This window comes from Humulus lupulus, chromosome 8 (assembly GCF_963169125.1).
Source record: "Humulus lupulus chromosome 8, drHumLupu1.1, whole genome shotgun sequence".
NCBI classification, from domain to species: domain Eukaryota; kingdom Viridiplantae; phylum Streptophyta; class Magnoliopsida; order Rosales; family Cannabaceae; genus Humulus; species Humulus lupulus.
The window spans coordinates 2,473,727-2,586,957 of record NC_084800.1 but is presented as its reverse complement, the minus strand read 5'-3'; the positions used below and the strand labels follow the sequence as shown (position 1 = coordinate 2,586,957).

Sequence of the window (113,231 nt, the reverse complement as noted above, 5' to 3'; positions counted from 1 at the left end):
TACCAGCTGCTACTGGAATCTATTTGAAAATAAATAAATAAATAAAAAGGAAAAGATTAAATATATGAACCAACTGAAATTATGATTATTAAAGATTAGGAAAAGAAAATCTCATTAATACTGCAAAGACCACTACTGTACATGTATATGGCTACAGCCAGGATTCTCATACATTGACAATAAAATCAAAATTGAGGATTTTGATTGACATGGTTAAGAAGGTTAATTAGTATTAACAGAATCATCACAATCATGATCATGATCTTGATCTTGATCATATGCACCACCTCATCGACGGCTGGGAGTGAAAACGGAAGCAACAGACTGAGCTAATCCGACGACTATCCCCACCTTCGCTTGGCCTCTCTTTGGGATCGAACGGCTAGGATACCTTGGAGACAAGTTTCCACCGTTGATCTTGATCATATGCACCACCTCATCGACGGTTGGGAGTGAAAACGGAAGCAACAGACTGAGCTAATCCGACGACTATCCCCACCTTCACTTGGCCTCTCTTTGGGATCGGACGGCTAGGATATCTTGGAGACAAGTTTCCACCGTTGATCATGCTCGAACTTCTTGTGTAGCTTTCCATCTCTTCTTCTTCTTGATCTAGAGCTTGTTTGTGAGACTGAGACTTGAAAAAATTAAGACTTGATTTTGGGGATCGTCAGTTGAGTTGAGTTGATTAACACAATGGTCGAGTCGAGCTTTCTTATAAAGGCTTCAGGTTTACAAAATTGCCCTTCTATTTTGGCCATAATTAAAAGATGTGGTACTATAATTCTTGACCATTTTGACCTTGTTCCAGGTGCAAGGTATTTTAGTCTTAAGTTAGGTAAGAACATTATAGATGATTCTAATTTTAATATATTTATTATATCGAAGTGAGTAATCATAATTTATGGTGAAAATTATTTTATATATATATGTTTATAATTTTTTAATACCTCAAGAAAGACTCAATTTGCATTTGGGTCACGTGGGTTTTTAAACTTGTATAGGTTAAATGAATTTTCATTATGTGAAGGGTTTATATTTTTTTCTCTATCTTGTATTTTTTTTTATTATTTGTTTGGACTTTGTATTTTAATAAATTATTTTTTGGTTCTTATGTTTTGTAAAATTGTTAAAATAGAACTCTAAATTTAATTTTGACGAAGAAAAAATTGAATATAACAATACAATTTTTAAGCAGAATAATTTTATTTTTATTCTGAATTGTTAGTTTGGTAAATTATTTGTGATTTTAGTTAAGAAAACATTGACCAAAATTGGGTTTAGGGTTCTATTTTAACTATTTTATAAAATATAAAATCCAAAAAATAATTTATCAAAACACAAAATTCAAACAAATAATGAAAAAAAATACAGATTATACATTGTCATAATTAATGTTTAATATACTACCAAGTTGTATTTGGCTCACGTGGATTTTTAACTTTACTTAGATTTTAAATGAGCAAGGAACCCATGAGGCCCTGTCTCATCACTTTGATAATAATAAATACATAAATATCTTTAATTAGAGTATTTCTTTTTCAAACAAAATAATAGAGTGAAGTGGATATATATACGAATATCCGATATTATAATTTGATAAATATCTAAAAAAAATTATAGATAAGTTCAAGCACATTAATGATCAGGCATGACAAGACTTTATTTTTTTCATAAAATTGTCCCATTTTTAAACTGTCTTTTGATTATGTCGAACAAATTTAAATTTAAGAGTACCGTCGTAGTAGTTATATAAACAAACAATGACAGAGCCCACCATTATTTGTAGTTGTCGATCTAACTAAAATAAAATCATTGACTCAGTTTCTCTTGTGCTCTAAAAACAAATAAAATTAATAATAACAACGATATTTTTGTCCAATGAATAATTGAGTTCGGTGAATTGAGACCATTTAATATGTTACTAGAGTAGTGTATGCATTTCAAAGATGAGATTTCATTATTAGTTTGGCTTTGACTTTGCCATTTGATATAGATTTGAATTAAGTCTAATTTGTCAAAATGATTTATTTTTTAAAATAATTTTATACTCTAATCTAAATTTAATAATTTTTTGCAAAATAGTCTCCGACAGTCCAGATAATTGGTCGAAAATTTTCAGATAGCTGGTCGAAAAATTCAGACAACTAATTGAATTTTTCCAAACAGTTTCCCAATATAAAACTGGACTTCGTCAGTCTTTTCCCCTCTGAATTTGTGCAACAACAGCTGATGGACTAAGGCACCAGAAAAATTTAATGGTTCCGCCATGAAGAACTGTTTGAAAGGGGATTCCTTCACCCTATCCAATAAACCACACTCAGTAAATTTTGCTTTAATCTTTTCAAAGTACCAACTACCGCACCAAGTGACACGTCCTGTAAAATGTTCTTCTACTGGAACTATCAGTTGTGGAGATCTTAAATTCTGCATAAAACAAATAAATACCCAATTAAATAGAATAACAAAAAAAAAACATCAAATTTTATATTCTGCAATCTACTATCGAGCAACTATCGGACACTATCGCACCATATCGGATACCACTGAAAAAAAATAAAAACAGGAACAACTATAACATTATCGTGCACCATCGTACCTCACATCGTACACCATCATAACTTTAAAAAAAAAAACATCGGGCACGAATCGTGCCCTATCGTACATTCATCTTCAATCACAATTTATCAAAAAATACATAAACTATCGTACCAATGTCGACCTATTGTCGTACCCTATCGTACCTACACAAAACTATTGTACCAACGTCGAACCACTATCGTACCCTTATCGTACAGTCATCTTCAACCTGAAGTTATGAGAAAACACAAACACTATCGTACCCCTATCGACTCACTATCGTACCCTATCGTACCTCTCGAAAAACCAAAAAAAAAAATCAAAATTTTACGGTTTCTCAAATTTCACACAGTCAAATTCAAACAATACATACTATAACATTTTGCAATGGAAAAGAAATTGAAAAAAACACATACCCTAGACATTTTTGCGTAAGAGTGTCGGTTTGATAGTTTGCTTAAAACTTTGACAGAGGTGGTTGGGTCTCTAACGGGGTCTGGGTTTTTCTTCGTCTCCTGTGGTGGTTGGGGTTTGGGTGAGTGTCGGGGTTTGGGTTAGTGTTTGGGTGAGGCTTGGTCTCCGGTGGTCTGGGTTTTCCTTCGTCGGGTGGTGGGGGTTTTTCTAACCGTCGGGTGAGGGAGAGAAATGCGTCGGGTGAGGGAGACAGATGCGTCGGGTAAGGGTGAGAATAGGTTGCTCGATGGTTTTGTGGGAGTGAGGAGTTTTGGCATAGAGAGGGAAAAGGAAATGGCAGGGGAAAAGTTTAGGTTTTTATGAGAGGGATATTTTTGGCATTAAGATAAAGAAAAGTATTTGTATCATATGGTTGTAAATTTTAGTTCAAATTTTAATTATTTGGCTAATGTAAGTATAATTTATCAAATTTACCATTATGAATTGTACCTTACATAAAAAGGAGTGTTTGATGGATAAAAATGACATGTTTTAAAATTTGTTCTCTCTAATCCGTTTTATGTGTTCCTAATTATTAATAAATAAAAATTTAATTAGTGTTGGTTGTCAGTCTAACTATGGTTAGTTATATGGGAGGGACAGGTGTGAACGAATCAGATGAAAAAGTTGGATTGGTCTCTAATTTCTTGGGGTTGACTTGACGCATACCATAATAGTGTTGACCTACCTGTCTCTCTCTTGTACCCTCGTTAGATCACAGACCAACCTCTCTATATTTCTGCTCATATTAAGAATCTTCTTCTTTATTATAATATGAACAAAAATTATTGCTATTTATATTACTGCCAAAGAAAGACATAAATATTCAAAAAATCAATTTTTTTTTAAAGTTTTCTTTAAAAAAATGTCGAGTTATATTAGAGCTATTAGATGGATATAGTTTTGATAGGTTCATATTCTATTTGGGCATTAGAGTAGTGAGAGACCGGCCTAAAAGGAAAGTAGTCATTTTTTGTAAGAGAGAATACTACTCATATGTTTATTAATTAATAAATAATTTATATTTTTTTGGATTCTGTATTTTTTCTCATTATCTGTTTGGATTATGTGTTTTAATAAATTATTTTTTAGACTTTATGTTTTGCAAAATGGTTAAAATAGAACCTAAACCCGATTTTGGTTAATATTTTTTCAACTAAAATCACAAATAATTTACCAAACTAATATTTCAGAACAAAAATAAAATTATTCTGCTTAAAAACTGTGTTGTTATATTCAATTTTTCTTCATCAAAATTGAGTTTAGGGTTCTATTTTAACTATTTTACAAAATATAAAATCCAAAAAATAATTTGTCAAAACACAAGGTCTAAATAGATAATGGAAAAAGACACAAGGTCAAAAAAAAAGTATAAACCCATTAATAAAACCAAAACATCCATTTATAGTCTTTGCATATATCTTGGAATATATAATAAAGATTGATTAATATTACACCAGTCTCTCTGATATACAGGTAAATTTTGTTGCGCGCGGTTTCGGACTTCATTAGATATATTATTAGTTAATGTGGTGTTTGAAAAAGTTAGAACTTGGGTTAAATTCTTAGGAGACAGAAGAACAAAAAAGGCTTAACTGTGAAATGTGAATGTGAACACGAATATGAGAAAAAGTTGCAAACTTGACCAACACTAATATATAATAGTACTACACTACTACTACTCAAGAATCAGTCTCGAATCTTGACCCTTGACACAGTCTTGATTTAGCCAAGCTGGCTCCCACACTCCGATCTGGGCTCAAAATAAATTCCACAAACTACATAATGAGTTGTTGGTTTTTGATTGGGTATAAGTCCTTGTATTTGACTTTTCAATAGAAGAATACTAGCAACCTTATCTATATTTATTATCTTTCATCTTAATCTTCATCCCCTAGCATAGAGTTGCACTGGAATGAATCTTATTATTCGTTTAGTGAATAATGAAACAAACAAGTTTGCTTGTTCCTCAAGACACATTATATATATATATATCCGTTAGATACAAACTACGTGGAATATACAATTTCTGGTTAATTTTATTTATAGAATTTATTAATTATTTTTATTAAATTTATATTAATATCATATAAATTTCAAATAAATATTATATTTTAATTAAATAATTTATTTATTTTTGTTTAAGTTTATGTTTATTCTAATTTTTTAATTTGAAAGGGATAATTATATATTATATGTTTAGTGTAATATTAAATATTATACATATATTTTAAATTTAAGTTTCTTGCTAGTTTTTTAAAAAATAAACAATTTGTTACTAATTAATAGTAGATTATATTATATATTTGATATGATATTATTCTAATAAGTGAGTTTAAATTTAATTAAATTTTATTATTTTAAAATAATTATTATTGCTAAATATCTCAAAAATATTATATTTTAATTTGTTTAATTATCTATTATTTAAAAAAAATATCATTGTAAAATATCTCAAAAATATCTTTATTTTAATTTTTTAATTATTTATTTTATTTTATTTAAGTTTAAGTATTTACAAATTACCGTTAAATATAAGAATATTCCGTTAAAGTTAACATTAAAAAAATAAAAAACCGTTAAAACAAAAAATTTCCGTTATCTACACACTTATTATATATAATAGATAATACTATGTCATCAACGGAAAAAAAAAATGTCATTTTGATTGATATTATTCATGGAAAGAGAAGGGTAATATTAATTAGAGTGGTAAAATATTAATCGGAGAGATAATGTTAATATGGTTGAAAAAAGAGAATCTTTAAAATAATTGGTGGGACGGGAAAATAATAAGAAATTTGAGACAACAGATTTTTTTTCGTCATCAATTTAAACTTTTAATATTACAAATATTAAATAATTTGAAGTGATCATGTCATTGGTAACAATTTACATGCAATATACTTGAGATAACTATAGTTTGGCAATTAAGTATTTGAAAAGAAAAATTGAGAATCAAATATTTGAGTTTCAAAAGTAGTAATTAATTTAAGTGTTTTTTGGGATGATTTTGACATTTCTTTAAAGATTATATATTTCTAAATATTTGTATATATATCATTGTTGACTCGGTTCTTCGCCAACAGGTAATTAAGAGAATGAGAGAAGAGGATTAGTGCCAAATATAGAACCGTAACAGAAATAAGATCTTAGTGAATGAAATATGTGACTCGAGACACGTTTTTCAGTGGTTCCAAGGTTAAAATCATTCTACTCCACTAGTCAATATTATTGATATATTCTGGGTATTTTGTTACAAAGTATATCTCTCCAGAGACTATTTGTTCCAACCCTTATCCCAGGGTCTCCATATTTATAGGAGAAGGCGCTTGAAAGTTGGTAAGGAGGTCATCCCGTGACCTTCTTATTTGTCATATCAACTCTGTGACATTCATGATTAATTCCTAAACCTGAGACATAAGTATGGTCAAATCGATAGATAAGGAGATAATGGGCCGCACGGCCCAACCCAGCCGTGGGTGTCTGAACACGCACGCTCCTGCAGCATGTCCGAGAAGTCAGGGAGATATCGGACACGTAATGTCAGATATATGCACGTTTATCTTGCGTGTGTTGACTTTACAAGGGGTCATGGTCTCCGTATCTAGCTCGTACCACGAGCTGTGCATCTGACCCGACCTTCGGCCTTTCGATTCCTTGCTCCAGTCTTGGGAGTCTTGGTGAGGCCGTGAGGATTCCTCGAGCTAAGGGGGTACGACCTCAAGACAGGATCTCCGACCTGGGGGATGTTTATGGACTAACCATGATTAGTTCGAAGCTCGGCCTGCTAATCAGCCCGTGAAAAAATCAGGGCGTACAATCATATTGTCTAAAATTAAAATATGTACAATTGATTGAGAGAGGAGGAAAGTGAAATGGAAAAATGAGCATTTAGTTATTTAAGTATTAACAAAATTCTACAATATAATTCACAATAAAGATTTGTTATTGAGAGTGACTAGTGTTGTGGTATTTTTTGGATCGTGTCGTATTATTTCGCTTTCTGTGAATGGTATGATCCGTGCATTGGCAACATCTGTTACTAGTTCAATAGGAGAGTTTATTTGGACTGATTTTTGTCCTCGATTTCTTAGCTCTCTTGTAGATACAGCTGATTTTCATTAATGAACTTATTTTCTTCCAAAATAAATAAAGGTTTGTTATGATTAGTATATTAACATTATCTAAAGCTGTAAGCACTACTAGTGTGTATAATAAGTGCTTTACCTTTGGAAATATTCATATAGAAATTGAATTGAGCTCTCAATTTATATAATTATATTATTTTTACTTTGGTCATTATCAATATTGCTTTTGAACTTGAAGGGTTCCACTTCCACTAATTATAATTAAGCTTTAACTACACTAATTAATCTATATGCACGTTTTATTGAGGTGCACCCAATACCCATAGTCAATATATTTATTCAATCTCTGTTTAGCATTATAGAACTTAATAGAACTTGTTGCATGCCAATACTCATTAAATTATCAAGTCTTTTTCATGGGAAACAGCTATTAGTATTACCCACTTATAATTATAGAATTCACTTTATTTTCAAATTTTCTTAATTCATTATATATATGAAGATTAATTAATAGTTTATTTGAAAACGTACAATTTTATTCCATATTATATTGAAGCCAAAGTCAAGAGAGCTAAACTATACAACGAATCTAGTAACGCTAATCCTTGGTTCGTCTAATCACCAAAAGATATAGTGACATTTAATTTTCTTAAGTATGTTTTGTTTAGAAAGATTAATTTATAGTTAATCTTCCCATTTTTTTTATTAATTTTTTTCTCTCTCAAGGCCCTCAAATCCCTAAGTAAGACTTAATGTACTTTTTTTATATAAAAAAAAAACTCTGCATTAATTAATTTTAGGGGTAAATTGCAAATTAAAAATACCCCTTGATCTCCAAAATTTATCTCAAAGTTGCCAAATTATAAGTGCACCTATATACATTGTTTACTTAATTGAACTTTATATTAGATTTTATTTTGTTCTAAAGTAGGGAAATTATTATATAAAATTGTAGTTTGTCCAATTATGACAAAACCTGCTTAGAATGGATACCCATGAAATTGGGAGAAATCTGTGTAAAACTAGTACTTGTAAAATATGGAGCTAATGGAAAAAAACTCAAATTATTAAACTACAAAATATTTTATAATTTTCTTTTAGACACAAGTTTTATTTTACAAATTGTAGTTTCAGATACATTTAATTAAGTCCTTAATTTTATACAAACATTAATTTATCAGCCTATGCGAGGTGAAATATGATATAAAAATAAACTTGAAGATTGGTTATAATTAATTTTTTTTATTATTATGTATAAAAGATTCCAATTACTGCCTTTTTCTGAAGTAATCATGCTCAAATTTCTTTCATTACATGGGAAAATGACAATTACACCCCTGTCATAATCCCTAAAACTTGAATAATAATTTCCCCTACATTTTAAAAAAAATATATTGAATTATCCACTTCTTCTTCTTCACAGATAATTTACATTATAGATTCTCTGAAACATTAATTCCAGTTTCTTCTGAAAAGTTTTACCAGCTGCTACTGGAATCTATTTGAAAATAAATAAATATATAAATAAAAAGGAAAAGATTAAATATATGAACCAACTGATATTATGATTATTAAAGATTAGGAAAAGAAAATCTCATTAATACTGCAAAGACCACTACTGTACATATGGCAACAGCCAGGATTCTCATACATTGAAAATAAAATCAAAATTGAGAATTTTGATTGACATGGTTAAGAAGGTTAATTAGTATTAACAGAATCATCACAATCATGATCATGATCATGATCTTGATCATATGCACCACCTCATCGACGGCTGAGAGTGAAAACGGAAGCAACAGAGTGAGCTAATCCGACGACTATCCCCACCTTCACTTGGCCTCTCTTTGGGATCGGACGGCTAGGATATCTTGGAGACAAGTTTCCACCGTTGATCATGCTCGAACTCCTTGTGTAGCTTTCCATCTCTTCTTCTTGATCTAGAGCTTGTTTGTGAGACTGAGACTTGAAAAAATTAAGACTTGATTTTGGGGATCGTCAGTTGAGTTGAGTTGATTAACACAATGGTCGGGTTGAGCTTTCTTATATAGGCTTCAGGTTTACAAAATTGCCCTTCTATTTTGGCCATAATTAAAAGATGTGGGACTGTAATTTCTTGACCATTTTGACCTTGTTCCAGGTGCAATGCAATTAGATATTTTAGTCTAAAGTTAGGTAAGAACATTATAGATGATTCTAATTTTAATATATTTATTATATCGAAGTGAGTGATCATAATTTATGTTGAAAATTATTTTATATATATGTTTATAATTTTTTAATGCCTCAAGAAAGACTCAATTTGCATTTGGGTCACGTGGGTTTTTAAATTTGTATAGGTTAAATGAATTTTCATTATGTGATAATATGGGGTCTACATTTTCATAATTAATGTTTAATATAATACCAAGTTGAATTTGGCTCACGTGGATTTTTAAGTTTACTTAGATTTTAAATGAGCAAGAAATCCATGAGGTCCTGTCTCATCACTGTCTACTCTTTCTCTCTCACTTTGATTATAAATACATAAATATCTTTAATTAGAGTATTTTTTTTTTCAAACAAAATAATAGAGTGAAGTGGATATACGAATATCCGATCTAATAAATCGATAAATATCTAATAAATCTATAGATAAGTTCAAGCACATTAATGACAAGACTTTATTTTTTCATAAAATTGTCCCATTTTTAAACTGTCTTTTGATTATGTCGAACAAATTTATATTTAAGAGTACTGTCGTAGTAGTTATATAAACAAACAATGACAGAGCCCACCATTATTTGCAGTTGTCGGTCTAACTAAAATAAAATCATTGACTCAGTTCCTCTTGTGCTCTAAAAACAAATAAAATTAATTATAACAACGATATTTTTGTCCAAAGAATAATTGAGTTCAATGAATTGAGACCATTTAATATGTCACTAGAGGAGTAGTGATGTTTTTCAAATATGAGATTGCATTATTAGTTTTGCTTTGACTTTGCCATTTGATATTTACATATGAATTTCGGTTCCCTTTTATTTTATTTTTTTAAGTTATTTTATATTCTAATTTAGTTTTGATAATTTTTTTAAATAGTTTTTGACAATCTAAATATAAATAATTAATCAAAAAATTTCAAACAGCTGATCGAAATTTTAGATAAATATTATTTTACAAAAAATTATCAAAAGTAAATCAAACTACAAAATATCTTAAAAAAAAATACTATTTTGAACTATTACTCTTGAATTAATTAATAATATATTACATGAACCATCCATTGAACGGCATTCCCAACCGGGACAAAAATAAAACATTAAAATAATTATTTCAAAACATGTTTGCACGTTCATCTCATAGTTCCAACTTTTACACTCTTTTCTCACTAACCTATTATCATAATTGTGTTTTGGTAAGTGGTACATTATTCAAACAAAGAAAAACACAATGCTACACATAAATCAAGCAATAAAAATAAATAAATAAAATCATTGATTCGGTTCCTCTTGTGCTCTAAAAACAAATAAAATTAAAAATTTATACTTTTTTAACCCGGTGTTTTGTCACATTATTTGTTTGGACCATATGTTTTGACAAATTTTTTTTGGACCCTATATTTTGTAAAATGGTTAAAATAGAACCTTAAACTCAATTTTGATGAAGAAAAAATTAAATATAACAACACAATTTTTAAGCAAAATAATTTTATTTTTGTTCTAGATTGTTAGTTTGGTACATTATTTGTGATTTTAGTTGAGAAAACATTGATCAAAATCGGGTAAATAGGCTTCAAAATTCATGTTTAGAAATTATAATATATAGAATGATGTGGTTTTTATATAAAAATTAGGGGCATGTATTGACTTTTATTCTTCAAAATTATGAATTGTACCTTACATAAAAAGGAGTGTTCGATGTAGGACTATGCAAACAATTTTGCAACCCACCCAACCTGAATAAACCGCTCAAACCAACCTGAAAAAACCGATAAAAAATGCAACTCGAAAAACCCGTCCTTCATTTCAAACCGCTCAATTATTATATTGGGCGGGTTGAAATTTTTGGCAATTCGCCCAATGTAACCCGACCCGCCCAATTAAGGATTTGCCTAATTTTTTTTAATTTTGTATTTATTTAATTATTAATTATATATTAAACTAAATTCAAATTATTTTAGTTAGAAATTGTTATCCCCGTTTCCTTCCGGGTCCACGCTTCAAGCCCGCGGGGAGCCCGAGTGAGTTTAGGCCCAGACCGGGCCCGTTTGGCAAAGAGAAATAGACGTTGGCAGCCCAAGTCTAGATGAGGCCCAAAGGGCATTCGGGGAGTGCCGTCCGGGACGGTCATACGGGCTTTCCAGGTGGGAGTCGGGATTGCAGTGGATGATCCCGGAGCTTGGTAAACGGTCCGGGACCCTAGTAAATGATCCAGACCCCTGGTAAACGGTAGAGGACCTCGACGAACGAAGGTGGACGTGGGTAAACGAACCCGGGTCGGTTGTCCGAGGTTGGCAAGGTAAAGCGTCTGTGACCCTGACTTCGTCCCATGAAGCGTGGGGGTTGTCCCCACACTTCACCTACAGAAAAGGCTACCTCGGGATTGTACGTCGTTAGTTCAGACCTCCGCCGCCACTGCTCTGATCGATCTTGTCCCCTGAATCTTCCTCGGAACCCGAGATGCCCAGACCAAAGCTCCAATTTGTCTCATGACATATGTGGTTTGGGCTGGCCCAGTGGGCTTAGATTAGTATATTTTCTATGTTTTAATCCTTTGTATTGGGCTTCCATTAGAGAAGTCAGCGGTAGTTACATCCTTATTAGGCCCGGGTCAGCCCGGCCCAAGCCCAGTGCACCCGTAATATAAATATAGGTAGTAGGGCATTAAGGAAGGGGGATCTCTGGCTTGTAAGCAGTTACTCTGCTGAAAGTTGTAGAAAACTCAATTGTTATAGATTCTCTAAGCTTTAATACAATTGTCTCATGGACTAAGGCTCATTGACGCCCCAACTACGTAAAAACATTGTCTTTATTCCATAAATCTTTTATTCTAAGCTCTTTAATATTCTATTATTAAGGATTCCGAAAAACTCGGTAAATACAAATACAAACTAAAAATAAAGAAAATAATAAAAAATATTAGTGAAAAAATGATTATTTTAGAAAGAAAAATAAAAAAGTTTTGGTGGTTTGGGCGAGTGGTCGGGTTGAGATTCAATTTTTTTTAATTTGGTAGGTTACGGATTGGAAAATACCAACTCGATTATAAGTTTAAATTTGTCAAAAATTTACCTAATCCGTCCAAACCAAGCAATGAATCTTCCTTGTTCGAAGGATAAAAATGACATGTTATAAAGTTTGTTCTCTAATCCGTTTTACATGATATAAAATAACGTATAATTGTGTTCTTATTAATTATTAATAAATAAAAAATTAATTAGTTTTCGTTGTCAGTCTAACTATGGTTAGTTATATGGGAGGGACAGGTGTGAACGAATCAGATGAAAAGTTGGATTGGTCTCTAATTTCTTGGGGTTGACGCATACCATAATAGTGTTGACCTAGCTGTCTTTGTCTAGTAGTACCCTCATTAGATCACAAACCAACCTCTTTATATATTTCTCTCGTTCATATCAAGAATCATCTTCTTTATTATAATAGGAACACAACTCAAAAAAAAAAAAAATTGTTATTTATATTCCTATGAAAGAAAGATATAAATATTCAAAAATATTTTATTTTAAGTTTTCTTTAAAAATGCAGAGTTATATTAGAGCTATTAGATTGATAAAGTTTTGTTAGGTTTATATTCTATTTAGGCAGTGAGAGACCGGCCTTAAAGGAAAGTAATTATTTTTTGTAAGAGTAATTATTGAAAATAACTTATCGTTTTAGTTATTTTGTATGTTGACCTAATTTTAATTATTTTTTATAAAATTGTGTCTTATTAAAATTTTGATTAGCTTTCTGAATTTTTCAATTATCTATTTCGAGTGTGAAATATTATTTTACAAAAAATTATCAAAATTAAATTAATGTACAAAATAATTTTAAAAAAATAAATTATTTTAACAAAGGACTCTTTTTGTAATATATCTACAAACATATATAACTTAACTACTGTATTTATATATCTCTATCCAATTTTAATGTTTTATTATAATTAATTATAGATTTGCCTATATCTTAAACAACTCATATTATGTTACAAAGCTTTTATGTATATAACACTTTACTTGATTATATGTATTTACTATAAAATTTTATTTTGCAAGGATCGTCAAAATATGAATAAAATTTATGAAAAGACTTAGATAAAAGTTATAATTTTAAGAAAAAATATGAATAAAAATAAATATTTTAAGTCCATCACATGCTCGAAGTGACCATGATAAACGTGCAGTCATGGTCATATTTATGGGTGTCCACCATTAGTACTCACAAAATTAAAAATTAAAGTGTCTTTATTAGTATATATTAAATAAATATAATTTAACTAGATCTTTTATTATATTATATTATTCTTTCTTGCTTTTAAAAGGGGTCCGCACACTCGTAACTTTTCTTTTTATGATTCACAATTTTCTTAATTAAAGGTGCACTAGTTGTATAGCCATATGTTTAAATCACGTAATTTCTCTCTTTAACTTTTATAACATATCAAATGAAGATTTACTTTTTATAATTGCTTCCAACAAAAGAGGGGAATTCTCTGACAGGGGTTTCACTTTAAGTTTTACCGGTAAGACTTGTAGTATTTACAACTCGTGAACTATTTTCGGCGCGATTTTTTTTATGACGGTGTATATTGTAGCTATTTAGAACATCCTGCAAAATTTTCAGAAAATTCTAGAAAGTTTACCACTACAACAAATTCTATTATTAGCGGCGGGGGACTCTGCCGCTAATAAATGCCACATCCGCCGCTAATATACTGTAGCGGCGGGCCTCCGCCGCTAATACCCCGCGCCTAAAATGGTGTCGCTAATAATGATTATTAGCGGCGGACTGACGCACCCGCCGCTAATAATCAATTATTAGCGGCGGACATTAGCGGCGGATCCCGCCGCTAATAACTATGTCCGATGCATTAGTATTAGCCGCGGGGTCCGCCGCTATTATTGTATTTATAATTTTTTTTAAATTAAATTTTAAATAAATTAATAAATTAATATTTATTAAATTTAATTATTTTTAAAAATAATTTATAATATAATTTAATAAAAATAAACATTTAATTAATTTAAACATAACTAACATTAAAATTAATATAAATAGTTTTAATATTTATCAACCTATTAAATATCACTATAGTCATTAAAAATAAATAAAGTATTAATTCAGTCCAAATATATAAACTAGTAACTAAAGAAAATCATTAAGATTAATATTAAAATTGTCCTCATCTTCAACATTTTGGTCTGGCTGTGAGGACGATGGCTGTGACGATGGCGGTGGCTGTGGCGGCCGTGGCGGTGGCGGTGAAGGAATATATGATGGTTGTGATGATCGTCCGAGCGTGAGGTCCCCAAACAGATCTCGAGGTTGTGGCTGTGGCGGAGGCTGCATCGATCCTCCTGGAAAATCGGTAAAACTAAAATATTGTGGAGGAGACTGAGAATGGGGTCCAAATATGTATTGGTTTTGATACTGAGGAGGTTGTTGCGACGACATATGTGGCGGATACATTGGATGAGGCTGGTACAGCTGCTGCGGCGGATACTGTGAAGGAGGCTGGAACTGCTGCTGTGAAGGAGTCTGATACTGCTGATGTGAAGGAGGCTGATACTGCTGTGAAGGAGGCTGATACTGCTGTGATGGAGACTGAGAAGACGAAGCACCTTCGGATTGTGGTGGCAAATGCCTCTGCAGAAAACTGTCAAACATTGGGTTATACAGTTTACTGGGATGCACAGTTGTCGAAGTCTCAAACGTCTCACGAATTGCCTTCACCAGCAAAGCCATAACTCTCATATCTTCATTAGGCGAAGCAGCAGTATTTGCTTGGGATTGACTTTGATCTGTAGAGCTAGAGGATGTCTTTTTTGCCTTCCCTTTCACCCTATAACCCACTCCTCTTTGGTAGTCAGATCTCTCCCCGAGTACTTTACTTAGTATCTCGTATTGATCGACCGGGGACGAATCAACACCAGATACATTTAGAGATGCCTCACTCTGCTGTTGACTTTGCCTCTCATTCTGTGACCTCTCAACCTCAGCCGCCATTTTTTCCTGTATAAAGATAACATTATAAACAAAAATTAGAAACATTATAAACATTAGAAACAAGAAAACAATAATATACACTTACATAATCTTGTTGAGCTGCCTCATTGACAAAAGATTTTGTCGATTTTCTCATATGAGCATCCCTCCAGGTATCAACAACATGCGCATTCGGGTTCTCCTATACAAATGTAAACAAAATGTTTCAGAATGTGTTATTTTATAAAATTAAATTAACATCTTCACTTACATATTCGTGACGCTTAGCTGCCAACGACTTTGTGCCTTGTGTTGTTACATACTTCATTTGTCTTCTGTTTACTTGATATTTAGCGGAACGAGCCAAAAATCTTTCGCTCAAAAACATTTCACAAATAAGCTTCCAAGCCTCCTTAGTGCAATGGTTAGGTGGCTTAGAGAGGACATTCTCCAAATCTTCTGGTCCAGCATAATGATTTTTGAAGTGTCTATGTCTATAGTTCTTTCTCTCGCGATATCTTTCCCCCATCTCCTTGTTGAGAGTTGCCAGAACTGACTCACGTTGTGGATGACCGTCTATATTATAGCAATACTGCATTAGGAAAAAAAATATTAGATAACTTGTAAATAATGGAATTAAATAATGAAAAGTACAAGATTTGTAATTTTTTTACCCTCATACGATCAAGCACTTGATCCTTAAACTGTTGAGGTACATCAGCAAAATCCAAATAATGCCCCGGACACAACATGGAAACTAGAGTTCCCAACATGCGAATAAAAGCTTGATCCTCCTGCCCAACCACTTTGTTGGTCACAGGATCAAGCTCTAGATCCAATGGTTTCCCAGCTTTTTTCCTTCGTTCTTCAAGAACATTATTACTAGCAGGGCCACGACCTTTTCTTCTCGTCGACGGGGCTTTAAAATTTATTAACAATAATCAGTATTAGTATTGATGTTATATTTATCTAACAATATAATTTCTAAAAATAATTTTGATATGCAATATTTAACCTGACTCGCAAGATATTGGTACCCTAGAAGGATCTGGCGGGTCTTGACCCCCACCATCTCCGCCATGATAAGTAGCTATATCAGCTGACATTATACTTCAATTTAAAATTTATTAGTTAGTAATTAGCATTAAAGAGAAGTATATCACATTGAATTCATAATAATAATAATTACAAAAAAAACTTCATTATATTTAAATACATAGTTCTGTTACACAAATAGAAAAAAACTAAACAGAGTAATCACTATCATTTCCATCAGTAATCGGAGATACATTTTCATCTTCACAAAGCTCAAATATCTTATATTATAATTACAAAAAAATACTTCATTATATTTAAATACATAGTTCTGTTACACAAATAGAAAAAAACTAAACAGAGTAATCACTATCATTTCCATCAGTAATCGGAGATACATTTTCATCTTCACAAAGCTCAACAACCAATTCATCTTCTGCATCTGCAACGTCCTCATGTTCTGACATATCAACTTCGTCGTCACCATCTTCATCAGCTCCAACATATGCAGCAGGTTGATCAGATTGCATAATCAACTCTCCGAGGTCCACAGTCAACAAAAAATTTGATGAACTTGTTTCATGTACAACATCAATAACATCATTAACCTCATCAGAATTGTCCTTAATGTCCCAAATCTGTCGATGATTCACATCTTCTACAACTTTCCAATCAAGACCTCTAAGTAAATCATCGAGATAGAAAACTTGCTTAGCTTGAGTAGCAAGTATGTACGGCTCATCTTTGTACCATTCGCCATTGACGTTTATACTAGTGACATTATTTTCAATGACTGTTTTCTTCATTCTTGGATTTGTATTAAACCATTTGCACCGAAATAATGCCACTGAATATGCACCAGTGAAAGAAAGTATCACCACTTCTTCAAGCGTGCCGTAAAAATTAAAACCTTCGGTTCCGGCAGCCGACACTCCACTATTCTGTGTGGTGCGCTTTTTGTCTCGATCGTGTGCAATAAATCGAACACCATTGACTATACAACCTTGGTAAAATGTTGACAAATGATCTGACCCAGATGCTAAAGCTAACAGTTCATCACCGTTATCCAAAGACCCAAGCTTGTGCAGGTCATATATCTAAATACATAGAATGATATTAGATTCACAAAATATATCATTAATAAAATCACTGTTCAAAGTTCAAAGTTCAAAGCTACCTTTTTATGAAACCACGAACGAAAATTTTTCCTATGCAAACGATCATGATCACCATCTGGGTATTTTTGTTTAATCTCTTGTAGGTGTTCACTGTTAATTAGAATAGTGTTACAATTCTTGATAACAAAAAAATGATAATAACCACACATGTTCTAATTTATACGAGAATAAACTTACTCTAAATAAGGCTCAATTTCAGGAGAATTCTCAAGTATGAACCACTCAGCTATTTCACGAGTCTTATGATCGAGAGTCTTCAAAGTTCCCTTTGTGAGTGGACGACATTGAGATTGGAAAACTGCAAGATTTCGTGGGATATAAGTTGCATCTTCATTTCGATCAAGACGGTTAAATCTTGTTTCAATGCCTTTGAAATACATTGAACAAAAGGTCAAAGCCTCGTCTGCAACATAGCCTTCGGCGATCGACCCTTCAGGGCGAGCTTTATTTCCCACATAATTCTTTAATTTTTTCATGTATCTTTCAAAAGGATACATCCACCTCATAAATACCGGACCACCCAATATTGCATCTTCTGGAAAATGCAATACCAAATGAATCATTATGTCAAAAAAAGCTGGAGGAAAAATGAACTCCATCTTGCACAATATCTGAATAAGATCATTTTGTACTTCCTCCATATCTTTAACATTTAAAGTCCTCGAACATATTTGCCTGAAGAAATTGCACAATTCTGCAATAGTGGTCGATATAGATTTTGGAAGAAACTTACGAACACCGAGCGAAAGTAATCGTTGCATTATCACATGACAATCGTGTGACTTCAACCCAAGAATATTTGTATCATTCTCAGACACTTTCTTCTTCAAATTTGAACAAAAACCATCTGGAAATCTAACTCCTTTTATAAACTGACAAAACTGTTGCCTCTGCGCCGGAGTTAATACATAAGGAGCGTGCGGCTTCATCAGCTTCCCATTCTCATCTTCATAAATCCACAATGATTCTCTCACACCCATCTTTTTCAAATCATGTCTGGCATTAGTGGTGTCCTTAGATTTATCACTGTCTAAGATGGTGCCAAGGAGACTATCACACACATTCTTCTCAACATGCATGACATCTATATTGTGTTTTAATTTGTTTGTACACCAATACTCAAGCTCATAAAAAATACTTTTTTTCCTCCAATTACCTTCATCTACTCCTCTTTTACGTTTCACACCCCCAAACTGGACATGTTTTCCTGGAACTTGTGCTGCAAGAGCATTAACTTGTTCTAGTATATCCTCACAAGTAAACCGTCTCGGAGGACGTCTTCTCTCAACTTCTCCATCGAACTCTTTGTCTCTTCTCATTCGATGAGTACTTGGCAAGAATCTTCTGTGACCAACGTAAGAAGTTTTACCGATCACTCGGATGGAAGTTGTGTCCTCATTACACGTAGGACAAGCTTTGTATCCCTGACCACTCCATCCAGACAAACTACTGCGAGCTGGAAAATCGTTCACTGTCCACAAAAGGGCTGCCCGCATCTTGAACATCCTGTTGGTCATACTATCTCTTGTATCAACTCCGTTAACCCACAGATCCTTCAACTCATCCACCAATGGTCTCAGAAATACATCCATGTCCTTACCGGGTGATTTTGGCCCAGGAATAAGGAGGGTCAACATGAAATAATTGTCTTTCATGCACAACCAAGGTGGCAGATTATAGTTTGCCAACACCACAGGCCACATGCTGTATGCAAGATTCATGTTGCCAAATGGATTAAATCCATCAGCAGCTAAGCCCAGACGAACATTTTTGGGATCCCTTGAAAAATCAGGATGCTTGGCATCAAAGTCCTTCCACGCAGAGCCGTCTACCGGGTGTCGCATCACCCCTTCATCTTTTGATTTCCCGGCGTGATGCCATATCATGTGTTTTGCTGTAATCCTTGAACTGTATAATCTTTTCAACCGAGGGGTCAACGGAAAGTAACGCATCACCTTGTGTGGCACTTTTTTTCCTTTCGTCATTTCGGAAGTAATCCATCTACTACTTCCGCATACTGGACATGTCTCTTTAGATGCATGCTCATTGTAAAATAAGCAGCAATCATACTGACACACATGAATGGACTCGTATCCCAACCCTAATTTTTTCAATCTCTTTTTCGTCTCGTAGTACGATCCGGGGATTTTGTTCTCCTTAGGAAATGCAAGCTTTAACAACTTTAGCAATTCATCAAATATGTTGTTAGGCATCTTCCCTCTAACTTTTAGATGCAATAACTTTGCTAAAAAGTTCAGGGATGAAATCCAATCACAGCCAGGATACAACTCCGCTTCAATCTCCTCAAATAACTCGTCATAATACTGACTCCCACCGGGATCCCTTTCTACTTCCTCAGTTGTCGGTAAAAGGAAGTCTTCCACAACTTGAATCATCTCATCGTCTTCATTCTCATCAACCACCTCATCAGCAACAATTTCTTCCACCTCACCATGAAAAATCCACTTATCATAAGCTTGATGAAAACCCCTATCGAATACGTGTGCCCGAACTACATCCAAAGATTCAAATCTATTATTATTGCATCTCACACACGGGCACCTAATTCTTCCATCAGAATCTTTATGTTCCGACGCCATCCTCAAAAAAGCTTGCAGACCATTCCAATATTCTTGACAACCACGATTTCTCAATGTTGTCCAAGTCTTGTCAATCGCCATCTAAAGTGTTATAAGAGTGTGAGTTTTAGTAATGTAAATGGAAATGGATAACAAAAGCGATTTGTTATCATTTTTGAAATCTTATGCAATATTATAATATCTTATGCTATTTTATGATGTTTTATTTGATAATGTTATTTATAAACAAATTAATTTTTTTTTCCTAAACTAATTTATTATTGATTAAAATTTTATTAAATATTATATCTAACTTTTATTATTTAATTAATTACATTATTATAAATTAATTAAAAAACAAATTATTATTTATTCTTAATTTTTTAAACTTTTAATAAATATAATTATCAATTTCTATATTCATGTAATTTATAAATTATTATTTATTCATAATTTTTTAATTTGTAATAATAATAATAATGATTTTATAAATTAATTATTATTTGACTTTAATGACTAATTTATATTTTTAAATAATTACATAAATTTTATTAATAATATTTTAAACTTATCATTTATGTGCCGATATCCATGTAATTGATGGTTGTAGTCAACAACCATCAATCACAAACATACCGATACTAAGAAAATAAATTAACTACTAATTAATTTTTTTGTTCTATTTTTACAAATAATAATAATAATAATAATATATGTTCAAGCAAAAAGGAGAAAAAAGAATAAAATAACATGATAATATGCACTTATTGTTGTTTTTTTTTTTCTATACTCACTTTTTTTATTAAATAAACTATCTTAAATTTGTTTCAAAAAATTTCACAATCTAAACAAAATTAGTTTCCCTATTAAAAATATCAAGTTGCGGTGAAAGTTAGTTAGTAGTATAAAAGCTTTCACTTATTTGACTAAATACATTTTTTTTTTACAATAATTAACAAGTAGGTCAAAAAATTTGGTGTGGCCGTTAATAATGGCAATGGAGTAACACAGACGTGATATAATTAGTTTGTTTCCATTTTAATTTAAAAAATAATTACAATTTTTTTAAAAATAAAAAATAATTCAAAATTTATTACTAAAATTTAAAAATGATTCAAACATTAAAAAAATATTTTAAAATTTAAATTAATTTTAATTGAATTTGTATATTTTTCTAGCACTTAGTTTAATTAATATTATATAATTAATAAAATGGTGATAAAGAAAATATGGGTGCTAATAATCTGATTGATCAACTTTAAATCTTCTTTATTCAATATTAACAAAAACAATATATTTTACTTAATAATAAATCATCTATTATTATATTTTATAAATTAATTTAAATTATCACTTAAATTTTATTTTTAACCAAAACAGTCCTATAATTTTTTACATACCAAGATTAAAAAATAAAGTAAGAACAAACACATATATCTTAACAATAGATGTCAAGATTTACATACCAAGGATACTAACTAAAGGACTCAAAACTCAAATATTATACACTAAACAAATACAAAATAAATTATTCAAAAAATACAAAAGATATTAATTACAAAAAATATATCCACACCTGTTGAGGGTGTGCCAAGGTCGTGTGTGTGTCGGGGTCGTAGGTGTGTCGCTGTCCTGATAAAAAAAAAATTAATACCAAAAGATACACGAAAAAAATTCAAACCAAAATAATATAAAACTAAGTAGCTAGTATAAAATACACCATTATTCACCATTGAAGATGATTAAAGGAGAGAGCACAAAAGTAGCTAGTATAAAACAAGTGTTTCTATACCACTTACAACAATGACATAAACAAGTATATTTATTTTAGTCAATTTATTAATCTAACTTTTGCAAGTGCTTAAAATGCATGCACTTGTTTGATTTAAATTAAAATAATAAAATCAATTACATTGAGTAACTAAATTCTAGGAATTAAGTTTATGAAAGTATAAAATATGATATGGATAAGTTACATAAAAAAAAATATAAAGAAATTTATTATTGCTGATATAAATGAAAGCTACCAACAAATATATGAAATAAAAACTTGACATGAATAGAAATTAAATTAAAAAAATTAAATTAAATTATTTATTTAGATAATATTATATCAAACTTTTATTATTTAATTCATTAAATTATTAAAAATTAATCAAAAATTAAATTATTATTTAAATAATTATTTATTCTTAATTTTTTCTACTTTTATTAAATATTATTATCAATTTCTATTTACATGTAATTTATAACTATTTAATATTAGATAATATTATTCAATAAACAAATTAAATTAAATTATTTATTTAGATAATATTATATCAAACTTTTATTATTTAATTCATTAAATTATTAAAAATTAATCAATAAATAAGTTATTATTTATATAATTATTTATTCATAATTTTTTATACTTTTATTAAATATAATTATCAATTTCTATATTCATGTAATTTATAACTATTTAATATTGGATAATGTTATTCAATAAACAAATTAAATTATATAATTTAATTAGATATTATTTAATTAATTAAATTAATAAAAAATAATTAAAAATAAATTATTATTTATTCATAATTTTTTATAATTTTATTAAATATAATTATCAATTTTTATATTAATGTAATTTATATTAAACAATATTATTCAATAAACAAATTAAATTAAATTATTTAATTAAATAATAATATATCAAACTTTTATAATTTAATAAATTAAATTATGAAAAATTAATAAAAAATTAAATTATTATTTATATAATTATTTATTCTTAATTTTTTTATACTTTTATTAAATATTATTATCAATTTCTATATTCATGTAATTTATATTTAACAATATTATTCAATAAACAAATTAAATTAAATTATTTATTTAGATAATATTATATCAAACTTTTATTATTTAATTCATTAAATTATTAAAAATTAATCAACAAATAATTTATTATATATATAATTATTTATTCTTAATTTTTTATACTTTTATGAAATATAATTATCAATTTCTATATTTATTCTTAATTTTTTATACTTTTATGAAATATAATTAATATTTCCACAATACAATATTTAAAACCTTATACACAAAATTTACAGATAATAATCTAATACCCTACCAACCTCATCACTCAGCCACAACCCCAACCTCGAAACCTCCTGACATCACAACCCCAAACCCATGCCCCCGGTCCACCCACAATCTCAATCCCCCGACCTTAAACAACACACACAATCTCAATCCAAAAACTTTTTTTTTTCCTGTCTTCTTTTTGTAAATATAGTGCAAGAGATAGGAGAATAAGACATTTCCTAAATCTGTCAATAGCTGTCTCACTAACATATATGAGCAAAATTTTAAAAAAAATCTAAGAAGCACCAAATAAAAAATCTAACACTAATACGTGGAACAAGAAATATGAACGTAAAAAGTAAGCAAATATCAACACATTTTCCATGGCAAAAGCAAGAACAGAGACAAATTAATCTGAGAATTAGAATATGAAAATGGAAATGGAGTTTGCTTGCTTACCTTTGTAGAAAGCAGCTAAACCAGAGAGAATCAGATTGCAGTGCGAGCAGAGAGCCCTGAACCTGGACATATTTGACAGAGAAAGCAAGAACAGAGACAATGAGACTAAGAATGATTAAGAGAAGATGTAAGACTCATAATCATATTGAAGAACTCAACGAAGAAGAAAATGGTTTAAGTTTTATCAAGAAACTTACTTGTCTCGGATGTATTCTTCTCTGCAACTGTGAAGAATCGTTGGAGATGAAGAAGAGAGAACGGTTGACGAAGGGATGAGAGACGCGAGGGAAGAAGAAGGGATGCATGGAAAATTTAAACTGCTCAAGAGAATTAGCGGCGGGGCCCGCCGCTATTATTATTCCCCCGCGGCTAATATTATTATTAGCGGCGGGTAGTCCGCGGCTAATAACAGTAATTACCCGCCGCTAATAATAATAGCGGCGGCCGTCCGCGGCTAATAATAGTAAATACCCGCGGCTAATATTATTAGCGGCGGGTAGTCCGCGGCTAATAATAGTAATTACCCGCCGCTAATAATAAATGAAAAATTCCCGGGGTTTTTATTTTGGGTATTGGCGGCGGACTGTCCGCCGCTAATAATCGTATATCCGCCGCTAATAAAATATAAATATCCATATTTATATTTTACTTTTATTAAATATTAATAGCGGCGGAATAGCATAGTCCGCCGCTAATAACCTCTACAATGGCGGCGGACTGAGCCCGCCGCTAATGACCTCGCCGCAACTACCTGCATTTGTTGTAGTGTACAGTACCGAAAACTAGGTTCAAACATATTGTTGCACGCGTGACTAATTTTTTTTATGCGCGTGAAACACAACATGTTTGAACCTAGTTTTCGGTACTATAAACTATTCGAAACTTTCTAAAAATTTGCAGGATGTTCTAAATAGCTACAATATACACAGTTATAAAAAAAAATCGCGCAAAAAACTGTTAACGGGTTGAAAAATACTGAAAGCCCTACGAGTAAGGCTTAAAGTGAAGCCCTATTCAAAAATTGACACAACAAATGAAAATAATGTACTCTATTGTTGGAGACAACCATATAAAAAGAAATTAATTTTAATTAAAAAATAATTAATGTATCTTTCATATGACAAAAATGTGTGGAGATGAGAATATATTAAGACTAAATTATTGCCGGTGGTGTAATTAATTTAATAATATTGAATCAAAATATTTAATTTAATTTTATTAGATTAGTTTAGTTTAGTTGAAAACGAACAATAATTGGAGACAAAGAAAACCGTCAAGACATTGAATGTTTAGTGGGTTTGGTTCATGTATTCACCAAAATATCTATCTAGGAACATTTTTTTGTTGAATCAAAAATAAGATTTTGTTTAGAAAAATATTTTAAATTCTGTATTTGTCTGCCTTATAAAGTTGGATATTATGTTGGTAGCTAGGGCCGGCTAAGTGTTAGGCTGCTAGCAGCCTCTAATTTTGGATATGATCCAAACATACGTCACAGCCCCCAAAATTCATGACATTTGATTCTCATGTGTTGTATTTTACGTTTTCTTTTATTTTTTTTATGGTAGTTTCCAATTAAAGAAGCTAATAATTGAAAAACTAAAGATAAATAGATAGATATAAAAAATTGGTCCAAAAAAAAAAGGATAGATTTCAAAATATCATCATTTCAAATTATTCACCAAAATTCGTATTAACGACTGATGATGACCAGTGAAAATTTAGTTATGCTTAAGTGATTCTAATTTTGTAATGTTAATATTATTGATGATTGCCTTAATTTTTTATAATAACCAAAATTGAGTATGCAATCCGAATTCATCGTATATATATTATTGTATCAATACTAAAACTAAAGAATTTTACCTTCGGCAAGGGGTGATCTAGATATACTTACTTGACTTCCTACCAAGTTCCTAAGGTAAGATTGAAGCAGATAACATCTTAGTCTAATATGGCCACGACGATTACATAAATGACAAATTGGAATGAATTTCTGTTTCTTTTCACTAGAAAATTTTATGATATTAGATCCATTCCTCGGACTGCCAGATGCATCAATAACAGTGTGTATTTTATCTGCAGCAGATGAAACAAGAGATTCACCAATGGTAAGGTTGTCTCCATTTTTGTATAACAGCTTGTAACCAATAGATGTCCTGTCTCCATAGGGTTTCTGAAGATGAAGCTGATGATTTAAGGCAGCTGTTCCTGGAGGTATTGACTCCAAAGATTGTTTGGCTCGAACGAGATCAGCTTGAACCGCATACAACTTTTCTTCCTTCTTTTCTAATTCTTCGGTCAGGTGTTTTATTTCAGCTTCAAGTTGTGAGTTGGCCATGTTAAGAGAAGTATTTTGTTCTTCAAAAAGTTTTACTCTTTGAACCATAGCCAGCCATTGTTGATACATTTGCTCATAAGCAGTTTGCTGATCAAGACTATCAGCTTCAGAGCAGCTGCTCTCATTATCCCCAGCTTCATTTTCAGCAGCCTCTTCTTTGGCCAGAAAAGCAATAGCATTTTTCTCATGATCAGAAAACTCACTGCAACTCCCATCTTTATCTTCATCACTGTCACTCCAGGTTGTAACAAGGGCCTTCTTCTTTTTCTGAGTGTTAGCACATTCAGCCTGTATGTGTCCAAACCCATCATATTCTCTACACTGAATCCCCCTATTCTTTTTGTCTTGAATCTGACTCGTTTTCTGATTAGTAGGAAAATTCTTCTTGAAGATATTCTCTTTGTTGTTAAAAGTATTCTTCCTCATATTCTTTCTTAAGAACTTTGCATAATTCCTAGTAAGGAGAGCAACTTTCTCTTCTGATAAAGAATCAAACATTTCTCCTTCTTGGTCACGAGTTTCTTTTAAAACAAAAGCCAAGCTACCTCCAGTCTTCTCAGTTTCCTTATCTTTCACTTTCTTTCCCTTATTCCATCTTTTAAGGGTTAATTCATAATTCTGTAGAGAACCAATCAGTTCATTCAGATCCATATCTTCAACATCATGCACTTCCTCAATAGATGTGAGTTTGGCTTTGAATCTCCTTGGAAGAGACCCAAGAATCTTCCTAACAAGCTTATCGTTTGAGTAAGTCTCTCCTAGAGCATAAGACTCATTAGAAATATCACACAACTTAGCATGAAAATCAGCAATTGAATCTTCTTCATCCATGGTTAGATTTTCGAATTCTCTGGCTAAGGATCTCAGTCTTGACTTCTTCACAGCCGAAGTACCCTCATTCTTGATCTTCAACTTATCCCATGCTTCCTTAGCAATCTCACAATTTGCAACCACTTTCATCTGATTAGTGGAAACAACATTGAAAATGACATTGAGAGCTTTAGAGTTAAAGTTGGCTTTCTCAATTTCATCAGTCGTCCACTTGCTCGCAGCCTTAGCAATATCAAAATTTCCAACAATCTTAGTTGGGGGTGTCCAACCCTCAGAAACAGCCATCCAAACCCGTTCGTCTATAGATTTAAGATAAGCTCTCATCTTTGTTTTCCAATAAGGATAGTTAGCCCCTTCAAGCATGGGAGGTCTGGTGGTAGATCCTCATTCTCTAAACATATCCATGACTGTCAACACAACAAAAGAAACACACAAAGCTCTCGTAGATGACACTAGGAGAGGGTAAGATGGATCAACGAAAAGAAAAAAAATCAAAGGCAAACAAATCACCCAAATTGAAACACCCACGAAACAGTAATCAAGAATTATAGAATGCTCTGATACCAAAATGAAAGTGATTTACTACCTATGAATCTAGATTATCGAAGAAGTAAAACAAGATTTAAAGAAATAACCAAGAGCAAGTACAAGAATCACACCAAGCAATTTTTACAAGGTTCACCACTACATAAAGTAATGGCTAATCCTTGGGACCTAGTCCAGTAAAAGAATTCCACTAAGATATAAAATGTAAGTTCTATACATTATCTCTGATTTTACAACCAAAACAGTAAATCATCTATACTTGTCTCTCTTGCAAAATTTCTTAGCTTGATCTATTTGAATCTTTACACTTGAACTCTTGCAGATCTATCTTTCTTCCAATACTAAGCCTGAAGAACAACACTGTCAGCCATGGATGAACACCCTCTGAAAAATCAACTTCTTCAACCTGTAAAAGAAAGACAACAAAAAAAACCCATACAAAAAAAACAAAAACTCACCGAGCTGAGAAAAACTGATTAACCAATTTAGATCTGAGTTCTAACCAACTCAAATACCCAGTCATACTCAAAACAGAAAATCGTTTGGAAAACTAATTAACTCAGCACACCCAAAAACTCGAAAACTAATTGACAATATCAAACTTCCAGATGCAACTGGCAAAATAGCAGATGAACCGAAATACTGTCAAAATACAAAATACAGATGCAACAGAAAAAGTAACAGATGAATCATGAAATTTCCAAAATACAAAATACACAAAGTAAGACACTTACAATCTCCCCCTTGGCAATTTATGATCAGTACAAAACAAAACAACAAAATAAATGAAAAAACAAACAAACACAACACCCAGAGACCACCCAAATCTCCCCCTCAATGATCATAAACAGAAATTACAGAGCCGAACGACGAAGTCTGCCACGCATGAGCTTTCAAGGAGGAGAAGTTGAATGAGCAGAAGTAGAGACAGGAGTGCCATTAGTAGCAGAAGAAAACTCCCCCTGGACAGTATGCTGAACCTTATCAGAAACACAAGGAGACAACTCCCCCTGGACAGTATCCGGAACCTTATCAGTAACACTAGGAGACAACTCCCCCTGGGATGGAGTCGGAGAATGAACAGGCTGAGGCAATGAACCATCCCCCTGAACAACAGATGGAGATTAAGACTGAATAACCTGTCGAAGACCAGCCAACTGAGCCAAAACCCTACGTTCAAATGCTTTGGAACGCTGTTCAGATTGCAGAACTGAACTCTGAAGACTATCCAACTGGGATTGCTGAGAGTAAGGCATTTCAAACAACTTGTACTTCCATGAGGCAGGAGCTAAACCCTTCAAAAGAGGATACTTAAGTGGCTGTGGAGAAGGTACTGGTTTAGAGGACTGAGGCTGAAACGATTTATCGAGAATCGGAAGTGGTAAGAAAACATCTTGAGAAGTAAACTTAGGATGAGCAGCCAAAGTAACCTTGTGAACCAAACAGGGATAAGGAAGAAAAAGACGATGACTCTTGGTAAGAAAAGCTTGATACACCCTGTCAAACATAAGCACAGACAAATCTATGGAAACCCTAGTGCCCACAACAAATAGAAAATGCCCAATATCAGCAGTAACAGTGGAAGTATGAGAATTTGGAATCCAATTAGTGAGAGCAACCTTATGCAAAACACGATAAAAACTTGTTAATGAGGGACTCGAGGGCTCGAGTAACTCGACGAGGAACCTGAGCAGACTCACGAGAGGGTTTTTTCTTTTGGGCAACAGACTTCACTCGAGACCCACGAAAAAAACAAGATGGAACAATGGAAGGAGCAGATGCACCAGGTGATAACACAACAGGAGGACACTCAGAGAGATGAGCAGAGGAAATACCTGGCAAGGAAGAGGCTAATGGAGGCGAAGAAGACACGGACGACTGAACGGGAGGAACAGACGAAGGAACAAGGAAAGCCTCTTCCATGACACCAGCGGGAACGTGAGACCTAACTTTGACACACGGAGAGGATATTAGACACAATAAGAGAAACAAAATAGGGCAGAATAGGAACAGACGGATGAACATCATGTATTTAAAAAAAAATCCCCCAGACCATGTTTGGCAAAAAAAACAAAAGAAGCGTGTGCAACAAGATACCAAGAAAACAATATAGAAAAACGTAAAAAAAACTTGACAAAAATCCAAACAGATAAAAAAAACACAAATTTCCATAGCAGGAGAAGAATGAAAAAAAAATAGTAAAGACCAGAGAGAAACCAGAGAAGAAAACAAGAATTTCAAGATAGTGGTAAAACAAAAAGTCTCAAAATGAAGCAAGATGATTTCTAAAAAGAGATTTCAACAGAATGTTGAGCTAGAATTCTTCATTAGTGTGTGCAAGTGTTCTCATGTGAGCTAAAAAACTCACTCCCTCAAAAGAATTTGAAACACTTTTCTTGACATTTTTTATTGATTTTTTTTTTTTTAAAACCCCCTTTTTTTTATAAAACACTCTGGGTTTTTCTGAAGATAACCAGCAAAGGCTTTCACTCTTTGTCAGAGATGTAGCCGTCATCTTTAGTCAGAAAAGCCAAATGAGAAGGAGCAAACTACTAAATGACTAATGGACCACAAGATAGCTCTTCCCATTGCATCCAACAAAGGTAGCCTTTTCTGTTGAGAAGAATCAAGAGCTCAACCAAAAAAAAAAACTGGAAATCAAACAAAAGAAAAAAAAACTTGCTTCAGAAGACAATGTAACCACCACAAAAAAAATAAAATGAATGAGCTTCTTTGGACAATACTAGATCAAATCATACAAACTCCAATGCATTTTCTAAGATGTGCAAAAGTCTGTGAACTCAGTGGCTTAGTAAATAAATCAGCTAATTGGGCCTCTGTGGAAACATGGGAGAAAACAAGAACTTTGGATTCAACCAAGTCTCTAATAAAATGATAGCGAATATCAATATGTTTTGTTCTAGAATGTTGCACAGGATTTTTAGAAATATTAATTGCACTTGTGCTATCACAATAGATAGTCAAAGTTTCTTGGGGAAAACCATAGTTGATGGACCCAAAACGGGCATGTTTTAAATATTTATACTCGCAAGCACACGAATCGTATATGGAATATAGTGTTCGTGTAAGCACGAGATCGAACCCAAATGAGTTGTCTAAAATTGAAAAGAATACTATTTTAATAGATATACATACATTCATTTTTATTGACATATATATATATATATACTACAAAGCTGCAAAGAAAGTTATGAGATACCTATAGGGTGCTAAGGATTACAAACTTATGTTCAAACGAACCGACAACCTGGAAGTAGTTGGTTTCTCAGATTCAGACTTTGCTGGTTGTACTGATTCACGTAAATCAACCTTTGGTAACGTGTTTATGTTTGCCGGTGGAGCTATATCATGGAGGAGTAACAAACAGACCTTGACTGCTACTTCTACTATGGAAGCCGAGTTCGTTTCGTATTTTGAGGCTTCATCGCATGGTGTATGGCTAAAGAGTTTCATTTCAGACCTTAGAGTTGTAGATTCCATATCTAGGTCACTGAGAATCTTCTGTGACAATTCAGTTGCTGTATTCATGGCTCAGAACAACAAGAGTGGTAGTCAAAGCAAGCACATCGATATCAAGTACTTAGCCGTGAGAGAACGTGTTAAAGAAAATAAAAGCTGTCATTCAACACATTAGCACTGAATTGATGATTGCTGATCCTATGACAAAAGGTTTGCCACCTCATAAATTCAAGGATCATGTAGTGAACATGGGACTTGGTTCCCTTATGTAAATTTATTGTACAAACTGAAGTTATTATCAATGAAACTCTTATTTTTGATGTTTTCTCATATTTATGCATATCTTAATTTTATTTGAGAAAATTTTATCTTCATAGGACCTGAATAAACATAAGGTTTATTCATTTAAGTACATAGTCACATAAATTACATTGTTATGTAATAAATATATTGTAATACATGGAAGATAATACGCGCCATTAAAAGAGAACCTATCGCCATGATTCATGTGTTTATTATCTAACAGGGATAATCGTCACGGCCTTAAGTAATACATTAATTTAAATGTTGACCAAGTGGGAGAATGTTAGAATATTTATTTAAATGGTATATAAAATAAATTTGTTACAACTAATTGATATAATATATTAGACTCAATATTTTTTTTATTGACAAAATATTCTAATTAATGGTCAACATCATTTATTACCCAATTTTGCTGTAATGCCCTGGTTACCCCAGAACAGTTAGGGTGAACGGTGAACCGGAAATTTGACCCGCTACCCGAGTCTTTTAGTTAAAAACGTGATCTAAGTGTTGTTATCAGGTTAAGGTGTAAAACCAGTAAAAAGGAAAATGGTACATTTCATTACGTAAATAAACTGCTCATGAGCCTTTCAAAATATTTACAAGTGGTTCGTAATACAAAAGAGTCGCTACAGTTCCAAATTTACAAACTCCGCCGGCCTAAGCGGCAAAAATAGGGTAAATCCCTAGTCCCTCTGAGAACTCCTTGACCGTGGCGGTCAAGCGGCCCTGTATGTACATCACATCGCCCAAGCTCTCCGCTCAAGGCTGGCCAAGCTTTTCCTTTCCTTTACCTGCACCACATAGCACCCATGAGCCAAGGCCCAGCAAGAAAACATAATAAAACATGATATAATATCAACAACGATCATAATAACCATTCAGGACTATCAGTCCGACAAATAGGTGACAATAGCCAAAAGTCACAATAATGAGCATCGCTCCTTCTAGCCATGTGACAATAGGGTCACCAGGGCTTAACTGATAGGTGATTCTTTCATAAGCTTGTCCAGGACAGGTGCATGGTGATTGGTCACCAACATAACCTTCCCCACGACTCTAGGGTCGAAACTATGGACAACGTCCCTTAGCCACGTGACAAACGGTCACCGGGGTCATATACCTTGGCTATAGACATCTGGTCGTAGACCAGACAAGCGCTTATAAGTTCATCGACCTTAGGGCCGGTCCCGCATCAATGCCATAGAGCCATTCAATGCGTGATCATCGACTTTAGAGTCGGTCCCTGACTAGTCAGTGTCTTAAACAGGTAATCAGCATTTAATATGCAATCCACGTTCATATATATCAACCAACATGCCTCAATGTCAAACCATGCATGTCATATACCTGTACAGGGTGCAACTATATTCATACACTGTTTTCTTACCTCAAGTTCGAGCGAGAAAAATGATAAAGACGACCCCTGAGAACGATCGGTCTTTTAGTTCCTTAGCGGTTACCTAATCACAACCAATTATAACCTCCATTAATGAGAATCCACAATAATAGGGTCTTAACCTAAGCACCACCCTCGGGACCCCAAAACATGCCCACACGGTGAGTAGATTCGATCCCGGGCCTTAAGGATTGAAACCCCAAGTCAAAAATCCTTAAAAACACTCAAAACGGGGTTAAGAAGGAACAGGGTAGCGCTACAGCGCTCAACCCCTAGCGCCACAACGCTCTACTCAGAACCTCCCAAGCGCCAGAAAGCCTCCTGAGGAGCTATAGCGCCCTAGGGTGGGCGCTGTAGCGCTACCTCCAGCCCAAAACACCCCTGAACCGACCTTCTTCATCTCCTTCGATTCTAACTCGATCTCCAATCTTCCAAAGCCTATTCTTGATGCCAAATAAACCCAAAAACCATCCCAAACATCACAAGCATGGGAACCCTAGCCAAAACTCCCAACAAAACCCATGAATTCATCCTAGTAATCTCAGCTGTAAAGTAAAACCAAAACAGAGCAAACCAGAGAAAATCATGGTCAAAAACTTACCCAAAGCTTGGCTTATGAAGCTCTTCAATAGTGGAACACACTCCCAAACTCCCAAGGCTTGCTTCCCAAGCTAGAATCCTCAAAGTTGGCTCAAAAACCACAAAGAAAAATGAAGAAAAGAAGGTACGGGAGAACTCCTTTTTGCATACTCCGTTTTCACTACTTTCTTCAGCCAACAAGTGATATATCTATCCTAGGGGTGAAATGTCCATTTTACCCCTAGGTCAATTAATACTTTCTAAAGGCTCCCAAGGGCATTTTTGGTACTCCCCTCCTACCTCGTTAATCATAAATAACGCTCTCCAATTCCCGTTATTCTCGAAAATCATAAACACCAATAATTCACATCCCGTTACCCTTTATCTCCCGGTAACGCTCTAATCATCAAAATCACCCCGAGACTCAACCCAAGTCCCGACACTTAAACCTGTTGTGACTAAACCGCTAATCAATAATCTACGATCGTCTCATGTCGAATAGCTCGAGCAAACCCACATCATAATGTGGTCTCAACACATAACATCGATATGCATACAAGTAACATTATATTATAATATAATTCTCATAAACATGCATAAACACATTTAATGGCGTAATTAAGCAATTATGGCCCTCCCGGCCTACAAATCCAGCCGCTAAACCACATTAGGGAATCCGGGGCATTACATTTGCATATCCCAACTGATTGAGAAAATATCTCAATCTGTGGCAGAGACTCTGATGGTAGGTCTCACTCTATAAATATAGAGTACCAGTCCCCAAGCTCACTGCTCATTCTGACTATTAGTAACTCCATCTAAAAAGAGTTAGTGAGAGGTTGGAAGCCCAAGTACTCGTTCTAATTCTTTTCTTTTGTCCTTTGTAGATCTAAAGCTAGATCGAGGTTATCAATTGCAATGACTGAAGGTATACAATTTTCGATCCTCTATTTGTATATGTTCAATCTATATATTAATTCCGCCTACATATATAGGATTGTTTATATGCATATATTTCATTTTAATCTAACAACCAATCCATAAACACAGAATTAATATATAGAGAAATTATAACCTAATTTTTTTGTATGAAAGCGTACATGATAGTTATAATAGGCATCCGGCTAATTTTTCAGGAAATTGCAAATAATTTACAATGCCAAAATTTGAGTTAAAACATTCTATTTTCTATGTGTTGACCCTCGATTTGGCCAACTGATACGAAGTCAAAACGCTTGACGTGGAAAGAGATGGCGGAATGAATGTAATGACAAAAACAGTAAAGGACACAAGAAATTATAGTGGTTCGGCCCCAAGAACTGGTAATGACCTACGTCCACTTAAGCTATTATTGATATGAGATCTCAAATGAGTGATCAATGAACTAGGGTTCTCTGAGTTTCACAAGCCTGAAAGAGATAAATGGTACAATCGTAATACAATAGCTTTAATTTTCTCGTGAATATGTAATTCTAATTAAGCAAAAGTCAAAAAGTCCCTTCCTTGAGCTATCTTCTCATTATTTATAGGCTCAAGGAAGATTACATGAATTAGTTACAGATATTCTTTCCTAATTAATCGGATATTCAGTAAATCATGGGAGATAATCTCGAATATGACGATGGTCTCTATAAGATTATCTTGAAATATCTGGAATGTACGACCATGCTGGTCGTGATAAAACTCAGCTCCGTGCCTGTAGTGTCTTACTAGTCGATAGTCGAAAAGAACTCTGCCAGGTGTCAGCCACGTGTTAAAAATTGTCTGCCACGTCACCCGTGTCAGTTTTTTGGATAACATTTGCCCCCCAAGTTTATTTATTACGACCAGCAATAAATAAACTTTAAGGGAACGACCCTTCGATTACCCCACTCGATCTGTCAGAGGAGTTCGTGCATCTTCGGGAATAGTAACCTACTCCTGTCCAATCACGGTTTTTCGATTCCCAATTAACCTACTGACGGCTATCACCTTTCCCCATGCTTCGAAAAGAGGAAACTGATGATTACTTCCTCTTTCATGCCACGGACAAAATATATATAGCTTTCTCGTAGTCTTCTTTTTCTTTTTACACAAGTTATATCTCCTTCAAGAAACCCTAAAACCATAACCGCTCATAAAGAGGTTCCAATATAGGAGGTTGCTGTTTCCTGAACCGCTCATAAAGAGGTTCCAATCTGTTCTCAACCCCAGGCAGTGGCCCAATAACTGGCACCGGCACAGAAGGTGCCTCTGCAACACTGGCCACCACAGGCACCTACTGCTGTCTTAGGAGACGAGGCTCCTTTCCCTGTTTTATCACAATAGCCTGCAAATCATTAATCATTTGCTGCCAGTTCGCAGGTGCTGGCTGTGGAACCTGAGATTGGTCATTCACTTGACCTTGACTATTGTCATTATTCTGACCCTGACCATTCTGGCCAGCTGAGGTGCCTGTCTGTTCTGGGTTCATTCTGTCACTGATACCTTACTGAAACAATAATCAATACGACCAGTCAGGTAGTAATAACTAAACCTCTTGCCGCCTTACGGTCCAAGAACAAACAGATAATATTCACATTCCATAGTCATTCAATATCCACAATCAGATACATGTTCATGGCATTCAGCACTCAGCATGTATCACATAATAACTCGTAAACAACCATACTAATAAGCAGGTGCCAGCAATCTCAATACTAATCAGTACACATTTGCTGAAGATATAATATTTCAAGGCACAGGCTCAACATAGTACCCCATGCACATAGGTAAAGCATATATATCACATTTAGACAGTTATACATGTAACCACGTAAATAGTTACCAAGACGTGAGTCGAGCTTGACTTCGGCGATGTGTGTACATACCCAGCCAGTCTACAGGAACCCTAACCTTGGCATTGCTCTGATACCAAGTTGTAACGCCCTGGTTACCCCAGAACAGTTACGGTGAAAGGTGAACCGGAAATTTGACTCGCTACCCGAGTCCTTTGGTTAAAAACGTGATCTAAGTGTTATTATCAGGTTAAGGTGAAAACCAGTAAAAAGGAAAGGGTACATTTCATTAAGTAAATAAACTTCTCATGAGCCTTTTAAAATGTTTACAAGTAGTTTGTAAAACAAAAGAGTTGCTACAGTTCCAAATATACAATCCTCGCCGGCCTAAGCGGCAAAAATAGGGTAAACCCCTAGTCCCTCTGAGAACTCCTTGACTGTGGCGGTCAAGCGGCCCTGTATGTACATCACATCGCCCAAGCTCTCCACTCAGGGTTGGCCAAGTTTTTCCTTTCCTTTACCTGCACCACATAGCACCCATGAGTCAAGGCCCAGCAAGAAAACACAATACAACATGATATAATATCAACAATAATTATAGTAATTCCTTCAGGACTATCAGTCCAACAAATTGGTGACAATAGCCAAAAGTCACAATAATGAGCATCGCTCCCTCTAGCCATGTGACGATAGGGTCACCAGGGCTTAATCGGTTAGTGTTTCATTCATAAGTTTGTTTAGGATAGGTGCAAGGTGATTAGTCACCAACATAACCTTCCTCATGACTCTAGAGTCGAGACTATGGACAACGTCCCTTAGCCTTGTGACAAACAGTCACCGGGGTCATATACCTTGGCTATAATCATCTGGTCATAGACCAGGCAAGTGCTTATAAGTTATTCGACCTTAGGGTCGGTCTAGCATTAATGCCATAGAGCCATTCAATGCATGATTCTCGAATTTAGAGTCGGTCCCTGACTAGTTAGTGTCTTTAACAGGTAATCAGCGTTCACTAGCGTTTAACATGCAATCCATGTCCACATAAATCAACCAACATGCCTCAATATCAAACCATGCATGTCATATACCTATACAGGGTGCAACTGTATTCATACACTGTTTTCTTACCTCTGGTTCGAGTGAGAATAGTTATATGAACGACCCCTGAGAACGATCAACCTTTAAATTCCTCGACGCTCACCTGGTCATAACCAAATTATAGGATTCGTCAATAAAAATTATAACTGAGGGTTCCCAAACCAAATCCCAGCCCCCAAGACCTCAAATACCACCCAACCGGGTACTAGGTCCAACCCCGAGGCCTATGGTTTAAATCCCTAAGCAAAAAATCACATTTTAGCAAAATTGGCCTTAAGGGCCGCGGCCCCCCTCTGCTGCACCGCGGCGCGCCCCCAAATAGAGGGCTCCCCCATCTGCCAGACGCCAAGGGTCGCAGCGCACCCCTGCTGCGCCGCGGCGCCCAGCCTAGTTCAGCAACAAGCCCACGCACGAACCAGATTTTCCCCCTGTGCGTTTTTCTCTCAAACCATCATAAAACCTCCTCCAAACATGTAATTAAACCCCCAAATAACAACCTTAGCTCACTCACATCAAACCCCAATCAACTAACACCAAAACCCCCCTTTGATTCTCATTTCCCACATCAAAAACATGAATTGAAAGCTATAAGCAAAACAGAGCACCAGCTGTAACTAATGCCCAAAACTCACCTTGAGACTAGCTTTAAACCTCCCACACAGGCTAACACAAGTGCTCCAACCTAGCCTTAAGTTCCTCTAGCTTGAATTACCACCAAGAACACAAAACCATCAAAGGAGGAGTGAAGAAGATGAAGCAAGGAGAAGGTACGGGAATGAAGGAAGCAAACCCCTGTTTTTGCTCTGTTTATTCTACAGCTTTCTAAACCACTTAAGTCACATATATCCTCCCAAAAAGACCAAAATACCCTTGTGTCATCCTAAGCCTTTTAAACCAACTCAAGGGCAAAATTGGTGCAATCCACTAAACCCGTTAATTATAATTAACACTTCCCAATTCCCGCTAATCTCAATATCCCTAAACATCAATAATTCATATCCCGTTACCCTAAAATCCCCGGTAACGCTATAACCATAAATAACACCCCGAGCCCCGAGCTCAAACCTGTTATGACCAAATCGTTAATCATGTTTAAAGATCATCTCATGTCGGAATACTCGAGCCAATCCACATTATAATGTGGTCTCACAATATATCATTATCATACAAACAAATATTCAATTATACCCTCAACGGGCCGAATTACCATAATATCCCTGTAAACAAATGTGGACTCACATGCATGCATTTAACATCATATTATAATATAATTATCATAAACATGCATAAACACATTTAATGGCATAATTAAACAGTTATGGCCCTCCCGGCCTTCTAATCCAGCCATTAAACCATAATTGGGAATCCGGGGCATTACATTTTGATTGGGATTTGATGAGGGTGAGCAATGGGTGTTATTTGGGGGTTTAATTGTATGATTGGAGGAGGTTTGGAGTTGATTTGAGAGGCTGGTTTGAGAGGGAAAACGCAGGGTTAAATTTCTGGTGCGTGTGGCCGTATTGCTGGTCTGGGCTGGGCGCCGCGGCGCAGCAGAGGTGCGCCGCGACCCTTGGCGTCTGGCAGAGGGAGAGCCCTCTCTGTTTGAGGGCGTGCCGCGGCGCAGCAGGGGAGGGCCGCGGGCCTTAAGGCCATTTTGACCAAAAACATGTTTTTATCTTGGGGATTCAAGCCATAGGCCTCGGGGTTGAACCTAGTACCCGGTAAAGTAGGGATTGATGTCCCGGAGGCTATATATTGGTGTGGAACTTATGTTGATCACTTTTATTGATGATACCTTATATTTGGTTATGGCTAGGTGACCGCTAAAGGACTAAAAGTTGATCGTTCTCAAGGGTCGTTCTTTAAATCGTTCTAGCTCGACTTTAAGGTAAGAAAACTGCACCCTGTGTATATGTGACATGCATGGCTATTATGACGCATGTTGGTTGATTACTGAGTATGACATGCGTGGTTATTATTGATGCATGTCGGTTGATTATTATGTATGTCATGCAAGGCTATTCTTGATGCATGTTGGTTGACTATTAAACGTGACATGCATGGCTGTTATTGGTGCATGTTGGATTGCTGGATATATTGCATATGATGCATAAGAAACATGTGATTAGGACATGCTTTGTTTACTGGGTGTGATATCGTTCAGAGCTTGAGCCTCTGTGTTAATTCATAATCCTAATTGTACTATTACATGTTAAGTAAGCATGCTGAATACCTTGTTTATGGATATTGTACATGTGATATATGCTTGGTGGCATGGCCTACCTGTGTATGGCGCTAACTTATTAGTCAGAATCGACAATGGTGTCAGATCCGTCTGTGAAGCTATGACTTATTAGTTAAGTTCGCCACGGGCTGAGCACTGGTCGTATTTTACCGACCCAAGGGTCAGAGGTGGCAGTGCGTTGTGAACGCCGGGCCAAATAAAGATTAGATCTAATCGAGTTCGGCATTGAATGACTCATATGGGGTATTAATGCTGGACCGACCGGAAGGTCAATGAGAACTATAAGCGCTTGCCTGGTCTAAGACCAGATGATTTCAGCCAAGGTATATGACCCCGGTGACCGTTTGTCACATGGCTAAGGGACGTTGTCCATAGCTTCGACTCTAGAGTCGTGAGGAAGGATATGTTGGTGACTAATCACCTTGCACCTGTCCTAATCAAACTTAGGAAAGAATCACGTATCGGTTAAGCCCTGGTAACCCTATCATCACATGGCTAGAGGGAGAGATGCTCATTATTGTGACTTTTGGCTATTGTCACCTATTTGCTTGGACTGATAGTCCCGAATGGTTATTATGATCGTTGTTGATATTATATCATGCTTTATTGTGTTTTCTTGCTGGGCTTTGGCTCACGGGTGCTACGTGGTGCAGGTAAAGGCAAGAGGAAGCTGGACCTTCCTTGAGTTGAAGAGCTCAGGTGATGATATGTACATATGCAGCTGCTCGTCCGCCACGGCCGAGGTTTAAAGTGGAACTAGGGTTGAACCCTGTTTTGCCGCTTAGAACGGCCTGTTGTAAATATTTTCTGTAATAAACTCTGAAACTTTATTTTCGGGATCCCAATGTATATATTAAACGTTCTAGTGAAACGTTACATCTTAACCAAAGTTTTTAATCTCTAAACCGCTAATCATACTTAGTTCACGATTTTGGCCAAATGACTCGGCTAATGAGTTTAGCACTGTTTACAAGGCACACTGTAACGGTCCCTAGAGTTTGGGGCGTTACAGGTTTTTCGGTCATTTAGAAGTTACGAGTTAGTTTGATAGTCGAGATCACAAAGTTAGGACGTAAAATCGAAGTAAAGATTCGATTTTTATGCTAGTTGAAAAACTGAGTTTTTGCCGCCCTTAAAGGAGTTGAAAAAACTTTCTTCAAAAACTTTTTATTTTCACTTTTTGATCTATTTTTCAAACTATTCGTGTGAAAAAATTAATTTTTTGTTAGAGTGTTGTTGTATAAAAGTGTGACTTTTGTACACGACCAGCGTTATTCTAACAAATTTTTTAGATTCTTCTTCCTCACCTCCTCATTCTTCTGTTCGCAGATATTAATGCCAGATTTGTGGGGAGGTAAGTGGCCAATCGATGACGATCTTCTCGCACAGCTGCTTAAAGGCGAAGAACAGCAGGCTCATCGCGTTCACGAGATTCCATTTTCAAGAGTTTCTTCTTCCAGACCTCAACCATCACCACCTCAAATGGCCCGCTCTAAATCTCCAGGGAAAAAGAAACCAAACCCTGAAAACAATCTAAGTCCTTCTGCCTAGCCTGATTTGCAGGCTAGGGTTCCCTCAACCAATGGTTGAGAAAACACCGTCCTTGACCCTCGCATTCAAGCTAGGGCTCGCCCTCGACATTCAAACCATCCTGTTGTTGAGGGGTATCTTTCTCCCACCAACCAGGTGACTCCCCGGATGCTTGCCAATTACATTAGGAAGTATCCTCTTACCAGGGTTAATCTCAAGATCCCTACTGCTGACCAGAGAGCTAATCTGCCCGGGGGCGTCTACAGCGCTTGGTCACGATTCCATATAGAGGCTGGGGCTACCTTTCCTCTACATCCCTTTTACCAGGGGGTGGCAAACTACTTCGATGTTGCCCCCTTTCAAATTACCCCAAACGGATATAGAATGCTTGATGCACTCTATATCCTTTATAAACTCAAAAAATGGCCCGAGCCCACTCACCACGAGGTCAATTTTCTTTTTGACCTTAATTTCAACCCTCAACAATACGGGACAGGTTTTTTCCACTTTTATCATCAGGAAACAAATCGCACATTCCTGACTGACACTACCCATTTCTCCAACATGGGGAAATACAATCTGGAGTATTTCCTCACGCCAGACATGACTACAAACAACTTGGCCTTCGCTCGAGGAGGTAAATGTTCTTTTCCACTGGTCGCTACTTTTCTTAACAAGTTCCTTTGCACTTCCCCAAAATTTCTTATGCCTTTCAGGACCATGGCTACGCCCGAACCCAACACCTAACATGGTGTTGAGGTCCAACACACTGGCCAGGATGGCTGACGCTGAAAAAAGCGCTAAGTCTCTGGTCACTAAAGAAAACTTGAGGATGTCTGGCCTTCTGGCTCCTTGTCAGGAAACGGGGGAACCTGCGGTGGCAGACGCCATTGCTGAGGGGCATCCCGAGCAACAACCCCCAGCGTCTCCTCCTCGAAGGAGACCGACTGGGGTTACAATCAGGGAACCAACCGGTGCCCCCCAAGCAAAAAGGCCTGCTGCCCCCCAAGGGAAGGGGAAACAAAAGGCCGCAGAAGTTGTCGTAGACTTGGATGAGTCTTCACACGAAAACGGTACTGTTATTTCGCTTTTAAATAGCTTGCCAATTCCCTGTCACTTATTTGACGGGGACGGAAATTTTACGTATACTCCAAATCTAGGGCTAGACTTCTTCGTGCCAGAGAGTGAATGTATGAATAGTAGAGTCAGTAGTGTAGCGACAAGTGCTAGTAGCTCGAGTATTAAACTGTGTAATTTTTCTCACTTCTTTACTGATGCACCATCATTTGTTATCTAGTTTTGTCTCACTTTTTGCATGCTTATCTTTTTCTGCAGAAATGGCCTCCCCCAATGTCTTTGACCTATACCAGACTCAGGAGGAGGAGGTTCCCCTGGTCCGTCGGAGAAATCGGCCAGGAGACAAGACGACGAGTCTAGCCAAGCACCTTCGGCCAAGAAGGGTCGAAAAGCTGAATCTCAAAAGGATGGGCCCTCTGGCCATCCTTCTGCTCAAACATTCGCTCCTGCTAAAATGGAGGCTCCGCCTGTTGCCAAGAATCCTTCGCCTGCAGCCCCAAAAGAACAGTCCTAGCAAGCCGAACTTCTTGGGGCCAAACTCTCAAACCGCGCCCAGCGATCAGCAAAGGATCGCCTTAGCCATATCCTGAAGCATGATCGTTGCAGGGAGGTAATGGCTGAGGCTGAGAACATGGGGGTCGACCAAATCCTCAACAGGGCTCTTAACGAAGTAGCCAGCGTAAGCACTCTTTCCCTCTTTAGTTTTTATATTTCTTTCTTGTAATATATTCTAACTTTTATCCTTTGATTGTAGGCCATGCTGGCTATAACTGCTGCTCGTACTCGCGCTAGTGCTAGCATCGAGCAGTCTCGGGAAAAGGCCATCAAGGAGTTTCAGGCTGTAGAAGCCAGGCATGCTGGCGAGTTGGAGGTGGTCACCCAATAGAAGGATGCTTTGGTGGCAAAACTAGCGGAGAATGAAGCTTCTCAGGCAGCTTTGAAGAAGCAGAGGGACGATTACCAGGATTCCACTCGAGTCCAATATCGTAAAGTCAAAAGACTTAAGGAGGAGCACCTCGCTAAGGACAAGACCATTGCTATTCTTGAGAGCCAAGTGGAACAGCATAAGCTTACCAACGCCAAGGATCTGGAGAGGTACAAGAACGTGACACTTCAGTGTTTCTATGATTTTTGGAAACACAACCAAGGTGCCTATTTTAGTTAGCTTCCAGAAGACGCCAGGAAGGCCGAGCTAGCGCGTTGTGCTGCTCGGTTAGCTGCTGAAGAAGAAAGAGCCAGGGTCCCTGCTTCCCCAAGTGTTCAGCCAGCCGCCGAATTAGAGGGAGGAGAAGCTGGAGGAGATGCATCTGACCAAACTGCTTCAACAGATCCTCCTGCCCCCCAGGCTCCTTAAAGTTTTTTGTTCTTTTTTATCTCCATCATACGACCTACGGGTCGTATTGTAAAGACAATTTGTTTTTGTTACTGCAAGGGCAGTATACTTTCCTTTTATTTGAACAATTACATACGAGCAGTATTGCTCGCAGTGTAAAAAGATTCCTTTGATATTATAATATTTCTGCTTATTATAACATCTGTTCGCATGACCGAACTTAGCATAGTACTTTGGCTTGATTTATCAAAATATAAAATTTGAAAAATACTCTAAGTGTCGTAGCATGCTTTCAAGCATGCGTGCAAGTGACGATTTGAATTATGATTTCGCCACCATAAATTATTCAAAACTTTTATAACTATTATGTATCTCATCATAGAGAAAAAATTTGGTTCTAATTTCTCTAAGTACCGACAATAAAAAACACCTCTTTCGGTATTTGAAAAAAGTATAATCCAATTTTTTTATATATATATATGATAGTGATAACACATAGAAAAAGAGGAGGGGGTTCAAAAGAGAGATCAAACCACCAATGGTTCAAAGGGAACAAGTTCAAAACCCTTGCAAGGCTAAGAGCTCAGAGTTCTATAGCACTTGAGGTAGTAGTTTCTTTCTTTCTTAAATATAAATAATAATAATTAATAAAGAAATAAAAAAAATTTGTAATGCGGAAAGGATTGGTAGCTAGCCAGAGTTACATTAAACAAAATCATTTTATCAAATAGTAATAATACACATAAAGAGCAACTTGACAAATACGTGTCTGTTTGCAGTCACATCACTGATGTACTACGGATAAATACAGAGTAACGGTAATTAAAGTACAATATTGAAAGAGGAACGGCATGAGAACACAACAAGTATTAGTCTTCAAGCTTAGTGTTGAGACAGAAGAACAACGCTTTTGCCAACATTGACGCCACTGAAGAGGCCAACCAGAGACTCTGGGCCACTTTCCAGACCGTGAGTTATGTGCTCCACGTAGTTTATCTTCCCTTCTCTGACGTAAGGTGGCACAGTTTCTAAGAACGTGGGGTACCGATGGAAGTGGTCAAAGACGAAGTGGTCAAAGAACTCGATTGTATATGAGATGTATCAGATTGCACCTTGGAGACAAGTTTCCACCGTTGATCATGATCATGATCTTGATCATATGCACCACCTCATCGACGGCTGGGAGTGAAAACGGAAGCAACAGACTGAGCTAATCCGACCACTATCCCCACCTTCACTTGGCCTCTCTTTGGGATCGGACGGCTAGGATATCTTGGAGACAAGTTTCCACCGTTGATCATGCTCGAACTCCTTGTGTAGCTTTCCATCTCTTCTTCTTGATCTAGAGCTTGTTTGTGAGACTGAGACTTGAAAAAATTAAGACTTGATTTTGGGGATCGTCAGTTGAGTTGAGTTGATTAACACAATGGTCGAGTCGAGCTTTCTTATATAGGCTTCAGGTTTACAAAATTGCCCTTCTATTTTGGCCATAATTGACCATTTTGACCTTGTTCCAGGTGCAATGCAATTAGATATTTTAGTGTAAAGTTAGGTAAGAACATTATAGATGATTCTAATTTTAATATATTTGTTATATCGAAGTGAGTGATCATAATTTATGTTGAAAATTATTATATATATATATGTTTTTAATTTTTTAATGCCTCAAGAAAGACTCAAGTTGCATTTGGCTCACGTGGGTTTTTAAACTTGTATAGGTTAAATGAATTTTCATTATGTGAATATGGGGGTCTACATTGTCATAATTAATGTTTAATATAATACCAAGTTGTATTTGGCTCACGTGGATTTTTAACTTTACTTAGATTTTAAACGAGCAAGGAATCCATGAGGCCCTGTCTAATCACTGTCTACTCTTTCTCTCTCACTTTGATAATAAATACATAAATATCTTTAATTAGAGTATTTATTTTTCAAACAAAATAATAGAGTGAAGAGGATATACGAATATCCGATCTTATAATATCTAATAAATCTATAGATAAGTTGAAGCACATTAATAACAGGCGTGAGAAGACTTTATTTTTTTCATAAAATTGTCCCATTTTTAAACTGTCTTTTGATTATATAAACAAACAATGACAGAGCCCATCATTATGGTAGTTGTCGATCTAACTAAAATAAAATCATTGACTCAGTCCCTCTTGTGCTCTAAAAACAAATAAAATTAATAATAACAACGATATTTTTGTCCAATGAATAATTGCGTTCAATGAATTGAGACCATTTAATATGTCACTTGAGTAGTAGTGTATGTTTTTCAAATATGAGATTGCATTATTAGTTTTGCTTTGACTTTGCCCTTTGATATATACATTTGAATTTAGGTTATCTTTTATTTATTTTTTATAGTTGTTTTACATTTTAATTTAGTTTTGATATTTTTTTGTAAATGGTCTTTGACAATCCAGATAATTAGTCGATTTTTTTTAGATAATTGGTCGAAATTTTAAACAGATATCATTTTACAAAAAATTATCAAAATATCATACTGCAAAATGTCTTAAAAAATAATACTATTTTGAACCATTACTCTTGAATTAATTAATGATATATTACATGAACCATTCATTGAACGACATTCCCAATCGGGACAAAAATAAAACATTAAAATAATTATTTCAAAACATGTTTACATGTTCATCTCATAGTTCCAACTTTTACACTCTTTTCTCACTAACCTATTATCGTAATTGTGTTTTGGTAAGTGGTACATTATTCAAACAAAAACAAAGAAAAACACAATGCTACACATAAATCAAGCAATAAAAATAAATAAATAAAATCATTGATTCGGTTCCTCTTGTGCTCTAAAATAAAAACAAATAAAATTAAGAGTTTATACTTTTTTAACCTGGTGTTTTGTCACATTACTTGTTTGGACCCTGTGTTTTGACAATTTTTTTTTGGACCTTATGTTTTGTAAAATGGTTAAAATAGAACATTAAACTTAATTTTGATGAAGAAAAAATTAAATATAACAACACAAATTTTAAGCAGAATGATTTTATTTTTTTCTGGATTGTTAGTTTGGTATATTATTTGTGATTTTAGTTGAGAAAATTTTTATCAAAATCGGGTAGACAGGCTTCAAAATTCATGTTTAGAAATTATAATATATAGAATGATGTGGTTTTTATATAAAAATTAGAGACATGTATGACTTTTATTCTTCAAAATTATGAATTGTACCTTACATAAAAAGGAGTGTTCGATGTAGGGCTGTGCAAACAATTTTGCAACCCACCCAACCTGAATAAACAGCTCAAACCAACCTGAAAAAACCGATAAAAAATGCAACTCGAAAAACCCGTCCTTCATTTCAAACCGCCCAATTATTATATTGGGCGGGTTGAAATTTTTGGCAATCTGCCCAATGTAACCCGACCCGCCCAATTAAGGATTTGCCTACTTTTTTTTTTTAAAATTTGTATTTATTTAATTATTAATTTTATATAAAACTAAATTCAAATTATTTTAGTTACAAATTGTTATCCCCGTTTCCTTCCGGGCAACCGGGTCCACACTTCAAGCCCGCGGGGCGCCCGAGTGAGTTTAGGCCCAGACCGGGCCCGTTTGGCAAAGAGAAATAGACGTTGGCAGCCCAAGTCTAGATGAGGCCCAAAGGGCATTCGGGGAGTGTCGTCCGGGACGGTCATACGAGAGATGGTATGAGCGTGGCTTTCCGGGTGGGAGTCGGGATCGCAGTGGATGATCCCGGAGCCTGGTAAACGGTCCGGGACCCTGGTAAATGATCCAAACCCTTGGTAAACGGTACAGGACCTCGACAAACAAAGGTGGACGTGGGTAAACGAACCCGGGTCGGTTGTCCGAGGTTGGCAAGGTAAAGCGTCTGTGACCCTGACTTCGTCCCATGAAGCGTGGGGGTTGTCCCCACGCTTCACCTATAGAAAAGGCTACCTCGGGATTGTACGTCGTTAGTTCAGACCTGCGCCGCCACTGCTCTGACCGATCTTGTCCCCTGAATCTGCCTCGTAACCCGAGATGCCCAAACCAAAGCTCCAATTTGTCGCATGACATATGTGGTTTGGGCTGGCCCAGTGGGCTCAGATTAGTATATTTTCTATGTTTTAATCTTTTGTATTGGGCTTCCATTAGAGAAGTCAGCGGTAGTTACACCTTTATTGGGCCCGGGTCAGCCCGGCCCAAGCCTAGTGCACTCGTAATATAAATACAGGTAGTAGGGCATTGAGGAAGGGGGATCTCTGGCTTGTAAACAGTTACTCTGCTGAAACTTGTAGAAAACTCCATTGCTATAGATTCTCTAAGCTCTAATACAATTGTCTCATGGACTAAGGCTCATTGACGCCCCAACTACGTAAAAACATTGTCTTTATTCCATAAATCTTTTATTCTAAGCTCTCTAATATTCTATTATTAAGGATTCCGAAAAACTCGGTAAATACAAATACAAACTAAAAATAAAGAAAATAATAAAAAATATTAGTGAAAAAATGACTATTTTAGAAAAAAAATAAAAAAAGTTTTGGTGGTTTGGGCGAGTGGTCGGGTTGAGATTCAATTTTTTTTAATTTGGTAGGTTACGGGTTGGAAAATACCAACTCGATTATAAGTTTAAATTTGTCAAAAATTTACCTAATCCGTCCAAACCAAGCAATGAATCTTCCTTGTTCGAAGGATAAAAATGACGTGTTATAAAGTTTGTTCTCTAATCCGTTTTACATGATATAAAATAACGTATAATTGTGTTCTTATTAATTATTAATAAATAAAAAATTAATTAGTTTTCGTTGTCAGTCTAACTATGGTTAGTTATATGGGAGGGACAGGTGTGAACGAATCAGATGAAAAGTTGGATTGGTCTCTAATTTCTTGGGGTTGACGCATACCATAATAGTGTTGACCTAGCTGTCTTTGTCTAGTAGTACCCTCATTAGATCACAAACCAACCTCTTTATATATTTCTCTCGTTCATATCAAGAATCATCTTCTTTATTATAATAGGAACACAACTCAAAAAAAAGAAAAATTATTGCTATTTATATTACTATGAAAGAAAGTTATAAATATTTTTGAATATTTCTTTTTAAGTTTTCTTTAAAAAAAATGTAGATTTATATTAGGGCTATTAGATCGATATAGTTTTGTTAGGTTTCTATTTGGGCAGTGAGAGACCGTCCTGAAAGGAAAATAATCATTTTTTGTAAAAGTAATTGTTGAAAATGATTTATTTTTGTGGAGTAATTTTGTATGTTGATTTAGTTTTGATAATTTTTTATAAAATTATTTCTGTTTAAAATTTTGACTAATTTTTTGAATTTTTCAATTATCTGTTTCGAATGTTAAAGATCATTTTACAAAAAATTATCAAACATAAATTAACGTACAAAACAATTTAAAAAAATAGATCATTTTAATGAGGGTCTCCTTTTGTAATATTATCTACCAACATATATAACTTAACTATTGTAATTATGTATCTCTATCCAATTTTAATGTTTTATTATAATTAATTATAGATTTGCCTATATCTTAAACAACTCATATTATGTTACAAAGCTTTTATGTATATAACACTATATTTGATTATATGTATTTATTATAAAATTTTATTTTGCAAGGATCGTCAAAATATGAATAAAATTTATGAAAAGACTTAGATAAAAGTTATAATTTTAAGAAAAAAATATGAATAAAAATAAATATTTTAAGTTCATCATCACATGCTCAAAGTGACCATGAGAAACTTGCAGTCATGGTCATATTTATGGGTGTCCACCATTAGTACTCACAAAATTAAAAATTAAAGTGGCTTAAACAAATCAACCAGTCTTTATTAGTATATATTAATTAAATATAATTTAACTAGATCTTTTATTATATTATTCTTTCTTGCTTTTAAAAGGGGTCCGCACACTAGTAACTTTTCTTTTTATGATTCACAATTTTCTTAATTAAAGGTGCACTAGTTGTATAGCCATATGTTTAAATCACGTAATTTCTCTATTTAACTTTTATAACATATCAAATGAAGATTTACTTTTTAAAATTGCTTATAATAAACGAGGGGTTTCTCTTATAGGGGCTTCACTTTAAGCCCTACGGGTAAGGTTTTCAGTGTTTATAATTTGCGAACTGTTTTCGGCGCGATTTTTTTTATGACTGTGTATATTGTAGCTATTTAGAACATCCTGTAAATTTTCAGAAAATTTCGAATAGTTTACAGTACCGAAAACTAGGTTCAAACATGTTGTTGCACTCGTGACTAATTTTTTTTATGCGTGTGAAAAACAACATGTTTGAACTTAGTTTTTCGGTATTGTAAACTATTCGAAATTTTCTAAAAATTTACAGATGCTCTAAATAGCTACAATATACACGGTCATAAAAAAAAGTCGCGCCAAAAACTGTTCACGGGTCGAGAAACACTGAGAGTCCTACCAATAAAGCTTAAAGTGAAGCTCCTTTAAAAAAAATTGTCCCAACAAATGAAAATTCAAATATAGTCTATTGTTGAAGACAGCCATATAAAAAGAAATTAATTTTAATTAAAAAAATAATTAATGTATCTTTCATATGACAAGAAATGTGTGGAGATGAGAATATATTAAGACTAAATTATTGCCGGTGGTGTAATTAATTTAAAAATATTGAATCAAAATATTTAATTTAATTTGATTAGATTAGTTTAGTTTAGTTGAAAACGAACAATAATTGGAGACAAAGAAAACCGTCAAGACAATGAATTTGGTTCATGTATTCACCAAAATATCTATCTAGGAACATTTTTGGTTGAATCAAATATAAGATTTTGTTTAGAAAAATATTTTAAATTCTGTATTTGTGTGTCTTATAAAGTTGGATATTATGTTGGTAGCTAGGGCCGGCTATGTGTTAGGCTGCTAGCAGCCTCTAATTTTGGATATGATCCAAACACACGTCACAGCCCCAAAATTCGTGACATTAGATTCTCATGTATTGTATTCTACGTTTTCTTTGATTTTTTTTTAATAGTAGTTTCCAAAGAAGCTAATAATAGAAAAACTAAAGATAAATAAATAGATATAAAAAATTGGTCCAAAAATAAAAAGATAGATTTCAAATTATCATCATTTCAAATTATTCACCAAAATTCGTACTAGCGACTGATGATGAGCAGTGAAAATTTAGTTGCGCTTAATTGATTCTACTTTTGTAATGTTACCACAAGCAGGTAACATACTGTTATTTGTGCAATTCAATATCGAATCTCATTTATTTGACTTTCATAAGCATTATGAGGTATCACTAACCAATAATAGGATACAACCTCATGTGGTGTTGGATAGCTTAAAGTGTTAAATAATAACAATCTAATATTATTGATGATTGTCTTAATTTTTTCTAATAACCAATATTGGGGATGATGTCCGAAATTATTTTAGTGCATCTCCAATCCATAGCACCATATATAGTGTTACACCAATACTAAAACTAATGAATCTTAGTACCATAATTTTTTTTCATTCCACCCACAATACCAAAAATTACACCAAAAAATATATTCTTTATTATTATATTATTTTTTAATAAAATAGAATATTATTTTTATTATTATATTATTTTATCATTTATCAATTTAATTAATCAATTAAGTAAAAATATTATTATTAATTACATGAAACTTATTTCATAAATATTAAAACTTGACAAATTATGATAACACATTACATTTTCCTATTTAAATATTACATTACTAAAATAAAATACATTCTATTAACTCTAAAACATAACACACTATTGAAATATTAATTAAATTAAACTAATTTCCGATACTATATTCGTCCCACAAGTGTTCAATTAATGCATATGAAATTTTATTTTGAAAATTAAATTACATGTGTATTTATAATTTAAAAAACTCAACATAAAATATAGACCCAAATAATACTCATATGTTTATATATATATAGGATATAAATATATTTATTTTAAAAAAAATATATGATATATATATTAAAAAAAAGTTTTTGTCGTGTAAACAGTGCACAACATATATGTCGTGGTACTATTCACACACAGCTAAATAAGGTATTAATTGAAGTCGGGTTGGAGGTTTATATGCAGTCTCACGGCATATATGCTATAATGACGTTTCGTTGGTCTTCGCCTTATAGAGTGTTACTGTAGCTACAATATTTATATATTTATATTTTAAAATTATTATTATGTTATATTTTATAATAATTAAATTTAAATTTATATATATTATTATTTATGTTAATAGATTTATCATCAAAATGATATAAATATACTATTCACCATCAACAATGGTGTGAGTACTTTAGCTTTGAGGGTAGAGAAAAAAATACACATAGTTTATAATATATTCATATATATCATTTTTATATATTTATTTAAGTACTTTTTTATTTGTTTTTGTTATTTTTTTAATTTTAAGATTTAAAATATTATACCAACATTTTTAAAAATAAATAAAAAATATAAAACACAAAAATGAAAAATAAAATACAATAATATTAAAAACTTAAATATTACAAATTTTAAAACACAAACTGAAAATCAACAATAATTTAAAGAAGGAAAAAAACAACAATAAAATTTGAAGTTTAACCGATACAATTAGATCAAGGATAAAGAAACTCATACTACACTTCAAAATGTATTAATTGATTATTTGTGGGATGAACATATACTAATTAGTATTTAATTATTATTACACTTGTTATTTTTTATATTAAATGTTGTTTATCGAATTTTTCGGAAACCTTAATAATAGAATATTAGAGAGCTTAGAGGAAAGGATTTGAGGAGTAAAGACAAGGTTTTTATGTGGTTGGGGCGTTAATAAGCCTTAATCCACGAGACAGTTGTATTAGAGCTTAGAGAACCTTTGATAATGGAGTTGTTCTACAAGTTTTAGCAGAGTAACTGCTTACAATTCAAATTCAAATCCCCCCAGTGTACCGCTATTCGTATTTATAAGCACAAGAGTGCACTGGGCTTGGGCCAGGCTGATCCGGGCCCAATAAAGGCGTAAATACCATTAGCTTCTCTGATGGGAGCCCAATACAAATGATTGAAATAGGAAGCATACAATAAGCTAAGCCCATTGGGCCAAACCAAATAATGTCTTATTGTAAGCCATGAGACAAACTAGAGTTTCAGTCTGGGCTCTCTGGGCTACGAGGAGGATTTGGGGGATAAGATCGGTCACAGTTGTGGCGGCGCAGTTCTGAATCAACTGCGTACAATCCCGAGGTAGCCTCTTCTGCAGACTTAAGCGTGGGGACAACCCCCACGCTTCATGGGACGATGTCAGTATGTTGGGCACTTTATCTCGCCAACCTCGGACAATCGACCTGGGTTCATTTACCCATGTCTTCCTCCGTACACCAAGGTCTCGGACCATTTACCAAGGCCCCGGACCGTTTACCAGGATCCAGGTCTATCCACAACGATCCCGACTTCCATCTGGGTTTTGCGAGCCGTGACCTTATCTGCCGCGCCTTGAGACGTTGGGGGGAGCGGTCCCGGGACCATACTGCCTACTCCCGGACACTGTTTGGGCCTTGCTCACACTTGGGCTGCCACCGTCCATTTTCCTCTTGCCAAATGGGTCCGATCTGGGCCTTAACTTCAAATCAGGCAGCCCACGGGCTTAAAGTGTGGGCCCGAACACCCGAGAAGAAACTCATATTGTACTTCAAAATGTATTAATTGATTATTATTGGGATGAATATATACTAATTAGTATATATTTATTATTGTACTTGTTATTTTTTTTATATTAAATGTAATCTTTAATTTTTTAAAATGTAATGTTTGATTTTAATAGTTTAAGTTAAGTCTAAATTAATAATTTTTTAAACTTTTTTTACCTAATATAAAAAATTTATTATTTAATTACGTTTATTAATGTTAATATGTATATAAGATTAATATTAGTTAAAATAATTATTGATGATAAAAATAAGAAAATTTGATGTAAAATTTGAATTAACAATGGATTGGAAATGAAATAGTAATTTGATGTGATAAAGACGATGTAGATTTTTAAATTAACATTCATAACTTCCAATTAAAATTATAATTTTCTTCTTTAATTTGTTTTACGAGTAGTCGTTTTTCATGTGAAATCCATATAAGATATGTATATGTGAAGAAACAAACTAAATTAGAGGCGAAATGTATAATGAGAATAACGAAGGAATTTAAAGAAAAAAATAAACTCCATTAATATGTACTGCAAAGACCACTGTACAGAACAGCATCGATCTCATACATCATTTGAAAAATAACCTAAAGAAAAGCTCAAAAACAAAATTTGAGGATTTTTTTGACATGGTTTGTACAGCAACAGCTCTATAGACTATATATATATATATATATATAAAAATATAATCAGAATCTCATCGACGGCCAGAAGAGAAAACGGAAGCAACAGAGTGGGCTAATCCGACGACTATCCCCAGCTTTACTTGGCCTCTCTTTGGGATCGGACGGCTAGGGATTCTCGGCGACAAGCTTCTACCGTTGATCGTTACGGTCCTCCTTGTAAAACTTTCCATGGTCTGTCTCTTCTTCTAGTTGTGATATATCTCAAGACTCGAAATACTTGGCCTCTCTTTGTGGGACTGTTTTTTTTTTGAGCTTGAAATGGTGGTAGGATGATGATGAAACCACATTTGACAAAGTTTTCTTATATAGGCTAGAGTTTATAAAAAGCCCTTCAAATTTGATTATAATTGAAGATTGCCCCTGAAGTGGGACTATAGTACTCTCTTTACCATTTTGACCTTATTGTTATATATATAAAGCCAGAAAATCAATATTGCTTATTTTTTTTTCTTTTTGGTAGGTAACTATTTGGTACTCTCTGTTTTTGTAAAGTATCATTTTGATACCATTTGTTTTCAATAATGTTCATATGGTACTCTGTATTTTAAAATTATACATATTTGGTACCCTAAACTCAAATTTAATTAATAAAATTTTACCAATTTAATCAAACTGCTCTCAATTATGTAAGTTCCAAATTTAAATTTAATTACTTAATTATATATAACTGATGACAGTTTGATCATATTGACAAAATTTTATCTATCAAATCTGAGACTAGGGTATCAAATATGTATAATTTTAAAATATAGGGTACCATATGAGTATTATTGAAAACAGAGAGTACCAAAATGATACTATGCAAGAATATAGTGTACTAAATGAGTAAATTCCCTACTTTTAATATTCATAAGCACGCTCTTTGTAAATGAGTAAATTCCCTACTTTTAATATTCATAAGCACGCTCTTTGGACGATATGTTTGGGTGTATTAATAATCAAAACTGTTGGTGTACACGGGTCGGATTTTGCGGGTTTTGGGTGGAGGTAAGTTGTACCGAATCCAGTCCGAAATTTTTGAGTTTTGGAGTGATTTCGGGTTTGGTCTCGTCGGGTTTCGAGTGGGATTAGTCAAAAAAGGGGTTTTGGGCCGAAAATGGGCCTTGGTAAATTTTTTTTTCAAAAATACTATTTTTTTTACACTTTCTGAATTTTTTTTACTTTTCACATGTTTTTTTTTTTAACTTTGTTGTTAGTTTGGTGATTTTTTACAAATTGGGTCTTGATAATTTTTTTTAAAATTATGTTCGAGTTCGAGTCGGGTTACACTCGAACCCGTATGCTCTTAATTTCAAAATCCAAACCCAACCCGAACAATGTCGGGTTCGGATCGGATTTTACCCGAATTTGATGGGTTTTGCAAAAATTTGGGCTAGTCGGGTCGGGTCGGGTTTGCATGTTTCTCGGATTTTCAGGTCAAGTGTTCACCCCTAGAGAAAATAGCTTCTTGTAAAAGAATTTTTACTAACCAAAATCTAAAAGCCAAAAGCTATACCAACCAAAACCATGTTAGGTAATAGGAGTATTATGGTCATTTTGGTAATAATATGTTCTCGAATATAGTAGTATAAAAGTGATTAGTATATGATGGGAAAGTATGGGGTCTACAATGACAACATAAAATTAAAAGGGATGATATTAAAGATTACAATGATAAATGTTCATCTATCTTCTTTTTTAAAGTCATGTTGCTTATGCTTCACGTGGTTTTTTTTTCCATTATGATAGATTATGAGTCAGAAACCACAATGACCAGAGGGGCCATGTCTAAATGTCTCCACTTTCTCTAATCTCCCTCTAATTATAAATCAATGAATAAAGCATTGTTTGTTATTTTAGAAATCGTACGATTATTATCCCCTCCACAATTAATAAAACTAACTAAGAAAATAATAATAATAATAATAACAGTACTAATTAATAATCTCATAAGCCATTGTCGAGTAAGGAATCTATTTGTCGTTGTTGATTTTAAACACACACAAAAAAGACACATTTGTACCATTAATACTAGGGTGTCAGTTTGTGTTATAGTGTCAACCCATTTATAATCGTGTTCGTGTAGTGTTACTTGTTTATGACACATTTAATGAAAATCAACATTTAATGAAAATCGTCATTCTGATTAGTATGTTAAAAATTAATTAATCAATATAATAATTAATTTGGTTGAATTTTATGAAATAGTTATCACAAAAAAACTAAATTAGCTCGTGAAATTTATGATTGTCAGTTTATTTATATGAAAATGATTAAACCAAATTTGTACAAATATTTATTTTATATATTTTATTAAATTTTGTAGTTAATCGTGTCGTGTTATCGTATCGTAACCTGTTTTGCCGGCCTAATTAATACTATTGAAGTACGTAAGAGTATCTACTTATATGATACCAAATATATTAGGACCAAATCTTGAAAAAACTATGTACTATCTTTAAACGAGAACAATACATGTGTATGTGTATACATAATAGATATACATACATTCATTTTTATTGACATATATATATATATTTGATGTTTATGGTGTTTGTTATTGGACTAATCTTGCAGTAACCTCGAGTAGTGGAAGATTGTAAATAAAGTTGTGTCCACGCTATGGTTAAAAGTTCGTTTAATAAACAATAGTCAAGTACATGGTACTCAAATTAAGTAGTGGTAAATCTTTAGCCAATTAAGAAACTTCAATTGGTTGAATTTAAATGTGGAAGATTTATAATTGTTAATTACATATAATTATTTGGTGTTTCTACGGTAGGGGCTAGGAAAAAGTCCATTAGTAGGACTCTTCTGTGTTCCTGATCCATGAAGGCATGAATAATTTTTTACGCAATTTTTTTATGACTGTGTATATTGTAATTATTTAGAGCTTCCTGTAAATTTTTACAAAAATTTGAATAATTTACTATGCCGAAAACTATGTTCAACTATATTGTTTTCCACGCGCATAACAAAATTAGTCACGCGTGCAATATCCTATTTTTAAACTAGTTTTCAACACGGTAAATTATTCAAAAAAAAAATTCCGATTATAAAAAATAAACATAACGAACATTTTTCTCGGATTGATAACAGTTAAAAACCACAATGTAGGGTTATTTTTAATAAAAATTCCCATAAATTATTCATAAAGTAGTTCTACTCTTTTTCTTTTCTAATGATTAATAATATGCGGTTCAAAGTTTCTCAAAGTTTTAGTCATGACTGACATCAAAATTAGTGCATATGTGTTGGGTTAGATTCGATAGGTACAAATTCATTAGCTCATAAAGCAAGATAAAAAATAGTTGTATAACAGAACGATGACGTATTATATTTCATCATACTTAATGTCACATATGATTTAGTCATTACTTGATATAATTTATTAATATCATCATCATCATCATCATCATCATCATATCAAATCTTCTCTAAAGTAAAACAAACAATAAAGTTCCAAAGAGAAAATAAAGACTTGCTACAACGAATACTTTAAGTTCAATGAATTGAGACTTTTTATGTAGTTATAAATGTTAGTGATGGCTTTGCACACCATGGTTATGACTATATATATATAAATAAATTTGTTGAATCAACCATTGAAAGACTTTTCTTTGGAAGAAAAAACAAATAACTAATATATTAATATATTTTCTCCACCACTACAAAAGTGTTGAGTTTATTATTAGTTGAAGTTGAATTGAAGCACTATAATTTGGCTTTACACCGTTTATTTCAAGGGGGAAGATAAAGATATCTCCCACTTGTAATTAGGGTTGAAAGGAATTGAAAACAACAGCAACCCACTAAGCACCTCACTTTTGCTTACACTCATTTGGTTAACACTCATACTAGATAAGCTTTTGTTTGAAGATTTATTCAAATTGTTACATGACCAAGTCCATATCTAAAACACCAATTAAGAAAAGACCAAAGTCATTGATTCATCAGTTGTAAATGTTGGTTTTTAATTTCTTGTAGCGACAAATATTGAATGAGTTGATAATTTTGAAACAAACTTGATTTAAAAAGTGGGGAAAAAAATCAGTGAAAGAAGTTTAGTTATGATGACTTCGATAGTTATGTAACATTAAAAAAAATAAAAAATAAAAACACTAGCAAAATGATGATCTTGTATTTTGTAAAAGTTATCAATCGGCCTATGTGTTTTGTTAAATGACAATTTGAACTCTATATTTTGCAAAATGTAACAAAAGAGCGTCTTATACCTAATTTTGGTAAAAAAATCTCAATTAAAAGACCAATTATTGGGTCGTTAGTGATGTGATGAGTTCATAGAAACAAAAAAAAGTGATCGATGAGCTGAGAATGAAATATTATATTTGAATTTTTTTTACCAAAATTAGATATAAAATACTATTTTGTAAAACATATGGTCTGGTCTGAATTATCTCATGAATGGTTCTCATTCCCTATTTAATGAACATGTCCTTGGTGAAAATGGACAGTGCCAAGAATATTAGGACCCTTTTTAGGAAGACTTTCCTTAAAATTAGTCAGATTCAGTTATTTTAAAGAAAAGGGAAAAAAATGAATCAATGACTGGGCTTAGTTTTGCAAGTAGTTAATAAGATTCCTTCTTGAGATAATTACAATCTGGGTTTTGGGCCTATAAGGAAGATCCATTTGATTTTGGGCAAAACACACACAATACTTCACACGGCCCAACCCCAAATATGCTATCAATATCAATTCTATATTATTTTTACCATAACATTAATAATACACAAAACTTGTACAAAGTAATTTTAGTCACATAATTTTAAATATTATGCTCTAAATAAAATATTACTACGTCATGCTAATGAAAGCTGAAGTAAGTCCAGATATAGATATAGATATTCTTCATCTTTATCAGGTATTGGTTAATGAGTTATATAATTCAATTTCCGTTTATGCTCTAATAAGTCCAAATACAGTAGGTTTATTTTTAAATGAAAATGTTATTATAGTGATGGAATCTTTGACAGGGAGAAGCATATATTATAGCATCTAAATTCTAATGCCCTTTGAGCCTTCAATTGAAAGCATGCACTACATGCCAAAATGCCAATTATTTGTGTGAGGGCATTATACCCAACTAATTATTATTTTCCTTTTTTTATATTATATGCATTGCCAAAATAATGTAGGTTACATGTATTATTATAATTTGAGAAAAAAATGTGCAAGTCACGTGACTAATGAGGTGGTGGCAAAAGATATTAATCAATTTACAAAAAGAATGCCAAAATGCGTGTTTTAAATGGTGAAACGATGGCGAAACGAGCAGCAGGTCCTGCAATATAAGAAATAGAGGTGGAGACTTTGGCCTCTATAAAGCGGCAAATAGTTTGATCGGTACGGAAAAGGTCGGTTATGAATGGCAGGAAAACGAATTTGAAGTAGACACGTGGACTAATGGCGATAAGTCATTTCTAATCCTTCTCTTTATTCTTTTGCTATAAATTACTAACTTCTATCATAGATAGAGAGGGTTTTTATTCCTGGTCTTTACTATATCCTTATTCTGTCAAAATATAAAGAGGAAACTTAATTGAATAGCAGAGAGTTTTCTTGCATGTATCCACCGTAGGTTATTGCTAAAAATTGATCACAAGAGAAGCTTATTCTAAAAATTTATTCAACGGGGAAATAAATACATAGTAAAGTAAAGACAAAAAAAGATTCAAAAGCGTAGTTTTTATTTTGAGAAACACATATTGCTCAGGAAAATCGACTCGAACAATTTGTAATCAACATTTTGGTTTAATGTATTGTTTGGCATATTGTTACATGTTAACTAAAAAAACAAAATGATTTGAAGGCTATAAATATAAGAGTGATTATTTGCAAAACTCAAGTTGAAAATATTCATTGCCTCATAGGTTTTCATTTGTTTCAAATGGTTTCATCAATAAAATATTTTTGGAAGATTTGAAGCTCATGTTTGTCAAAAGTTTGGCCTTTAAAATCAACAAGTCATTATTGGAACGAATAAGTTGAAGATAATAATGAACTACTTGATTTGTGGGAATACATATGATATGATAATTGTAGAGATAACACGCTTTGCGTCTTCTCAAGCTCAAATGTTTCCATATTTCATCTTTAGATATAGCCATATATAATGTATGATATATATATATATATGGCTATGAATGCAACTCATGATTTAATTAGGTTGCCAATATGGCTTTCTAATCTAAGCAATATGTCATTCTTATATAATATATTACAGATAATCGTGGGTAAATGTTTATTATTGATTTGATTTTATGCCTCTAAGACAAATTAAGGAATTATTACACCATCTCGAATTGGTGGTGTATATTTTGTGTCAAATTTGGCTTAAAATATGTGTCAATACTATATTTGACTTACTTTTTACATTTGTACTCTAATACACAAAGTATAAACTAATTAAAAAATAGTCAATATAGCTATTAATGCTTATTGAAAATATATAAAATAATTAATTTTTTTTATTAAAAGATAAATTAAAAATAATTTTTAATTAATAAATCATATTAATGAGTAATTAAAAAATATGATATTTTTATGAGTCAAATATTTTGGGCTAAACTTGACACAACTTTTAATATGTGTCAAATTTGGCACATATATTAGACTACCTTAAGATAACCTCTCAAGCTTATCTTTGATATACATGATAGGTCAGTTTTGTGTAAACCGATTTATGGACATGTATTAAGTCGGTTTAAGCAGAACCGACCTTTCATGGCCGATAACCGATAACCGATGTCCAAATTATAGTAGTGATACATAATTTTTATAGTACACCGGAGAAACTCTTAGAGAAGACAAATGCCTCAGCTTGGTGATATACTATTACTACATGCCATACATATTACGTATTAATGAGTTCATGGTGACTCAACCAATAATCACACCACTTTCCATGCCAATAAAAGGATAATCTTTAGAAACATTACTATTTATATGTCAAATATATACTTCTTTCTCATCATTTATTTTTGTTGATATTCCGAGGAGTGAAGGGTTAAACAAATTTCGTAATATTACTTTGAGAAATTACAGGGAATCACTCAAAATAAAGCTATCAAGAAGCTAATTTCTTCATTTTTAAAATTGTAGATAAATGACTATTTATTTATTTAAGACTGTGTGACTTTAATATAATGATATATGTATATTAGTTTTGTTTAATTAGTTTTTATTTTAAAGTTGTATTAATTTTTTAAGTTTTTTATAAGTTGTTGGTATATTATTTTTCAATTAGTATATATATTTTTTGTGGTATGGTATATACTTTTTTTTTGTGATATTTAATTTCTATTTTATTATACACAGTGATAGTATATACTTTTGTATCATGGTATATACATTTTAATAGTAGTATATAACTTTGTTCGCATAGTATATACATTTTTTAGTAATAATTTTGTAAGTTTTGATGGTATATTATTTTTCAACTCATTATATATATTTTGTGGTATAGTATATCATTCAACAACCCATAAAAAACGAAAAAAAAATTAAAATAACTTTAAAATAAAAGCTAATATACATATACAATAATATTAAAATATTTAGAATAAAATAGTAATTTGTTAAATGGTGTATTTGGTAATATGTGATATTAAATAGATGATTATGCTATTATTACTACAAAATTAAAAACATAGACATTTATTTACTTTCACACAACATTAAGAATCATTTTGCACTGTGCACCTATTACTTGCACCATTCTTTTTGTTGTCTTTTCAAAAGCTAGCTAGCATTCTAGAGCATTAATTTTATAACAAACATGAAAAAGTTATAAATGAAAATCTAATGGTGTACGTGTCTAAATTCAATTAGTTATTTTGGTAAAGTATAAACTAAAAAAAAAAACGACAAAAGAAGAGTTTGTGTTGAAATAGAGAAATTTTAAAAGTAAGAAACTAATAATGATCATAATATTTCCATAATAGAAATCTTATAAATGGTTAGAAATATAATTCAAATCATGAGTCAATTTTAATGTTGTTTTATTTGAGTAATAAATTGATAAAATCATTTGTTAAAATAGTACATTTCAATTTGTGCCTATTCACTAAAAAAAGTTGTCACTATAATTGTAAATAAAGTTATAAGTTGTATAACAAAAAAAAAAAAAAAAAAAAACCAAAATTGACGAAATTTAAATAGTGTTAACTCACTAATGTTTCTTAATACTATACCACAAGCATTCATATTACGTATTAATGAGTTCATGATGACTCAACGAAATCACACCAATCCATGCCAATGACGTGATATTTTAAAAATGTTAGTAACTATTGGATGTATAATTTTTTTTTTAAAGAAAATATATCAAATTTACTTCTCTCATAATTAATTTATTAACCATTTCATTTAAGTAGAAATACAAACCAACCCTAGTATAACAACTCCGAGATTATAATAATAACATTTAGGATCAATTTTAGGAATAACACTTAAATGGTAAGAAATAGAATCTCAATTATGTGTCTCATTTTGTAATGTTATTAAGTAATAAATTGAGGCCAATCATAAGATAAGTTGAATCAATATCATTTGTTAAGGGGAATATTTTATTTTGTCTAAATTTTAAAGAAACAAAATGTTTAAGAAAATAGATTAAAATTTAAATGTAATTTTTTAACAATTTTTTCCTTCACAAAACAAACTTTTAAAACGTCCATAAGTTCCTTGCCCAACCAAAAAAAATCCTTATTTAAATTTTTTGTTTTACTAATAAAATTTAGGATAAATATGAAATTTTCTCCCTAAATTATGATCTTTGTAGAGTTTTGTCCCTTGAATATTTTTTTTATAGCAAAAATTCCACTTCAACTATAACAATTATTGTAAATGTGCATTATATATTGAACATCATTCACTTTGAAACAATTTGTTAATATAACTCTGAAGTTGCACTAATTTGGCGAGATTCGATAATTGTGTGATAAATTTTTTTGAGAATATGTATCTGCATTTTTAAATTTAAGTTTTGTACATTTAACATCAATAATATTAATTTCAACTAATTTTAATTAATTAAATAAATTATCGTGTTATAATTAAGCATGTGACTATATAACAAACTACTTTTAAAAAATTGAACAAACGAGCATATTTGCAATAATTTGAACACTTCTAAGAGATCATTTTACTGCCAAAAATAATTCAGACACAAAACTCTACAAAGCTAAGTTCAGAAGAAAAAAAATTACTATTTGTCCTAAAATTTATTTTATTTTATTTTAAAGTATGGCCGAATGTTGAGTACAAGTTGAAACAGTGACAGAGGACAGTAGAGAAGTGGAGTGCTTTGGAATAAGTAAATATAAAAATATATAAATTCTCTCACCAAAATTGCATTTCAATCTTTCTCTCTCGTTCCTTTTTCCTTTTTCTTCTTCACTATCAAGAAACCATTTTTTTTAAAGAAAATGATTAGCCATTGACCCTTGAAGCTCCTCCTGTGTCATTATCTGAAATAATCTCCCGTTGTATTCCTTCAACGTCACAAGTCCACATAATCCAAATTTCCGGGCAACAGAATCACACTAGAAAGATTTCTCTCACTCTCACTCTCTTTTCATTATTAATTCTTGCATATATAATAATATATATATATAAGTGTGTGTGTGTGTACACATATCTTTGTTCGCTTTCATTGATGATATGCCTTTGAATTGTTCAAGTCTGGCTATAAAAGTCCCACATAGGTTGGGTTTGGGTCCATGGAAAGGGAATCACAGAAACGAGTCGGCACCCAATCACAGCCATGTGACAAGCTTGTTCCTTTCTTCTTTTCCTTGCAAGAAAACCCCCATTGGGTGTTTGTCTAAGTTCAACCAGAGCTCTTGTTTTTCGGTAATGGAACAGGAGGAGAAGAGCCCGGTGCGCCGCCCAGAATCTTCATCGGATGCAGAAGAGAAGCGTTCTCAGGCGGACAAGGAATTGGAATTGGCCGTTAGAGCGGTTCAAATGGCTTGCTCTCTTTGCCAGAGAGTTCAACAGAGTTTAATCTCAAAGACTAGCAGTGATATCCAATCCAAAGAGGACAATTCTCCCGTCACTGTTGCAGGTCACTTACTCCACTCCCTCTTCCTTCTTTGTTTTGATTTGGGTTTTCTTGTTTTACATTTATTTTTTGCTAATTTTGTGAACTGGGTATTTGTTAATGGCGATTTTTGATGGGCAATACATATATATTCCTAGTGTTTTGGATGTAGCCGTGTAGGGTTTTAGGTTTCTTTCTTGAGTCTGCAAATTTTTTAATCAATGTAACATGATTTTTTATCTTTCTTTTTGTTTTAGAGGGTGTGTTGGGTTGAGCGAAGTCCCTAAAAAGTTTGATACTGCGAAAACTCCTTGTTAACCCCAAGGAAAGAAAAAACAGAGAAAAAGTAAAGGAGTATCCTTTTGATTTGGGAACTTGGAATTTGGTCACTTTTTTGACAAAATGAGTTTTATATTGAAATATCTTTGATGGATAATTTAGTAATAACCATATGACTGCCTTGGGTTTGGGATTGTTAATATTTTTTAGGAATAGAGTAAAAGTCATGTCATTTTAAAAAGTTAGAATAAGGAAAAGATAAATATGTTATTTAATTAAGTGGGCAGAGGAATAATTTGATTCGTCTGCCTTTATATTTATAATATTATACTTGCTTCCTAAGTCATTTTCAAGCAACTTCAAACAAATATCGTTTAAACTAATGGCATAGAATAGAAATCATCATTTGATAGATAACCAAGACTTTTTGGGAAGAACTTTGTCCTGTTTTTTCTGATTGTCCGTAATCTTTTTCATGTTGTGAAATGTTACATGATGCTCCCGTTGATGTTCATGTTTAAAAATCATGGTTAGTACTGCAAGAAGGCCAGAAAAGATATGTTTTGTTCTATGATTTTTAGCAGATACTATCTCAGTATAAACTACAGTACAACCTTATTTAGACTAGAACTAGTCATATACTATTAAAAGAAGACTTGTATTCTTTCCTGGAAAACATGTCAAAGCACTGGCAGTCAAAAGAATTAACCAACGAGCGAGTTTTCTTCAAGTCTGAGAAGTCTTTGTAATCCTTTCTAAACTCACTCTCATATCTTCACTGTTGAAGATTTTAGAACAGGAAACTTCATAAGATGAAGAACAACTAGTTTTATTGGTCAATATATATCTAAAGCTGTGTACGATTGCTTAGTTTCTTGATTTCACTATGTAAACAGATTGGAGTGTCCAAGCAACGGTGAGCTGGGTACTCTCCGAGGCCTTAGGAAGCAGAAATGTGTCCATTGTTGCTGAAGAAGATGTTGAAAGTCTCTCCAAGGCTAGTGCTGCTGGGCTATTAGAAGCCGTAGTGACAACTGTGAACAAATCTCTAGCTGATGCTCCTCATTTTGGACTTAAAGGTCCAAACGTGCCCCTCGGGTCTTCTGAGGTTCTTGAAGCGATTAGTCGATGCAACTCAAATGGAGGACCTATAGGAAGATTTTGGGCACTTGATCCTGTTGATGGAACATTGGGATTCGTCCGAGGGGATCAATACGCTATAGCTCTGGCGCTCATTGAAGATGGAGAGGTTGTACTTGGAGTTCTTGGGTGTCCTAACTACCCCATGAGAAAAGAATGGCTAGCTTATCATCACCGCTATCATAGAATTGTCTCGAAGTTGACGCCACCAACCTCAGAATCATGGGACAAAGGATGCGTGATTTATGCTAGGAAAGGAAGTGGCAAGGCCTGGATGCAACCTCTACTCCATGTTAACAAGAAGTTAGTGTGGCCAAACTCTGCAAGGCCAGTACGAGTTTCCCCCATTGACAACCCATCAATGGCAACCTTTTGTGAACCAGTTGAAAAAGCAAATTCGAGCCATTCATTCACAGCTGGTCTAGCTCACAGTGTGGGGCTAAGGTGGATAAGCTTTCCTTCAATTTTATTTTGCCATGTCTTTTGAATTCAACATTTTTTGAAAACAAACACTACCAAGTGGTTAACATAACATGTGTTTCACTTGTAAAATCAACACATTAACAATCACACAGAAAATAGACTGCCTGTAAAAATACAGAAACTCAGACTATGCTAAAAATTTGATTGTGATGTTTTGACTGCAGGAAGCAACCTTTACGAGTATATAGCATGGTGAAATACGCAGCCATAGCTCGGGGAGATGCTGAGATTTTCATGAAGTTTGCGAGAGCCGGCTACAAGGAGAAGATATGGGATCATGCAGCCGGTGTTCTTATAATACAAGAAGCCGGTGGTATGGTAACAGATGCTGGAGGTCGGCCACTGGATTTTTCAAAAGGTACGTACCTTGAAGGTCTTGATCGAGGCATAATCGCTAGTGCAGGAGCCACTCTACATGAAAAGATTATCAAGGCTGTAGATGCTAGCTGGGATTCCTCTAGTCTATAAAATGTTCTTCTGGTTAACACCAATGATAACACAGAGCCATGAAAACATTAAACAGGGTAAGGGGATTGTAAATCAGCCATTTATAATTTTTTTTTCTCGTTCTTGATTAATGGTAATATCATTATAAACCAGCCTTCTTTAATTCAAGCCAGGGATACATGCATGCAAAACGAACAAATAACAATGTTTGCTATGAAGGAATAGCATTGTTATCTTATCCCACATGAAAATGAATTAGCTTGAGATGAAAAGCTGATGAAGTTTGTATAATAAGATAATTTAAGGGAGTCATGCTATGTTTTAGGACTGGTTTTGCTGTAAATATAGTTTGTACAAATAATGAATATCGTCCAAGTAATCTTTTTCTTATTGGTTCTTGTGTTTTTAGAATCCTTGCTCACAAATTCACAACACCATCACAATCACAGCAATAGCAGACTCTTAACACTGTTAGAAAATCCTATGAGGTCTGCTATCTGTATTATTTTTTTTTTTGCTAACCTAGGGTATCAGGGGCCCCACCCCCACTAATCCCTGGAGGCCCTGGTGTCAAGTGGTAATTACCACTTGAGCGATATCAGCATGCCCAGAGGTCCATCCATTAGTGGATGACCCTCCTTGGACCGCCCTGACCATCGCTTCAGCCGGAGATCGCCCCAGTGGCCTCCTGAGGTTTAATGACTCGGTGGGGAATTGAACCTGTGAGGGATTATCTCCTCAAGTTCGCCCTACCCAACTGAGCCACCCCTTGGGGTTAGGTCTGCTATCTGTATTAGACATACAGACATTTGGATATCTATATTTGAGTCCAAGTATTTTAAGCCCACCATTCATGGCAATGAATGACAGCCTATATAACATAACATGCATTGATTATCTTACAAAGCAGGAATGGGACCCCAAAAGAAAAAGAGTACAAACCCCAAATTAAATAAGCAAGGCCATATTACTATTTATATCTGCACCATTAACAAATCATTCTTGAAATAAAGATGTTATTTTGATTTGAGAGTGGTTCATTATTTCATTAATGCATTGTGCACATGGATATGGGACAGGGGAAGGGCTCCTTTGCCTAATTATTTGAGTGTAGTTGAGTAAGGTTACACACAAATATGTCCTATCTCAGCCCATTAAATTACTTGCATTAATATAGTAAGTGGTTGCCAGGACAGAGGAGACTTCACCAATTATATTTAACCTCAAATATTTATTTTGAGATATAAATCCACGAATATATTTAGGGAGTAATGATATGTGCAATGCACCCAAACATTACAGTGGGTACATGTTTTTATAAAAGTGATTGATTAGGCTAAACTGCTACATTATTGTGTGTAATATTTGAGTGTATATTTTGACTGCACATATCATTACTCATATTTAGGAGGGTTTTCCAGTGCACCCTCCAAAAACGTGCACACCGGTGCACCCTTTGGTGTTTTTGGCTCGAGAAGTATTTTCGATGAATTTTTTTATATGATCATGTATATCGTAGTTATTTAAAGCATCCTGCAAATTTTTAGAACATTCCAAATAATTTATAATACTGAAAATATAATTCAAACCGGTTACTTTTTACACGCATAAAAAAAAAACAGTCACGAGTGCAATAAATTATTTGTTCTTTGTTTTCTATTTTGTAAATTATTTGTAATTTTCTGAAAAGTTACAAAATATTCTAAATAACTACAATATACACAATTATAAGAAAAAATTGCACCGAAAAAACTTCGTGAACCAAAAATTAGTGGGTGCACAAGTGTGCCTATTTTTAGGGTGCACCACAGAATTATCCATTTATATTTATATTTATATATAGTGGGGTTTTTTTTTGTGAAAGGGAATATATATATATATTGTAGTCATCAGTGGGTCAAATTGTCCACTGGGATGAGTGGTCGGTCCTCCATTTTCAAATCTCTCTCTCATTGTCAACTTGCTTGGTGGTGTAATTAAAGGCCAATTACTAAATTTAAACTGATTTTCAAAGTTCATAGTTCGTAGTGGAGCAAAGTAAACATTTCTTTTTAATAATAGGTCTTTGATTTAATTAATATTTTAGTGAAGTAAGAAAATCACTTTTACATGAAAGAAAAGAAAATTGATGGGAAAAAGGATACCCCCATTTTTGGATTGGATTTTTCGTTTAAACTCTCCCCAAAACTTTTAAGGAATATACATAAATATATATATTTTTTTTAAAAAAAAAAAAACCTAAGAGTAGGAGAATTTTATAGATAAACATAGGCCACTGTATAGTTGCATGAGATATGGACCACATTCAACAAAGAATATTGTGACAGATTACAAATAAGGAGATTGATTTAATGTAACATTTATGGTGGGAAAAAGATTTCCAAAGTTCTGGTTTGCAGTTTGCCAAATTGTATTAAAAATTCATTCAAGTCTATTTAATCATAATTATAATCACTGTACATATATATATATATATACACTAGATATAAGCAACGTACAATCATATTTGCTTAATTTTAAAATTGTAAACATTGTCTACAATTTTAATAAAAACTGGTTCAATATTTTTTTTAGAATATATATAATAGAATGAATTATAATGCTATAGTATATATAAATATTTATATTAATAATCCCTACATATATGACATCTAAACACAACGTTGACATAGATATATATATTTAGATGACTACATGAAATATATATAAAATACAATAATATTTAAAAAGAAATTAATAATAGGAATAAAATAAGAATAGAAAAAGTCATAGTGTAGACAGTAGTATACATGCATCAACTATTTTTAGTGTCTAATGTATATCACAATGTCCTTTGGTGAATTTAATAAAAAAAAATAGCTCCAATCACTTGATAAAAAATAAAGTATCACACAAATTTATAAGATAAAAAAAATTATGTATGCCTTTATTATTTTTAAATAAATATGATTTAAATAATTAAATTATCATAAAACATCTTAAAAATATCATCTTTTAATTAATTAATTAATTAATTTTTGTTTAAGTTTATATTTGTTCTAGTTTTTGAATTTGGCAGTGACAACAAAAGATTATATATTATATGTTTAATATAATGTTAAATTTAAGTTTAATTAAATTTTATTAGTTATAAAATATATGATTTTATTATTTTTAAATAATCATTATTGTAAAATATCTAAAAAATATCATATTTTAATTTGTTTAATTATTTATTTATTTAATTTTATTTAGGTTTAAGTCATGTTTACAATTTACCATTAAATATAAGAATATTCTTTTAAATATAAGAATATTCCATTAAAGTTAACGGAAAAAAAATAAAATACGGTTAAAACTAAGAATTTTCGTTATCTACACACTTATTATATAGAATAGATATGGGAATTCAAGTCTATAGGCGCTTCACTTTAAGCTTTACTGGTAGGGCTCTCAGTGTTCTCGACCCGTGAGCAATTTTCGGTGCAATTTTTTTTATGACTGTGTATATTGTAGCTATTTAGAGCATCCTGCAAATTTTCAGAAAATTCCGAATAATTTATAGTATCGAAAACTAACTTCAAACATGTTGTTGCACGCGTGACTAATTTTTTTTATGCGCGTGGAAATCAATATGTTTGAACCTAGTTTTCGGTACTGTAAACTATTCAGAATTTTTTGAAAATTTGCAAGATGCTCTAAATAGCTACAATATACACGGTCATAAAAAAAAAATCGTGCCGAAAACTGTTCACGGGTTGTAAAACACTGAGAGTCTCACCGATAAGGCTTAAAGTGAAACTCCTATAGAAATATTGTCCTTATATATGTATAAATATTACATGTAGGTAATGGACCATGATATTATTATTCCTCTCTATTGCTATCCTACGACAAAGTGCCTCAAGAAATTGAAATATTTGGCCTTGATATATACGTAGGCATCATGAGTAGTGTGTGATATACTAAAATCAGCAGCATAGCTGTTTGACTATATATTCATATGAATAATTGAATAAGTTTTACATGTGATGGGACTGTTTGTTATTTCTTCCAAGACCCTTGTGAGATAATCATTATTCAACACTAAGATTTTATGTATTATGATATCATATATATCTGGGCAATACATTTATATGTTGTATCTCTTTTTTAAGTACTGGTTTTGGTGGATATAAGGACATGAAAAATGAAGTTTAATTTGGGAAGTATTTAGTGCTAGAGTCTGCTTATTATAGTAATATATACATCTCCACATTTGCGACAAAAAACTATATATGCATGCATATTAAATTGGATATTATTCACAATCTTTGAAGATATGTATACAAACTAAAATTTTAAGTAGCTAATTATAGGTAAGTTTGTTATCATTTTTAGGCACAAAATAATTATAATAAGGACCACATAAAAATGAAGAGAATTACATTGAGTTAAAAAAAAAAGAAGGGAATTAGCATAAAAATAAATAAACTTTAATAGTATTATAACTTAAGAGGAAATCCTAAACTCTAATCCCCATCTTGGATATCAAGAAAAGAAAAAAGAAAATGAATAAGGCAATCACAATAGCCTATCATATTATATCTAACACCACATAATATGACAAATTATAATTGGTGTAATTTAATATCAAGTTTTACATATTCAATTTTAAATTTAAATATGTGAAACTCGATATTAAATCATATCTACACAATTTTTCATAACATATGAAATTGGATACCTTAAAGTGGCTAGTACGTCGCCTAATAATTAGGCCAGCATCCGCAACAATTTGAAGACCTAGATGAATGTAAAGTGCTCTGTACCGTACGTTATAATCACCCCATGAAAGTCTCGAAATTAAGCCCTACAAAATCCCTGCATGCAACATCCGCTAATATCAACTACTTTAGATAAAAGCAATTACCATTAACATGATCACATTTAATTTAAGGTCAACAAAAGACAAAAGAAGTCTACTGAGTATTCTTATCAAGGTACTTTAGATTATATATACAATTAACGCGATATAATAAAGATAACCAACTACAACTAGCTAGTGTGCGCCAATATGACTAATTTATTTTAAGTGAAACGCATAGTATCTAACATATATAGAAGAATATCTAGATATTGTAGATTTATATGTTCATTATGGACCCCAAATTAATTAAATTATACGTTTTTTTATTGTAGATTTAAATTATACAATTATACCACAAATTATGAGTGTTCATTGGATCACATCCAATGGATTTAAGCCCATCCCATTTGATCAAATCCAATTATCAATTGGATATTTGATTTTTACAACCGATTCAATCTAATTGAATTGAGTCAACCGATCCAATCCGATAATTGGATATTGGATCGGTTCCATTCATTAGATGCATCCCCTAGTTATTTATTGGATCGGAATCAATTGGTTTTTATTGGATGTTGGATCCCCATCCAACAATTGACCGATTCAATTTAAATTTTTAAAAATTACATCTGATCCAATTGTAACTGGATATCCAATTTATGGCGATCAATTATAATTAGATCGGATATATTATGCATACTTACCCCAAATCAATTAAATTCTTCTAACATATATATATATAGGAAAAAAAATTTATATGGGCTTCACTTTAAGCCCTACCGGTAGGGCTTTTAGTGTTTCTCGACCCGTGAACAGTTTTTGGCGGGACTTTTTTTTATAATCGTGTATATTGTAGTTATTTAGAGCAACCTGCAAATTTTTTAGAAAATTCCGAATAGTTTACAGTATCGAAAACTAGGTTCAAATATGTTGTTTTCTACGCGCATAAAAAAAATTAGTCACGCGTGCAACAACATGTTTGAATTTAGTTTTCGGTACTGTAAACTATTCGGAATTTTCTGAAAAATTTGCAGGTTGCTCTAAATAACTACAATATATACGGTTATAAAAAAAAAGTCCCGCCAAAAACTGTTCACAGGTCGAGAAATACTGAAAGCCCTACCAGTAGGGCTTAAAGTGAAGTCCATATAGAAGAATATATATATATATAGAAGAATATCTAGATATTGTAGATTTATATTGTTCATTATGGACCCCAATTCAATTAAATTATACACTTGGCATATTGAAATTCACTTCTCGTGCGCTTTGCTTTTTGTTTTTTGCCGCCGTACAATAGCAGATGCTGCATGTGGAGCAATGGCAATAGATATGATTATGGTGTTAATAGTCAAACGAAACCGCGTCGTGAGTGAATGAACTTTAAATGAGTTGCAGATAGGAAGTTAGCCACTTTAATGCCATGTTTTATCTTATACATAAAACATTAAACATTGTATTAAAATATGTAATTAATGAGAACTAGTATGGTTCATTAATTATATTGAAAGCTACTCTTTCTATATTTTTATAAAGTATATATTTATTTGGTATTATGTGTTTTATCGAGATATAAATTTGAATTCATACATATTTTATATTCTGAACTCAAATTCGATTAATAAATTTTTATTAATACGATCAAATTGTCTTTTGTTATATATAGTTTTAAAATTAAAAAATGACTTAATTATAATTGATAATAATTTAGTCATATTGATCAAATCTGAGTTCAGGATACTAATTATAAATGAATTTACATTACAGTACTAAATAATTATTATTCGAAATATAAAGTATCAAAGTATTTTGATAAAATAAACAATACAAAATAGTTTTTTTCCTTATTTTATATATAAAATATCCTAGCTGAAATTAGAGATGTGAACCATAATGAGATCAAATACATAAAATGCTATTATTCATTTTTTTTTTTTTGTATATGTGATTATGTGCTGCATTAAACCAAACAACGAGACAATATCATTAAACCAAGGCATCTAAATCACAATCTTTTCCATAACGTCAAATGTGATATGATACGTGTAATCCCAAAACAAAATTTCACTAACAAAAATCTAGTAAGGGACCCATCAAATACAGCAAAATCACCTAACATATTGGACCAAAGTTAGCTTAATTTGTATTATTCTTATAGAATATATATAATTTTGGGTATCTCTATTTTATTTTAATATTAGTTTAAATATTTGAGTTTAATTAATCATAAATAGAATTTCTATTTTGAAATTTGGTAAAAAGAAAATGGTACCTCACTTTAACAGTTTGAACTTTTTTTTTCCTCATCAGAAGACCAATAACAAAAATTAATACTATTTTTAAATTTACAAAATAAATTATTATGTTTGTAATGATTTAATAGTAGATAACCATTCGGTTGTACCTTGTGTTTTTATAAAGTATTATTTTGGTATCATGTATTTACAATAATACTTATTTGATACCTTATATTTTGAAATCGTTTATATTTAGTACCCTAAACTCAAATTCAATTAATAAAATTTTGCCAATTTAATCAAATTGTTCTCAATTATATGAATTCTAATTTCAAATTTAATTACTTAATTACATATAACTGATGGTAATTTGGTGAAATTGAATTTTTTTTTATCAAATTTGAGTTTAGGGTTTCAAATATGTATGATTTTTAAAATACAAAGTACCATACGAGTATTATTGAAAAAATAGGGTACCAAAATGATACTTTACAAAAATACACAGGATACCAAATTAGTAAATTCCCATGATTTAAAACTAAATATCGAAAGTTATATTGGAGAAAAAGAAAGAAAATTAAAATAGCATAAACCCTATTATATACATTGGACAATTCTCCTATAGGGGATTCACTTTAAGCCCTACCGGTGAGACTCTCAGTATTCTCAACCTTTGAACAGTTTTCAGAGCGATTTTTTTATGACTGTGTATATTGTAGCTATTTAGAGCACCGACGCAATTTTTATAAAATTCTAAATAATTTACAGTACCAAAAACTAAGTTCAAACATGTTGTTGCACACGTGACTAATTTTTTTTATGCGAGTGGAAAACAACATGTTTGAACCTAGCTTTTTGTACTGTAAACTATTCAGAATTTTCTGAAAATTTGCAGGATGTTCTAAACAACTACAATATACAGAGTCATAAAAAAAATCACATCAAAAAGTATTCACGGGTTGAAAACATTAAAAAACATCACCAATAAAACTTAAAGTGAAATCCCTTAATAAAACTCTCCTATATAATATTATCATAATTTATAAGTCGGCATCACTGTTAACATCACGAACCTCTATATGTGAGTCTCTTTACATTGAAATGAAGAGCTCGCATACGTGAACCTCACTGATGTATGAAAATGACCACTGATTTTTAAGTCATTGTAATTAGAAAGTTTTATAATAATAATAATAAATTAACACACATTAGTTAATAGAAAATTTATTTTAAAATAAGAATATCTTCAATTGAAATAAAAGAAGAAAAATAAACTAAAACCAACATTAGTTTAACCATGTATATAAAATATATATATTGACAAAATAGTGCAACTACTCATAGTACTATCTTATCTTAATTGGTCACACTCAAAAACTCGATAGGTCGCCCTCATATCCAAATCCAAAAAGGCCATATGGCTTGAACAAACTCCAATTAGTATATTGCCAAATTTCAAATCTACAAATAAAGTGTTAATATTGAGGGGCTAATGTGATTAAATTACAAAAATTCCTTTTGTTTTTGGCTAAGTAAGATAATTCAACATTAATTTTTTAAAATTTATAAAAGTCCCCTTAAAAATCATGAAATAATTAACTTCTAAGTCAAAAAAATGACAAAACACTATTTGGAAACCCTAGCTAATCCAAAATTTAGAATAAAAACTAAAAATTAAGATTACATAATAATAAATAAATTTACTCCATTTTTTTAAAATATTCATGTGCATTTTAGATTTAATTTCATATTACTTTCGCTATATTGTTTATTATATTTGATTAGAATTTTTTTTTTCAACATTACACTAACCAAGTACAATGCATACAACTCTCTTAAAAAAAAAATTATGTTCGAAATAAGAGAAGCATATTATAAACCGCTTGATAAGCCTATATTAGTTGAACGGCTTAGTAAGCCTATATTATTTGATTTTGTTATTGAGTGTTATCTTCTTGCAATGAACTATGTCCGGTTGATCTATGAATGATTATTTTATTTATCGTTTAAATAAATTGATAAAAGGATTTTATAATTAGTCAAATCTTTCCATTATGTTACCAATTACTATCCAACAAAATCTATTAGAAGAAAAACACATTTTTTTTTTTCTTTTCTATATGCTTATTATAAATTACATAATTATATTGTAGGCTAGGCAAGGCATGATGATAATAATGAGAATGAGAATAGGAGTAAAAAGCAGCATAATAATGGCACTCGACCTACCTACCCCTCCATTCATGGAGGCCCCCTCAACTGTCCACTAATACTCTCCATTAATGCTCTTTCTTTCTTTCTTTCTTCCAACCCATTCTCAAAACTTTTTATATATTCCTCCCTAACCAAACGCTGCCTTCTCTCCTCATCACACTACTTACAAAGTCCCAACCAAACCATATCCATAATCAACCAAAAGCAAAAATGAACTCCATGACTAAAATTCTCTTCACCATCTTTCTTCTCACTGCTGCAGCTTCACTCTGTCACTCGATCCGACCCGGTTCCGATAAAGACTCCTACGGTGAGCTCAAGCACTCGAAGGGAACCCCTTCAAACCAGAACAACAACAAAGGTGGCGGTGGTGGTGGTGGTGGTGGGAACACCGGTAATATTCCAGGTGGCTTCTTCGGACCCGGACCCGCCTTCAACATACCCGGCTTCGGAAACGGCTACGGCAGCGGGATCATAGGTGGCGGGTACGGATCCGGGTTTGGTGGTCCGAGTGGAGGCCGCTCCAGAAATGGGGTGGTCAGGCCCACTGTGGTGTGCAAAGATAAGGGTCCCTGTTACCAAAAGAAGCTGACCTGTCCAGCTAAGTGTTTCACCTCCTATAGCCGGTCAGGGAAGGGCTACGGCGGTGGAGGCGGCGGCGGCGGCTGCACCATGGATTGCAAGAAGAAGTGTGTTGCTTATTGTTAGAAGGATATAAGCTCCGGTGTGACGGAGCCGGTAGACGGTAATGGCTGGTTTCAATACTATAACATACAGTTTAATGTGATGCAGTTTTTAGTAGATCATAATATATATATATATGATATGTAATATTATACAATATAGTATTGTATAAGTTGTGGTGTGTAAGAGTTTTTATGACTCTGAGAGACTTTTTAATTATCTGCTTACTATAGATTTGGTTCTTCACTTTTTCCAGTCTTTCCTTCCTCGATCGTTAGATATTTTGATATTATCTAAACTCTAAAGTATCTCGTTTGGTAAAAATGATAATTAGAGTCGATCATGTTTAAACAAAGTAAAATTTTTAGAATTGGAGATATATTATTTGGAGGGTTCTTAATTTGGTTATAATTGTTCTAAGATGTATGTAACATATATGAGATTTACCAAATTCATGTTGCATTTAATAGTTTCAGCTGGCATGATTGGAAATGGACATGTGTGTGTTTTTCTCTTCATTAATTGTAGGGTCCAACTTTGACTATTGGATTTGATAGAACTTGATCTACCTTGATCTGATATATATGGAGAAAGAAAGAACAATGATTTGATATGTAATAAGTAAATCTCTGTACAACAAAGCTTTGGCTACAACAAAAAATCAACAACATCAACAACAGAGTTTCTAAAGAAATTGTCATTTGTAATGATTTTTTTTTTAATGTCAAGGATTCATGTTTTAGCTAAACCATGCTATGTCTCTGAATATGGTACAGATTATTCCTCGTATATTTGACCCTAAATTGTGACTAATTCTTAGTTGAATGAAATTCAGTTTATTTAATGATAATAATAATAATAAACTAAATATTCTCCGTACAAAAATTTAGATTTGTTACCTTTTTTTTTTCTTTCTGTTGGGTTTTGAAAGTGACATATGAGAGAAGAGTTTTGACAAAAGTATACCTCTCTTTGTTGAGATGTGGTCACAAGAAATAGAAACTCCATAAGCTAAAATGAGTAATTCAAACACTGTAAAGTAGTAAAAGATGCAACTTTATTAGAAAAGAAGGATTACATAAATATGGTCAAATTTCTTGGAGAAGAAAGAACCGCCAATCTTGTAAGTTGTAACTATGCTAAATTTAATCTAAACGGTGAGAAATGTGAATAACAGAGAAATAACGTGATTATTACACATTAAAGATGACTTTGTAGCCACTTTTTCTCTTCCCATCCTTCGAAAATTAGATAACTACTAGAATTTGATTTCTTAGAGTTACTACACATTTGATAATCTAATCAATAATAATCTCATATTCAACATCAACCTTTCATACTCATAATAAAGTCATGAAAAATAGTTCAAGAATTTAACAAGTCAACTAATGAATTCCAAGTTTTTGATTGAAATTTTTTTTTTTGGGTCGGGAATAAAGTTTATTACTATTTAGAATGTAACGGAAAAAAAGTACAAGTCGGAAAGAGTTCCTCCAACCGGCAAAATTCATCATCTAGCCTAAAGACATACTTTACCAATCCATGGGCCAGATTATTAAACTTTCAGCCAACATGTTATAGAGAAATTTTATTAAAATGCCTATCAAGATGAATTTTATCATGTAAAAGCAAAAGGTTAAAGAAGACTAAGAGAGAGAGATTTGATTTTTGTTAATGATTGAATTTGGAAAGTTTTAAGAAATTATGCAACTCGTTAATTTTAAAAAGTGGGAAAAAATGGGTACAAGGCCACTCATATCATAGCAAAAACTAACTCTGGTAGTTTGTTTGTTTGTAACAATCGGTGTCATGGTGATAAACAAATATGAACACAAGCAGCAAACAAGCATTTGTATAAGCTAAGGCTAAGGCTAAGGGCATCGCATAGTGCATATACAATCTAACTTCATTCATTCCATTTTCATAGACTCAGCTCAGCTGGTGAATGTGATTATGTGAATCGCTTCATAGTGCTGCCCTCATGGCTTGTCTTGCAGCTTCACGCTTCATCTCAGCAGCCTTACCACTCCCTCGGAAGTACATGTATACTTGCTGCGAGTCACAACACAACAACAAATAACACAAATGTAAATAATTGGCAGAACCACCCTCTCTTATGTATTAGTTCAAGAATCTTTTGTTGAGATTTGAAAGTCAAAAGAAGTTACCTGAATAACCCAGACACTGACCAACGACTCCATGCAAAATAGGCCGAACCCGATGAAGTAAAAGATCTGTTTTACGAGCAAAAGAAAATTCAGTTGATGAATGCTATTGCTATTCATTCCCATGTATCAATTGAGATCTTGAATTTACAAACATTCTTACCCCAACCAAAGCATTCTGACCAATAAGATTAATTGCAGGCAGAATACCACTGTTTTCAAAGGCACAAACAACATATTAATAGTGCTGAATAAAGAAGTCCAAAAGTTCTTGACATGTGCATAAAAGTGAAGTCATGTTCGTGTACATACGTGAGAGAATTTCCTCTGAAAACAATAGGAGGAGCGACCGCAGAGAATATGCAGAAGGCAATGTGAAGCTGTAGCAGAAGATATTACACACTCATTCTTCAATTCTTGAAAAAAAATGAGAGAGACAAAAGAGACACATACCAGATAAAACAAGAAAAACCATCCAAACTTAAAAGCACTTTCACTCCTGCACAAGAAGAAACAGGAGCACTCAAATTAGAAGATAAAGATGTGTGGATAAAAGTAACATTCATGTTGGGAATTATGAGAAACGTGTACCTAAAAGCACGGTATAGTGGACGGTACCACAGCACGTAAGAACCTGGGACCCCTGATATGAAGTAGATGAGAGCTAGGAACCAGATCGTCACCCCTGCAATCATGAACAGATCATCATACATCAGATAAATAATGAATAACACCTATTTATTTACAGAAAATATGTATAGTGATTTTGTATTCACTTTCTCCTTTAATCCATGCTGTTGAAACTGCTATGATATTCCAGAGAAGGCAAACCATCAATCCTGTATACACAAAAACTCATCATCAAATCACGGCCATCTATAATAGAATGTCAGCAACTTGAGTAGACTAACATAACTGGAGCAGCTAACTATTACTACAAACAAATCAAACTATAACATAATGAAAATGATCAGTGTCATAAATCAACAAAATCAAGCATTGATTAACATACCTAACCATGTCGAGAACGCAAGATACTGCATTTTCTGTAAATGTATTGGTATTTCATTTCCAATATCATGATGAATTATTGGAAAGAAAGGTGGCCAATTTTTCTCTTCGATAACTATTCCAGCTGCAAGAAAAGGGCGATAGATCTATGAAATGACTGTCACGTATATGAACATTTTCTCTATGCACTTCAAACACTTTATGCTAAGGTGGAATCCATATTTTTCTGTGAAAACTAGAATGAAAGATGGTACTCAAATGCAGGGTAGTTTCTATCTAAAAGAAGAAGAAAATAACACAGGATGACTTACCCCGAGCTGCAGCTTCTTCTCTCCGTCTTAGGTCCTGCTCAACAATTAAGCAGACTGATGAAATTCATTGAAGAGGTACTTAAGCAAATAACTACCATCACAAGAAATTGCTATGTCGAGAAATCAATATTACTTTTAAGAAAGACAAAATGTATTATTTGACACATAAATGTTAGGCACATGTTCAAACATACATAGGATATCTTTGGCCCAAAACAAACTGTATGCTTCATAGTACTGAAGGCCAACATCCTACTATCAAATGATCCACCACTCCATGGTTCATTATGAATAATGATCGAACTAAAATTCAAACACCAGTCAAGTATGTATAAAATGTGCATGTATTAAGAATTCATAAATCTGCTCATAAATAGATACCTGCTCACGCCTTCTCAATTCAGCTTCTTTTGCTTGGAGTTCCTTCTCTTTCTTTCGCAAATCCTAAATTAAATAACATCACAAATATTAGACGAAACACATGTAATAATTGCTATGCATCAAACAATCAAAGTAAGAATTTGGTCCTACCATATTCGAATCCATAGGGATATCAACCGTGGAACCTCGACCATAATTGAAATCAACAGGCTCGGGAGGAAGAGGAGACAACCTTGAGTCTCTGGCTGTAGCAGCAGTTCCGGGGTTCTGAAAAATGAAAATGCATTTACACTCATACTTGAGAACTCCAAAGATGATAATAAGAGCCTGTATATCTTCCTTTTAACCCTTTCTTCTCTGAGAAGGGACAGTGAGAAAACTAACATAGATAAAACAAGAATCACAAAAGAGCAAAACCATGGTATATGCGCAATGCCAATAGGGAAGGAGCCAAACCAAGGTAAAAGAGCAAAAACATCATGTATAACACGCCCCATGGGAAAACTTGCCTTAAAAGCATTGTTAATAAGATTACAAAAAAAGAGTCATGACTAATAAGTAAAATTTTCATCGGGTTCTGAAAAAGAAAAAGAACGTGAAATGTAATTCTGCCATTAGGCATGCATTTAGATATTAGTAACAGCTAAACCCAGTGACTTTTTCTAATGGTAAATCCACTACCATTTTTATCAAGCTTCTCCACTCCACATAGACTTTGGTTACACAAATTCATATTCCAGTGATTACAAAAATGGCATTTGATCATCAAAGTAACTTGCTAATCATATTAGGGCACCCTGCCCTTTGGTATAGCAGACCAGAAAAACGACATAAATAAGTAATTCAGAAACTTAGGTATTGCAGTGACGAAATTGTGGTCCTTAGTTTGTAATTCCTACAAGAAATTTCAGCAACACAAGGATTTCTTGTACATGATAATAACCATGTAAATTTTCAATTACACGTGAAAATTCAAGTCCTGTAAACACACAACGCAGTTTAATTCACAGATGAAAAGAACCCCAGAAAGTAAAATCTAGTTCTTAAGCAAACCAAACCCATTTCAGTGGTGATCACCCAAAGTCAACCACCATAATCAACCGAATTCACTAGGCTCAAAAGCCCAATTCAAATTCAAAACCACCAAATAAGTTTGAATCATACAGAGACTTACAGAGAAAGGGTTGACTTCTTCTTCTTCGGCAAAAGGGTTGTGATCGTAGCGACCAGCCATGGTTAGAGAGGTTAATTAATTCTACACTGAGAGAAAAAAAATGGGCACAGAAGTAATCTGAGAGATCTATCTATGTAATCTAGGACTGTACGGAAAAGGTAAAGGGTAGGAATAAGTTTGTATCAGAAGAATTTGAAACCAAAAAAAAAATGGAAATTCCAAAAATTGATAGCTTTGTCTTGGCAGTAAAGCAATGTGATATAGGAACAGAGACGATGAAATCTTAGAGAGAGAAAATATAATTTGGTTTTATTGTAGAGAGAGAAATAAAAAATTGGACTTTGGACTCGTCTACGGTCGGCCCTGTTTCACAAATACAAAACCGTACTTCGAAATTTTTAAGAAAAAAACAGCGGGAGAGGATAGAAAGTCAAAGTCGCCTACTCCACGCGGCATTTCTTTTCTTTTTTTTCTTAATTAATTTAGGAAATTTATTTATTTACTCTATATTTTTACAAAGTATGATTTTAGTACTATTTATTTTTAAAAATGCTTATATAGTACCTTGTATTTTAAAATTATACATATTTGATACCCTAGATTCAGATTTGATAGATAAAATTTTGTCAATATAATTATACTGTCATATGTAATTAAGTAATTAAATTTAAATTTAGAACTTATATAATTGATAGCAGTTTGATTAAATTGGTAAAAAATTATTAATTAAATTTGAGTTTAGGGTACCAAATATGTACGATTTTAAAATACATGGTACCATATGAGCATTATTGAAAACAAATAGTACCAAAATAATATTTTGCAAAAATACAAAATACCAAATGGCTACCTACCCATTAATTTATATAAAACAGAATATTATGGTTTTGGTTAGGGGTCAAATATTAGGTATACTTATTTTCTTTTTTATTATGTAAATTATTGATTCTGATATAAATTTTGCGTAGGCTAAAATAAGTGAGTGGCTAGATAAGATAAGAGGGTACAAAATTGCTTTCGGTTGTTGTGTGATTTATATAAATATCATTTTAGAAAATAAAATGGTTATATTCATTTTGTTGGGAGAGGGAAAAAAATGATAAAGCAATATATTTGAAGATGACTTCTTAGCATATTTGGATTGGAGTACCCTAATGTTTTACACCTTCCGTTTTGTTCGTTCATTCATTTATAATTTTTTTTTGAAGGTGATATTGTTTGTGTAGCTAACCCCACTTAACCGGCTAGAATATGGCAAAAGTAAACATCAATAATTCTTTCACATTATTATTTTATAATAAATAAAACTCACGGACAAGAATAATGAGTTTCATCTAAAAATCAATTAGTGATTAGTGGAGTTACTAATATACTTATTAATAATTCAATATTTTTATACTTGTTCTAATTGGGACATTATACTTCAATATCCTCTCAAGATGGTGGCTAATTTTTGTTCACCCATCTTAAATTTGTGCACTATGTGAATCTCATGCGGCTCACTATTTGAATCGGTGTGGATCGAATGCTTGCTAAGGATATGACTCATGATACCATGACAAAAATTACGATATTATATTTAAAAATCAATTGGTGATTAGTATAGTTAGTTACTCATGTACTTATTAATAGTTTAATATTGTTACACTTGTTCGGTAGGTTGTACTCCAATACTCACGAATATGCAATCTTTTTTATTATTATTTATATAATAATAATAATAATAATAGGTTAGCTTGCTCATTCTTCTTGTTGCTCTCGAAGAACAACAGCTGGTTCAATCAAATTACTCTTGCATGGGCCAATGAGAATTGGGCTGCCGCTTTGGTTTTTGTCTTTTACATCTGTTGCGCTAAGTTTTATAATTAACAGATTAACAGTGACCCTTTTTAAAACACCAAAACGACATAACAAGTATCAAAAGTAGATTATGGAGCATACATTTTACATAGTTTGATTTATCCAAAGTCCTCCACTTTTTTTCTATTCTCACATAGGAAAGAATACAATATGTTGGAAAAACTGATTAGTCTAATTTCAAGTTCGTTTATTTTGTATTCCCACAAGTTAGTTTTAAAAATTAAATGAAAAACATTAAAGTCATTTGACCATGAATAAATTAAAGATTGAATAACACCATTTACTAGTCGTCTAAATCAAGTTCGATAGAGATAAAGAAACGGCACATAATAAATGCAGCATTGAGACTAAAATGTTGTGCTTCGTAGCTGTAACTCCAAACTTAGACGTTTTGGAAATAACTTGTATCATTCTAGAAACCAAGACTAAAAAAATTTCTGGCCAAAACGACCGTATAAACATATCTGTAGTCAAATAATAATAATAATAATAATAATAATAATAATAATAATAATACAAGAGATGGTTAGTCTTTATAACTTGGCCTGTACGTAAGTTTCAAGATTTGAATTTGACTAGCCCTAAAGTAGACAAAACACGTTTAGTGCTATACACCACATATGTTTTACCGTTTCAATCTATGGCTCATCTAACTTCTATGCAGAGCCAATCCAATCCAATCCAATCCACCACTATTCTAAAACCCATTTTTGGGGCTATTTCTTTGTTCCTTCTTTGGTCATAAATCTATATCAACATTCTTTGCAGCAAAGTTGAGCAAAGTAATGCCTGCCTAGCACAACTAGCCGAACGTGGACACCATTTTGTATGTATTAGAATGATGATTTCTGTAGTTCACGTTCGACCAATTAGTAAACCTTTTAATTACACCAAGACTATGTGTTACAGCTCGAGCTAGGTACAGGTAATGAAATAACTCTAAAGCCAAAATTATGAATATTTAAATAAATGAAATGATTAAGAAGAGTACAACAAACGCTGAAGGAGAAGCTGAAGCTAGCAGTGTAGAGTGGGGACCAACTAGACTGAGAATGATGATGGGCAAAACATTTGAAGCACACAGCTAGGATAAGGAGCTTAGTTTAGTGGTGGCTGCGTTTTCGTTTTCTCAGTCTTTGAATACTTTTAAATGGCTCAATCCAGTTCTTGTCCTCGTCCACTGCACGATTCCATCGCTCCTTGAAGATTTGAAGCTCCCATGTCGATTGCCTCCTTATCTGCAAGTGCGCATATTGAAAGGAACATTCATGATTTCACAAAGTTTTTGGAGAAACTTGGTGTTCACCATGGAATACCTGTGCAGGCCACAGGTTGCGACAGCAATACAGAAAGTTGACACATTTAATAAAGATTAGACAGTCTCACCTCAGTTCGTATATCACCAGCTCCAGTAGCATGCTTCTGAGTAACATCAATAAAGATATATGACTTTAGTCAAAGTGTTCTAAATATTTTCGGACAAATCGAAATGTTACATTTGTTTAGAGTAGACTGGAGTTTACCTTAGTTACCACCTCAGAATTTGAGCCCTGCAAAAAAGGGAGTGGAGTAGATTATAGGGGAGCAAATGTTATGGGACAAAAACTCAAATATATATATTTTTAATATAGAAAATTCTATCAACATCGTCAATTATGATTTATGAGTTGAGAGTAATCATTCATAACAAATACGTGGTCTACAAAGCATATATGATTCATGTGAGTTCATCAATGATAGTAAAAATCCTCAAGTATGCACACATGAAAATATGCATTTACCATGCCATCTCACAGTCAAGGGAAAAACCTATTGCTTTTGTAAGGTGGAAGGGGCAATCAAATTCAAACTAACCTTTTTTACAGAAGAGACCACCCCACCACCACCCAAACTTTGTATGCCTTTATGAACTATATATTCACTATCAACCACACCAACCTTCCTGGTCCGATCACCCTGTTAAAAGAACTATGTTATTACATTTCTCATCAAGGAAAGTATTAAAAGAACTAAACAAAAACACAAGCAAGTTGAAGTAAAAGAACATATCAACATTTTGAAAATTTAAGAGAGATTAAAGAAAAAGGAGCTTGTAAAACGAGCAGAGCACTACGCCATGCTGTAGTTTTTTTGGTTGCGAAACAGAGAATGAAAAGAGTTAGTGTATATAGCATTCATCCAAAATTGCCAAGGATGTCAACAGGCATTGAAAATGTCTTCGTAGAAAGCAGGAGGTCTAAATTATGCTGCAATTCTCTCTAAAGTTTCTTATGTTGAAAATAAAGAAGGAAAAGAGTTGGCTCCTCTGTTTCCATCTCATTCTCTGGTCACGTTTACAGATCCATCCGAAAATGGCCAAGAATGTCAATTGGAGAGAAGGGATTTTGTAACAGAGAGGAGAGTTAAATTATGCTGCCAATCTCCATTCTTTTTTCTCTTTCCTCTCGTTCTGTAAACAGCTTTCCAGAATCAGTCATTAAAACCATCTCCTGTGGCCCCTGCTATAGTGTTACCCCTTAAGTAGCTTGATTGACCTAAGTGTTTTTCATTTCTTTTTCTTTTTTTTCTGGTTGAAAAGAACAAATGCACACATATCCAACAAAGTTGTGGAGACATTCCCAAGGTATGATTGGATGTGTAAGAGTGGGGAAATGTGAAATAGTCAACAAGATGATAGTGATACAATGTCTTCCATATGGTAAAAAGTTATAAGAATTAATCAAAGCTCCTAAGTCTTGAACAAGAACTAAGAAAGTAAGTATCACCTGTGCACAATACCCAAGTTTCATGTCCATTCCCCATCCGTGAACAAGATCATTCTGAACAAAAAAGAAAGCATTTTGATTAGGAATTCAACCATGATAAATGCTTAGAGAATTATAATTTGCATAACATCAATTTTGCTACCAGGAAGTAGTTAAAAGCAAAAGTGTGAAGCTGAATCTTAAAAGAACAAGGACATATAAAAGGACTTCAGATGAACAGATACATCAAGATTTTCAATCATCGTAGAAACCAAAATATAAATATAAGTGGTGCACTGAACTACATCTACTAATAATGTAGTGTAAGTCATATAAATCAAATAACAAAGTCGTATTCATGCTGTAAGACTAAGATTACAAAATGCGAAAATTGTTTTCGCTTGATCATTTCAATAATAGTGTCTGCCAAATTAAAAGAGTGATTGGATGCCACCATTACAAGTTACCTGGATAAGATGCCAAGTACACCGCCAAGCAGATCTAGAAAACACTGGGGCCATACCTTCAACAAATCTAGATAAGAAAATGCAGAAACCAGTAAGTCCACCAATATATCAATCCATAAGATTTTTAAAACCAAGTACTATTATTAAATTCAGCAATAAGATATCTCACTTTACTTCGAGTGGGTCAGTTAGGAGAAGGACAAGACATAAAGGACATAATCAGGATCTTAAAAGTACTTAACTTTAAAAAAGGATAAAAATATTTTCTACACCTACACTAAGATATGTATCCACTTCATCTTTTAAAAAAAAACAGTGGACTTTATAATGAGAAAATTTGCCATACATATAATAAATAGAAACATCCAAATGCTATATGCAGGGAAGAATTTGAATGGTAGGGTAGCTAAAAAAACCATACCCGGTGCATGGTGGCCCCTCACTTGCATCTGAACACTTAGTACTGCCTCTTAGGTCATAAACCCTTCTGTTAACATGTAAAAAGTTTATATAAGGCTCACATGCCTGTTAGAAAATTTTAATGACAGATAAATAAACGTGTCTGGTAACCTGTGAAACTTCTTTGTTCTAGCACGAATAGTAATTCTATGATGTATCTCTGTTGAATTAGGATCTAAGGCTGGCTGAGATATTTCCAGTCCTTCTCTTCTTACAATTTTGATGTATCTAGCAAAAAAAAGAAAAGATTATGAATGGAGAGAATAAGCCCGTTAATAATTAAATTACATTAAACTCTGCTAACAAGAGACCAAGCAGAAATATCTACGCAATAAAATCTTCCAATCTGCTCTAATAGCATTGATAGAATGTCAGAGGAGTTCAACAAATGCACTGTTGCATTATATTCATATACACATAGCTTACTGAATACAACAGACCTACAGTACAGCTATTCTATCAGCTTTTGTTCTTGTAAAAAATTAATGGATAGATATGTTGCAAGAAAGTTGTTGAGTCATGAACCAGCAGTTTATAGTAATTTACAAAAAATCAAATATGAATCATCTATAAAACAAAGTATATTTTTTCCTTTCTATCATAAGGAGTGCATTTGCAAGTCCAAAATAATTTTTGTCACAACATCAACTCTATGTCTCCATCGCAGAAAAAGCAAAGATCCAAGCCACAGCCAACAAAATAAGAATAGTCCCAGCAAAGGATCTTCGAGAAGCCCATCAATATTACCTTCCAGGGTTAAAGTTCTCAACTCCCAAATCCTCATCCCAGAGAAACACATAATCATATATGGACACAACATCTGGATGTAAAAAGCGCTTAGCAAACCACCTGTGATGAACCAAAACACTATTACTGAAACAGAAATTAAAAAAGAGCAATATAGAAACTACCACCGGTAAGCTGAAGTGTCAATCCCAATGAGCTAAATAAAGACAAAAAGTAGGCAAATACCATTCACCGTGTCAATCTTAGCAAATTTTGGGTTGAACAAGCCTTACCAAGAGAAATCTTAGAACTTGTATTTCTTTGAAGAGAGATGATGTATTCTCTCATTGAATCACATAATTAAACAAATGATCAAATACCCAACTATTAACAACAAACATACCACTTTGTTTGGTTCTGCGCAACAATGTGTATGGCCTCATTACTCCACTCAAGATCCAACCATCCATCAACATTTCCATCATAATGGAATAGAATAATGGTAAAATTCTCTGGAAGAAACTGAAATTAATGGAATTAGGCAAAGAAGATAATGAGATAGCATTTTGAATAATAAAGAGAAGAAAATGTATTACCTTTTGCACCATATCATCAACATTAAGTTTTTGCTCAATGCCAACTGGAACAGCCAGCAAGTTACGATGGCTATAGTCGTTTACCTGCCAGTGCCATTTGATATGACCCAAGAACACCAGGTTACAAAAAGTATTTTTTTAATATATATTTATAGAAACAACTAAGAAAACACCAGTGTAGTCTACAAATTAGCAATTAGCAACAGCATATAAATCTGCATATAAGGAGCAATACTAAAAAAAGAAGGAAAACATGTGTTATATTATAAGAGGATCTGAATCTTACCTTTGACCTTGAGCTACTCGTCAACCACAGCGGCCTTAATTCTAAATCTGACCTAGCTTGTATAATACCACGAGGTAAACCACTTAACTCTCTGGAAGCCACAAGCAATTCCTATACGAAATCATTAAAAGAATTGAGAACTTTGTCATAATGCACACAAAGCAAGTGAAACATTTGTAAGGTATATGTTAGCTTACTGAGCCAAAAGGATGAATTTTTGTTTCCATCTGATAATAAAAGGAGGAAAAGAAATCAGTAGACTATCTACTGGGAAAACAAAATTAATTAAATGGATACTCATAAATAACGTCGCATACTCAAACAGAATGATCGAGCCATTGTACCTCCGTGTGCTTATGTTGATAATTTGTGGTTCTATACACAATAAACAGCATGACAGTGCACACAATTCCCATAAACGGAAGTTGCTTCATCTTGAATCCGCATCTTCCCTGCATCAAAATTTGGAATATTATAACTCGAAGGCAAATTAATATCTCCAGAATACAAGACACTTCAATCTTAACAAGAGAGTAAAAGAACACGATCATACTGCATCAGACGTAACATTCTTTTTCTTCAAAAGCCATCTCCATGATTTTAGTAACTTCATAGACAATCAAGGCTTCTACTTTATTTTCATAACAAGCTGCATCAAACGTTCACAACTAAAAATTAAAAACAAAAACCGCTATTGGTAATTACTCGAATCATATGCTATCACAAATAACCTCAATGACATCACTTATTACATATTACTAGAATATTGAGTATAATTCACGGGAGGTATAACAATATTTCGAATGCAAGAAGCTTGAAACATCTAAAGCTATGGCTTCCCCACAATGAAAATTACGAATTCAAAAGCTTGACATCTATCATTTTCCAAGTTCCAGAATAAGAATAAGTGAGCAGCTTATTCAATTAGATACACGTCTTATGAGCTCAAGCATTTAAGTGCCTGAGAGGGAGCTAGGGATGAGAAGAATTTCTAGCGTATGACTTACGAAGGAAAATAAATAAGTTAAGTCGGGGCAGGGATGGAAGTACAGAAGTCAAAGTTTTGGGTCTGCCTTTGCGTGGGAAAGATTGCGGATCTATCCATAGAATAGCAATTGGAAAATGAAAACAGAGATTCTAACACACATTTTAGAACAACACCCATCTGACACTGCAATCAAACAAGGAAACTAGAACCAACCTATCTTAAAATAACACAAAAGACCCCCATTTATATATACTCTATAAGAATTGCTAAACATGAATATCCATAGACGATAACTATCAAAGAATGCTTAAAAAAATATATGACTTTTTCGAATACCCGTATGAAGTAAAAAAATTCCCAGCGCCAAAAAGTGAAGATAAGAAAAACTACATATATTGAAATAAGGAAAAAAAAATAGATCTTAAAATCGAAGATATACATACAGCGAAAAAAACAAACCCATCAAGTTTCATAACTCAATCTTAGCTAAAAAAAAAAGCTCGCTTTTTGTCATATTTATCATCTTTACTCTTTTAGTTTTTATCTTTAAATCTTTGCATTGATCAACCATCTCCAAAACTCATTTCCGCACAATACTTCTCTAGCAAATTAGCCCCCACCGCCAAAAATAAACTCGAAAAATAACATTAATAATAATAATAATGACAAACCTTAGTTGCACAAGACCAGAAAAGGTCAGATCGAGGTAAGGGTAGAGCAGAGCGAAAAATAAAAGCAGCCAGTTCGATGCCAAGAGACAATGAACGGCGCCAACGTTCGCCGGAAAAGAAAAGAAGATTCCGATAGAGGAAGAAGGGAAGGTCGAGAGACGAAGAAATCGGAATCGGAAGCGGCACTTTTGAAGGCAGTGAAAGTGAGGTGAAGAAGAAGAGAGAGAAAGATGATGACTGTTGTTATTGTTGCATGCCCGAAAGTGAGAAGAACAGAGCTTTTTTGGGCTGGCCGACGAGTCTCTCGGCGCACCGGACACGCGCACGCTCCCCTTTTATTCTTGTAACTTTTTACTTTCTCTTTTTTTTTTTTTTTTTTTTTTTCTACTACTACTCTACTCTCTTAAATCTATTACTTTTCCGGACCAGTCCAAAGAATGAAAAATAAATATTCTATATTATAATTCGCATATTTCCCTTATTAATTATTATTATTATTATTGTTAGTGGATTGCCAACAACAAACTCATAAACCTCTCTTAATTAATTTAAACTCATAAACCTCTCTTAATTAATTTATGTTACCGAAAACACATGTAGGATACGTTTGGTAGTGGGATTGCGTGGTATTGTATTATATTATAATAAATTTTGTTCTATAACATATTTTTATATAGTAATATGTTTAGTATCGACATGTATTTACATATAAATGTCTATACAAGATATAATATTATATAAAAATATGTTTTAAAACACAATTTATTATAATACTATACGACATAATACCGCATATCAATTGCACCCGTAGAGTATTTTTTCATAGCAGTGTTCGTTGCAGTTACAACATCCCTCTTGTAAAGTTTGGAAAAAATTTCAAATAATTTATAGTGCCGAAAACCGGTTATTATTTTTGCGAACACGCGTGTTAAACCAGAATATTAGAGAATATGAAGAATTTTGTTTACGGCACTGTAAATTATTCAGAATTTGCATGGATGATACTGTAACTATAACAAATACCACCATAAAAAAATAAAAAATAAATATTATGGCATATGTTTTTGAAGGCAGAGATTAACTAAGAGCACTCGGAGCAGCTTCTCAACTCTATCATTTAAAATACATTACTAAAACCCTAACCTCTCTATTTTACATCAAAAATTTACCGTATCCATATATTAGTTTCTTTATATATTTTTTTACATCATTTCAATAATATATCTTTAAACATTTTTATTAATTAATTTTGGACCATTTGTTTTTTCCTGTTACATGTTTGGACCTTGTGTTTTGACAAATTATTTTTTGGACCCTATATTTTGTAAAATAGTTAAAATATAACGCTAAACTCGATTTTAATCGATGTTTTCTTAACTAAAATCACAAATAATTTACCAAACTAACAATTCAGAATAAAAATAAAATCATTCTGCTTAAAAAATGTATTGTTATATTCAATATTTTATTCATCAAAATTGAGTTTAGGGTTCTATTTTAACCATTTTACAAAAAATAGGGTCCAAAAAATAATTTGTCAAAACACAAAGTCCAAACAGATAATGGGAAAAAATACAGGATCCAAAAAAGTATAAACCCATAAATAAAAAAAATGTTTAAATGAGCTCTTAAAAATCTATAAATGTAAAGATGAAAATAAAAAATATAAAGAAACTTTATTTTAGAGAATTGATTTAAATGGGCTATTGGGTGATAATTTTAACAATTTTCTCTATAATTTTCTCTATAGCTGTTGGGATTGCTATAAGAGTTTCAAGAGTAATGATATGCGCACGCACAAATTTCACACGAACACTACACACACTTATTATTATTATTATTTATACATTTTTAGATCATGTATTTTGACAAATTATTTTTTGGACCATGTGTTTTCTAAAATAGTTCAAATAGACCCTTAAACTCAATTTTAATCAAAGTTTTTTGAATTAAAATCATAAATAATTCATCAAACTAACAACTTAGAACAAAAATACAGTCATTCTGACTAAAAACTGTGTTGTTATATTTAATTTTTTTGTTCATCAAAATCAGGCTTAGGACCTATTTGAATCATTTTACAAATTACAGGATCCAAAAAATAATTTATTAAAATATAGGGTCAAAACAAATAATAAAGAAAAATATAAAGTCTAAAAATTGTATAAACCCTTCTTCTTATTATTATTATTATTATTTACTAGTGGAATCATTTTCACAATCTTAATGGAAGAAAGTAAATGTAAAACATGTTAGATATTTTTTTGTCAAAAAAAACAAAAAAAAATGTAAACATGTGAGTGAGTGAGCGTCTGTGTTACGCAAGCAAAACATATTTTTTTTGAACGTATTATTCCCTTCCCATCCGGTTTTCCAGATCTTTGGCGTCTTTCCCGCCTTGTTCTTTTTTGTCCAATTTCTCATTTTAAAACCTATTATTATTATTATTAGAAATTGTGTAATTTTTGTATGTAGATAGCATATGGTATGCTTTTAATTGTATTTATTTTCTTAACTATATTTCTCTATCACTATCACTATGTATTTAGGAGAAGATTCTGCCGTGAGCCGTGAGCCGGCGTGAAGGAGAGAAACAGAAGAGAGTTTTAGGATTTAGGGATTTGTGAATTTTAAGGATTTTTGATGTTTTAGATTTTTTTAAATTTTTTTTTCTGTCAAAGTATAATTTTACCCATTTGTTTAAAAATGATGTCATTTACCTAAAATGTGTTAAAAATAAATTATTGTGAAAAATACACTATAAAAGGAGTCTATTTTCACCAATTTCTCTTCAAAAAAATCACTACTCTCGTGTTACATATCTTAATTTTGTTTGTTCTCGTGTATTTTTAAGAAATGTAATTGAGAGAACAAATCATTTCTTCGTTTTTTTTCAAGCACTGACTAGCGTAATCTTGATATTTTTTTTAGTTATTTCAATAAAAGTTAATGGTTAAAATATATTACTCTTTTTAGCTACAACCAGATTTAATTAAGAATGGATTATAATAAATATATATAAAAAGAACATGTTGAAATTAACAATTTAGTTAAATTCTACAACCAATTATAATAAACATGCTAGAACAATAAAAATAAACTATTATTATTACTAGAAAATCTCAACCCGGTGAGTGAGTCATAAACTAGCTAATTAATAAACAATGAGGCAAATGGAATCACTTTACTTCGCTTTTGTTTCTTAAATTGAATCATTAATTTTTGGTTACTGCCCTTAAACTAATTTTGTATTTTATTGAAATTAGGAACAAAACATTATTATTGTTATTTTATTAAAATACTCAGTTATTTCTAGAAAGTACTTTTTATTTATTTTAATTCTTTAAAAATATCAATAATTTTCTTTCTTAAATGAATAATATTCCGTTTGGTAGACATAGTTATTGTAAATATTATTTACCAACTTAGCTAATCATACAAACTTTATTGTATACATATTATATAAAAATAAAATAAGCTACGTACTATTATCTTCAAATACAAAATTGTCAATTATGTCTTGTTTTCTATTGCTTATTGGCCAAGAATCAACTACCCTCCACTCCAAACCAAAGCTTATCGTAAACTTTTTTATTTATATTATTTTATAACTTCTTATCAACTACTAAACGAAATGGATGGACGTAGTTATAAACATTGTCTTTTCAATTCATGTGAAAAGATAACACTTTACTAAGAGCAGCCTCTCTAAACTAGAATATATGTAAAAAAATAGTTAAGTACTTAAAATTGAACTGCATCCGATGTTACAAATATTTAGCTATAATATATAAACCGATGAATGTTCTACTCCATCTTTTAAATGAATGTTCTACTCCATTTTTTAAAATACTTCTCCAAAACACATATTTTTCTATTTTACTTTTAAATTTTACATTATATCATACATCAGCTTCTCTATATATTTCTCTACATCATTTAAATATTATATCTTTAAATATATTTTATTAATTAAAGTAAAATAAAATAATTGAGAAAGAAAAAAAATAAATATGTACTAAATAAGGAAGCTTATAAAGAAAAATAATAATATTAAAATATTATGTAAATGTAGAAATGAATTAATTAGAGTTTGTGCATAGTTATTATAAATATATATATATATATATAAAGGAGATGATGGAATATGTTTTTGTGAGTTTTAGCTAAATATTATAGAGAAAGTGTATTAGAAAATATATCACCAAAACATAGTTTTTTTATAATTTATCTCAAGCATTTACATTATATTATTCATCAACTTCTTTATTTTTTCTCTACATCATTTAAATATTATATTTTTAAAAAATATTTTATTCAATTTAAAAAATAAAATAATTAAATATAATAGTATCACACTCATATATATACAAAAGTTTATAAAAAATAATAAAATATTTATAGCTTGATGAATAGTGTTTCACTATATATATAGAGAAATACTATTTATTTAGATAAAAAAATATATAAGTTTACATCACCACTATTTAACAATTTTTTCTCTATATTATAAAGAATTAGACATTTTACCTCCTTCATTAGGAGTGCTTTTAACACTTAATAATTTTTTCACCAAATCTAACTAAGCTTTTAGCTTCATTAAATATTTTTTAATATGTTTTTTTTTTATATTTTTTTCCTTTCACTCTCCCATTAGTTATTTTTTTATTATTATTTTTTATTTTTCAATTTTTTTTCTTGGACTTTAACTAAAAATTAATACTTATAAATATAATATTTAGATGATGTACAAGAAAATATAAAGAATATGATATATCATATAATATAAAAGTGGGGGACTACAACACATCCATTGTTTTTACAATATTGGTGCATCATTTTTCTATTTCTGGCATTCGCATTTATGTAATCCCAAATTTTTTTATATGACGGTGTACATTGTAGCTATCTAAAATATCCTACAAATTTTCAAGAAATTCCATATAAATTATAGTACCGAAAACAGGATTCAAACAGTTTGTTACACACGTGTTTATTTTTTTTATACACGTATAAAAAATGAACTTTTGAACATTATTTTTAGCACTGTAAATTATTCAGAATTTCTTGAAAATTTACAAATTGTCTTCAATGATTACATTGTACACTGTGATATAAAAAAATTAAAAAAAAATATTAAAGTGTAGAAAACACAAACTGGCTGTACCGCCTAAACAAAATATGTGGTAAAATAGAAAAAGTAGATTTTAATGATCTATTATGAGAGATAAAGTAAAACATGCATTCAAATTGCTATTATTAATATATACACAACTCTTTTTTCCTTTTTGCGTGAAAAAATAGGGTTTATACATTTTTAGACCTTATGTTTTGTTTCATTACCTATTTAGACTCTGTGTTTTGACAAATTACTTTTTGGACCCTATGTTTTATAAAATAGTTCAAATAAAACTCTAAACCCGATTTTGATCAAAGTTTTTTCAACTGAAATCACAAATAATTCATCAAACAAACACTTCAGAACAAAAATAAAATCATTCTGATTGAAAACTGTGTTGTTATATTTAATTTTGTCTTCATTAAAATTGAGTTTATGGATCTATTTGAATCATTTTATAAAATATAGGGTCCAAAAAAGAATTTATTAAAACACAGAATCTAAACAGGTACTCACAAAAAATATAGGGTCCAAAAATATATAAACTCAAAAAAATATTCTATATATATCTTCTTCTCCTTTTGAAAGAACCTTCTATATGTTTCTAATCTAATAGATATTATGTGCAGCAACGAATATAAATTAATTATGTATAAATATAAATATATACATAAATGCATGAGAATCGAGTGGAAGCGATCTCTTTCTCACCTCAAAAATCTTAAAAACATCCAAAATTGGAAATTATTGCAGTCAATACATTGATGATTATCACGTTATGTAATCCTTTCGTTTAGATTTAGCGGTAAGATCTTTACCTTATTTATATCCATGCGTGTCAAGTGAAGCACACGCTTTTGCTACTTGCTAGTGACCATTTAATTAATATATATATGTGGATATTATAATAATTTCATATATAGAGTTCATTTTCAAATAAAACATGTGAAGAAAGTTGCATTGCCAAGCCACCTCATACATAGACTTTCATGCTTTAAATTAGTTTGCTAATAACACAAATCAATACTTAATTCATTAATCATTATGCTTTTAATGATAAGTGTAACTACAATTATAGTTGGATTGTGATCGTAATCTACTGGGAAAAAGTCATTAGAATATTTATTTATTTGATATATAAAATTAATTTGTTATAATTAATTGATTTGATATATTAAAATTAATATTTAATTTATTGACAAAATATTATAATTAATGATCAACATTATTTGTTATCTGATTTTGTTGTTATCTGATTTTTTATATCCCAATTGATTGACAGAATATCTCAATCTGTGGTAAAGACTCTGATGGTAGGTCTCACCCTATAAATATAGAGTACTAGTCTCCAAACTCACGGCTTATTCTGACTAACTCCATTTAAAAAAAGTTAGTGAGAGCTTATTCGATCCTCTATTTGTATATGTTCATTCTATATATTAATTCTGTCTTCATGTATAAGATTGTTCATATGCATATATTTCATTTTAATCTAACACTTATATTACTCCTAATTAAGTCAAAGATAAATACTGAAAGTTGTGCAATATGTGGAGAAATAAAAATGTTTATACTTTTTTTTATCTTACGTTATGTTTTTGTAAAATAGTTCAAATAGATATTTAAATCTGATTTTGGGGTCTAAACCTGAATTTGTTAGACAAAATAATTGTATTTTTGTTTTAATATGTGTTATCCCTAAAATTTGAAAATGATGATGTGGCAATAGAAATGACAAGTGGCATAGAATAGTTGGGTGATCTGGCTTAGCAGTAGCCCAATACATCAGTGAAGAGTTTGGACTGCTTGAAAGATGTCATGACCAAGCCAAGTGCACCCGAGGAGAGTACTTAGCTAGGGTGTGCCCAGTCGGACTTTGGTCCGAGGAGCACTCCAAGAGGTCCGGTCGGACCTTGATCCGAGGAGAGCCAAGGAGAGTGTGTTCGGACCTTGGTCCGAGGAGAGCCCCAAGTGGTGTGGTCGGACCTTAGTCCGAGGATAGCCAAGAGGTGTGTTCGGACCTTGGTCCAAGGAGAGCCTAAGGAGTGTGGTCGGACTTTGGTCCGAGGAGCAATCAAAGGGGGAGATTGGACTTTGGTCCGAGGACCAGTCCAAGGAGTGTGCTCGGATGCATGTTCGAGGAGAGGCTAGGGACATGGTCCTTATGGGTATGACCAACAAGTGCATGGTTGTCCAAATAGAGACATGGCATGCTAAAGGAGAGTGCCATGTTAGACGAGAGACATGACATGCTAGAGGAGATTGCCATGTTAGAGTAGAGGAGTGCATGTCCTACCAGCACTTGCATATGTCAAGCATGGATGTATCCGACCAGCTCTTGCATGAATGGTCAGTAGGAGATATGGGTCGACCACATAGAGGAGGAGTAAGTCAAGATTCCCAGAAACGGCTTCAACAAGAACCGGTCTTAGCACGCGCGGGAATCTCTCATTCTTCCCACAAATTGGGGGTTTTGTTACATTTTGAATGTTTTTTATAATTTAAATGTAAATATAATATGAGTAATAAAATATCCCGATCCTAAGGGGATATCAGTTTCTAGTCCCAAGCCTATAAATAGAGGGTTAATGGGATCAGAAAAAGGACTTTTGGGCAATTTGAAAATTGGTCTGAGTTTCTAGAGAGAGAAAGTGTGTTTTCCTTGAGAGAAACTCTTTTTGTATTCCTGAAAATTTACACTGAAGAAACTCAATTGACATCGGTTCATCTGATCTTGAGTGTAGATAAAGTAATAAAATCTCTAAGTGGATTAGGCTATTACCGACTGAACGGGGCTGAATCACTATAAAATATTGTGTTATTTACTTTTCTTGATTAAACTGTCTGTGTTGTTTAAATTCTCTTGAAGGTTTGTCGTATATGACGTTCTCACGTCGTTGGCTAAAAACACAGTCAACATTATGTTATTTTGGTAAATTATTTACGATTTTAGTTCAAAAAAATTTAATCAAAATCAAGGCCAATGATCTATTTGAATTATTTTACAAAATAAAATATTCAAAAAGTAATTTGTTACGAGTAATAATATATACACCCAAAATCTTCACGGCAGTGTTTTTTTAAAATAATGGATCCCAGTTTTAATAAATGTGATTGACTAACCTAGTTTGTCACTTCACTGTGTGTAATATTTAGGTGCATAGTTTGGCACGTCACTGTGTGTAATCGACCCATAAATCTTATTTTGGGGTTTTGCTATGTAGAATAATTGTACTTTTATTTTGATTTGTTATTTTGGTAAATTATTTACGATTTTAGTTCAAATTTTTTTATCAGATTCAAAATGAAGGTTAATTCTCTATTTAAACTATTTTACAACACAAAATATCTAAAAAATAATTTGTCAAAATATAAAATTCAAACAAGTAATTAGACAAAACATAATGTCAAAAAAAAAACACTCAAATTAAAATATAAAAATTAAATAATATATTCTCATGTAGTCATGTGGTGACGGTGTGCAATGGGAGGACAGGTGGCATAACAGTGTAGAAAGTGCAAGCAAAGCAGTGAGTGACTACACCAAAATCAACAAATATGTTCCTAAACACATACAAATTACAATTATGATAATAATAATATATGAATTTAGGGGGAGCACCATAACTTGGTGCGTTTGTTGCGCTTAACACTAAGACAATTATTTCAATACATAATATGATTTGTTTAAGTTTTAGGTGTTTTTTGGGTCCATAAAAAAGGACAATTAAGATCCAAACTTCCATAAATAATGATCTTTTGTTTCTTTAATTAATATTATACAAAAATAAAAAAAGTAAGTAGCTAGTGTATAGGTGAGAGGTAGCTGGGGAAGGTTGGATTGGAGTAGTTTCAAAGGTTTTTCTGTTCCAAAACTAGCCAGCTCACATAACTATTCACAAGTCATGGACTAAAGCCCAATGAAATATATTTTTTAAAATTAAAATAAAAAATAAATACAGTGTCAGCCAATCAATCTCAAGCTCAAGTCAATGTCATATTAAAATTAATTTGGACTAAATTGTTATTTATTATTTATCTCATATATATACATATTTTTAAAATTTTATACTAATGTCACTTGCATATAGTTGATAAAAAATGACTCGATTTTAATTTTATATAATGAGAAATTGTTGTTTATTTTTTTGAAAGTGATTTTAAACAGTTTTTTTAATCTGATAGTTCAGTCTTTTGGTTTGACAAATAAAGAAAAATACTATTGTGAGAGGAGCAGTAGAATAAACCCAAACAGTTGTTGTAAGTAGCCGAATATATTTATTGATTAATTAAATAATTATCAGGTTTTAATTAGTCTCACATGTACTACACTCATTAGATACCACATATCCTACATTAATTCCTTTTGAATTTTTTTTGTAATTTTTTTAAATGCCATTTACTTATCGCCCCAAATTTAATAAATATGACAAACCTTTTACAATAATAACAAAATAAAAATTCTAATTTAATTGTTGCATATAATATTATAATATTTATGTGTTCTTTTCGATACATTTTCCTCAAAACCAATTATATGGTTTTAATATTTCAATTATGCTTAATTGGATTGGGTTAACACATGATTTTTGTATACATATAAGTGTTGTTTGGTAACCATTCAAAAAACAGTTTTTTATTTAATTAATTAAAAATTTGACAATTAAACATAAAATTGTGTTTGGTAATTCTATTTTTATTTTTTATTTTTTTAAATTTTAAACAAAATTTATTAAATTTTGAAAATAGAAAATTTTTATTTTCAAATTTTTTTAAAATTGTTTTCAACTTTTAGTTTTTTTTTCTTCTCTTCTTCAAAATCACCACCTCATTTTATATTGCTAAACAAAACATAAAAATAAAAGTTATCAAACACATTTATTATTTTTTATTTTTAAAAATAAAAATAGTTATCAAACATATTTTTATTTTTTAAAAATAAAAATAATATTTCTATTTTTGTGTTTAAAAAATTCAAAAACAAAAATTTTACCAAATACAACCATAAATTTTGCTATGTAATTAAGTTGGCATGCTTACTTGTAAAGTTATTGTGATTACTAAAATACTCTTTGAAAAATAGATGTCATTTAATTTATATATTTTTAATTAAGTTTTGTAATTTTAAAATCTATTTTTGATTAATTTTGCAATTGTAAAATCAAATTTTAAAACTTTATTAGTTGGACCAAATGTTAAAATATGATAAGTGGTAGAGTATTTTTTTCAAATTAATTTTGATTACTTAATTACATAAGTTAGGTCAGTTCGGTCATAATAATAAGAGTAAATACTTATATGATACATTTATTTTATCGAAATACAAATTTGATATATTGTGCTTAATTGAACTACAAACTTGATACCTATATTTTCAATAATTCTCATTTAGTACCTTATAATTTGAAATCATACATACTTTGGTATTCCGTGCCCAAATTTGGTCAACAAATTTTATCAATATGACCAAACTTCACTCGGTTATATGTAATTAAGTAATTAAATTTGAATTTGAAACTCATATAATTGAATTGAGCGCAATTTGATCATAATGATAAATTTTTATTAATCAAATTTGATTTCAGGGTACCACAGTATGTATGATTTCAAATTAAGATATATCAAATGAGTATTATGGAAAATATAGGATATCAGGTCTGTATTTCGATAAAACATGTGGTATAATGAGTATTTACCCTTGTTATCCAATAAATCAGCATTGGTGACGTGACAAATAATCTCTGGACACGTGGCTGACACCTGGAAGCGTCTGCTAGAGCATCGACCAGAAGACACAGTAGAGGCAGGGTAAGCCCTCTTACCCGCGACCAGACTGGTCGATGGTTCCGTGTACAAGGCAACTTTTATGGGAAGATCTTTATGAATTCCGAATTTATCTCATACAATCTTTTGGATATCCGATTATCCAGGGAAGAATATCTGTAACAATTTCTTGTAACCCTCCTTGAGCCTATAAATAGAAAGAGATAGCTCAAAGGAAGGGACCTTTTTTCACTTTTGAATTATTCAAAACTACAGTAATTTTCCAAGTAAACTTGTATTGTTCTTCAGAGGTTAGTGAAACTCATTGAACCCAGGTTCTTTGATCACCCTTCTGATTCTTATATCAATTTCAGTCTAAGTGGACGTAGGTCATTACCAGATCTTGGGGCCGAACCACTATAAATTGCTGTGTTTTCTTTACTTTTGTCATTACGTTCTTTTCTATACATTCGTTCATATCAATCACGTTTCGACTCCGTGTCAGTTGGCCAAATCGTGGGTCAACAACCCTATTGATAAATTTTGTTGACCAAATTTGAATTTAGGGTACATTTTATCAACATTTTCAAATTACATGATATGCGATGATCATTATTGATGACATAAGATACCAACTTTACATTTCATTAAAACATAAGAAACCAAATAACTATATCTCATATATATATATATATATGGTACCACTATAGTAGTGAGTGTTTTGAATCACTATATCTATAGGTACTTTTAATATTTTTGATATATGGATAAGTTGCAATTGTATTTTTTTTTTTACACCACGATGTATAATGTAGTTATAAATAACTCCCCACAAATTTTCAGAAAATTCTAAATAAGTTAGGAGGTGTTGACGCCGTTTTTCGTCAAACAATGAAAGAAGAGCACGTAAACGATAACTGAAAATGGCCAATTGAAATAAAACAATATAAACACACGATTTTTACGTGGTTCAGCAGTTAAATCTGCCTAGTCCACGAGTCTTTGTTATTAAACTCAAGATTATCTCTAGGAATTCTTCAAGAATGAATTCTCCAGAGTTTTCTCTCAAGGATCAGATTTTCGGTCCTTTACAATGGTGCATGGCTTCTCTATTTATAGAGAAGGCTAAAGAATACTATCCCACATATTTTGGGTAGTTACTCTTTTTGTATAAATAAGATTAATGGCTTTAAATGCCTATAATCAGATATAAAAGGAAACGTCCCCTGTAGACCAGGAGACGTATAACTGACCAAATAATATCCCACGATTCTAGGGGATTTACAATAATAAATGAGGATTACATTTCATATTAATAACATTTGTAGATATTCTAGGTGGTTATCGTGTATCTCTAAGGCTTTAGCCTCCTAGGTTTCCCGTCATCTATCGAGCTAGAAACATCTCCCGAGGCCACATGGCTTTCGAGATCGTACGTGCGTCGAGCTCAGGACCCCTGATCCGAAGTCGTCCCTGAAGATGAGTGTGTTCCCAGAGCTATCTTCCGAGATCACGAATACTTCGAGGTCACCGTACTCGAGGTCGTCTATATCCTGCAAGCTCGACATACAATCCTGGAGCATGTTTCCAACCTTATGAGTCCACTGATTTGCGAATCCAACTTTCGAGGTCATAATTAACATAGCTCGAAATCCGGGTGTAACATCTTGCCCCCTCAAAAGTATTTGTTTGAATCCTAAGAGAAGGAAACTTTTGAACTACTTTTTCTTGAGAACTGTACCATCACACTTTTGAAAATGGACACGCGTCAATTGGTCATTGCTCATTTTTAGTACTTGAGTACCCTGGAAACACGCCCACGATCGTCCATCTGACACCTTTTCGGCGCTATCTTGTCATTGATCCCTGACCATTGGATTTTGCAAGGATTTTGTTCAACGTTCTAGATTAATCCTTTTTTCCCACCTATATATAAGACCCTACTCTTCGTCTTCATTTTTACCTTCGTTTACCAAGAGCAAGAAAAAAGGAAAAAAGAAACCAGAGACCTCCTCACAAAAAGTTTCCATTCTGCGCATGTTTTCTCGGCCAAAGAAGCAAAGAAATCCTGGTCTGTTCGAGTCAGTGAGTTCCTACTTGCAACCTCTTCTTCAATCAACAATCTCTCTGCAGTCGCCATTATTGTGTAAGTAAGCAATCTCTGTTTCCCATTTTGTCAGTTTTTATTCAAACTGTTCTTGCTGTGTATGTGTATATACTAGTTTACATCCTTATCATAATGTGATACGAGGTTTTGATCCGATAGGCTCAGATGCTTTTTAGACTCCTGTACTGGATTTTCATCACTGACTTATACCCAGTCTTAATATTTGAGTGAGGTTCCAATTTTTCTGGGTTTTGAAATTTTTAGGCAACGTTTCTTGTACACTAAGTTTTCGGATAAAAACATGGGCCTTGATAAATGCACGAAACCCAAAGACGCCTTTCCTGGTTAACCGCCACTCTTTTTTCCCTTGAATTTCGGGATTTTCAAAAAATTATCCACGCTCCTTTTCTTTTTCTTGGAATACACACCCCTGACTCCTCAATAAGGGTCTTAATATTTAGTTTGTCTCGTTCCTAAATCTCCGAGCTCATTCCATCGAGCTCGTGATTCTTGTATGCATGGCCCTCACCATTTTTTCTTTCTCGTTAGATGTCACAGAATCTGGAAAGACGGTGGGGGTCACCGCAGGCAATCCCTTACGAGCCAAAATCTCCGAGCCCAGAATCGTTGTTCGCCCGGAATCAACGTCGAATAAGAGAATACGAGCTTGCACGTGAGCAAGAGGACATTCGAGCTCATTACCGCCGTCAGATAGACGAAGTCATCGAGGGGAAGAGGAGAGTTCTTCGGGAGGCCATCTATCCGGAATCTAATTCAGGCCTTAGGCCGATTCCTCTCGATCCTGCTTTAAAGGTTACTGTCGCATACCCCCCCCGGAGAGCTCAAATTTTCATTAATGGGGGAACCTTCATCCTCACAGCCGAGGAGAGAGATGTTCGAGGCCGAGCTCTACTGGAGCTCGGTTACCACAACCAGCCAAATAACTGAAATCCTGGCTTTCCATGGCCTTGGTTTGTCAGGCACCTTGAAGTGTCGAGCTCCGACTGGTCAAGAACGGAGCTGCTTCGCCCCTGGCGGCCGTGACGCCACAGTGAAATATGCGGCATGGAGCCAGGAACATATGAGGGCAGGAGCACTGCTGCCCTTGAAGTCTTTTTTCAAAGACTTTACTGATTTCGTTGGGTTGGCTCCGTTCCAACTCAACACCAATTCGTACAGGGTGCTGTCTGCCCTGAGGTCCTTGTACCACGAGCTGGGGTGGACAGGACCTTCACCTCAAGAGAATTTAGATCTTTTTTGTTTAAAAAGTAACCCCTCCCGAGCTCGGGGAGGGGATGGCTTTTATTACCTCTCGAGCTACCCCAAGGAGACGAAGGTTTTTGAGGATCTTCCCAACCACCCGCCTGATTTCAAAAAAGCCTTATTCTGGACAGATGGTCTGTCCCCGTCTCGACATTATTCGTTCAGGCGGATTCGTAAGTAGTCTCGTTACCTTTATTTCTGTGCTCGAGACTTTAGTTCTTAAATCCATATTTAGTTGAAATGTGTTTCGCCTTTCAGCTAATTTTCAGCGTCCCAGCCCTGATGAAGCAATGAAGGGGCACAAAGAGGCCTTGCTCCAACTCCCTTATGGCAGGAGGTCTCTCTCGTACCTATTACATGAGGGCAAGCTCTGAGCTTGCGGGCTGTTGGGAGAGGGCCAGTCAACCTATGACTGGTCCAATAAAAAATATGAACACTGGGAGGAGGTGCCACTGGCCACAGGCGCCTTTCCTCCGAGGAGAGAAACGAGGCCATCACTCCCAGTTCGCCTGAGGAGTCCGCGATCTGGGAATGAGGCCAATGATGAGGCTTCGAGCTCGGATTCAGATGAAGGTAAAGTCCTCCCTACTTTGAGAATGTGGTCCCCCACTTTACTAAAACACAGGCCCAATAGGTTAGTCTCGTGCCCACAGGATAGATACCACTTCTACATATGGAGTTGGGTAGATGACTGTGTCCATAGGTTTGATAGTGGGCTCGGGAAATACGACACCATGTACACCACGGACGAGGTGTGGAATGGGATAGCTGTGCAGTATGGGACCAATGATTATAGGGACCTCTCGAGGTTATCACCTACTTATAGGGAAGGCACTCCCCCCGCCTCCTCTGAAGACGGGGAAATTTCATGGTCCCCAAGCTCGAGCTCGGGGGAGAGTTCCAGCTAGGTTTCTTCTATCATCACTTTATATCTGTGATACTGAAACAACTTGTGTGCTTCACTTTACTCACCGTGTTGTGACTTGTGCAGGCGAGATGGACTCCGACCTTGACACCCTCATCGACACTGCTGGTGCCAAGAGGAGCAAACGCCCTAGGGCGGGGTCGCTGAAGACTGGCCAGCCGGGCAAAGGCTCTAAGAGGTCCAAGAAAACACCTCCCCTTGCTCCGCCAGTTCCGAGCTCTGTTGCTGAGTCGACTACTCAGGCCGGCACTTCCACGACGGTGCCATCCTTGCAGGCCGTCGCCTCTGCGGTGGCACCGACTACGCTGGTTGGTGCCCCCATCATGGTTGGGCCCCAACCTCTTGTGGTGGTTCAATCATCCTCTGCTCTGCTTTCCAAAAGGCCTTCTGCTTCCCGAGTTCAGAAGCTGTCAATCTCCACCCATATGGATGCATATGCGGTGGACAATGCTGCTGGGTCCCATGGATCCACGCTGGTCTCGGATGTCATGTCCCAGATCGGCCAGAGCTATGGCAGCCTCGAAGCTCCCCAGTGGCAGTGCTTAAATGATACCCGAGACTGCACTGCTCTTTATGAGAAGAGTATCGAGCACACCGCCGCGGTGAGTATTCTTCTATACTCCTTCATTTTCTACTTGTAATCGTACTGTCCTGGAGCTAATGGTGGTTTATTTCCTTTTCAGGCTCTTGCCTTTACTGCTCAACTCAATTACCAGTTAAACCATCAGATCCATTCGAGCAAGACTCACGCTCAAGAGGCGAAAGATCTTCACCTCAAGGCGAGCGATGATCTGAAGGCAGCGAATGCGAAACTCGAGGCGGGAGTTAAGGAGCGTGAGGGTATGAAGGCCGAGCTTGAGGAGCATAAAAAAGAGATCGCCCAGCTTCGGGAGACCAATAAGAAGCTTGAGGAGGATAAGGCCGCCACCTTCGACATCATGGAGGATGCAAAAGCTTGTCTCCTTGCCGAGTACAAAGAGAAGAAAGATAAGGCGGTCGACTCAGCCATGTACCTGATGTGGGCCTACAATGAAGATCTGGACACCAGCTTCTTAGGCCTTCACGAGGCGACTTTTCTTGAGAGGTGGAATGCTCGGCTCGAGGAGGAAGAAGCTGCCCAGCTCGAGAAGGAAAAAACTGCTCAGGAGGCCACTTCGGAGGGGGCCTAGGAGGATAGTCATGCTATTCATCCTGAGAACTCTGGTGCTGCTGAGGCTGAGAAGGCCAAGGAGACTTCTCTTCCTTGAATCTGACCTCGGGAAGATCATTTATTGGGGCTGCGTCCCCCTATTTTGTAATTATTTTAATTTATGCCCACGGGGCTGATACAATTTCTTTAACTATTCTTTTACATGCTTTACATTTCTTGGCTCGAAATATTTTGCACATTTTTTGTTGATGAATCAGTTATGTTTATTTATTCATACAAACATAGTTTGGATTTTAGGCTCGAAACTCGATGCACTCATGCATAGTTTGTTCGAATTATCCGCTTCCGACCTCGTTATCTATCAAGGTCGGATATTACTTTAACCATGGACCCGGAAGTACTTGTATGGTATGTAACGTATATGATTTGGTTATATCTTTTTTGTTTAGTCACTTTTCCTCATCCTCAGTTTTTGCTCCGAGGTTAAGAGTTCGAAACTATTTTTCTTTAAGATATTCCAGCCTCGATCTCGACTTATCTCGAAGTAGGTTTAGGCTCCTACTTATCATCGATCAATTTTTTGGTCGGTTTGTTCCAAACCTGTTAAGTTTGCACATCTGGTTAACTCCAAATGTTTTAGGTTTTTGATGGTTCGGTTATGTCCGAACTATCTAGGCTCGCGTACTTGGTTACATCCAAATACTTTATGTTTTTGATAATTCGGTTATGTCCGAACTATCTAAACTTTTTGATGGTTCGGTTATGTCCGAACTATCTAAGCTCGCGTACTTGGTTACATCCAAATACTTTATGTTTTTGATAATTCGGTTATGTCTGAACTATCTAAACTTTTTGATGGTTCGGTTATGTCCGAACTATCTAAGCTCGCGTACTTGGTTACATCCAAATACTTTATGTTTTTGATAATTCGGTTATGTCCGAACTATCTAAACTTTTTGATGGTTCGGTTATGTCCAAACTATCTAAGCTCGCGTACTTGGTTACATCCAAATACTTTATGTTTTTGATAATTCGGTTATGTTTGAACTATCTAAACTTTTTGATGGTTCGGTTATGTCCGAACTATCTAAGCTCGTGTACTTAGTTACATCCAAATACTTTATGTTTTTGATAATTCGGTTATGTCCGAACTATCTAAACTTTTTGATGGTTCGGTTATGTCCGAACTATCTAAGCTCGCGTACTTGGTTACATCCAAATACTTTATGTTTTTTATTTTTTAAGCTGATGGTATATATACCAATGATGCCCCCTTAATATCCTATGAGTGTGACCATAGGTTATTAAATTAAGAGAGATTGCAAAAATAAAAATAAAAACAAAAAGAGATTACATATTGAACAAAATAGATCTTTTATTTGATGGAATTCAAAAACAGACAAGCTAATACATATAGAAAATCATGGTTACAGGCAGCACACTTCCTATACTACTGATAGTAAGGTCTAAGGTGTTCGCCATTCCATGCTCGCGGTACTAGGCTCCCGTCCAATCTCGCAAGTTTGTATACGCCAGGTCGGATTACTGACTCTATCTGGTATGGTCCTTCCCAGTTCGGCCCGAGCACTCCAGCTGCTGGATCTCGGGTTGCTAAGAATACGTGCCTCAACACCAGATCTCCCACTCCGAACTGTCGATCTCGAACCCTCTTGTTGAAATATCTGATAGTGCGTTGCTGGTAATCGGCATTTCTCAGCTGAGCCTCTTCTCTTTTTTCTTCGATCAAGTCTAGGGTTTCTTCGAGCTGAGTGTGATTTGAATTCTGATCGTAAATTTGAGTTCGGATCGTTGGGATTTCAACCTCGATAGGCAACATTGCCTCGCAGCCGTATGCTAGAGAGAACGGGGTATGTCCTGTTGATGTCCGAGCTGTGGTCCTATACCCCCAAAGGACTTGAGGCAATTCCTCGGGCCATCGTCCCTTTGCTTCCTCCAACTTTTTCTTTAGTGAACTCTTGAGAGTTTTGTTAACGGCTTCGACCTAACCATTCGCTTGGGGGTGAGCCACTGATGAAAAACTCTTTATTATGCCGTTCTTTTCACAAAAGTTGGTGAACAAATCGCAATCGAACTGGGTTCCGTTATCGGATACGATCTTCCTCGGTACTCCGTATCGGCATACGATGTTCTTTACCACGAAATCAAGGATCTTTTTCGAAGTTATGGTCACCAATGGTTCAGCCTCCGTCCATTTTGTGAAGTAATCCACGGCGACTACAGCATATTTTACTCCGCCTTTGCCAGTCGGGAGAGAGCCTATGAGGTCGATGCCCCATACTACAAAAGGCCATGGGGATGTCAACATGGTCAGCTCGGATGGTGGGGCTCGGGGTATCATGGCAAATCTCTGGCATTTGTCGCATTTCTTCACATAATCGAAAGAATCCGTTTTAATGGTTGGCTAGAAATATCCCTGGCGTATTATCTTCTTGGATAGGCTATGTCCCCCGGTGTGATCTCCGCAGAATCCTTCATGGATTTCTTTAATGATTTTCTTAGCTTCGGGAGGGGTTACGCACCTGAGTAACGGCATAGAATATCCCCTTCGGTACAGCCTTCCATCCATAATTGTGTAACGGGGAAGTTGATACATCAACTTTTGAGCTCGGCTCCGATCTTTTGGAAGAACTCCGTTTTCGAGATAATCAACTATGGGGGTCATCCAGGTCGGCTCTGTTTCAATCATACACACATTTTTCTCTTCTGGCTCGTTAATGCTAGGTGCTGATAGATGTTCTACGGGCACAACATTCAGCTCTTCATTTTCGAGGGACGTGGCGAGTCGAGCTAAGGCATCTGCATTCGAGTTCTGCTCGCGGGAAACTTGTTCGGTTGTATAGAATTCGAAACACTCTAACGCGGATTTTGCCTTTTCCAAATAAGATGCCATTCTCGTGCCGCGGGCCTGATATTCTCCCAAGATTTGATTAACCACGAGCTGGGAGTCACTGTAGCAATGTATCGCTTTAGCTTTGAGCTCGTTAGCTATACGAAGTCCTGCGAGTAAAGCCTCGTATTCGGCCTCGTTATTCGATGCTTTAAAGTCAAATCTTAGGGCGGAATGAAACCTGCTTCCTGCGGGGGTAACCAAAATGACCCCTGCCCCTGCTCCATTTTCATTTGACGAGCCGTCGACGTAGAGTTTCCACAGCTCGTGGGCCGTGGTTATTACCTCGTCGTCGGTTATACCCGTACATTCCACTATAAAGTCCGCCAATGCCTGTGCTTTAATGGTCGTTCTCGGGTGGTAAGTGATCTCGAACTGTCCGAGCTCAACAGCCCATTTAAGAAGTCAGCCTGAGGCTTCTGGTTTAGATAGGACTTGTCTAAGTGGTTGATCAGTCAGCACATGGATGGGATGTGCCTGAAAGTAGGGGTGGAGCTTTCGAGATGAATGAATTAGACTGAGCGCAAGTTTTTCCATCAATGGATATCTTGACTCTGCCCCCAGTAATCTTTTACTGATGTAGTAGACGGGTCTCTGCACCCTCTCTTCTTCTCGGACGAGCACTGCGCTTATTGCGTGTTCGGTAGTTGAAAGGTATAGGTACAGTATTTCCCCCGTTTCAGGTTTTGACAGGATGGGTGGTTCCGCAAGGTGCTTTTTGAGCTTCTGAAAAGCCAGCTCGCATTCCTCCGTCCATTCAAACTTCTTACTTCCTCTCAATAAGTTGAAAAATGGAAGACCACGATCTGTAGATTTCGAGATGAATCTGCTTAGGGCCGCCATCCTGCCAGTCAGACTTTGGACATCCTTATGCCTTCGAGGTGAGGGCATATCAATTAGGGCCTTGATCTTGTCGGGGTTAGCCTCGATTCCACGAAAGTTTACAATAAAGCCCAGAAAATTTCCCGAAGATACCCCAAAAGTACACTTCTGAGGATTTAGCTTCATGTTATACTTCTTGAGCACACCGAAGCACTCTTCGAGGTCATCAACATGGTTCTTGTTAAGTTGAGACTTGACAAGCATGTCATCAACATAAACCTCCATGTTGTTCCCAATCTGTTCTGAAAACATCATGTTTACGAGCCGCTGGTATGTGGCTCCAGCATTCATGAGCCCGAATGGCATGACATTATAACAATATAGCCCTTTATCCGTGATGAAGCTCGTATGTTCTTGGTCTGGGGCGTGCATGGGAATCTGGTTGTATCCAGAATAGGCATCCATGAATGACATCAGGCCATGCCCCGCTGTGGCATCCACGAGCTGGTCAATCCTTGGTAACGGAAAACAATCTTTTGGGCAAGCTTTGTTGAGATCTGAGTAGTCAATACAGGTTCTCCACGTCCCATTGGGCTTTGGGACCAACACCGGATTGGCTACCCAGTCAGGGTAAAAGGCGTCACTAATGAAATGGTTTGCCTTTAACCTGTCAACCTCCTCCTTCAGTGCTTTCTTCCTGTTTTCGTCCAGCTGCCTTTGCTTTTGTTGCTTTGGGGGAAAACTTTTGTCTATGTTTAGAGCATGACTTGCTACATTCGGGCTTATCCCTACCATGTCGGAATGCGACCATGCGAAGACGTCCTGGTTTTTCTTCAAGAAACAAATTAATTGCTATTTTGCCTCATCTGGGAGGTGTTTCCCGACCTTCACCTTTCTCAAGGGTTCAGCTTCCTCGAGCTTAATTTCTTCGAGCTCCTCTAGAGGTTCGAGGTCAACTTTCTCCTCAATCCTCGGATCAATCTCCTCGTCGATTTCTAAGACCGTTCCATCTTTATTTTGTATGATAACGAGTGCCTAAGCGCTCGTTTGCTTCTTTCCCCTCAAAGAGATGCTATAGCACTCTCTCCCTGCCAACTGGTCTCCTTTTAATGTCCCGACTCCGCTAGGAGTCGGGAACTTAAGGGCCAGATGCCTTACTGATGAAACTGCCCCCAGCCCGACCAGGGCGGGTCTCCTGAGCAGCACATTGTAGGCAGATGGCAAGTCTACCACCACAAACTCCATTATCTTGGTCACTGAGACTGGATAGTCTCCGAGGGTCACGGGGAGCTCAATGGATCCCATGCAGGCAGTTCCTTCTCCTGAAAAGCCGTACAAAGTAGTTGCACATGCCTTCAGGTCGCGAAGGGAGAGTCCCATTTTCTCGAGGGTCGCTTTGTAAAGGATGTTGACTGAGCTCCCATTATCTATGAGAACTCGGTGGACTCTTTTGTTGGCGAGCTGAAGAGTAATAACCAGCGGATCATGATGTGGGAACTGAACATGGGAGGCGTCCTCCTCAGTGAAGGTTATGGGTTGTGATTCAATCCTCTGGCTTTTAGGTACCCTAGGTTCGGGTTCATAAGGAGACCCGTCCCCTGTCTTAAGCTCGTTAACGTATCTCTTTTGGGCATTCCTGCCTCCTCCTGCGAGATGAGGGCCTCCCGAGATGGTTATTACGTCCTCTCCATCTATCGGGGGGGGGGGGGGGGGCTGTCCTCTTCCCGAGATCAAGAGTTATTATTTTGTGTCGTCGGAGGCGCGGCTACTCTCTGGCTTGTGGCCGTCTGACCAGTATTCTAGTTTTTGACATACTGCCGGAAGTAATCTCTCGAGATCAACCCTTCGATCTCGTCCTTCAGTTGTCGACATTCATCAGTTGTGTGCCCGGTGTCTCTGTGGAACCGGCAATACTTACTGGAATCCCTCTTGGATTTTTGATTTCTCATTGGGTCCGGACGCCTGAAGGGGACCTGGTTTTCATTAGCCAGGTATATGTTTTCCCGAGACTCGTTGAGCTCGGTGTGCACTTTATACACGGAGAAATACCTCTCTCCTTTCTTTTTCTTTCCTCCCTCAGCCTCGGGATTACTTCCTTCGTTCTTTTTCCTCTTGGATGGGTTCTCTGAGGCAGGCTTTGATGCCGCTGGGTCCGCCGAGGTTGAGGCAGAGTTGATGTTTATCGTTGTAGTTTCGGACTGGGAGGTCGCTTTGAGCGTTGACATCGCTTCCTCTACATTGACAAAACTCTGCGCTCGTCTATTAAACTCGGTTATCGACCTTACCGGTTTCCCTTGCATATCTTCCCAAAGGGCACTTCCCGGTAATACGCCAGCTCGGATAGCCATGAGGTGTCCACTGTCATCCACATCCCGAGCTCGGGCTACTTCCAGATTAAATCTTGTCAAGTAACTCTTCAATGTTTCACCCGGTTGCTGCCGGACGTTAGTTAAGGTGGATGCTTCTGGTCTGACCCCTACCATTGCTCTGAACTGCTTCTTAAAGTCTTTGGACAACTGCTCCCATGAGGTTATCGAGTGTCTCTTGTACTTTTCGAACCAACTTTTGGCAGGACCTGCCAATGATGTTGGAAACAACATGCACCTGAGCTCGTAACCCACGTTACTGGCTCTCATGATCGTGTTGAACGTGCTCAGGTGACTACACGGGTCGGTCTTTCCTTCAAATGTAGGGACGTGAGGAATGCGAAACCCTTGAGGAAATTGAGTGTCAGAAATATGGGGAGCAAACGGCTCGAGATCCTCATCAGAGTCCTCGTATCGACCATTTCCCCGTTCATTCTTCAAAAGCCTAAAGGCCCTTTCGAGCTGATCGATTCTTTCTTGGACTGGGTCGGTAGGAGGTGCTGTCTGGAATTGACTGTCATTGATCGTAATTCCAGGCTCGCGTCTCCGCGAGGGATCTCTACGTCTATTCAAGCGATCCCTCAGGTCCGGATTTGTTTGATCTCCATTCCCCCGACTCTGATTCAGATGATTGCGCAGGTCGGGCCGATTCTTGCGACTTCCAGTATTCTTACGACCTCGGTCATGTTTACTGACCGACCTGGTATCTCCGGAATCTTCACTGGTAAAACTCATTGCGCGGTTATTTCGAGATGAATTCTTTCCACGTCGCCTCGTCTCCGTGGTGCGAGACCGAGACGTCTGACTTTTCTCAGATGGAGCGCCTCTCCGCTCCCGGAAAGTCTCCCTGTTCCCTTGTCCATTCCCTGCACGCCCTTGATCCTGATCTCGAGCAAGTTGAGCGTTTCTGCGGGGCGGCGAAGGATATCTTACGGGTGACGGAGGGAATCGTATAGGCGACGGTGGCTGCCACCCTTGGCGCAGCCTAGAGGTTCTGAATTTGCCCGAGATGGGTCAGTCGCATTCGGTGCGCTACCAGGTACCTGAG

General features: G+C 33.9%; 5 protein-coding genes and 1 long non-coding RNA gene across 8 annotated transcripts; 2 read left to right on the top strand and 4 right to left on the bottom strand.

Annotated features, from left to right (window-relative positions):
* Positions 1–8,686: 8,686 nt before the first annotated feature.
* On the bottom strand, positions 8,687–44,761 carry LOC133794142 (uncharacterized). Its single transcript, XR_009875123.1, has 2 exons — positions 44,270–44,761; positions 8,687–8,994 (listed from the first exon to the last, which is right to left on the bottom strand). It is a non-coding gene; the product is annotated as an uncharacterized LOC133794142 (long non-coding RNA).
* On the bottom strand, positions 15,892–18,086 carry LOC133797646 (uncharacterized). The gene is made up of 4 exons (XM_062235619.1): positions 17,701–18,086; positions 17,523–17,613; positions 17,256–17,442; positions 15,892–15,902 (listed from the first exon to the last, which is right to left on the bottom strand). The coding sequence occupies exons 1-4, from the start codon at positions 18,084–18,086 to the stop codon at positions 15,892–15,894; spliced, it is 675 nt and encodes a 224-aa protein (XP_062091603.1).
* Positions 44,762–62,943: 18,182 nt separating the features above from the next.
* On the top strand, positions 62,944–66,348 carry LOC133794140 (PAP-specific phosphatase HAL2-like). Its single transcript, XM_062231341.1, has 3 exons — positions 62,944–63,633; positions 64,785–65,472; positions 65,676–66,348. Exons 1-3 carry the CDS (start codon positions 63,228–63,230, stop codon positions 65,977–65,979), a joined length of 1,398 nt encoding a protein of 465 aa, XP_062087325.1. The 5' UTR covers positions 62,944–63,227; the 3' UTR covers positions 65,980–66,348.
* Positions 66,349–75,344: 8,996 nt separating this feature from the next.
* Positions 75,345–76,167, top strand: LOC133794138 (glycine-rich cell wall structural protein 2-like). The gene has a single exon (XM_062231340.1). It carries the CDS (start codon positions 75,448–75,450, stop codon positions 75,943–75,945), a length of 498 nt encoding a protein of 165 aa, XP_062087324.1. The 5' UTR covers positions 75,345–75,447; the 3' UTR covers positions 75,946–76,167.
* A 1,482-nt stretch (positions 76,168–77,649) lies between these two features.
* LOC133794137 (secretory carrier-associated membrane protein 3-like) lies at positions 77,650–81,315 on the bottom strand. The gene is made up of 12 exons (XM_062231339.1): positions 80,964–81,315; positions 79,940–80,056; positions 79,790–79,852; positions 79,409–79,442; positions 79,099–79,221; positions 78,863–78,925; positions 78,678–78,771; positions 78,540–78,585; positions 78,399–78,466; positions 78,250–78,298; positions 78,090–78,155; positions 77,650–77,973 (listed from the first exon to the last, which is right to left on the bottom strand). Exons 1-12 carry the CDS (start codon positions 81,021–81,023, stop codon positions 77,887–77,889), a joined length of 870 nt encoding a protein of 289 aa, XP_062087323.1. The 5' UTR covers positions 81,024–81,315; the 3' UTR covers positions 77,650–77,886.
* Positions 81,316–83,677: 2,362 nt separating this feature from the next.
* On the bottom strand, positions 83,678–90,166 carry LOC133794136 (uncharacterized). Of its 3 annotated transcripts, none has more exons than XM_062231335.1 (16): positions 89,761–90,166; positions 88,655–88,750; positions 88,446–88,553; positions 88,299–88,328; positions 88,102–88,212; positions 87,816–87,899; positions 87,623–87,741; positions 87,241–87,342; positions 86,605–86,721; positions 86,456–86,521; positions 86,035–86,101; positions 85,589–85,642; positions 84,678–84,779; positions 84,347–84,373; positions 84,210–84,245; positions 83,678–84,061 (listed from the first exon to the last, which is right to left on the bottom strand). In XM_062231335.1, exons 2-16 carry the CDS (start codon positions 88,712–88,714, stop codon positions 83,927–83,929), a joined length of 1,218 nt encoding a protein of 405 aa, XP_062087319.1. In that variant the 5' UTR covers positions 88,715–88,750; positions 89,761–90,166; the 3' UTR covers positions 83,678–83,926. The 3 variants fall into 3 exon arrangements, with proteins under 3 accessions (XP_062087319.1, XP_062087320.1, XP_062087321.1); XM_062231336.1 differs by lacking the exon at positions 89,761–90,166 and adding an exon at positions 88,854–88,966; XM_062231337.1 differs by lacking the exon at positions 88,655–88,750.
* Between the last annotated feature and the right edge of the window lie 23,065 nt (positions 90,167–113,231).

Coding starts and splice junctions, on each gene's coding strand:
- LOC133797646 (XM_062235619.1), bottom strand. CDS start 18,086: ATGATTCATTTGGTATTGCATTTTCCAGAAGATGCAATATTGGGTGGT. Junction 17,614..17,700: donor GAAATTGAGCCTTATTTAGA/GTAAGTTTATTC, acceptor TCTAATTAACAG/TGAACACCTACAAGAGATTA. Junction 17,443..17,522: donor GTTCGTGGTTTCATAAAAAG/GTAGCTTTGAAC, acceptor CTATGTATTTAG/ATATATGACCTGCACAAGCT.
- LOC133794140 (XM_062231341.1), top strand. CDS start 63,228: ATGCCTTTGAATTGTTCAAGTCTGGCTATAAAAGTCCCACATAGGTTG. Junction 63,634..64,784: donor TTCTCCCGTCACTGTTGCAG/GTCACTTACTCC, acceptor CTATGTAAACAG/ATTGGAGTGTCCAAGCAACG. Junction 65,473..65,675: donor GCTCACAGTGTGGGGCTAAG/GTGGATAAGCTT, acceptor TTTTGACTGCAG/GAAGCAACCTTTACGAGTAT.
- LOC133794138 (XM_062231340.1), top strand. CDS start 75,448: ATGAACTCCATGACTAAAATTCTCTTCACCATCTTTCTTCTCACTGCT.
- LOC133794137 (XM_062231339.1), bottom strand. CDS start 81,023: ATGGCTGGTCGCTACGATCACAACCCTTTTGCCGAAGAAGAAGAAGTC. Junction 78,926..79,098: donor TGCGTTCTCGACATGGTTAG/GTATGTTAATCA, acceptor TTGTGTATACAG/GATTGATGGTTTGCCTTCTC. Junction 78,299..78,398: donor TTCAGAGGAAATTCTCTCAC/GTATGTACACGA, acceptor CTTTGAAAACAG/TGGTATTCTGCCTGCAATTA.
- LOC133794136 (XM_062231335.1), bottom strand. CDS start 88,714: ATGAAGTTACTAAAATCATGGAGATGGCTTTTGAAGAAAAAGAATGTT. Junction 88,329..88,445: donor ATCAACATAAGCACACGGAG/GTACAATGGCTC, acceptor TTTTATTATCAG/ATGGAAACAAAAATTCATCC. Junction 84,780..85,588: donor AACTTGGGTATTGTGCACAG/GTGATACTTACT, acceptor TTCTTTTAACAG/GGTGATCGGACCAGGAAGGT.